Raw genomic sequence first — 144,179 nt, 5'->3', positions numbered from 1 at the left:
TTAGTAGGAAAAAAGAGAAAGAGACAAAAGAGTTTTTCTGCAAATAATCATTATCCTACAACACTACATTTTATTAGCGTATCATGTGCTCAAAGTCCTCACTCGTGTTCTGGCTATCCACATGTCCGGTTTACCAGGTAGTATAATGAAAAGGTCCTGGGCTCTGAAATCTGACAGATCTGCCTTTAAATCCAGCTCTACGACTTACCAGCAGAACGACCTTGGAAGCTGAGTCTCCGTTCTATCATTTGTACAGGTATAATAATACTTCATTTGAATGGTTGTTATGAGGATGAAATCAGGAAATGCTGCTTGTCCTACTTAGCAAGTAGGTGTTCAGTAGCTGTGATTTCACTTCACATCCACCCTCCACCTTCAAAACAACAGAACAATAAAACCTGGGTACATCATGAGCACATTGTGATTTTGGGTAGCGTGAAGCTTGCAAAATTAGTTTTAAATGTAAATATATATTTAGAAGGGGAAAATAAATCATAACAAATTGCAAGTTTTTAAAAAGCTGATTTAAAAATCCAGATGAAACATCATACTCTTTGGTAGCCTCCTCATATGACAACAATTTTACAACGACATTTTTCTGTGTTGAGAAAAGAAAAATAGTTCAGATTTTCTTCTAGCACAGTTGATGGAACTCTGGTTTTTATTATGTCTAGTCTTGGAAAAATTTTTTCAGGGTCGTAACTTGTTATTGATAGTGGCATGTTCAATTTTAGAATCGTTGTTAATTTAGGAAAATTTTTATCTTCCTTGAATTCCCAGACAATGCTGGTTACATAATGGATACTCAGTAAATACATGCAGATTAAATAATTTTTTATAATATTGAGAAAAATTCTCATCTGTTTCTTATAAGGGACTAGATTATGTTCAAACTCGTTTGCCTAAATTGACTTTATAAGCTTAATAGTCATTAAATTTCTAGGAAATTTTGAAACATGGGGAAACAAGGGGAAAACCACTTAGATTTATGAAGATAATGACACAGCACTTCAATTGTTTGCTCCTTCATTAAGATGAGAGAATCTGTCAAACACTACCATCTGCCATCCAAAGAATCAGAAGATTAAAAAACACGCACAAATTAAGTCAATTGATGACTCACAAAAGGGATACAAGTTTGAAAGGTAGCACATTATGTAGTGAGTAATAAAGTCTAAAACAATGGCGAGGCAGCGGGGATCGGGGAGGAGCGGGGGAGGTCTGCCCATGATTACTCAGTTGCCATGTCACTGCCGAGCTATGAGACAAGAAGATGTAGGGGGAAGAAGACTAAATTAACTATTCTCTTCCCTCATCGTTAGCAACCTACTGTTGCTGAGACCCCTGAAAGTGTTTAATTTCAGGAAGAATTCTTGTTGTACTTCAATAATAATAATAATATGATTGTCTTTCATTTCTTGGTTAGATCTGCGATCAATGGTGGGGGACAAATGAAAGGATTGAGAAGCTCTGGTGTACTCACAGAAAGATAGTTACACCCTAACAGAAGCATGCTGATCCATGGTTGTTCCCATTTTCTCAGAGGATAGCCCAACTCTGAACAAGAAAAACGCTCCGGAAAAGAACGGGAGACTAACATCACATAACCCAAACTGAGTAGTAGTAACAACGAAAGTTAATAGCTACCATTTAGTGAGTTCTTACTATGTGCCAGGTGCCTCTAAGTGCTATGCAGTTAGGATTTTATCAATCCACACAGAAACCTTATAGATTAGAAGCAATTATCTTGATTTCACAGGTAAGGAAACTAAGGTAAAGAGAGGTTAAGTAATTTTCCCAAGGCCAAACAGTTTGAAAGTATCAGAACCAAGATCTGAATCCAGGCAATCTGATTTTAGATTTCATGTCTTAACAAAGAAACTCTTCATTCGTGTTATATGCTGTTCAACTGCAGTGCATTTTAATGCATCTTAAGTCATTCTGTTATAATAAAAACAAAATAATATGAATTAGTTGTATTCCTAAAATATCAAAAAAACTTAAAATGCAGTAAAAGTGGGTGGTAACTATTACAATTAATCAGTTTTAACAAGAGACTGAAGAATAAGTGAGGTATAACCAAGTCAATGTAAAACAATGGCATACTTAAGCATACATCACTTTTGTCTCCCAAGTGATCTCAGATTGTATATAGTTTTATAACTAAGTTAAAAACCTCAATATAGTTATGGATTTATCCATTTCTAAATTTAACTTGTTGAAAGTAAAAAGAAGAGAGCACATTGAAAGCATTTATTTTCTACTGTTGCAAAAAAAGTCAAATATACAAATTTTATTTAGTACCTCAACTCGGAAAGTTTTGAAAAGATTTATGAGATTTATATCTGTAAAGTGCTTAAGAACACCTGGCACAAGCTATTTTTAAAAGGTTTTCTTTTAAATAAAACTAATACGTAATAAGCTAAATTTCTAATAACTTCCTGTCTTTGTTTGGCCTCCCACAGCAGCAGAGCCTGACATAAGGATTCAAGGGCCATAGTTTGTTTGAGAGGAGAAGGACATGAGCAGAGGAGAGTGAGGAAGTGAGACAGGGGAGGAAGGCAGCCAATAGGGTGCATCGGGAAGCCAGCTATCACCACGTGTGAGTGGAGATTAATCCCACTGGGGATACCCTGAAAGCCATTGTAGACCATGCACCCCAGAAGGGTGAGGGAGCTGGGACATTTACACACGAACTCACATCAGTCATTGCTTCAGTCATTGAATGAGGGCTGCTCTGGTGAGGGAAACAGTTCTGCCATTTGTCAGGCCTGCCCTATGGGAGGCAGAGTGGGCTCCAACAGCAAGAGAAAGTCCTTGTGTAGGCGCTAACCACTGGAAGTTCAGCCAGTGTGTGGGCGCTAGCCTCTGATCCATCTCTCCTCTATTCCACCTTTCACTCTAAAGAACATTAGTTTGTCTATAAATTTTTATATCCAAACAGCATTATTCTTGGAAATAATAAAATAAAAGATCATCTTATCCTACAAATAGAACCCTTCATCATGTTGGTTGTGTGAAGGCTCCCCAGAAGTAAATGTCAAGTGAGAGAATTCAGGCTCTCTGTTTCAAGCTGCTCTGATGATCAAACACACAATGTCTTGCAAGAAATAGTAGACTATGAGTTAGTGGGAAAGGAAATGTGTACAAGAAGCTAAATCCACTGAGTGTATGTCACTGATCTGGGATATCGAGATGGCTTCTGGGAAGTCTCTCCTGCTTCCAGCCTAGAAGCAAAATGATTGCTATTGTTGGACCTCGTAGTCTTCCTTCTTACTTGTCATGAAAGTTCTGGGGGCCTCAAAATCCTTAATTTATGAGGCAAGGAGATTTCCAGGCCTGAGAGAGATCAAGTAGCTTATCCTTGGTCATCAACTGAGTTAATGGTCCAACAAGGGCCGGAACCAATTCCACATAGTCAAGGAGATTGCAGGATTTGGAGTAAGAAGTGTGCTCCAGCTCACCGACTCTCCTTTAAGGTGTACATGTTTCCATTCTCACCCACCTTCTAGTTTTCTCAGTCTTTCATTCCTTTCACATAAAAGTTCCCAAATTGGCCAAATGGCCAAATGACCAGATGGATGTCTTTCTTCTCTGGTGTTCTTGCTTCGCTGCAGCTACAGGTTATGACTTGCATCCCCAGTCTCAGGAATGAAAATTATGAGGTAATTAGATAAACCCTCATGGGATTAGAAGATGCAAAGAACATTTTGACCATTCCCACCTGCCCTCATACCCTGTTTTTATTCATCTGTCTTTCACCCATACGTACACATAGATAGAAAAGTGGATTTATTTGTGTGGATTTATACTTTGACATAGCTTTTTCCATATTAAACTTTTCCTTAGAACATACCTTGATGCTTACCTGAAACGTACTCACTCATTATTCAAACACTAATAATCAAAATTAGTTAATTTTGAAATATTAATCATAAAGATTCCCCAAGTTGAGAAAAAACATTCAAGAAAGAAATGTCATGCTTTTAACAAGAAAAGACGATGAAAAGTGGGAACTCACGTGCTCAAGTAAGCAGTGTGATTTTCCTTCTCTTTTGGATGCCTTCCAGGATTGCTTAGAAGAGGAAAAAAAGGATCAACTATGTGATTTATATTTGCACTTTGAAATTTGTCCCCAGTCTGAAATCAGATCTCTGTGTCTACTCAGCCATAAGATGGAATCACATTACTCCTCCAGCTGATGACTCACAGGAAACAATGGATGATTTTTAAGCAGAAAAATAATCATAGCTCTCTTCTTCCGAGCATCCTGAAAGATAGGGAGACAAAAGAAGGATGGAAAATGTCTCCCCACAGTCACTACTCAATAATCCTCAAGGTCTAAAGAGTGCAGAAATATTGACATTTTCTTCTTGTCTATGCAATGGGAAGTGCCAAAAGATACTGTTACCCTGTAAGTAGATTTGCTGGGAGGTTTTCTTCCCAATTAAAACTCTAGGGTTTGTGTGCACCTGTGAATGTATGTGTGTGTGTTTACGTGTAAAGAGAACGGCATGAGCATAGACTGGGAAAACAAAACTTGTAAATATTTATCACTAGGCTTCTCATGCATTTCTCTTTTTATATCTTGGAAGAGAAACATCATAAAGGTGTGAAGTATATAACCATATAGATTACAATTACAATGAAAAAGCAAAGTACAGAAAAGTTACGCAAAGGTGTGTATTACAACTTTGCATAATCCAAGCATTACATCAAATCATCGTTGGACGAATAGCAAGCATTTCTGTAAAAAAAATTAACTTAGAGTACAACATATGCACACCACTGTGTTTTAATTGCATCAAGAATACTGATAATCAGCAAACATTGATTGGATTTAGGATTACCGAGAACATCCTGCCAATTTAGGGTTTATTTATTTACTTTGCTTGGTTATGTAGTTGAAGCTACTTCCACGATTTATTTAATGATCTTGTTAACATGTCTTTTCATCTATGGTCTAGTAACCACTGGCTCTTAGGTATGTACTTAAGACAGAGACTGTATTCTATTTATACTTGGGCTCGCTATCCCCATAAATGCTTACACGTTCCAGTCAGACAAAAGGATGAGCACCGAGTCTTGATTTCCTGGTGAACACTCATGTTCTTCCTTTATATCCTAAACTGGATCTTGAGACTCAAGAAATACATGGGGAGGGGCTGGCCCCGTGGCCGAGTGGTTGGGTTCGCGCGCTCCGCTGCAGGCGGCCCAGTGTTTCGTTGGTTCGGATCCTGGGCGCGGACACGGCACTGCTCATCAAACCACACTGAGGCAGCGTCCCACATGCCACAACTAGAAGGACCCACAACAAAGAATATACAACTATGTACTGGGGGGTTTTGGGGAGAAAAAGGAAAAAATAAAATCTTTAAAAAAATAAAAAAAGAAATCACACTCCCTACTTTAAAAAAAAAAAACTGGGTAAAAGATCTAAACAGACATTTTCTCAAAGAAGATGTACAGATAGCCAACAGGTATATGAAAAGTTGTTCAACATCAGTAATTATTAGGGAAATGCAAATCAAAACTACAATGAGATATTGATGCCGGCCCTGATATTAGTTTCCCTACATTAAACCCAGCATATATGAGGTTAAAATCAAAATACGCCTTTCCTGCTTACTCCCTGGCTCCCTGGCTCCAGAATCCACTATCCGCCATAGATGCAAACAGCCAAGGTCGCCCACCTGGGTTCCTTATCATCTCCTCCTCCTCCCTGAAAACAGTGTCCCAAGGCCAAACGCAGGCTGGTGGAAAAACTCCGACTAGCAAGATCACTGACTCCCACCACCATCTACAATCAGCCACATTCCTCACAAACCTTTAAAACCCTTCGGCTCCTCTCTTTTGAGTAGACAAGATGAAACAAGACAAATTTGAGGGCTCACTCTTGTCTCTCAGCTGATGTCATCCACAATAAAAACCCTTTCCTTGCCATAAGCCTGGAGTTTCAGTTTTTATTTGGCCCCTCTTTTGTGGCGGGTAGGGAACCTATGTTTGTAGGTGGTAACAATATCACCTCACGCCCATGAGAACGTCTATAATTAACAAGACAAGAAATAACAAGTGTTGGAGAGATTGTGAAGAAAAGGGAACTCTCATACACTGCTGGTGGGAGTGCAAACTGGTGCAGCCACTATGGAAAACAGTATGGAGATTCCTCAAAAAATTAAGAATAGAACAATCATACGATCCAGCTATTCCACTGCTGGCTATTTATCCACAGAACATGAAAATACGAATGCATAAAGATATATGCACCCCTATGTTCATTATAGCATTATTCACAATAGCCAAGACTTGGAAGCAACCTAGGTGCCCATCAAGGGGTGAATGGATAAAGGAGATGTGGTATATGTACACAATGGAATACTACTCAGCCATCAAAAAATGAAATCTTGCCATTTTCGACAACATGGATGGACGTTGAGGGTCTTATGCTAAGTCAAATAAGTCAGAGGAAGAAAGTCAAATGCCATACAACCTCACGCATAAATAGAAGATAAAAACAATAACAAGCAAACACATAGAGACAGAGATTGGATTTGTGGTTACTAGAGGGGAAGGGGGAGGGAGGGAGTGACAGGGGTAATTAGGCACATGTGTGTGGTGATGGATTGTAATTAGTCTTTGGGTGGTGAACATTATGTAATCTACACAGAAATCAAAATATATAATGATGTACACCTGAAATTTATAAAACGTTATAAATCAATGTTACTGCAATAAGAAAAAGAAAGAAAAACAAATGAAAAGAACTGTTATCCAAAATATGCAAAGAACTCTTAAAACTTAACAGTGAGAATACAAACAACCCGACTGAAAAAATGGGCCAAAGACCTTAACGGACACCTCACCAAAAAGGATATACAGATGGCAAGTAAACATATTAAAAGATATTCTATATCATATGTCAGCAGGGAAATGCAAATTAAAACAATAAAGAGATACCACTACACATCTATTAGAATGGCCCAAAATCCAGAACATGGATATCAACAAATGCTGGTTAGGATGTGGAGCAACATGAACTCTTACTCATTGCTAGCGGGAATGCAAAATGGTACAGCCACTTTGGAAGACAGTTTGGTGGTTTCTTACAAAACAAAACATACTCTTACCATGTGATCCAGCAATCGTGCTCCTTGGTGTTTACCCAAAAGAGTTGAAAACTTATGTCCACACAAAAACCTGCACACCAATATTTACAGCAGCTTTATTCATATTGGCCCAAACTTGGAAGCTTCCAAGACATCTTTCAGTAAGCAAATGGATAAAATCATTGGGCATTGGAAAATATATTCAATTCTAAAATAGGATCTAACTCTAAAGGTTTGGAGATCCTTTAGGAAAATATTTTTTCAATTCAGCTGTGACTTCTCTGGGACTTTCATCTCAGCTAAAAACTCCTTGAAACTTTTTCCTCTTCTCAAGTCCTTGGCACTGATGTCCGGATTCTGCTCCTCCTCTTCTACTGTTTCTCAGTCTCTACTTCCGTTTCCTCAGTTCTTTCTTATTTGTATTCCTCCCTTTTGGGGCTTTGTCCCCTGAGCCCTTAAGACTCCTCCCTCAATATCTGCTTGCTCCACCCAGTCTCTCCCTTCACTTTTCACACCAATAATGATGGTTTTGACTCCCAAACCAGGAACTTGAGTCCCAGCCTTCATATTGGGCGACTTCATCTTAACCTACTAACTCCGCAGGACCCTTCTGCCTGAATGTTCAACACAAACCCAACATCAGAGGATTTGGCCCAATGGCCTCTAACACCTTCTGACACTATTAGGCTACAGGTCTATCTTTTTATATCCCAATTGATATTATCATGGACTTTTTTCCATATCCCATCTTCTGTTGGTGGTAACACTATTACTATTCTACTCTTGAGACTAGAAATATTGGTGTTTAGAACATTACCCTTTCATTCATTCCCTGGAAGCAATTTGTCAACAAACCAATCCTTTGAAGAACTGATTCTTCCCGAAAACGTCTCTCATATTCACTTGGCTTGCTCTTCCTGCAGGGTAGGCTGGAGGCCTGGGGTTCTAAGAGCTTAGGCAGACTGGGTAGGAATGGGAAGGGGGTTGGCTAAGACTGTGTGATCAGAGCACAGGGCATTGAGGTTCATGTTCTATGAACCAATGAGAGGCCAAAGCAGCAAGACCATGGGAGAGGACTGAGAACAACAATGAGAAATATGGGGAAGGTTTTGTAGTGTAGAGCCTGCAAGATGGAGTAAAGAGGTTGAGAGGCAAGGTTCAGAAAGAGTTCTAGAAGCAACCAGATGTAGTGCAAAGGAACTTTTATGAGCTTCTGTTGATGAACGTAGGGGCAGGAAGTGAGCTGCTAAGATAACAGAAACTGCTAGACTGGCTTTTTCTTTTCCCTGATACATCACCCTAGTCTAAGCCCTCATACCCATATTACTACTTAGTTGCTTTATTACTGCTTTCTCTTAATTGTGTTACCTTTGCCAAGTTAGGAAAATTCTCAGTGCCTCACATCCTCATCTGTAAAATTCTTCATATCTATCTCAGAGTCATTTGAAGATTAAATGTGTTATTATGTAGAGCACTTAGAACAGAGTCTGGCACATAACAAATGCTATATAATAATTTTGTCGTCAGTGCCCTCGAGTCAATTCCAACTCCTAGTGACTCCATGTACAGCAGAGTGTAACCCTGCCCAGTGTCCTTGTGCCATCCTCTCACTTTCGGTGCTATGTCAGACAATGCTCCGCTGCCATTCACAGGGTTTTCAAGGCCAACTTTTTCAGAAGTGGGTGGTCAGGTCCTTCTTTCTCATCTGTCTAGTCTGGAAGCTCCGCTGAAAGCTGTCCATCATGGGTGGCCCTGCTGGTATTTGAAATACTGGTGGCATAGCTTTCAGCATCACAGTAACATGCAGCCCCCATAATACGACAACCAACTTCCTTTGGCCTTCACTGGTTACCAGATTACCTGATAATCAGGTCAAAACTCCTCTGTCTGACTATTGTGACCTTCGATAATCAATCCCTACCCACTCCACTTGACTTCTCTTTGTTCCCCTATGCTTTACTTTTCCTTCTCTCAGCATGATCTACTCCCTGTCTCCTGCAGAAGTCAAGAACTTTCTCACCACCTTACCTTTTTTATGTTGCTCTCCTTCCCTAGAAGAATCCCCTTTCTAACCCTCTACCTTCCTCAATTCTAACCACTTTTTAGGGCCTAGCTCAGGTCCAGCCTCTTCTACTACATTGCAGGTAGTGTCTGTTGTGCTTTCTCAATGTGTATGGGTACTAACATCAGGCAGACTGCCTGGCACGTGGTAAGTATTTGATAAATGTTTCTGTCTTAGTTATTCTTTCTCTGGTATCCAACACCATAGACTTTAGGACTGTCTATTGCCTGATTCATAATTAGTTTATGAATATATGTTGTATCAGTTTAGAGAGCGTTCAGTTACACGTCATGGAAGACCACATTAATGGAAAGTTAAACCGTAAGGATATTTATTGTGTCCTCCCAAGCTCTCATCAACAACTCAAAAATGTCTTTCTGCCCTTTGTTTTCACCATTCTTAGCCTGTTGGATTTTCATCGATGTGCTTTTTACTTCACCATTCCAAGATGACTGCTGTAGCTCCAGGCATTGCATCCTCACGTAAGTGTTCCAAGGAGGAAGGAAGTATCAATGGCAAGTGTGTCATCTCTACCTAGAGAGGCTAGGAGAAGGAGTGTCTGGGAAAAAACAAAGGGATGCCATGGTTGGCTTAGATGGTTCATCACTCAGGGCAAGGCACATTGCTATCCAAACAAAACTGGACTTCTGCTGGGAAAAAGAGAGAAGTGACTCCTGAACAGGCATCTGGGTTAGTATCTGCCCTTCTCTTGAATTTTTACTCTCTACTGTAGTCTCCTTGAAGGGCAAAATAGCTTCTTTATCCCCCAGAGTGCACAGAGTCCTTGAGCACATAGCAGCCATGCAGTAAGTAATTGTTTGTTGAATCCTTACCTGATGGTCAGGGCATTCCCTATGCTCTCACTATATGTCTTTGTTTTAGATCCATTTCAGCGTCACGAACAGCTACCTATTCTGAAAATAAAAAAGGTTTGACAAGCACACTGTGCACTAACAGACACATAAATTTAACACACTTCATATGGATTCCTACAGAAGCTAAGAAGCCAAAACACAAATTTTAAGAAGTTTTTTTGTTACTATCTGCCTGATATAAACATCAAGTGCTTAGCTGAGCTGGGAGTCCTTTAATTATTTTTTCAGGAAGCCTTGCTGAGAGCGTAGATCCTAAAGCTGCAACCGGAGCAGCCTCCTGACAGCCCGTGCTCTAAAACAGGAGTCGACTCCAAATGATAGTTTCTTTCCCCACACATTATAGTATTTATCTGAACACAAAGTAATTAACATCTCCATCAAGTAAAATCTCTGATTACATCATATGGTCTCAGCGACTTTCAGGCCACTCACCCATCTGCTTGCACTGATTTTGCCATTTGCCAGCATGTGGGTTTGTGTGTATAGTGAGGGGCTGGTGTGGGGGAGTGGGGCACTGTTGGGTGTTTGGAATAACACGTTACCACATGTGCTCGGTCGGGTTTGTAACGTGTACCCAGTCACTCCATTCCTCTGCTCAAGTAAGACAGGGACAGCTGCTCCTGGTGACACCCCTCTTGGATTTAAACCTGATGCATTCCCTGCTCAGTGCCTCTGGAGAGCATCACAGCGTGGAAGACATTAATGTTTTACAATTAGCTGGATGAAAAGCTATAGCGTAGCAAGTCCTCAGTTATGAAAGTAAAATTCTACAGATCATGAAAGTAACAGAAATTCTAAGTAAAAGCCACACTGAGTTTTTGAGTAATTAGAGAGAAAGATATATAGAAGAAGATTGATAAATAGACCCAGTCTACCTATGTGTTCCCAAATTATGCATACGCAGATTAATTTGCAGACATTGTCCAAACTTGGAGTCACCAGATGATTTGATTATATGGTACTCTGTACCCTGATGTTTTGGATCCAATGTCTTACTTTTCTTTCAGCTGCATTGAAGGCACATACATGTGATAAACAAATCTTCATAGGTGGAAGGAGAATTGGTCCAATTCACACAACAGTTACTGCCAAAGCTAGGAAATATTCAACAGAGGGTTTTGGATTGTCCAAAGTCGCTGTTCACAAGGCTATCCTAGGAAGTCACTGAGTAAATATAGATGGCATAACAGACATGTTACTGTAACTCCTGAATGGTAATTTCATAGGTATGTTGAAACAAAATAAAAGAAATACAACAGGATGTAGACACTCTACACAGGCTAAACATTGCAACAAATATTACCTAATAACCAATAAGAGTTATGAGTTTTATCCATTATTTCAATATGCCTTTTTGTCTAGTTTTGTTTTCCACAAAGGGAAAACGCCAAGCCAACCTGGAAGGAGCACTTGATATGCTTGATCGTTGCCTTGATCACAATTCCAGCTCCCAGGCTCAGTGGGAGGTGTGGGGCGACTGGGAGGAGCAAAGAGGGAAATGATCAAAATGGCCCTACGCCGCAGAACGTTTGTGATTGCTCTTTGCTTGTGGCGGCTCTGACTCATTTTCTTAGACCCATTCAGCCCACGCTGGTGTTCCACCCAGAGTGACAGAGGGCATTGGAACAGTCAGCCTAGCGGTTAGAGCAGAGGTTCTGGATGGATTGAAACTTGACTCCATTAGGCTGTGTGACTTGAGCAAGTTGCCTAAGCTTTCTAAGTTTCAGTTTCCATTTTCTTTGAATTGGGGATAATAATAGTAACTATCTAATAGGATTATGGACAGATTGAATGAAATAATCATATAAATTGTTTAGTCTATGATAAGCCCTATAGATGTTAACTATTATTATTATTATTTTAGTTATACTGGTGATAAAAGAAAGGAGTATAGGAAAGGAGGGTTTTTTTTTTTTTTTGACGAAGATTGGCCCTGAGCTAACCTCTGTGCCCATCTTCCTCTATTTTATATGTGGGACACCTGCCACAGCATGGCTTGATAAGCCAGGCTATGTCCACACCCTCGATCCGAACTGGCGAACCCTAGGCTGCTGAAGCAGAGCGCATGAACTTAACTGCTGTGCCACTGGGCTGGCCCCAGGAAAGAGGTAGTTTTAAACCTAATCCAGACATCATCCATTCACTTATTTCTTCCTTCAAAAGAAGCATGGTGCTTGTCATATTGAGTCTCCATTCTGTTGGGGTTGGCATAACAGCTTTGGGCACAAGAAAGATCTTGGTAAAATCTCAAATGGGTGACATTTGCTTCTCAAGTCTCCTCACCTCCCTTTCAGCTGCCCTCTTCCGGAGTGTTGATTTCTCCCACTGCCCTGGTGGTTCAGATCCACGCACCAAAGTTCACCTTAACAGGCAAAACTGTCACCCATCACCCCCGACCTAGTCTCCTGTGCAAGGTCCCATTTCCTCAGATGCTTTTTTTGGTGACTGGCTTGATTCATGCTAAGGTGTTAAATTTTCTGGTCTGTCGGTACATTGTATTAACTCTTCCAGCTAATAAACTTGCATTACAACAGGGGCCGGTAGAGACACAGAGCCTTACACAAAGGAGTCCTTCTCATGCCGGAATTTCAGAGCTCAAAGTGGCCCATGGGCTAGAGACCTTGGGACAGACAAGACGTTCAGAACAGGAAGCTCTGCCTATATACAGGGATGGCTTGGCAAGAGGTCTTGAGGTCCTGTCGTGATCTGAGGGAGCACGCAGCTTAGTTAGAGAGATGAGAAGTATATCATTAAATAATAGTAGAATAAAACTCAGTGCATGATAATATTGTTCTGAGTATACATAAAAATGCCAAAATTAATTAGTTATGCTTACTATGTGATAATATATTTTATAGTGGTAAAATATACAGAACATAAAATTTACTATTAGTGACATTTAGTATATTTACAATGTTGTGCAACCCTCACCACTATCTAGTTCTAGAACATTTTTCTTACCCCTAAAAGGAAACCTCATACTCATTACACCCTCCATTCTCCCCTCCCACCAGTCCCTGGCAACTACAACTCTGCTTTGTGTCTCTATGGATTTGCCTACTCTGGATGTTTCATATAAATGGATTCATATGATATGCAGCCTTTGGGATCTAGCTTCTTTTACTTCGCATAATATTTTCAAGGTTTCATCCATGTTGTTGCATGTATCAGTACTTATTGGTTCCTTTTTACCACTGAATAATATTCCAATTTATGGACATACCACATTTTGTTTATCCATTCATCAGCTGATGGACATTTGGGCTGTTTCTGTTTTGGCTATTGGGAATAATGCTGCTCTGAACATTAATGTACAAGTTTTTGTTTGGGTGCCTGTTTTCAACTCTTTTGGGTGTATACTCAGGAGTGGGATTACTGGGTCATATGGTAATTCTATGTGTAACTTATTGAGGCATCGTCAAACTACCTTCTAGTTTCCATTTTACGTTACCACCAACAATGCACGGGGGTTCTAATTTCTCCACATCCTCACCAACATTTATTTTACATTTTTTTGATTCTAGTTTTCCAAGGTGGTGTGAAGTAATATCTCACGGTTTTGATTTGCATTTCCATAATGACATTGAGCATCTTTTCATGTGCTTCTTGGCCATTTGTACATCTTTGTGACAGCATTTTAAATAGCTTAGCTCAGTTAATGCTTACCATACGCCTGACAGATATTTGATAGATAAGTAAACTGAGGCTTTGTAGGAACAGTAGGTAAATTATCCAAAGTCATGGAAGAATTGGGTTCAAACTGATTTTCACACTCTGGATCTAGGGGAAATGGGCCTGAAAAGTGATGGACTTGAGTTTCTGAAGAGTATCTGGACCTCACAGGTTATGGAAAACTTCGAAGGACAGCACAGTTACATGGAGTCAGGTGGCGGCCACACGCTTGTGAGGCAGGGCAGGTGCAGAGGACGCACTGCACACAGCTGGTTCGCTGAGCCAGTCGTGACCGTGTCACCTGAGGCATTCAGCCTTCGCAAAAGAGGCTTCTGGGAGCCTCTTTAGGCCATTGGAAACTTTTATTTCCATTTTGTTCCTCATTATTAAAAAAAACCAAGTAACCTGTCATATTTGCACTAAAGTCTAATTTATTTCATAAAATGCCTTTTTATTTGATTAACTAGAACATTGTGGTCAGAGAGTAGAAAATGAAGTTAGACTTACATAACCCAATAGGAACAGGATCCACACTGCCTTTCAAAGAGCTTCTGATGGCTCAGGAGATTCCAAGAGCTTTGGGATAGGATAGGTGAACAAAGAGCACATGCCCTGGAGCCAGGACTCTCCTAACCCATGGACCGATCGACTCCACAGCCCGTGAGAAGAGTGTCTGTGCACTGACACATGTCCCACATACCACTTATATGGATGTGCTGCAGGCTTGCCATGGGAATGCCGTGTGGCATCAGTAACTGGTAAGACATTACACATATCTTGGTTAACTGCCCCGTCTCCTTTTAGATGATTACATAGATTATATAAATTGGGAACTAAGATGAATAATGTGCAAATAGTAATGAGAGTTCCTACACAGTGCCTTTGATATATTTCTATCTAGTTTCTAGGAAGAGCCCTCCACAATAAAAAGATGCCTAAAGTCACATGGAGATTGAGCCAAATGAGGGGGGATTTTAAGTTCCAGGCTATTTTACCCCAAATACTGAATAATCTTTCACTTTCTATGAGATAATATTAAAGTGATGCATGACATGACATTGTAAATCAGAAGCAGAGTCGAATACATACTGTGACTAGTTAGAGAAACCAAAGGTTTAACGTCAGTGACTTCAAAGTAGCTTGTCAAATCATATCAACCGGACAAAGCTGGCTGCCCATGCTACGTGGGACCACCGTACATTCCCAGGTACTTGTGCAAGTAACACTCGCCTGTCACATACCACCCGGACCATGTTGGGTGTTTTCGTTAGCACTCAGAGGCAGATCTCCAGCCAACGCCAGAACTTTCTGTTTACTTTAAAGGAAAGTGCAAAGCATAAATGTTTACCGAATCTGACTATGTAACATCACCCATATAAGGCATACAGAGTTGTGTTTTTAAGAAACACTTTAAGGCAAGTAATTTTTTAAAATATCTTCCCTGAGAATCTCCTTTCCTCATATTGAAAAAAAAACAACAAACAACACTCAGCAAAAGTAACATTTACGTAAAGATGAGGCATTAGTGGAAACAACTGGGGAGCATTTGCTGGTGCCAGGCCTGGTATCTGGAGCATTTGTTTCCTGGAGAGTGTGGTGAGATAAAGTCAGCTCTTTTATCCTCTGGATCCAAAATACAGATGCCTTCAACCCCGTCTCAGTGCGGGGCTTAATCAGAGTTGGAGCTGAACCGTGAACGCACAGCTCCTTTCTAACAAGATCTTTATACATATGTGCTTGGCAGGTACAACCCAGCTGAATCTATTTGAATTCCCCGGATGTGGTAAAAATACTTATGGATCTTTCAAAGCAGTTATGTGTTCATTTGAAGTATGCAATTCCAAATTCAAAAAACCCAGGATATTCTACATAAAAAGCTTATGAAAATTTACAAGTAGATACCACTGGCTTTTTGGATCTCCTCTGCCCTAAAACACGTTTCACTAAGAGAAGCACACCGAACAAACGTGGCCAATGGTTGATCTGCTTGGTGCCAGTCGAAAAGAACTAGAGTATGGTTTTTCCCTTTTACTTTTGATATTATTTTAGTTTAACTTTATTATTTTTCCTGCTTATAAGTCAAAAGTAAGAACATTGCTGAAAAAATGGAAAATGTAGAAAATTATAAAGAAATAAAAATCCCCTGTAATTGCAATGCCAGCTATGACAAATTTTAATGTTTCAGTCAGTTTTTTCTAGTCTCTTATCTGTGTTTGTATGAATGTATATGCATATCAAGATATTTGTTTACTTAGAAAGTTGAATTCATACCCTAAACACTTTTTATCTCCAATTTCACTGAATTATAAAATGAGATTTTAACATGGCATTAAATATTCTTTGAGCACAAGATTTTTAATGACTGCATAATATTATTCTTTAACAATTTTAGTCTTATTGAATGTGAAGGTTGTTTTTACTTTTTTGTTCTTATCAATGATTAGTGATGAGTATTTTGACACATAAAATTGTTTTATCACATCTCTGATTATTTCCTTAGGATAGGTTCTAGAATTGGAGTTGGTGAGTAAAGTATAAAAGTAAAAATTTTTCAAGTTTCAAATATATTTTGCCTCTATTGTTCTGAATGAATGTGCCAATGTAAATTGCATAAACTCCCACCACCAGTGGAAAAGAATGTTCCATCTTTCCCACTGTATTCTTGTCCAGACTACTTACTAAACATTAAAAAAAAAAATAGTTTCCAGTTTGATGTGACAAAAATAGCACTTCGTTGTTGCTTTAATTTGATTTTCTTTAAAATTCATTAAAATACGCTTTTAAAAATTTTGGTAAGTGACAATTTGCATGTTTTCTCTTAAAAGTTTTTCATTTCCTGTGCCCATTTTTTCTTTTTTCTGTTAATTTGACTTTTTCTTCATATTTTGGTTTTTAAGTTAAAAAAGATCCTTGTTATAAAAATTTAAACAAAATAGAATTATGAACAATAAAAATATGAAAATTGCCTTCCACCTTCTATCTACCTCTCCCCAACAGGAATCATTTGTTTGCGTATTTCTTATAGACATTCGCTTTAAAAAACTACACAGGTGTATAGACACACCTATAAGGTTGTTTTAAAAACATAAATTAGATTATTTTCTTTTTAAATTAAAAGTATATCATAGATTTATTTACTTGTCAGTACTAGTAGATAGTCCTCACTTGTTTAAAAAACTCTATAGTATTCTAAGGGGCTGGCATGGTGGCGTAGTGGTTAAGTTCGCACGCTCCGATTTGATGGCCTGGAGTTCGCTGGTTCAGATCCCGTGTGTGGGCCTATACATTGCTCATCAAGCCATGCTGTGGTGGCATCCCACATACAACATAGAGGAAGACTGGCACAGACATTAGCTCAGTGACAATCTTCCTCAAGCAAAAAGAGGAAGATTGGCAACAGGTGTTAGCTCAGGGCCAATCTTCCTCACCAAAAAAACCAAAACAAAACTCTATAGTATTCTGAAATTTGGGTGTTGTGTTGCATAGTTTATTTCACCACTTCTTTATATATATATACGTATCTTTATGCTCATTGTGAATAAGAGGCTCTGACCTTTTCTATGCATCTTCCTTCTAACCGAATATAAAATATGGATTTAATTTTCCATTATGTCTTCTGTCTTACAGCTGAGAACAGTGTTCTCACCAACTAGTTAGAAGAGCCAAGGGCAAAATAAGTTGCTCTGATAGCCCGCATTCTCCAAGCTCAGGCATGACAGTACAGGATTCCTGGAAAAGCTGCGGAAGATGTTTGACAGCCTTCTCCCATCCCATTCCGAAATCAGAGAACATGAGCATAGCTCTTTGTGGCTCCAGCAGGGAGGAAAGGGGTGAGTCACCAGCCCACAGCCTGTCGTCTGCTGAACTGGTGGCTTAATGCTTGCTGCTATTGAGCAGGTTGCCACTGGCCACACCAGAGGCCAGGCTGGCCCTGTTCCTAGTATAGGAAGCTCCAAAGACAGACCCAGGAGCCAATGCAGCTAGTAGGCTCTTGGTTTCTACCTCCAGGAAATAGCTCAAGAGACCAAATAACTCAAGAGGCCAGAGGAGCGAGAAGCTGCCAGGCTCAGCCCCATTTCCTCGCCTGCCTCTGAGTGTGCTGACTGGACCGCCAGTAGAACTGGCGCAGCCACCTGCCTCACCTGCCTCAGGTGAGCATGATGGATGGATGCTTTTATTCAGGCCCATCATTCACAAAATCTTACTCTTGAAGATTCTGGGAGGGGATCATGGAAACACATTCATTCATCAATCACACATTTATTATTAAGTACTTGCATAATATTGATTTCTAGCATCTTGGTCAGTAGCAGGGACACAATGATGAAGAACACATCATCTTTTCCCTCAAGGAGCTTGCTGTCTGTCATAAAGACATAGACGTGAACAAATCATTATAACATACGATTGATGCTAGGCCGGAAGTGTGTCCAAGGTGGGGGAGGTGCGAAGGAGGAGGTGAGTTATACCTACTTGGGGGATGAGGAGACTAGGAAAGGCTTCACGGAACAGGTGCTGTCAGAGCCGAATCTGTTGGTGTTTCCAAACACCAACTTCCTGTGCATCCCTGAAGCTATGTCTGACACCAGAGCCAGGTCCTAGCAGTCACTAGCTAGTGTCCAACAGTGGTGGGCCAGCCCAGGTCCAAGCCTATGCAGAAGGCTTTTTAAACCAGAGACAATGAGTCCAAGCTTAGGAACACAGAGTGATCTCTCAGGGTTGAAGACCCAGCCATCAGAAAGGACATGGATTTGAACCCACAGTGGAGTTTCATTTGGCCTCTGACTTTGTTTCATTTTCCCATAACCAGACCCTGAGACAAAGCTAAATCTTCAGGAAAGGCAGAGTGAAAAGCACATTTATTGTATATAATTTTGTGACACCGTTACCTCCGGCTCCTCCCAGGTCGGGGGTAGAAGCAGAGTCCACACCCAACTGTGGATTTGAAAGAACTTGGTTCCACTGTCAAGGCTAACAGTAAAGAGAGAATCAGAAATATGGTTTAGGACAAGAACCTGTCAAGGGGAGGAATTTCTCAAAGGTAACAATTTTCTGTTTCATTTTATGAGGATACTATGGCTATTAAGAATTTAAATAAGCTGTATCCTCACTAGTAAAATTCATTCTAGGTTTAAAATTAAATTTCAATCTATTAACAAATTAAATTCAAATAATTAAGTCCAATATAACAGAGTGGACATGCCATGGAGAGTGGAGTCTGCAGTTATTTCTCACAGCAAAAGGACTTCTACACACTACTTATTTGTCTGGGAACAGAAACCTCTCACTGTAAAGTCAGGATTGGGGGCAGAGAGACATTCCTGAGAGGCCTGGAGTCCCCAGACCTTTCAGCGAGACCATCACAGCCTGGAACAGCGTCAGCCAAAAATAGAGGCAGGAGTGTTCAGACCTGCTATGTCCTGGTTAGCCCTTTTCAACCCCTACCCACTCCCTGTGACCACTGGGGTGTTCAGAAGCCACCCTACTCTGGAGGTCACCTGGAAAATGGTGACCCTGCTTGGAGGCAGCTCTAGGCCGATTGATGTCCTGCTTAGGAGGCAGTTTGGCCTCGTAGTCGAGACGATAGGTACTGGACTTGATCAAATTCCAGCTCCATCATTTACCAGTGTGGGACTTCAGTGGGACCTCAGCCTCCCAGAGCCACTTTCCTTATCTGTAAGATGGAGATAAAATTATCATGAAAACATACTGCTAAGCTCTGTCCTCAGGATTAGGAGATTGTGGATGGATTTGTGATTGTGCAATGTTTCTTGCTGTTCCTGTAAATTCTGAAAAGGTCAGATATCTACAGATGCATGTCACGAAGTTTGCTTCTCTTGTTCAATCGAAGAAAGAGATTACACTAGGGAAGCCCTAAATTTTCTTCTGAGTTGTATTTTCATAAATGTTTAGGGTTCTGATTTTTTTAAGTTGGAGATTTGGAAATTTTTGCCCAAGATCAGTTCCTTAGCAGCTGTGTCTAGAGAATGTGACCTAATGTTTCATGTTATGAGCTTATATCTATTCATAATGTCTATACAAAAACTTATCTTAAACTAGATTTGACTTGTTAAAATCTGAGGTCTTTAATTGCTTAAAATATTCACTCAAAGAATTGAGTTAACTTAATTACATGAAACTTTGCTATGATTATTGTATTGTCCTGAAGCCTTTGTACATTTTCAAGTTTGCAAGTGATGTTGTAAATGTAATAGTAACAATATATAAATATTATTTATTACCTAGAAGTAGAGTTATAAAGTTTAACCCAGATCAATTAAATGAATTTATCCAATGTATTATTATTACTTCTGATCCTACGACAATTTAAAATTGGATGGGGGTAGGATAGGTGAGAAGACTGCCTAACATTGCATAGAGCTTGAAGTCCACATCATGTGGAAAATTCCTTAACAGATTGGTATGGGTTGTGTTTTTCATACCTAAAGCATTTGACATGGATGGGTATATAAAATTAAATTCCCCTTAATAAACATTATTAGCATCTATTGTAGTTTCAGCACTGGTCTAAAAACTAGAAATGCTTAAATGATCTTCTCTAGAGAGGAGTTCCTGCTCTGGTAAGGGAGAGGGGCCGAAATAAATGATTAGCTATGTTCAAAGTGGTGGCGATGCAGTGAGAAAAGGAAGGACAGGGCAGGGCTGTCCGCACACAGGGAATCTGGGCTGAAGCTGGAGCCTGAGCAGGAGGTTAACAGGTTTTCAGGTTCAGAAGAGCAGGAGCGAGGGGATGGCAGAAGGAGGGTTTCAAAATGTTTGAAAACCAGTGCTTCCTCCACTGTGATTGGAGGAGAGTGAAGGGAGAGGGGCTGGAGATGACGATGGAGAAGCAGCCTAGGACCAGGGTAGAAAGAGTCTTGGGAACTGTTAGTTTCCTCTTGCTGCTGGAATCAATGACCACAAGCTTCATGGCTCAGAACAACGTAAGTTTATTCTCTTACAATTCCATAGGCCAGAAGTCCAAAATAAGTCTTATGGGGCTAAAATCAAGGTGTCTCAGGGCTGGTTCCTTTGGGGGCTCCGTGGAAGAATCCATTCATCACCTGTTCCAGCCTCTGGAGGCTGCCTGCATTCCGTGGCTCATGGCCCTTTCTTCACATCCTCCAAGGTCTTGCCTCCATCATCACATCTCCTACTATTCATATCCTCTGCCTTTCTCTTATAAGAAACTCTTTTGATTACCTTGGGCCCACCGCAATAATCCAGGATAACTGCCCATCTCAGGATCCTTAATCACATCTGCAAAGTCTATTTTACCATAACATGCTTGCAGGCTCTGGGGATTAGGATGTGGACATCTTCGTGGTTGGCGGGGGGAGGGCTGCATTATTTTGCCTACCTTAGGTATCAGGCTGTTGAGTGTAAGCATATCTGTAGGACTATTGAGAACTATTACAGGTTTCCACACAGCAGAATGACTTGGACAGATTTTCATTTTAGGAGACAAGAATGTGTGTAGGGTAGAGGCGAAGACTCTGGACAGGTCCAGGTGGGAGATGGTAAGGACCTGAACTGGGAAGGGGACAAGGTGGATGGAGAAAAGGAACATAAAACAGTTGTAGCAGAATTTAAATAGTCACTCTGAATGGGAAAATTTGACTGTTTTGTTCTTTTTCAATCCTTTCTTTGCTGAATTAGAGGGAAGGCAATTATTTCTTACCCCCTGGGAGGCTTCAAAGACTGAGCCTTCCATGCCCTTGAAGAACGGATTTGATTATTTTGGCTGCTTTTGATTTAGGCTCCAGATTTAGTGAGCCACTGAAGTCTGTTGAGAGAGAACATGGGGCCTGGAGAGGGATGAAGAGGTTGTGGCCATGGTGGAACTGAAGAGAGCAGCAAGAGATGGGCAAAGACTGGGTGGGTCCTCGGAAGCCTGGGAATTAATCTGGGACAAGTGGCCCATGAGGAAAAAAGCCCAGTGCCAAGAGAGTGGGTCTGAGGAGGGACGTGAGTCCTCTTCCGTGCTGGTGCAGCTTTCACTGAACGAGAACCCCCCTCCAGATGTGGCAGAGACACTCCTTAGGCTCAGCAAGGCATTTCCTTTTCCTCCTGAGCCCACAGGGGACCTATATTCTCCAGGCCCAGCATGTAGGTGCAACCACAGGACTGGTTCTGGTCAATGGCATGTGGACAAAAGTAGCAAGTGCCACTTCCAGGCCTGAAACATAAGAAATCATCCACACTCGATCCTGCTTTCTGTTTCACTGCACCCTGGGGATTATAAGTATGAAGATGGTGAACGGACAGGATGGAAAGAACTTGGAGGCTCCCACCCTGGAAAGCTGCGAGATGAGAAGCATCTGCATTAAACTTCGCATAAGTGAGAAACTTTTATTCAGTTTAAGTCACTGAAATCTGGGGTATATTTGTTAATGCAGCATAGGCTTACCTGTCATGGCTAAAACACCAATTGATTTTGCTTTCAGTCCCCAAGGGAACATCACTTTGGGGGCACAAGCCCCAGACCCGATGCATGCACAGTAGGAGGGACATGTTGGAAAGAAAGACTTTTCTGGGGTTCCTTCTATTGTCCCCTGGTTATACCCCACTACACTTCAGGATGCCATAGGCCCAACAGGTGTCAGATCATGGACACTTAGTGAGAAGTGGGGTTTGGGAAAGGCTGGCCCACCCTTAGGGGGACTGAACTGCGCATGCAAGTTCTGTCCATGCAAGGGACCTCTGCAACAGGACAGCAGGTACTGACACCTTGGATATACTGCATTACTGTTTTCCTAATATTTAAAATTAGAATGAACAGGAGCCACATAAATGCTGTGTACTGCTTTTATGGCCTGAGGCCGACTTTGTTTTGGGTCCTCAGCATTTGCTGTGACTTAGCCTAGGTCCTCACAAAGCAGAGCCTGAAACAAAGACTTGTGTGCAGGTAGTTTATTTAGCGTGTGATTTGAGGGAGCAAGAGTAAGGGACCAGACAGTGTAAAATGGGGAAGAAGAAAAACCATTACAGGGATATTTTATCAAGTTATTCACTACTTGCCTGGGGTCGAATGGGGCTTGATCCCCCCTGGGAGTGCTGAGGGTGTGTACATGGTTTCGCAACCACAAGAATTTGGTGGGCAGAAATAATTTATCCATCATCCATTGGCTGAGGGTGGCCCCAGAAGACACTAACTGCCCTGACTTCAGGGCTGTGCCTGGGAGCACGCTGAGCAGTCCCCCACGGCACTGGATCAGCTGTTCTGGAAGCAGCAAAACATGCTCAGAGCATGCTGAAGGCAAGGTGCTGTCAGCATGAAGCCTTTTGAAGCCCACACGGCACTGTCTGCCGAAGCCAAGGCTGCAAAAGTGCTAAGGCTGAGAGGACGTGAGGCAGGGACCAACAGGTGTCTGACACACAGCCCCCTTCCTGAGAGCGTCCTTCTCTCCCATTTCTCAGAAGATAAAAGCCAGAGGTACAGATCTGTCCTCTGCCTGACCTTAGCTCATCTCACCGGTGGGTGGACGACTCTGAGAGGCAGGCTGTACACAACTCAGAAGGTCCCGGCAGGATTAAGTCCAGTTTCCCACAGTTGTGAGCAATTCGATGACATCTTTAGTATCTTCTTGTAGCGGCAAGCACATCCCCAGACTGTGAATCCTCAGAGAGCACAGTAAGGATGGGGGCTCCTGAAAGACTAGTCTTACCCAGTGGTGGCCTCAGCAGCGACATTCTGACCAGGTTGACAGTTTATAATCTCTGCTTCCTGCGTCAGTCCCTCTGAGTTTCTTTGTTCTTGTCATCCCTTCATTTGAATTTCAGCATCCTTTTGGGTCTATGAACCCCTGTTATCCTTCCAATAAATTCCTTTTTCCTTACGTTAGCTACAGTGAGACTGACAGAACAATCAGTGAACGAGACGGAGGACCAGGTGGGGAGTGGGCTGGGTGGAGAAGTAACACCATCACCCTCCCCAACAGTCAGGTTTGAACTCATCACGTGACTCTCCATCAATCTGTGTAATGAACTACTGGATTCAACATCCAGTGTGTATTATGTATATCATAGGTACATACAAATATTACATATATTATTGCATCTTTTTAAGTAGAATTAAATTGTCTATAGAAACCAGCTCTGGTATAATTTTGCTAGAATTAACATTCATTAAGAAAAAAAAATCCCTCTAATTTTGCCTCAGCAGCTTATCAGTACTAGTGTTATCAGAATAAGAGTCTACATTTCTGATTTTATACTGACTTAGAGATTATTCTTGGTTCTGCTTCAATCCAACTTCCCTTTACTGATATAACTAAAGAGATATCTGGAAGTGTGGATTGAATACATGCATTTATCTCAGTTCTCTCCTAAAATCCTACTCAAATGATGGTAAAGGGACAAAACAAGGCATCATGCTCCAGGGCAAAGAGAAGAGGAGTGAAAGGAGGTCTAGTCCTGGAAGCCTGGGTCTGGAGAAAGCTGACACCTCACCCAGCAGTGGGAGAAGGCCACACCCAGGAAGAGCTGACTGTGCTGCAGAACCCTGGGAAGCCTCAAGAATCCAGGTGCCACGTACCTTGGAAGATGAGAATGTGGGGAGATGCTGAAAACAGAAAATCAGTTGAAAGGCTGTATTTGCAGCAGTTAGACTCCCCCTCCCCGGCACAGGCACCAGCCAACACCCCCCACCCCGAACCTGACAGCTGAAGACAGAAAGGTCAACCCTGACAAGTTCTGGATCTGAGGACAACACACAGATGAGGTGTGGGTGAGGCACTGTAGTGAAATGATGGGGATTAGATGTCCCTATTACAAGGGAGCTTTTACACTCTAAAAACCTTAGATAGACTGTAAATAATCAATTGCCATATAAGTTCCAAAATTTTTAATATCTAGTTGTCTATTTTAACATAACCTTTCTTAGCTATCACTGACAAATGTAACTTCAGGCCCTCCTAGGACCATGGCCTGCCTTGCTCTGGATAATCCTCTGCTCTGGGAACAGAATGAATCCATGACCTCAAACCCCAGTCCAGGAGAGGAACCCTGTTCTCCATAGACCAACCATCCAGATACTGTGCATTCCAGTGAGCACTTCCAGCGTCCAGCCCTGACCATCGATTCTTTCTAACACAGTGGTTATAGAGCACAGTCTCTGGGGTCAAGTTGCCTGGGTTCAACCTTTACCTCTGCCAGGTACCTGCTAAGTGATCATAGACCAGTTACATCTCTTCTCAGTGCCTCAGTTTCTTATTCTATCTAAAATAAAATTTTAAAATCCTTCCAAATCTTTGACAGTTATAATATGCCTAGGACTTACTTCAGTTTTCTACAAAAAGTGACCCATCAAAATTACATTGTGCTCAAAGACAGAATTTCAAGAACTTTGTATTATTGACTGTATATTGTGTCCATCAAAGTTCGCATGTTGAAACCCGAACCCTCAGTGTGATGGTGTTGGGAGGTGGGCTCTTTGGGAGGTAATTAGGTCACGAGGGTGGAGCCCTCAGGAAAGGAATTAGTGCCCTTGTCAAAGACCCCAGAGAGCTCTCTGGCCCTTTCTTCCATGTGTGGATACAAGAAGATAGCAGTCTGTAACCTGGAAGAAGGTCCTCACCATACTGGCACCTTGGTTTTGGACTTCTAGCCTCCAGAACTGTGAGAAATGAATTTCTGTTGTTTATAAGCCAGTCTATGGTAATTTGTTATAGAAGTCTGAACTGACTAAGACACTTCATTTACAAAACCAAAGATTGCCTTATTCTTTTCCATGCCCACAGACTTAAATATCAAACAGATTTTTGAATGATAGAGTACCTGGACTTTTTTTTTAATCAAAGTAATATGATCTAGAATTCCAACTAATGCATGTAGAAGAATTGATGAAGCTATAAAGTCATCATTTTGAAACCATCATCATAGTAATTGATTGAGTCAAGAATCATCGATAGAGGCTAAAACTAGTGGTGAAAAACTACTTGGTGAGAAACAGGGTGTTTATATAGATTCAAAGTATCTCACCATAACTACTTAGTAATTACAAAGGGAAAATAACTTCACAGTGGAGAAACCTGGCAGACACTATCTTAAAGCAAGTGATTAATGATACTATTACCAATATTGGGACAAAGCCACATTATGTACCACCTATTAAAATGCCTTGAAAAAGATAAAATATTACTGCTGAATTATTACTCCCAAATTTGCATAACCTGAATTAATCATAAGGTAAACATCAGATACACTCAAACTGTGGAAACATTTTACAAAACAACTGGTCAGTGCTCTTAAGAAATGCTCAGGCCATGAAAGACAGAGAACGGCTGAGGGGCTGTCATAAATTAAAGGGGATCAAAGAGACACACAACTAAATTCAGTGCATGATCCTGGATTGGATCCCGGGCCAGCAAGAGAAAAAGGGTATAAAAGGCATTATTGGGACAACTGGTGACATTTGAATGGTGACTGGGGATTAGATCATAGTCATTGTATCAATGTAGAACTTCCTGATTTTGTTAATTGTGCTATGGTTATGAAAGAAAGTGCTCTTGATTTTCAGAGATAGATTCAGAAGTATTTAGAGGTAAAGGGATATGAGGTCTTCAACTTACTCTCAAATAATTGAGAAAAAATATATATAGAGAGAGACAGATAGAACAATAAACCAAGTGGGGCAAAATGTTTAGCAATTGGTGAACATGGGTAAAGGGCATATAGGAAACCTTACATCCTTTTCACAAGTTTGAAATGATACAATATTAAAAGTTATAAAAAATAAATATACCATGGCCCAAAGCGTGCCTCCTGGATATAATCTTCTCCAGGTGGTATCTGACGATTAAGGGTGATCCCATTAGACCAATTTATCCTATCATCTCACCTTTCCAAACTTAGACAAAACTTGCTTTCAAACCACCCTCAGTGCTGCGATTAAAGGCAGGAGAGCTCCAGACTTCCAGAGCCCACCGAACCTGTAAGCATGGAGGGAATCAACTACTTTATCAATTATTCCTCTGATAAAATTTCTTGCAGGTAGTTTTCAGTGGTGCCTGCTGTAGAACAGTGTGGCTGACTCTGCTAGTTGTCACTTCAATATTCAGTCTTCCTTGGTACCAAACTCCCTGATTTTTGGTAGGGATACAGTTGCTCACAATAAAGGCTATATTTCCCAGCTTTCTTTGCAGCTAGGTGTGGTTATGTGGCTAAATTCTGACAAAAGAGATTAAACAGGAAACTTATATGGCAACTCCTAAGACACTTCTTTAAAAGACATCAGTCACAGGCCCTTTTACCCTTCTTCTTTATCTCTTCTACCATTATATTACCTGGAGTGTAGATGTGATGCCTGGATCCCCAGCAGCTATCTTGAGCAACAAACACAAGGTCTATACCCTGTGGATGGTGGAAGAGACAGACAGAAGGAAACTGAGTGGGTCCCTGATTAAAAAGAACTGTCATACAAACCCTGGAGTGTCTACCTGGTAGACCATTTTATATGAGAGAAAAATAAGCTTTCTTTTTAAGTCACTACTAACTTGAGTTTTTAATATGTATCACAAAACAAAGGGTATTTTAAAAAAATATGGGACTAAGGTCTGACTTAGATTCAGTTTCTATGAAGTTTTCAGGAGATGGTTCACTCCATGAGGTGGGCCTCATCAATGTGTCTCTCTAGAGCCTAGCAGAGCCTTCATGTAGTTTCAGTTGATGAATATTTTCAGAATGAATGAAGATTCTTTTTAAAAAGCAACTCCAAAATGTTGCTTACAACAACATTAGAAATTCATCCTAATCTGGAATTGTTTGTCTTACAATTTGCTTCAAAGATCACATTAAATACATTTCTTTCCCTATATACCTTTTTTTTTTTTGAGGAGGAGGTTTAGCCCTGAGCTAACATCTGCCGCCAATCCTCCTCTTTTTTGCTGAGGAAGACTGGCCATGAGCTAACATCCATGCCCATCTTCCTCCACTTTATATGTGGGATGCCTACCACAGCATGGATTGCCAAGCGGTGCCAAGTCCACACCCGGGATCCAAACCGGCATACCCCGGGCCACCGAAGCAGAACGTGTGCACTTAATCGCTGCGCCACTGGGCCAGCCCCCCTATATACCTTTGATCAAAAGAAACATAATCCTTTTCTGGTCTTGCAGCTTGTTAAAATTATAGAAAGAATTTTATGATTTTACTGTTTGCTTCCATGGTATTCTTCATTAATGGATCATAAAGTAAAGCAAATCAGGCAGTACAGGCTGAGTTATACCACAGGAACAACTCCAAAATCTCACTAGTTTAAAACTACAAAGGTTTACTTCTGATCAAGAGGGGTCCCTGTCCCATATCTTCCTTATTCAGGCTGACGGAATCTCCTCCATCCAGACGATGGGGGAAACGAACATGACAAATTTGTCCATTGATTCTTAAGGCTTCCATTCAGAAATGAGACACATCACTTCTACTCATATATCCTTGGCTAAAGAAGTCACATGCCCACACCTGACTTCAAGGGGCAGGCAGGAAGTGCTCCCTGCTACATACCCAGGATGAGCACCCCAGTATTACTGGAGAACATTAATAACTACCAGATATAGCATTTCACAATTAATTCTGAGCTCATCTCTTCTTATTTCAGTCTTCTCTTGAATATGCTTTCAGTAATTTTCAAAGATAAGAGAGATTCGGTTGGTTAATAGAATGAGCCAACTACATATGTTATGATTATGGAGAGTGAAATTTTCCTGAGAAGATAAAGGATTGGATCTAACGCTTCTAATCTGCTAGTGTTTGCTTGTGCCTACCTAATGATGAAAACCAAAACAACATGGCGTCTCAAAGTCTTGTCAGTGTAGTCTAACTATGCTACCTCAAATCAGTGGTCCACTAAGTGTGCAGGACTCCTGGGGAAGCTCTGGAATTCAGTTAAGGGGTCCACAAAATGCTTCCTTTTCCAAACACATCAGTTTGAGACTGGATTTTCTCCACGGACTTTAACCAAAACAACATATTGCAACAGACTGAATACAGAGCAGATGTGAGCATCCAATCCTCTTCTATAAAGCCAGACATTAAAGAGATTTGAGAAGGAAATGAGTCCTGGGAAATACAGTTTCTTTAAATTCAAATACATATTTTATGTTAATATGCAATGGGTAGTTGTTATTTAATGGAATTAATAAGTATATATAATTTAAAATTTTGTTTTAATTTTTAATATGGTGAATATTGATAGATATCATCTACATAAGCCAAAGATCTTTGGGAGCCCTCAATAATTTTTGACTTAGCTTTTTGTTTTGAAATAATTATCCCTTAATACTTTTTAAGAGTTTAAAGGGGTCTTGAGACTAAAAGGTTTGAGAACCACTGTTTTAGACAATACTCTGCTTGGTAAATTTCAATTTGAGTTTTCAAAGCATTTTCTCTACAATGAAGATTTTTAAAGATTAATGAGATAATGATAATAATTTGTATTTACCTATGCAAGGAACATGGCATTGAGAAAACTCATCCCATTCTTGGGAAAAGTACTTTGACCTACTGATATTGAAATACCCAGTCAACGTCATACTTGGATTTCAAAAGAGTATGTTTAGTTAATCTATTGAATGCTACCTGGGAATAGAACTAGACACTGAGTGAATATATATACAGTTGCAAATAACTAAAACTTACCTAAAAGAGGCTAAAATTAAAATAAGAAAATTCATGTTCTCATATAAGAAGTCCAGATATTAGATGTTTTTACAGATGGCTATTTGATAGGCTCATCAGCATCACAATGTTCTAGGATCTTTCCATCCTTCCAACCTGCTAGTTTCAGGATCTTGGCTCATTTAAGCTTTCATCAGCCCCAGATGCTGATATCAAAAGTAAAGACAAGACCAAGAGGTAGAACATGGAGGAGTGGTGTGTCTCCTCCCATGTTTTTCTTTTAAGCAGCAAGAAGGACTTTTACCAGAAGCACCCTGACATCCTTTTCAAATATCATTGGTCAGAATTGGATCCCATGACTGCTCAAACCAACCACTGGCAAGCGGAACGAGCTTATCAGGATTGGCTTAGACCAATCATAATTCTCTCTTTGTGGGTTAGGAAGGAACTAGCTTTTCCAAAAGCACTTGACTTCTTCATATCTGCACAAAATTCGGGTTCACTTAGTAAGAATGAGAGGAGGTGGGGAATAGATAGGTGATAAGTAACCAGTAGGTTTCTGCACAATTATGACAACTGAAATGTCTCATTGTAGTAACTACGACTATTATGAGATAATGGATAAAATTCAGAGAAGTTTTATAAAGATCACACTTGCCTGTTTTCTTTCTTTCAATTAATTAGTAGTCATCGAGAGCCTAATGAATGCCTGGCAGCATTAAAGATGTACAAAGTCTCGTTTTCTTAAATCTTCACTGATAGTTCGTTCTTAACCTGTAGTCTTCTATAAACCCCCATATATACGTCATTCAATAATAATGAAAAGTCAGTCCCACTCAACCTCATCTACTGCATTTTTGTTTTATTACTTAAATTATCATGAACATGTTGTTGACATATCACAGTATCACACCTTTTAAAATTAATACTTTTAGTTAAAATTTGGCTCCCCATTAAATGGGGAGTCATTTACAAATTTAAAGAATATAAATTTCATTCTATAGTCCAAGAAATTCTCTAATCTAAGTAATTAATAAAAGTCAGAAGCAAATACAGAAAAATACTATTCAGTGTGTCTCTCTTTCTCTGGAACAACCCACACACCAGCTGTCTGGTTTCCCGATAATCGTAGGAGACAACCAGGGCAGGTAGATATTTTCTGCTGTGATTTTGTATGGTCTGGCTACAGCACGAATGATTTACAGATCACTTAGGAAACAGTCCTCTGTCATTTTTCCTTTAAGTCTCAGCTTAAATGTCATCTCTTCAGAGGCCTTCTCTGACCACCCTGTTTACGAGTCCTCCTCCAATTATGAAATCACTCTTCTAATTCTGTCCACAGTACTCTTGCAAATCTGTAATGGCCTCCTTCATGTATTTGTTTATCTTCTGTTTCCCATCTAGAATATAAGCACTATGAGAACTGGCAAACATGTTGGTCTTATCCTATACTGTATCCTCAAAGCTTAATACAGTGCCTGGCACAGAGTGCCTAATCAATAAATATTTAATTGAATCTAGTTTTCTTTTCTGAATTATCTCTCTATTTTATGTTGTATTATGAAAGCAAAATTTAAAACTAAATCTTGGTATTTATCATATTTTGGCTGTTGATATTTAATAATTATAAGATATTAAAATTGTATAGTTAATGGACATTTAATAGAAGGTGTTAGAAGCATAAAATATAGTTTTATAATGGGAGAGATCAATCTCTTTTTATGTCAGATACATTTTTTATACATTGTATTTTTATTTATATAATTTATTAGGTATGACAAGTTACCCTATTTGGGGCTAACTCAGAGGTTTAGAAATGTCTAGAAGGGAAGCTATCAAGAACTCACAATAGTTTATTTGTCCAAATCTAAACTTTTGCAAATATTTTTTATCTTCAATATACTTTGAAGTGGAACTACGTCTCATGAACTCTCATTGTGGTTTTAATAATATACATCCAATTGTAACTATAACATAAAGCATAGACTATTTTAGGACATTAAATATTATACTTTAAATTTGTTATTAACCCAAGTAAGAAAGTCACGTGAGGGGTACAATGAAATCTGGCTGTTTTCAATGGAGATATTCCCATGTATGAGTGTGATTAGCACAGACTTGCTAAATCTCTCTCTGAGCCATCTGTGAGCACCTTCTTGGTTTAAAACAACACATGCCAGCTCTGCTCAGTTCTAAGTCTGTTTTTACCACAGCTGTTATCTTTATCTTCAACCTGGGAAGATTCGCAAATGCCTGAAGCTTGGAATTGCCATCTTTCACTAATAATCTGACCCTCAAACTGAAAAAAGACTTCAATTAAATCAACTATCTCAAATGAGATTTTATTGGCATAAAGTGTTGACCACAGAAGTTCCAATCTAATTGTAAGGATGAAAAGAGTAGTTCAGCTTACTGGTCGATTTAGAACACATTCATGTGTTTAGCTTTCTAATAACACAAAATAAAATTCTTAGTCACTTGAATCCTCCTGCTTGCTCTTTGGTTCGATCTCAAGCATGAGTGATGCAAATGCTCATTTTATAATGGCCTCAGTGTGAGGTCCTGGGTTCTGGCAAATCAACAATAGCAGAGACTTTACTGACAATGACCTGACAGATAGTTTGTTACTGTACTCGATGGTTTGGAGGCCTAGGTCGTTACTGCAGACTCAAAGCAACCTTTTCTAAAGAACTTGCTCTCATTACCAGGAATCAGAACATCCACATGGAGCCTTAGGGAGACTACACTGCAGTAAAACTACCTAGAACTGCCCAGAGCCCAGTGTGAATTCAATGTATTCCTTAAAACAAATTCTAAAGTTACAGTAGACATTATAAAAATCCCTTTTTCTACCAAAGATGCATGTTTTAAAAAACCTGCAAATCAAAAACTTCTAAAATCAGCTTGATTCTGACTGTAGTGTTTAGTTTTTCAAGCCTAGACTGAGTATGGTTAGGAACCAATCCTTTAATGTCATAGTTAAAGTTTTTATATTGAGCTATACTTTGCTCACCATAAAACTCACCTATTTTAACTGCACAAGTTAATGACGTTTAGTAAATTACAGAGTTGTGCAACCATCACCACAACCCAATTTTAGAACATTTCCATCACTCCAAAAAGATCCTTCATACATATTATGTTTAGGGATTTCTACTGGATTTTTCACAACTTTTCTGCATGAAAGCATAATTATATAATTGGAATAAAATACTAAAAATGCTAATAAATTTGACCCTGTTGGCAGACTCAAATGAATAATTTTTCTAGAATGGAGCACATTTTGTATGTACAATCCTTTAAAAAAGAGTCTAGCTAATTAGGCATATAGTACAGTTTTCCTTAAATAATATTCACAAAATCATAGATAAAAGGGGATGTGTACGAGCTAAGACTGGCCCTGCTTTTGTACAAGCAAAACTGGCATTATTCAGAAGGCACATGGTGGGAATAGCAGCTGTGAGTCATTATATTCCCCTCATCCCTTCACACTTCTGTTTCTCACCTCCAGTCTCTAAGTGGAGAATAAGTCATACCCTAGTTGAGATCATCCTGTCCATCGAAAAGAGTGGGGTAGCATCAGGTCACAATCAGAACAGGAATCTAGTTCAAGCTCTAATTTTTATTTTCATTGGTTATTACTTTCCAAACAATAGAAAAGCACACATTCATTGTTTTTATGTGGTCTTGATCTTTTCCATCCTTCCTCCTCAGGGACTATTGCCTAGCATCCTTTCTCCAGGGTACACTTCCTTTCTATTATCTTATAGTAATGCAGAAATCCAAAGATTTTTTTTTAAAAAAACATGCTAGGTACACACATATCATGCATAAGGCAAATTTATAATATTTTCTTTTAGTAAAATATAAAAGTTAGTAGATTAGATTTCTGTTAGAATGTAAGCTCCATGAAGGTAGGGAGTTTGGTCTGCTTTGTTCACTGGCATCTCCCAAGCTCCTAGAACAGTCCCTGGCACATAGTAGTTATTCAAGAAATACCTGTTGAATGAATAAAATTTTTAATATTCTTAATCTTAACAGATTTATGCAGATTATGCAAATCTATGCAGATTTGTCTACCTCATTGATGTGTTGTGAGAAGTGTGTTGATATGTTACATACAGCACATATTATAGGGGCCGGCCCTGTGGCCGAGTGGTTAAGTTCACACACTCCGCTCCAGCAGCCCAGGGTTTTGCCAGTTTGGATTCTTGGCACGGACATGGCACCGCTCATCAGGTCATGTTCAGGTGGCATCCCAGATAGCACAACTAGAATATGCAACTATGTACTGAGGGAGCTTTGGGGAGAAGAAGAAGAAGAAGAAGGAAAAAAAGCACATATTATAGAAATAGACGGATTCCTAGAAACATGAAACTTACCAAGACTGAATCCTGAAGAAACAGAAAATCTGAACAGACTGATTTATAGTAAGGAGATTGAATCAGTAATCAAAAGCCTCCCAAAAAACAAAAATCCAGGACCAGATGGCTTCACTGGTGAATTCTACCAGACATTTAAAGAAAAATTAATACCAATTCTTCTCAAATTCTTCCAAAAAAATAGAAGAGGAGAAAATGCTTCCAAACTCATTTAATGAGGCCAGCATTATCCTGATACCAAAAACAAACAAGGACACTACAAGAAAAAGAAAATTATAGGCCAATATTCCTGATGAACATAGATGCAAAAATCCTCAACAAAACACTAGCAAACTGAATTCAACAATACATTAAAAGGATCATATACCACAATCAAGTGGGATTTATTTCAGACATGCAAGTTTGGTTCAAGATCCACAAATTAATCAATGTGATACACCACATTAACAGAATGAAGAATAAAAATCATATGATCATCTCAACAGATGCAGAAAAAGCATTTGACAAAATTAAACATTAATTTATAATAAAAACTCTCAACAAAGTGAGTATAAAGGAAATATACCTCAACATAATAAAGGCCACGTATGACAAGCCCACAGCTAACATCATACTCAACAGTGAAAAGCTTAAAATTTTTCCTCTAAGATCAGGAACAAGACAAGAGTGCCCACTCTCACCACTTTTATTCAACACAGTATTGGAAGTCCTAGCCAGAGCAATTACGCAAGAAGAAGAAATAAAATGCATCCAAGTCAGAAACGAAGAAGTAAAATTGTATCTATTTGTAGACGACATAATATGATATATAGAAGACTCTAAAAGACTCCACAAAAAATCTGTTGGAAATAATAAATGAATTCAGTAAAGTTGCAGGATACATAATTAATATACAAAATCATTTGCATTTGTATACACTAATAACGAACTACCAGAAAGAGAAATTAAGAAAACAATCCCATTTACAATTGCATCAAAAAGAATAAAATACCTAGGAATAAATGTAATCAAGGAAGTGAAAGACACTGAAAACCATAAGACATAACTAAAAGGTATTCTGTGCTCATGCATTGGAAGAATTACTTGCTAAAATGTCCATACTATCCAAAGTAATCTAAAAATTCAGTGCAATCTTTATCAAAATTCCAACGGCATTTCTCAGAGAAATACAACAAACAATCCTAAAATTTGTATGGAACCACAAAAGACTCCAAGGAGCCAAAGCAACCTTGAGAAAGAAGAACAAAGCTGGAGGCATCACATTCCCTGATTCAAAACTATATTACAAAGCTATGGTAATTAAAATAGTACGGTATAATCATTAAAACAGATACATAGACCAATAGAACAGAAGAGAGAGCCCAGAAACAAACCCACGCATATACAGTCAATTAATTTAAAACAAAGGAGCCAAGAGTATACAAAGGGGAAAGGACAGCCCCTTCAATAAATGGTGCTGGGAAAACTGGAAAACCACGTGCAAAAAAACGAAACTGGACCAGTATCTTACACCATACACAAAAATCAACTCAAAATTGGTTAAAGACTTGAATATAAAACCTGAAACCATAAAACTCCTAGAAGAATACAATGGCAGTCAACTCCTGACATCGGTCTTCAAAATGATTTTTGGGCTTGACACCAAAATCACAGGCAACAAAAGCAAAAATAAACAAGTGGGACTACATCCAACTAAAAAGCTTCTGCACAGCAAAGGAAACCATCAACATAACAAAAAGGCAACCTACTGAATGGGAGAAATTATTTTCAAATCATATTTCTCATAAGGAGTTAATATTCAAAATATAGAACGAAATCATATAACTCAATAGTGAAAACCAAACAATCCAATTAAAAAATGGGCAGAGGTTCTGAATGGACATTTTTCCAAAGAAGACATACAGATGGCCAACAGGCACAGGAAAAGGTGCTCAACACCACCAATCATCAGGGAAACGCAAATGAAAACCACAATGAGATATCATCTCACACCTGTTAGAATGGCTATTATCAAAAAGACAGGAAATAAATATTGACGAGGACGTAGAGAAAAGGGACCCTCATGCATTGTTAATGTGAATGTAAATTGGCACAGGCACTACTGAAAACAGTATGGAGGTTCCTCAAAAATTAGAACTACCATATGATTCAGCAATTTCACTTCTGGGTATTTGTCCAAAAGAAATGAAAACAGGATATCGAAGAGATGTCTGCATTCCCATGTCCATTGCAGCATTATTTATAATAGCCAAGACATTGAAGCAACATAAGTGTCCATCAATGGATGAATGAATAAAGAAGATGTGGTATATATATATACAATGGAATATTACTCAGCCATAAAAAGAAGGAAATCCTGCCATTTGTGACAACATGGATGGACCTTGAGGGCATTAGGCTAAATGAAGTAAGTCAGAGAAAGACAAATACTGTATGATCTCACTTACATGCGGAATCTAAAACAAACCCCACCAAACTCATAGAAACAGAGAACAGAATGGTGGCTGCTAGAGAGAGGCAGGGGTAGGGGGTGGACAAAAATGGGTGAAGATGGTCAAAGGATGCAAACTTCCACTTACAAAACTAAGTCCTATGGATGAAATGACCACAGTTAATAATACTGTATTGTATATTTGAAAGTTGCTAAGAGAGGTCATAAAAGTTCTCATCACAAGAAAAAAATTTGTAACTATATGTGGTGATAGATATTAACTAGACTTATTGTGGTAATCATTTTACAATATATACATGTATCGAATCATTATATTGTACACCTGAAACTAATATAATGTTATATGTCAATTATGTCTCAATTTTAAAAAACACATATTTTAAATGCACTAGTGGGACTCATAGAAGTCCAAAAAAAATTTAAAATGTAACAAGAATCAGTTATATTGGCATTGGCCACACTGGAAATCAGCTTCAACACCATAAATAGGTGGTATAAGAGGAATAAACGTATAAACAGAAGATTTAGAATCTTCTAACTCTAATAATCCATATTTCTATTTCTCAGTTTACTTAAATTTGGTCACGTATAAATCCCTCCATATTTTTATTAATTGGTTCTCCTTTTTTTCTTTCTAGTAATGCATTCTTTTTTCACAATATTACGACAATTGACATTCTCTCAGATTTGTCTTATCATCACATTACACCTCTCCTTCCCCACACCAGATCTACTCACCTTGATTAAATTTGTCTCTTGGGTGTTCCCAGACCTAGATTACAGTCCTTACTGATACATACTTGCTAGCTACAAGAAAATCCTCCTCAGTACTATTGATCTCATTTCTTCTTTCCTCCTAGGGGACCATGAGCCATCATCCAGTCCCTTCTCTCTAGAGGCTTCTATTCTCCTGCCTCCTCCCTTCACCTTACAAACATTCTCTTGTCTCTTGCACCCTAAAAACAAAACTCCTCTACTGACCCAGCACTCCCTCTCTCTCTCTTTTCTCCTCTCAAAAGAGAAGCCTCATCTCACTGTTTTTATGTCTTCACCTCTACACCTCAACTTACTGTAAAAAAGTTTCCATCTCCATACATTCAAGATGTTGTTTTAAAGTCACTTATAACCCCTTAATTCCCAAATTCAATTAACACATGTCCTTACCTTGTTTGACTCCTTGGTGGCACTTAAAGCCTTGAACCTTTCTTTCCTTGTTGACATTCTTTTGTCCCATGATTCCACCACACCTGCTCCACAAATGCACCTTCTACTACCTTTCCCGTTCCTTTACAGTGACATCTTTTTTTTGCATACCCTCTCACTTTCCTATCAAATGTTGCTCTCCAGGGCTCTGTCCTTGGTCCTGTACTGAAGCCACAAATTTCTCTGGGAAAACCAATCAATTCCTATTGTTTTAGTTACCACTTCTTTTCTATGACTCCTATGCTTAAATATTCAGCCCTAAACTCTCTACTGCAGTCCAGATCTTACATCTCTGGCTGTCCCCTGGATATCTTCTCTACCTACTCGTTACTAAGCCCTATAAAATCTATTAGATCTCTTCTGCATTCCTTTCTTTGGAGTGACTGTATTTTACACGCAAAAAGGAAATTTAACTGAATATTCAGTAGCCAGAAGGGCAGACCGTGGTACTCTTATATGCTGTTTATTTCTGTTTCTTCTCTTTCTAGACACATGGTGGAATTGTATTTCACCACTCCTTTGAATTTAGGTGCGCTATATGACTTGTTTTGCCCAATGAAATGTATTGAAGGTGATGTGTGTTACTTCTAGGCAGAAACCTTTGAAAACTGGCATACACATAATTTTCTTCCCTTCTTCCTGCTATGACAAATGGCAACATTGCAGAGGAAAGAGGCTCCATCAGCTTGTATCCTTATGTGAAGATGATGTGGAACAGATCTCCCACCAACCAAAAATGGACTTACAGCTTGAGTGAAAAATAAATGTCTATGATTTTAAGCCAGTGAGATTTTGAAGTTATCTGTTATTGCCATATAGCACAGCCCAACCTTACCAATTCAAGATCCAAAATCAAAGTCATTATTTTTTTCCCTGCACACTATTAACAGAATCAAACAACATAAAAGCATCTCATCTGCTCTCCCTCCTATATTCCCTATTTTCTTTGTTTTTGTTTGAGCCATCACCATCCACCCACTTAACCAGTCTAGAAACCTGGGAGCACATCTAGACTCCACTCTCATGTCTCATTTATGATTCAGGCACTTCTGTAGATTCTATTTCCTAAGTATCCCTAAAATATATTCTTTCATTTCCATCCTTAGTGTACAGCTTCTCACTGTCTGTTGCCGGAACTATTGCAGTGACTTTGTAAATGATCTCCTTGTTTCCACTGTCAGCCTTCCCTAAATCTGTCTTCCAGATGGCTGTGACAGTGATTTTTATAAGACGCAGACTTGGACCATTCTACTCTCCTGCTTAGAATCTTTCACCAGTGCTTACAGAAAAAGCCAAAATGCTTCGTCATGGCGTATTAGGCTCTTAACAGTCCAAGCACTGTCTATCTCCTCAGCCACATCTCCGATCCAGCAACACCTAACACCTAGAAGGATTCCTTCTTCTCCTTCCACTCCCGCACCACAGCCACACAGACTATGCTTTTTCTTGACTGATCCTTCTAGAGATTCCAATTTAGGTTTCATTTACTCTAAGAAGGCTTTCCTGGTTGTCCCAAACAGAGTTATCAATTCCGTCCCTTGTGCCACTTCTCTGCTTAAAATGTTCTTTTGTTACTGAATACGGCACTTTTTAAAAACCCTTGCTTTGTGACAGCGATAGATAGCAATGACTGTAATCCTCCTGAGGGCATGGGAATATCTTATTCACCACTACATCTGGCAAGCACAGCACAGGGCCTGTTACAGACACTTCAAAAACACTTCAGTTTATGGAACTGAAATGATAACCTATTTCATCAGGTAGCTTAACATCTGTTAAGGCTTATATTTTTTAAATAGTTTAAAATGTGTTGAGAGCTTACTACATGTTAGGCACTGTAGCAAGCATTCTCTAAGTTTTATTTCATTTAGTCTAACAATAATCCTAGGCATTGAGACATGCATTAGGTACCTATTGTTACCGATTTCATTACCTGAAGCCAACCATATCTCACCTTCCTGTCAGGTAGACCATTATAGGCCCTCAGGTATCAATTAGATGGATTATTTTCCTCTGCAGGACTTGGATGAATAGCAGAGACACTATAGTTTACAGGCAAGGTTTGCAACTTTTCAGAGGAAGTTCAGCTCTATTATTTAAAACATTTTGAAAAAAATTATGACTGTATACATCATCTTTCCTTTGAAACACAACACTTTTTGTCAAGTTTAATGGACCTCTGTAGTAAGTGAGGGGTAACTTAAATAAGAGAAACGGGCACAGAGGTTGACTAACTTGTCACATATAACTTTTCAAGATGTCATTATCATTCTACAAATACTCTGCCCTCACAAGAAAATTTTCTAATTATCAGTGAGTGACAAAATGCCACGTAGTGACAGAACTGTATGATGAAACTCAAGACTCACCTTCTGGGAGCACTGAGTAGGTGTTGCGGAAATTTACAAAGATATGAGAAGATAATATAGAACTATATTCCCAAATCACATGACTTCAGTCTCTGGCCTCTTGGCCGGGGCGTTGTCTTTTACAATTCACCTCTTATGAATTTTTTTTATTTTCAAATAATAATCGGCAGATGTATGAACCTAGACTGTCAATACATCAAAAAACAAAACAAAACCAAACCCGATATTCCTTTCATAAGGAGTCCATTCATTCACCCATCTTGTGACAGAAAGAGGAATTAAGGCCATTCCTTTTAATTTACTCTGCATCCCAGCTTTTAGAATATGGGATGCAGAATCAGTTGTATTTGCCAAAGGCCAAAATACCGTGAGACTTGGGCGAGTCAAGCAATTACTGCCACTTGGCCTTTTTGCAGAAATACACAAAACGTGTAGAATCGCTTGATTTTATCCCCTCCTAGCTCTTCACTTGGAAATTGGCTGCTCGGGCGAATGTTGTTTTTCCCCGCAGCCATGTGTCGAAGAGCGATTAACACTCGCTCGACAAAACTGGTCCCCGAGCCATTTGGGAGTTACACGCGTTCACACCCGGGATTCAGCCCGGTGCGCCTTCACGCGCAGCCTTTTTGTTTACGCGGCTCGCAGGGCCGAGAGGGGCGGAGAGGGAGCGACCCTCTAAATCTGCAGCAGGCCGCGGGGGCTATATAAGCTCGGGTCTCCGGCCGGTGGGTGGAACGGGCCAGGCCTGCGGTGAGCGGGCAGCGCCTTCGCCGGGCCCGCCGCGCCATGGAGACCGCCGAGCGCTCGGGGCGCGGAGCCGGCGAGGGCGCGCGGCGCCGCCGCCTGCTGCCCGCGGACCCGGCGGCCTCCGGGTACCGCGCCCCGGCCCCGCCCCGCGCGCCCCCCGCAGCCCTCCCGCCCGCACCTCCCCGGCTCCTCCCCGCCGCTCTCCGCCCCCACAGCCCCCGGGCCCCGCTCGGCTGCCGGCGTGCTCGCGGGTCCGCGCTCACGTCTCCTCTGCGCGCCTTGTGTTCCCCACCCCGCAGATCCGCAGGCTTCTGGAGACCGTGGGTTGACGCCCGAGCCGAGGAGGAGGAGGAGGAGGCGCCGTACCACGCCGCCGAGGCGGTGAGTGAGCCGCGCGGGGCTGGCTGAGCGCCGAGGGCGCAGATGCCCGACGGGGCTGGGGACGCCGGGCCCGAGGGAGACGCGCGCCCGGCCTGCCCCTCGCTTAAGATCGCGCCTGCCGGTGGCCCTGTCGGTGCTCATGCGGCGAGTGTGTCCTCCAGAGCAGCTGGGACGTACGGATCGGACCGAGAGCGAGGCTGCTGAGAGCCCAGGGGTCGCATTCCCTGCGGGCTCGAGGGACGCTGGGTCGCGCGCGTTTCCAGTTTCTAGAAGGTGAGTGATAACTGCGATTCATCTCCTTACGCCCCCAGATGCCAGGTAGCCCCGGAATGCCAGAAGCCTCAGGAAAGCTTTTCCGATACAGGCACCCAGTCAGGTGAGTGACAGGCCTCACCGAAGGTCTCCTGCTCCTCCAGCCCAGGGAAGAGCCGGGGGTATCACACAGCCCAGCTCAGCGGCTAGTCCTGCGGTTTTTCTCTCTTGGAAAAATCTATCTTCAAGGTGACTTTATCCTTCCTGTCCCGGAGGTCCTTTAGTCATCGAATTGAAAACTATAGGAGCTCACGCTGTCACCTAAAGGAACTGTTAATTGGTGCATACTCCGTAAACACTTAAAGAATATGTTATAAAGAGGGAAGGTGGAGGGCTTAGTAAAAGTGAAACCGTTACGTCTTGTACCTGCGAAACAGGTTTTTAAATTTTTATTTAATGCCAAATGGTCCGAAGGAAATTGACTTCACGCCAGGCAGAGCGTGTATATTCTTATCCTCTTGCAAACCAGAAGGAGGATGGTGTTCACAGTTGTAGTTTTACAACAAATCAAACAAATCCACCTTGACATGTAAGAGAAAATGGAAATGTGATGAAAATCCCAAAGATTGCTAAGGATCGTAAAAAGGGATCGAAAGTTATTTGACCTAACAATGAGGAGCTAGTTTACTCTTCCTAGCCACAGGAAATCTGCTTTTCTGTAGGATTCTTTGTAGCTAATATTCAGGTGAAAGGTTAATTTTGCAGTGTGCCTCCTTCTGAGAGCTGTTAAAGAGCTATATGATATTTGTAAAATGCATATGTGTTTATAAATAGCACACAGTAGTCAATACATGTTGATTCATTTCCTGCAGTGTGCTAGCACTGAGGAAGGACACAGGAAAAAAATAATCACAGCCCATGACAGGTGTTGAAATAGAATTTTGCTTGGTCAGTTTTACAAGTACCTACAGGGCATGAAGTACCTAACTCTGCCAGAGGGAATGGGGAAGAGTCAGGGAGGTGTGTATCATAGGTTGTGGTTACCTGGCTGAGTCTTGAAGTTAGCCAGATGGACGGTAGGTGGGAGAGGTGGGAGCAGAAGAAATAGCATAGGGAAAAGAAATAGCCCGTCGTGGAGCAGCGTGGCTCCTTCTGGGAGCATTAAGGAACTGGAATTTGGGTGTGCGAAGTTGTGGTCATTCCAGCAGGGAAGCCAGAGGCCAGGTCTTGTACACCCTGGTACAGAGTTTTGTCCTGATCCTGTATGTGAAGCTGGGAACCCATGGACTTTATTCTGTAGGTGGTATTGGTGGTTACTTAAAGGATTTTAACCAGAAGAGTGGTGTGATCAGATTTATGTTTGAGAAAAATCACTAAGGAAATAGTATATAGGCTTAGTTGGAACACTGAAAGTGAAATTGGAAGTTGTTACCATTGTTCAGGCAAGAATGATAAAGAGCCATTCTAAGATACTGGAAGTGGGGGTGAGACCGGTGAATTTGAGGAATACTTAGATGGCAAAATGGATTAGGCTTATGATGTATTGGATATGGTAGATGAAGAAGAGGTAAAAAAAAAAACCCAGAATGGCTCCGAAGTTTGTGGCTGATGACCAGGTGAATGTTGTACTAACAGAATGGAAATTAGTGCTAAAACAGCAAGATAATGAGTGCAATTTTCCATTTATGGTGTTTAATGTGCCTGTCAGGCATCCAAGTAGAGATGTCCATTAGAGAGCTGCATATATAGATCAGAGGCCCAGCGTCAAGATATTAAGTAGAAATACAGACTTGGCAGCTTTTGGTAAATGAACAGTGGGGGAATTCATGGAAGTGGGTCGGGTCTTCCTGGGGTATCAGAGGGGAGAGATGATCACTGTTGATAAAACCATGGGGGAAGGCCAACATCTCACTTGTATAAGAGATAGGGAGCTCCATAAAGGAGACCGAGAAGAATCACTCAGAACAGGGGGCGTTTCAGGAAAGTGTGGAGTCCATGGAAGGAAATGGTCAGGGAGAAATTCTGGGCTGGGTGTGATAGAACTGAACAACGTTCTTTGGGTTTGGCAGTTCCAGTTACACATTAAAAAATAATTAATTTCCTATATAAACAATTCCTTTCTTTTCTGAGTTACTGTAGCGCTATATTTCTACTTCTCTTGTTTTATTTTTATTCATTTCTATTTTGAGTAGTACTGTGTGTTTCTGGTTCTTTTTATTCAATTGTCAACTTCTTGAGGGTAGGGAACATGATTTCTTTACCTTTGAATTATTAATTATGTTTGGCACAAGAGATCACTAAAATATTGAATGAATTACTGATGGTTACTTATTTAGGCACCAAAATTATAATTTTTTTACCATTTTGCTAAAAACATAAAATACATTGCTTGTTTTTTTGCCTTTTAAAATGGAATATACTGAACATAATGTAGCTTGTCTTTGTTAGAATCACTCTATTACATGGGTACATGGGGCTATTTACACTAAAATGACCACACTGTAGTTGGTGATTCAGCCTTATCCCTCCTCTTTTCTTTTCTTTGGATGAAAAATAATAGGAGACCAGATGGCCAGATTAATATTTGTCAGAAATTTGAAAGTCTGAGGTAATCATGTTTATATGCAAATTGTTTGTATAAAACGGTATCATTTTCGGTATGTCCATATGGTGTTCCCAAATTTAGTTGGACAGGGAAAGAGGAGGCTGATGGGATCAAAGTTGGGATCAGAGGTAACCTTTCTCTACCTCAAGTTGTGAGTGCATAGACAACTTTTAAAAATACTGCTTTTTGTACTTTTCTAAACTTACCTTGGTTACATCATAATTAAGAGCTAAATCTGTGAATTCTAATCAAGGTGATTGCTGCCTTTGTGTAAGGTGCATAAAATATTGTCATCTTTATAAAGTTGGTATTGTTAAAATTTTTAATGTTGTGGTGGGACTCATTTTTTCCCCAAAAGGATTAGGAAATTGGAAGACAAACTTTCTTCTGCATTTTCTAAGAATAAATATATCCATAATGCCTGAAGTAAGCCAAATGTGATCTTATGTCCACACAAGACATAAGTTTAGTGTGAATTTGATCTACTTTACAGCTTGGGTAAAGATTTAAAATAGTCTACCAGTTATTGATACTTTGGCAAGTAGACTCCATGAAAACTGTGGTAGTATCATTTTTAAACTCTCTCTCTTAAGGCTGTATCTAAATGCGTAAATCAATTGTTAAATATATGGAGCTCTTGAAATTTGAACATTTCATGAGTATAAGGATTCTGAATGTGAAAAAAATAAAGCATATTATGTTGTCTGCCTCTTTCAGACTATTTTGGCCAAAGTCAAAGTGTTATGATTACTTATATCAAGAAGCAGAAGCTCTTCTGAAAAATTTTCCAATTCAAGCCACAATTTCATTTTATGAAGATTCTGATAGTGAAGATGAAATTGAGGAGCTGATCTGTGAAAATTAATCTGACTAGTTACTTTTGATGATATTAAAAACTTATAGGATTTAAATTTGTGTACAAATGTATCATAATCCTTTTAAACTAATTTATTTGTATATAAATTATTAATAAAATGAAATCTTTTGTAATTATTATGATAGTTTGGCCTTTATTTGTCCCTACACTATAGTTCAATGTTGGAATTTAAAAATAGGTGCCATTTACAAATGCCTTGATTGTATTGAATTTTGATCTCCTCATCAAATTACAAATTTATCATTAGTTATAATTTTGCAAATATTTAGTCATAACTTTGCAAAGAATGACAGTACTTAATTTTGAAGACTGAATCTTGTAACATTTATTTCCTATTGATCCTCATTAGATGTTGTAGTTACACATGAGTATTGTCTTATTAGATAATGAAGCAAATTGCCTTATGTTACCAATCACACATTATTATTATGTATTTGCTAGCAGATCATGAAAAACACTTTAGATCATTGTCTATAATTGAGAGTGGGAATCAATGTTAGGGCCATTAAATTTTAGGGATTTTTAGTGAATGATGAGTCTGTAATTCTCACTTTAATCCTCCTTCGCTGTCCTTAAATCCAGTAGTAAAACAGTGTGGGGGTTCAATACTTACAACACTACATTGAGGGGTCCCCAGAATTAAAATAAAATGTTTAAATGGACACGACTTACATGGAGTCTAAAAAAAGGGGAGCCAAAAGGCCAGAATTTGGTAGTGTTTTTCCATTTCTGTCTAAGGGGAGCCCAGAAATTTAGCAGATATGAAACGTTCTCCAGCAACATCGCCTTCCTTTGCTCTGGTTCGCTGCTCCTGATATGCTCATGTAAAAATTTTCTCAGGGGGAGCGAAATAAGAAATTTTCAGTGATTAGCATATTTAAGGTAGACATAGAAAAATTTTTTTAATGAGAGGGAAAACAGGAGCACTTTGCAAGGTAGAGGTAACATAGTAAACTATGGTAATGAAATTCTTTTAGCAGATACAGTCTTTTCACACTACACATTTCAATTGCAAATAAAAATGTTCCTATAATATTCCAGAATGATGATGGGCAGAGGTGAAGGCAAGAGATGGTTATCTAGGTAAGAAATGCCTTTTACTTGAATGGCTACATATATTCACACATATTTGCCTTCTACATATATTTGCCTTCTAATTGGAAAAATATTACAAATGTTGATTTACAGGCACTTTAAGGACAAGGCAATTGAAATAGAGCAAGTTCAAACCGTGTTTCAGAGTCAGGAAAAGTTAGTAATGGAAAGGATGGGGAGAGTTATTTAAAAGTACATTTCTTCCCCTGAAAACTTTCTCCCTTCACTGGATTCTACTCTCAGGATGTGTGTGTTCCCCGAGGGATGTGTGAAAACCCCACCAGGTCACCAATCTGGACCTTGAGCATTAGGGACTGATGTTCATCTGCACAGTGTTTGTGCTTCTCTCAATATGTTGGAATAGTATGAAGAGCCATTTAATGAGTGCTTACTATTAACTAGGCACTGTACTATGTAATTTACGTATGACAACTCATTTAATTCTTACTAAAACCTAAACCCATTATGCAGATGGGGAAAATGAGGCTTTGAGACACTAAAGAAACTTGCATAAGGCTGCTCATTTATTAATTTCAGGGATGGCATCCAAACTAAACTTATCTGACTCTTAAACGTTCAACATTACGATTGGGGGCGGGATACGTCAGTACACAATTCCCTGTATCTTTCAGGGAAGTCAGGGAGTTAGATGAGGAGAAAGAATTTGTGAGTGGGCGAATGGAACTGAAGGAGAATTTACCAACATCTTTGACTCATTCGTCAGTCATTAGCGACGGTTTTTAAAGATAAAGTTTTCTCTTCACCCCACAGGAGTGTCTGTTTGCATTTGGCACCTTGGCTCTTAAAGGTTCATTTTCCTGTACAGCTTGGTGTCTTAGTGGAGAGAGTTTCAGAGAAATCAAAATGCTTTGATAGTTTATTTTATTCCATACTTTAAGTAGTGTTATGTTAGCGCTTAACAATGGACAGACGCTTGTGTTCCAGGTTAAAAGGACTCTACAAGAATTTGTTCTCAGATTCGGTCAGCACCAAAGCTAAGGAACAGCTTCACTGTGTTTATTCTTCCCACGGAATAGCTGTCACCTCCTGGCGGTGCTGAAGTTCATGGTGCGGGACTAACGGAGCATGCGTACTTCCCCCTGGTTCCACCCGAGCCCGCGCTTCGCCAGGCCCGTTGGCTCCGCCCCCCGCGGCCTGGACGTGCTGCGTCATGGCGTGCCTCACCCCGGGCGACCCCGGAAGTGGGTCGGGGGCTTGGCCTCTGCCCGGCCTCGGAGCCGGAGCGGGAGGTGTTACTCGAAAGGGGTCGAGCCGAGCGATCCCGTCCAGCGGTGGAGCCCGGGCAGGGCCCGGGCCAGGGGTCCAGGATGCTAAACGTCCCTTCCCAGTCTTTCCCCGCCCCCAGCTCACAGCAGCGCGTCGTCGCTGGGGGGCGTAGCAAGGTAAGAGGGTGATACCGTCGGTGTCGCCCAGCGCTTGCCTCCTGCCGGCGTCTGGTGTTCTCGCTACCGCCCCCTCTTCCACCCTCTGCCCCCTCTCTAACCCTCGTTCCCTCCTGCCCTTGCTGTGCTCTCTGCCGTCTCCAGTCCTCGAACTCTCCTAATCTCCCTCTCACCTGCTAGCCCCTTTTCTCTCCCATCCCTTCATCCCTGTCAGTTTCCTTCTGCCAAGTCTTTTCCCGCTCATTAGGTTCAGCTGTCTGTGGTAGGGCCAGGCACTGTGCTTGCTGTGTTGTAGGTACTCAGTATTAGCTTCCTTCCCTCAACCTGTCCCCCTCTCCGCTCTTTTATTCTTCACTTGCTGAAGGAGTTGTGAGTGATGTGGGTTCCCTAGCAGAAGGGAAAGGTTGGGTATTGGCGACAGTGAACCGCGACCATCCCACCAAGGGTGGGGACTCTGGGAGATAGGGGAGGCTGGAGAAGCGAGAATAAATGTCTGCAAACCTCCGGTTAGGTTTACGGACACTTCTCCAAGTCATACCGCCTTTCTTTCTTCCTCTGGTGCGTCATTGTTTCATCACTGCCTCTTCTACTGATAGCACTTGCTGACTTTGAAGCTAATATAATACTGTAAGTTTTTGTTAGCATAGTTACTGTTAGCAACAGGTGGAATACAAATGTATTTTACATTTGCAAAATTTAATAAAATTGTCGCCTGTGTTCATTGCAACATGAATATGCTTGCTCCTCTTGTTAGTTCCTCATTCTATAACCACGTCTTTATGTTTTGTTTTTGAGACTTCTGCCTACTTGGGCCATTCCTTTTTCGTTTCTGGCCTCTTGGGTCTTAGCATAATTTGGGACCTTCACTGACTCTTTTTTTTCTCCACTTAGACCTGGAATTTGACTCTAGATCAGAAATATGGGTTCAGGCATCTGTAGTTTTCTTTAGCTTTTTAGAAATCTGTGACCACAAGTATAATAATCATTTACCTGAGATTTATTCAGTGCTTACTGATGGCCATGTATGTTCTGATTGCTTTGTATGTGTTAACTTGTTTGGTCTTTACAGTGATCCTATGAAGTGGGTGCGTTTGTTATCTCCATTTCACAGCAAAGGAAACTGGTTAAGAAATGTTACCCTGGAGCCTGTAGGCTTGATGTGATGTGAGTCTGGCTGTGACATTTCATTTCTTGCTCCATATATCATCCAGCCATCTAATCGTGTGTTTCCTCCTCCTTGATATTTGACCTGTTTCTCTTCTTAAGCTAAATACTTGGCTGAATAGTATAGCCTTTCCAGAGAAAGAATTTATGAATTAGAATGTAAGTTGCTGCCCTTCTCCATTAAAACTCCCACTCATGTTCTCAGCATCTATTTAGACTCAAAGACAAAAGGTTCATAGGTGGTGATGGCAAAGGTGAATCTTTGGGTCCAAAAAGAGAACAAAGTAAGATTATTGTGCAATTCAAAGGGAAGCTAAGATGGTTTAATTTTTTTTTTCCTTTGTGAAACAAGCTAATTTTGAACAGGTTGAAGCTGAGCCAGGATTGTATGAAATGGGTAGAGATTGAGAAAATAGAATGTAATTGAGGAGGTGGTTTATCATGATTGTTAAAATCACAGACTTTTGAGTGAAAAAGACCCAGATTCCTTTCCCAACCACACCGCTTAACCTCTTTGAGTCTGAGTTTCCTGCAGTGTCCATGGGAATAACAGTATGCATTTTATGGGGTTGTTCATAGGATTAAATGAGATAGTGTTTTTCTTAGCACAGTCTTGGTATATGGTAAGCATTCACTAAATGTTACTTGTGCTTAGGCTTTTGTTCAGATCTCATGGATTGTTGTGGGGTTGTTATATAAAGCCCTTAGCACAGGGCCTGGCAGAGTATGCACTCAATATGTGGTAGCTGTTATTATTTCTACTAACACTAGTAAATGAATATTTATTGAGAACCTACCATATGCTGGAGACGTGGTCTCTGTTTTTGAGGAGTTGAGTCTAATAGGCCGCACAGACTTTCTGTGGAAAGTGATAAATGCCGAAGTGCCATACCAGTGGGTTACGACCGTGAAGGAGTTGGGCTCAGAGAAGGCTTCTAATCACCTAGGACTTCTCACACCATCACACGGGGGCTTAGGATTCCAACACAGGAATTTGGGGGTGACATAAACATTCAGTGTGTGGAATGTGCCTGCTTTTACACTAAACATTCCCCTGGTACTGTGTTACAAACTGCTTACACAAGTTTAGACAGAAGCCCTTTCCCATAGGGTATCTTGAAAAGTTTCCACTAAGTTGTCTTAACTGGTTAGAATACTAACAATACCTCTCATCTAAAAGCCTTGAAAAATGTATTTTGAAAAAAAAAAGACATAAAAAAACCAAACCTCCTGTTATTAAATCCTCTAGGCAAGGGTAGGCAAACATTTCTGCAAAGGGCCGGATAATAAATATGTGAGACTTTGAGGACTGTGTAAGGATCCCGTCTCGTCACCACCACCGCCACCGCTGCCACCACCACCACGTGTGAAAGCGGTTCTTAACTCGAGGCCTCTACAGAAACAGGCACAGGCCACTTTGCCAACCTCTTCCTTAGAGAATTACAGTTTTCTTATTTTCTATTATTTGATGACCGTTGTGTCTCAGTGGATCCTTAGAAAACCAATTGCTGCCTAGTAACTTCTAATGTTCTGTGTAATATTGACCATCCAGAAAATCAACTTTACCCAATTGTTTATGTTTTCTTCTGTCAAATCTCTTTTGATTTTTAAGGTAGAGAAATTTTGGTCTAAATTGATAAGCAACTAGAACATATTAGTGACAGAGCTGGGACCAAAACTTGTTTCTGACACTAGGTTCACTACTATTCTTGTTATACTGTGATACCATGATGATGAAGATTTGTGTGACAGAATTTCTAAGCTCTACCTCATAGCTTAGCTATTTCATATAATATTTTATTTATCATTCTAATACAGCAAAAATGATTTTGACAACCTCCGAAAGGTGTAGGAAGATCTGTAGAATTGTTAGATTTGAGTTTTCTTGTCTTTCTGAATGGGAGTAAGAGTACTGAAGTAGCCCGAAGACGAGCAGCAGGAGAGGACGGGAGAGCAGCTAACTCGAAGAAGCCACAGTGGATTTTTCCTTTTTCAGGTACCTCTCAAACAGGGCAGGAGTCTTATGGATTGGATTCGACTGACCAAAAGTGGAAAGGACCTAACGGGATTAAAAGGCAGGTTAATTGAAGTAACTGAAGAAGAACTGAAAAAACACGACAAAAAAGATGACTGTTGGATCTGCATAAGAGGTAGGTGATATTATATACTGCACAAAGTTCAGCTGGGCTTTGAAGTGCTGTCTGACTCCGTGGTCCTATTATTTGGTGATATGATTCACAACTAGATGATGAAAGATGCCTTATTCTGGCCAAGAGGTTAGATAATTCCAAATTTGGATAGTATTTCTTTCTGACGTAACTGTTTACATGGCATCCCTAAACTGTATTCCCTTTGAAAGAAAACAAATATTTGCTGGGAAATTTAATACCAAAGTAGTAAAATTATTCTGTAACACCTAGTTTGTATAGATTAATGTTTCACCTTCGTGCCTTGTAACAGAATTCTGTCAGAAAAAAATGTCTCTGAGAATCTATAGTAAATCAGAAAGCCCACATTAAACCCAAATCTTCAGTTCTCACTTGCAGCAATTTTTATTCGTTAATATATGATTTCTTAGCAATATTAGTTAGGGCGGATTAGAGAGAGGGATCAGAGATGGAGGATAGGAGGGTAGCTGAGAAAAGCAGACCTCATGGTATCCAACAGCCTGGCATCTAGGAAGGGAGCAAAACAATAAGGGGGTGTGGAATTGTGCAGTGGGCCTCCATGGCAATGTCCTTGAGTCGTCCAGACCTGGGGAAATGTGTCCACCATCCTCTGGTGGGAGTGTGTCATTTATTGCTATTATCACAATTGTAATTTTTTCATTGTGTAATTTTGGTCTGTTGTTAGTTATCCTGGTTACACTGAAACCTGTATGAAGGCAACAGCCATGTCAGTCACACTGTTCTGTCCTTGGTGCCTGGCACTCAGAGGTCATCAATATGTGTTTGTTGAATGAATGCAACACTTATCCATTTTAAGAAGTTTGGTTACGTAAAGAGGTGTGTAGTTGTCACAGTGGTTGGTGGTATGATAAATGGAAAGACACCAATAGACGCCAGTTAGTTTGCTAGGGATGCCCAAACAAAACCCACAAACAGGGTGGCTTAAATGACAGACATTTATTGTCTCACAGTTCTGGAGGCTAAAGTCTGAGATCGACGTGCTGGCGGGGTTGGTGCCCTCTGAGGGCTGTGAAGAAGAGTCTGCTCCATGCCGTTTGCCTTGCTTCTGGGGGTTTGTTGCCAGTATTTGAGCTGCTTGGCTTGTGGAAGCATCACCCGATCTCTGTCTTTATCTTCACATAGCGTTCTTCCTGTGTGCTTGTCTGTCCAAATTTCCTGTTTTTATGAGAACACCAGTCATATTGGGTTAGGGGTTTACCCTACTCCAGTATGACCTCATCTAGTCACATTTGCAATGACCCTATATCCAAATAAGGGCACGTTCTGAAGTACTGGTGGTTAGGACTTCAGCATATGACTTTTGGGGGTGCACAGTTCAATCCATAACAGACATAATTAGAGTGTGAAATTTTTGTCAGTGGCAGAGGGGATGGGATCTTCCAGCAGGTGATTATATAGCTCGTTCCAAGACGCAAGAGTAGCTGCTCAACTCCCCAAAGTTTCTCAGGGAAATACAGCCATGGATAGTACCAACAACCGGGAATGAGGATTCTGCCAGGTGCAAAAAACTCCTTGGTTACTTTATAGGGTTTTTGATTCCCTCCTCACCCTCCCTCCATGTTGCCTGACTGTTTACCAGGTACACGTAAGTGGTATACAGGGGACCTCCCCACTTTGCCTGTGTGTTTTCTGCTAGGCTGGGTGAAGTGGAGGTCAGTTTCCCAGGAGCATCCCTGAGCTGGCCCAGGCTACAGGCATGTCTGAGCTCTGTTTCTACAGTAGGAGGCTACGTCTCCAGAAAATTCGCTTATGTGAACCCTTCATATCGAAGTGATATTGGGTAAAGGAGGCATTATTGTAACACAGTCATACTTTGTTATTCCTTTGATATCTTGATGGAGGTAAGGGACTGGTTTGCTATGGTTGAAAAGTACACTGCTCCCAGTTACATATCTCCTCTAATGATTGGAATGCATGGCACCTGTCTGGTAAGGCTGTTGATTTAAGGGTGCATTTTTTTAAAGTTTCTGTTGGAGAATGAGTTTTATTAATAATAAAGATTTTTTTTCCCCTTTCCAAAAGTAAGGTGTATATATTTTTTTTTTTTTCTGTTTGACTAGGTCAGTTTTTTATTTTATCAAGAAACCCCTTATTCAATTTAGGCCCTGCCCTTGGCATTTCTACTCTAGAGGCATGGACAAATGGCTGAGTGACTTGTGGCGAGAGGGCTCTAAAGAAAGTAATAGCAGATTGAAGGGAGGGAGACACATGGCTTGGGAAAATCGGAGATGCTTTTGTGGTAGAGATGAGCTTTGAAGCCGTGGACAGGATTTCAACAGGAAATGAAGAGGAAGTGCGTCAAGTGGAGGGAAAGGCCTAAGCAAGGGTACAGACACAAGAAGAGCTGGAGGTGAGTTCTGGAGCTTAGGTTTATGTTGGAGAATTATAAGAAAGAAGTTTGGAAAGGTGTGTTAGGTCAGCTTGTGGAGGACCTTGAAAGCCAGGCTGGGACAAGTGTGCTTAATTTAGATGAAAGTGTGAGCTCGCAGAGGTGTTTGAGTGTGGGGGCAGTGTGATCAGTGTGCCTTGGGAAGATCAGTCTTGGGGTGGGCGTAGGGAATGGAAATGGGACTGGGAAAGCATGTACTTCGTTACAGAAGTTCAGGTGGTAATAGGTGAACCAGGATGTTGACAAAGATAGTGGAAAGCAGGATGAATGTGAGACAAACAGATTACTGGTGTTTTCTAACATGATCCTAAATGAAAGTAAAAGAAAGCATGTGACTAAATATAATTGACTTTGTCTTCTTAGCTGTTCTCCTTTAAAATACTAATGATACCTTCAAGGGGAAATGTGTGCCAGATTTAGCATGGAAGGTCAGAGATAATGTTTGGACCCAAGTTTTAATCAAAGCTGTACCAGGGAAACATGATATCATGATATCAGGTTATTTTCATTTTTTAGGTATTAAATTCTTCATTTTTTAACAATTGCCGCATTTTTAGATCAGGTCAAAATTCAGCTGATCAGGCTGAGGGAGACAGTCTCCTCAAAAAATCTTAGAAGGGCCAGCCCCGTGGCCTACTGGTTAAGTTTACCATGCTCTGGTTTGGTGACCTGGGTTCAGTTCCTGAACCGCAGACCTACACCACTTGTTGGTGACAATGCTGTGGCAGCGACCCACATAGAAAACAGAGGAAGACTAGCGTGGGTGTTAGCTCAGGGTGAATCTTCCTCAGCCACAAAAAAGAAATCTTAGAAAATATACACTTTGGTGTGGGTTTTTATAGCTAATATTTTGTGGACTGTTTTCTTTTTTGAATATATAGCAGTATATTTCTGCTTCATGTTCAGGTGTGCTGGCTCAGGTCATGTTCCTAAAAATGATGGTGTAAAAAGAGCATTTGGCTGGCAGCAGACTGTGAAATGTATAAACTGTAAAACGTAGGCATTGGTATGGCAGGATCTTCAAGGCAGGAAACACGGACTTCCTAAATTGCTCACTTAATTCTCACCCTTTTCTATAAAATGTGTAATTCATTTAATGCAATGATGGTTAATTGGAACAGTTAGGGGATGTGTAGGGGAGATACTGCTTTTTCAGAAACTTTGTTGGATTTACCATTAATTCATGCTTTTGTGGTTTTCTCCCTTATTTCTGTTTTTCCCTCTTTCAGGAAGTAAAGGTGGTTTACAAACCTGTGAAGCTTTGAGCAAACATCTAAACCGCTCGTCTGTGAGAGCGCTGTAGAGCCTGGATCAGACTGTTTCTGCTGGGATATATTCCTGTAGTGTGTAGTCAGCGTGCGTAGTGATGTGTTCAGTCATCAAGTCATTGTTTGGCAGCAGGACCGAGCCTTTGATCTGAATGAGGGCGAGGGCAAGTGTGGCCTGATACTTTCTAATAGTCGTTTGAATAAGTTGTATTTAGAAAAAGTTGATTGCAGTCAATAGACTGGTGGCTCTCTTGTTAAAAATTTAGTGGATTAAGTTCTCCAGATGGGATTTAATGGATTTCATTTGTAACTTAGAAATGAACATTCTTTGATTTCTCCTAATGCTGATTGTCATAGACCATAAATTAAAGAGGCCTGCTTGAGACCCCAGAAAAAGTGATTTTAATGGGTCTGTATTTTTCGTGTTTCGTAATTATTCACAAAACTGTGGCAAATGGGTTCTAAGAAGTAGTACGTAGCCCTATGATATTTTTATTCACCTTCCTAGATTTCTAGGTTCATTTATAATAAAGCTTTTTAAAATTTACTCAATGGTAGTGTAAATTTTTGTGAATACAGTTGATCCTCATTATTCGTGGATTCCTGCTTTGCAGATTTGCCTGCTCACTAAAGTTTATTTGTAACCCCAAAATCAGTACTCTCAGTACTTTCGCAGTCATTCGCGTGCACACACAGTGCAGTGAAAAATGCGTGTCACCCGCTCCTAGCTGAGGTCAGACAAGGTGATGCTCTGCCTTTGTGTTTCAGTTCTCATACTGTAAAGAAAGGTCTTTTTTGCAGTCTGTTTTGTGCCATGTTTTTCACATTTTGTGCTTGCTTTTGTGATTTTGCTGTTTACAAGGGCCCCCAAGGATAGTGCTGAAGTGCTCTCTCAAGAAGGCTGTGATGTGCCTTATGGAGAAAATACCCAGGTTAGATAAGCTTTGCTCAGGCTTGAGGTGTAGTGCTGCTGGCTGTGAGTTCAGTGTTCATGAATCAACAATATGTATTGAATAAGGTGTCCTTAAACAGAAACACACAATAAACAAGGTTATGTATTGATTGGTGGACAAAATGTTGTGACCAAAGTCTCGCAGGAACCTAATCCTATATTTTCCCCTAAAAGCAATGGTTCAGTATTCACTGATTCAGTGTTTGCGGTGAGTTTATAGAAGGTAACTGCTGTGAAAGAACGAGAATTGACACTATTTCTTTAGACTATCTTTTACTGATACTGCAGTAATAATAAAGTAAATTAAGTGTTATACTTTTTAGCTTAGATTCAAGCCCACCATGAATAGAGTGGATTTTCCCAACAGTAAGTTCTTTTCTCTAGTTTTCCTTAGCTCCCTGCTTAATTTTGAGAAACTGCAGTGTTATTTGTCTCTAGCAGAGAACCTTTTTCTCTCTGAAAATTGTCTTCTAAGAGCAGTTTTTCAAATTTGGAACTAATGTTTTAATTTATAATGGAATGTTTTATCACAGTATGACAGAGTGTATCTAAACAGTATTGTGTGGTTACAGTTAGCTCAACGATTCTGTAGATTGTCTGCTTTGTGTACTGTCCTCATTATTTTCTTCTTGACCGCAGATGTTTGAACAACTCTCTTCTGCTGTCATTTGCTTGTTTAGGAAATAGAAACAATATTTTTCACAGGCACATATCCCTTTACTCATCCATTTCTAATCTGATCCATAGAATTTCAGGTTGCCTGTTCTGCACCATCAATGCAGATAATCTAGTCTTTGTTGGTTTTGTTAATTCTCTCCTGGCATCCAAGACTATTTGCTTTCTTTTACTTTTACTCTGTCTTTATCTCCTTAACTGTCATTCATTCTCTTCCTTCTTCATTTTTTTTTAAACTCTTCCCTTGCTCTCTACCTCCCTTCCATTCATTAAAAATTCAATAGAGGAAAAAAACTAATGACCTCTGGGCTTCATGTAGCCCTCAGGGGTTTTGTTTGGTTGACACAGTAGTTCACAAACTTCAGCCAACATTTTGAAATTTTCTTTGTAGGAAAGTTTTTGATTACAAATTCTTTTTAAGAAAAATATAGAGTTATTCAAATTTTCTCTTGTTCTTGTCTTAGTCTATAAGTTGTTCTTCAGTGAATTTCTTAGCTTCATCTCGGTTATTGACCACATTGTCATAAAGTCATTTACGACATTCTCTTCTTATCTGTTTAATGTCTTTAGGGTCTATAGTGATAGAACCTCTCTTATTTCTGATATTGCTAATGTTTGGTTTCTCTCTTTTGTCTCCTTGATCAGACTTACTAGAAGTTTATCAATTTTATTAACTTTTGGTTTTGATTTTCTCTGTTGCTTGTCCATTTTCTGTTTCATTGATTTCTAGTCTTATCATTATTAGGGAGGTGGCTCTTTTAAGATATTTTTTCCTCCAGCATTGGCATCAACATATTTATGGGGATAATTTGCAATAACTCTCATTATATTCTTGGTGAATGCCTGAATTACTTGGTAGTGGCAAATTCATTGTTGTGCTTTTTACCCCCATTTATGTTTTAGCTGCTGCTATTATCTTTTTGCCAGAGGTTTTTGCGCACTTGAACTTATTACCCAGTCATTCAATTCTCAGTTTTTTAATTAAAATCGTATATATAGCTCAATATTCTTTATAAGGAGTGTTTTCTCTTTTTAAATATCTTAGCAGGTTGACAGTGTGTCACATCTGTGCTATGTGCTAAGTGTTTAATTTTCACAGTAATCCTATGAGGTGGGAATTCTACTTGACAGGATGAGAGCACTAAAGCTTAGAGAATCCTCCTTTTCCAGATGAGGAAACTGAGGCCAAGAAAGTATATCAGTGGGGACTCATGGATGTAAGCAACAGAAACTCCAGTCTAACCTGGTTTAAGTAGAAAACAGAAGTTAACTAAAAATTTTACAGGTAGAGCTGACTTGAGGTAAGGATTGGTGCAGGGGACTTAGATAGTGTCCCCAGAACCTGCTTGCACACTTAGTTTCCCTTCTGGATTGCTCCATTTTAGGACTCTTCATAGCGGTAAGATGACTACAGCAGTTCTCTCTCTCTAGTTACTTTCAGGTTCTATTCCGTTTATCTAATAACTGAAACAATAATTCTATTTGGGGGGAAATGATGTACTTAATCTCTTAAACCTAGGTCACAAGCTTCACCCTGTAACCTAGTTGGGGCCTTGACTGAGAGCTGGGGAGGTCTTGGCTCCTTGAAGAAAAAGTGATGCTGTTGCTGGAAGGGGAGTGGATGCTGGGTAGGGAAAACATTAATCCCTACTACAGCGAGAAGAGTAACTTGGCTGCCGAAGACATAGCTAATGAGAATGGAACCACTGTTTTAACCGAGGCAGCCTGATTCTAAGCTTTTATGCAGAAACTGTTAAACTCCACTGCCTCCTGTTTGACCATATCCAACTCTAGACTTAATCCTGGTTAGCATTTGTGTGTTACTCACTTTGAGTGCCGTATGTAAATTCATTCATTAAGAAATTACCATGGGGTGCCTATTACTTGTGGTTCTTCTCTTGTGCTAGTTAACATTGCTAATTAAAAATCACACAGAATATCCTCTGAGACAGTTTTAATTTTTAGTAATTTAATGAAACATAGTTTTTGCTTTTTTTGTGATTTTGTGTGTAGGTGTCATTCACAAAAAAGAGAGAAGATAGATTTTAAGTTTTTCTTTCTCTTGGTTCATTTATTTAATATTTCTTGAGGGTCTATTATGTGTCATGTACTGTACTAGGTTCTTAGGGGTAACATGGAAATTTAAAACAGAGATGGCCCCTGCTCTTATGGAATTTCCAATATGGTGGGGAATACAAGGTGTTAATCAAGTCTGACGAGTATTGTGAAGGAGAGGTATGCTGCGTTGAGTGAAGACTGCAGACGATTGAGCTGAGCTCTGAAAGATAAATAAGAGTTAACTAGGCAAAGAGGAATGGGAACAATATTCCAGGCTTCAGAAAAAAGCATGTGCAAAGGCTAGGTGGTGCGATTGTACGAGAGAGAGAAAGATCATACACACAAATACACACGCACACAAACATGTACAGGTGTTCACTGTGAATATAAGGAGCATAAAGTTAGTGATATCTGTATTCTTTCTTCTCCTTCTCCTGCAGCAGAAAGACATATTCCTTTCCCAGACATCGTTCTTTCTAAGACACTCTTTTCTAAGCCTTGTCCCTTTGTGTACTCTTATCCTCTCCAGCCTCCTCGATGATCTTGGACGCTTACTCATCCTACATTATGTAACATCTCAGTTGTTTCCTTTCTTTGTTTCAACACCTTAGTCCTTTCAGTCTCCTCGTCTTTGAAGACTTGACTGGCCCTCTCCGACTTTGCTTCTTCCCCTGGAGTTTCTTCCTCAGCACTTGGTGTAGGACTTCTGTTAGAACATCTGTAACATGTTTTGGCCACTTTTTATATTTTTGTCTTTCTATTTAAATTGAGTTTCAGGATATTAATATACTGCTTCTCTCCCTACCCCTAGCATCTAGCACAGGGCATGACTCATGGTTAGTGTTCAGGAAATGTTCTTTGAATCATGTGTGGTAGGAATATTTCAATAATTTCACAAAACAGTAACCGATTGAGGGACTTTCATTTTTGCTGTTTCCAGATTATTGGCCCCTGGAGTTAGGAGCTATACCAGGTCCTTAATCAGAGACTTTGTTATTTCTGGACAGTTTTCTAATCTATATTCATGGTCAATTATTCTCTTTTGAGCCCTCCTTTAGAATATCAGCTGGAGCCTGATAGAGATCGTATGTTTTCTGTTCTTTGTGCAGGTTCCTATTTCCTTTTGTGGGCTATGTGAGCTGCGGGGATTAGGTAAATGTGGAAGATTTCTTCAGGGCCATTTTTGTCATTAAATATTCTTAATTAAACTTTTTATTTTGAAAAAAGCTTCAGACTTACAAAAATGTTGTGAGTGACGCAGTGAACTCAATAAACCGCTCATCTGCCTGGATTCACCCATTGTTGACACCGTCATTCTATCTTAATGAATCCAGTTGATCTCCCTATTAACTTATTCTTTATACCTCCTTGTCTTCATTTTAGTAGCTGTTCTAAGTTTACTGTGTACGGTTTTAACTTATCACAGTCTATCTCCAGTAATATACCATTTCACAGCGGGTGTAAGAACCTTCTAATAGATTTCCATTTCCCTCTCCGGTGCCTCCTGCTAGTCCTGTTACTCGCTTTACTTCTGTGGGTGCTGTCAACCCCGCAGTACGTTACTGTTTTGCTTTGGACAGTCACTTATCTTTTAAAGAGATTAAGATAATGAAACAAATTTATCCTTTTTGTTTACCCACGTTTTTTACCATGTTAGGTATTTGTTTTTCCTTTGTGTTGATCCAGATTTCCCCTGAAGAACTTACTTTAGCATTTCTTTAAGTGCAGGTCTGCTGGCAGTGAACTCCCTAAGCTTTTGTTCATCTGAAAACATTTTTCATCCCATTCTCCAAATAGCCCTCACAGCTCTTATCTGCCGACGACTGGGGGATTCCAGCCCAAGAGAAAAGACTTGCAGGTAGTAGGCTGGGGACTCCTGCCAGTGCAGCTGACTAATTCATTCAAAAGTTCTGCCCACGTACGTGGAGCTTTCATTCAGCTTTCTGATCCATCACTCTCAAAATAAATGGACAAGCATTTGAGGAAAGCCTCTAAAATTAAAATTAGTGTCTAAGCAACTTATTAAATTGTCAAGCTTTGGTGCACAGTTTTAAAAAGAAAAAAAAAGACTAAAAATGAGACGAGCACTATTTCACAGAAACTTGAAAAGAGCCAGGTAGCAACTTTCCTGAATGCAACTTAGAGCTCCTAACTGCACCAAACAGCCTCGGTGGCAACCAGTTTACACGTGAGCTGAATGAATCTGGTCTGAATGCCTCTGTTTGCACAGCGAAATTTAAAAAGAATGTGAGAAGGGCCTCTAAGCACTTCAAAAGGTTAACTGGGCAAAATTATCAAAGATCATCTTACATGAAATTATTAGTATTAGGAAAAACAGCCGTGACATTTAACTTATAGGAAATTGACCAGTAAAAGCATTAAAAATTAACCAACAGTCTGAGCAATCAGTTACACCGAATATTTTTAAAAAATTCAGTAACTTTTCCTGGGGAGAACACTGACCAAACGTCATTAGTAAGAGCCACGTTCACTTTTCTTAAACTGGATTAACAACTTAGATCAACATTAAACAAGGTACCCTCTCTCTAAAAGATCCGTTTTCCTGCCTTTCTCCACCTCTCCTATTCCATGAGATCATTTTCCTCTGTCTGCCTGTGCCTTCGGTCTACCAGTGACAGCTACCAGCGCTTAACTGCCTCTCTATTAGTTACCTGAGGAAAAAAAAGCTAAATATGTCCTTATCCTTTGGGTTATTTCCTATTTTCCAAAACAAGTCAGCTGCAAAGATTAAGAAATCATGATGAACTTAAGAAGTAGAAAACACTGCTCTTGCCCTTAATAAAAAGAGAAAGCCAGGGGCCAGCCCCATGGTTGAATAGTTAAGTTCACACACTCCACTTCAGTGGCCCAGGGTTCACATAGAGACACATCATAGAGACACACATAGACTGCTAAAAGCCAAAGATAAAATCTTGAAAACAGCCAGAAAAAACACATCTGGAAACAATAAAAATGACTGCTGAGGAGAAAAAGTAACACCATCAACCCTGAATTCTATATCCATAAAGATACAGAATTCTTTAAGGATGAAGATGAAATAAAGACTCGTTCAGATAAACAAAAACTGAGAATTTAGTACCAGCAGACCAATACTACAAGGAGTTCTAAAGGAAGTTCATCAGGTTGAAGGGTAATGATACTTGATGGAAGCTCAGATCTTCAGGAAATGGTAAATATGGGAGTAAAGAGATAAGATTACTTTTTTTCCCTCTTACCTTTTAAAAAATACATAACCGTTTAAAGCAAAAAGTATAATATTGTATTGTAGGGTTACATAAAATACAGAGGATAGCGAGTGATAAGTGGTTCCTGTGTTACATGTGAAGGGGTACAATATTAACTCATGTAAACTGGTTAAAGTTAAGGGTATATATTGTAATCCCTAAAACAATCACTTAGCCACATAGTGCAAAGAGGTAGTATAGTTAAAAAGCCAATAGATAAAGTTTCTGAAAAAAACATTTGGTTAACCCAAAAGAATCAGGGAAAGAGGAAGAGAGACACACAGAAAACTTAGGGGGAAGGGAAGAAAACTTGGGGCTGGGGAGGGAGACTAATAAAATGGTAGCTTTAAATCAGGCACGTCAGTAATTAATTTAAGTGCAAATGAACTATTCATTCTAATTGAAAGATAGAGATTGTGTGTGTGTGTGTATCAAGACCCAACTACATGATATCTATAAGAGATATACTTTAAATGTGAAGACACAGGTTGACAGTAAATATGTAGAAAAAGGATACTGTCTAAATAGTAAGTGTAATGAGGTTGGACTGTATTAATATTAGATCAAAATATTACCAGAAAAAGACAAAGAATCTTACTAGAGATATACAAAGGCATTTTATAATGTTAAAAGGGTCGCTTCGTTAGGAAGACTTTATGCCTGATAAGAAAGTTTCAAAATACGTGAAGCAAACATTAATAGAACTGAAAGATAGACTTAAAATCCACAATCGTTGCGTATTTGAACACCCTCTTTCAGCTGTTGCTAGAACTGGATGAACATCAGTAGACATAAAATAATGAAAATAATGTGCAATTTCTTTACTGAACACAAGGTGGCAAAGTAGTCAGAGTACGTGCAAAAATGGATCTATGGATTTGAATACAGTGAAATATGCCCTTATGACATGCCCTGTTCATATGTGAACACACCTTTTTTCCTTCAGTAATTTTAGAGCCAGCAAAATAAACAGTGGTGATTAGTGAAGTAAATAGGAATTCTGCAGTGTAGTGGCGTAGTACTTGGCACGTGCATGATAGGCATTCAATACATTTTTGCTGAATGAATATAATATGGAGCTTTGGGGTTAAATCTGGGAATTATTTTTAAATCCAATTATAAAAATGCCACTTTTATTTATAGCAGTAGTTCCCAAACTTTTTGGTTTTAAGATCTCTTTACTCTGTGAGGACCCCAAAGAGCTTTTGTTTATCATGGTTATCTCTATTGAGGTTTACCTTTCAGAAATTAAAATTAAGAAATTTACAGAATATTTTAAAATTAATTTAAAAGTAAAAATAAACTGTTATAAATAGTACGTATTTTTATGAAAAGTAACTTTTCAAAACAAAAAAGTGATAAAAGTGGCATTGTATTACATTTTGGCAAATATCTTTAATGTGTGGCTTAATAGATGACAATTGTATTTTCATGTCGCCTTCTGCATTTAATCTTATACACTCACGAAAGAATGAGATTTTTAAAAAGGCATATAACGTCTTAGTATTGCAATGAAAATGTTTCAGGCCTGGACCACCAAAAGAGTCTTTAGCTCCCTCAGGAGCCCCCAGACCATGCTTTGAGGCTCTCTGATTAACAAAATAGAACAAAGGAAAAATGAAAAATTATTATTAGTAGATGTGTGGCATGAAACATGGGGATGCAGTTCACTGCTTATTAGTGGGCTGTTAGGGTTTGTATGTATGGTTACCTAACCTGAAACATTGTGGAATCCTCATGTGGGAGACAGATTAATAGGTATAAAATGTCGCTTGGGTCTTACATTGTGCTGTCTCATGTAGAGCTAGGGGTTGAGAATAAGCTGGAGCATGCTGCAGTGCAGTTCTGAGTTCAGTTATGTGAGCCATGTGGTGTGATTCAGGTTCTCTAGGTGGGAAAAGGCTTTTGCTCTCCATAGGGAGTTGGAGTAGTGACTGAAAAAGAGCTCTGTGAAGTTGGAAGCTTCACACATTGCTGCTGAGAATGGAAAACAGTCTGGCAGTTCCTCAAAAGGTTAAACCTAGATTGCTGTATGACCCGGCAAATTCACTCCTGGGTATACACTCAAAAGAAATTGAAATATATGTCCACATGAAAACATGCATATGAATGTTCTTAGCAGCATTATTCATAGTAGCCAAAAAATGGAAACAACCTAAATGTCCGTGGACTGACACATGGATAAACAAAATATGGTATATCCATAAATGGAATATTATTCAGCTGTAAAAAGGAATGAGGTACTGATATATGCTACAACATGGATGAACCTTGAAAATATTATTCTAAGTGAAAGAAGGCAAACTTATACCACATATTGTATGATTCTATTTACATGGAATGCCCAATACATGCAAATCTAAAGAGACAGAAAGTACTTTATTGGTTACCTAGGGCTGGGGAGAGTGGGAGGAATGCTACCTAAAGAATGTTTCTGCATATTGTGAATTTGTAATATCTGTTGTGTGGTCAGTGGCTCCAAATAGGGACTCATAATTCTTAACGATATCAATATCAAAAACTCAGAAGGAGTTTCTCCCTTTTAAAGAACTAATGAGTTTCCTTTTTTTGTTGTTGTTGTTGTTTCTTTCCTTTGGTTACTTGTTAAGATCAGATAATGATACCACTGTTGCTAGTGTATCTTTTGGCCTTGGCTGCCAGGAAGTTCAGGGCTACATTTAATGCTCAATCATAGTAATTTTGTCAGCTAGGTTAGGCAACTGGTGTATTTTCTTTTCTTTTACACGTTTTGTTGTGGGTTTTTAAAATTTTTACACAGAAACATGCACAAAGTTAAAGTTAAGTATTTTACTGTAAAATGTGTATAGTCTTTATCAGTATCAATTGGGCTTTAAATTACAACACATGTAAAAAGTAGAAGTGAAAAACTAGAGGCAGTTTTTGCCAAGATGGAAAAGAGTTCTTTCTGTGCAAAATGGCAACATTAGTTTTCAGGTATAAAAATGATACTTGAACGATCCTTGAACTAAGCTTTTAAACAAGAACTCCTAGACGCTGGCTCTGTTCAAGCAGATGCTGAATGATGGTCTGTCTGTAGATCCTGCAGAGGTGAATCCTGTACTGGATGAGAGATCAGACTAAACATTGCCTTTAGAGTTCTCCCAGACTTAGTACTATCATTCTGTGGTTGAATTGGCAGTATAAGTTTCTGAGAATACAAAGCGCTAAGTAGTAATTTTAAAGTGGGTAATTGTTTTCTAAGAACTTGAGAGCTCAGAGTTCCAGACATAACACAAAAGAGATAATTTAGTGTGAAGATATTAGAACAGGGACTACCAGTACATTGCCTAAAGAACTTAGTGTATCTGTTGCTCTAAATGTGTACTTTCAATTGCACTGCAGCTCTGCTACAATGAATTAACTATAAATGTACTGCTAAATATTGCTAGGGCGTTTAGAAAATGATGTATTTAAACATTACAGTATATGTTCCTGATAGACCTGTTGCATTTTAGTTTTAATAAGTTTCATTTTTTTTTTACCATTTTTTCTAGTTTCATTGAGATATAATTGGCACTTACATTGCATAAGTTTCGAGTCATAACGTTATGGTTTGGTGTGTGTATGTATTGTGAAATTAAATTGCTCTTCTGAACAGTATTAGTCAATCCTTTCCTTATATCTGCTCCTGGTTAGAGTTTAAATAACAAAATACAAAACAAAGCAAAAAAGTATCAGCATAAAGGAGGGGATAGCTGGCTAGCTAGACCTCCTCCCTGAATCCCCCTCTGAAGGTCACCCATGTAAAAAATCTAAAAGCACCAGTTTTGCACCAGTCAGGATTGGTGTTGTGAATCTATTCCTGCCCATTTTTGTTCTTAATGTTATTATTAGCATTTAGGTTTTGCAGAGTTTCTTAATAGCCTAGCATCAAATAGAGATTATGTGTGTGGATCCATAAATACTACTTATTTATATTTAATGGACAATGAGTTGTGCACATCTGCCACACCTGAGCAATTAGAGCTATAGGAAGAAGTTAATTGTGTCTTTGTGAAATTCAGAAAGTTGCAAAATTCGTTTCTAGAAACCGGGTGATAATTCCTAGGAGGCTAGAGGCTTGCACGTGAGAGATTGCTGTCTAAAGGCCACATATAGTACACATCAAATACAGTAAAGCATGAAGAAAAAGCGTAAGGTCAGCTTCTTTGCATTTGTTTTATTCTGCCACATTCAGGGGTCCGAGTTTTAGTTGTGGGAAAATGCTTTTGAAAAGGAAAAGAGGAAGGAGAGAAGAGTGTAGAAGAAAAAAAGGAAGAAAGAGCCTCTGGATCAGAGGAAATTCACCAGTTGCATTTTGGGGCTGAATTTAAGACTGATAATTGGCCAATTAGTGTGGTTGGATGTAACATTTCATGTGCTGAGACACCAGCAGTGTTAATTTCTTAATGTGAAGGTTTTTATAGGCATTCTTAGTTGTGTTCATTTGAAGAGGATGTGAAGTTCTTCAAGTCTGGAGTGATCCTGGTCGTCGAAAAGGAAGGTGAGATTCTGAGAAGATAAGGGCCAGTCCAAAGCGTGGGGAGGCAGCAGAGAACACATGTGGGACGTTTCAGGTGTTCTGTGCTGGTCACAGATAGCTGTGAAAACCACCTAGTTATCTTTCTGCTGGTTGCCGAAACACATGAAACTCTGTCACAGAAGGTTAGACAGTCGTATGTTGTAGATTTCATGTTCTTGAGAAGCTCTAGAACTCTTGTCAGGGTTTGGTTGCAGAGAGTTTGGAAGGCATTCTTTGTCTTAAAAAGCCTATTGGGAGTAATTCTGATCCTGAGCATACCTCTGCCGTTTGTGGTCTCTGGATTTTGGAGCGTTAAACAACAGGAAGCATACTTTCAAATTTGGTGGGGGAAGGTGTGTGGGGAAGGAGAAGGGGGGAACTCACCAGTTTTTTCTCAGACTTATTTGGAGGACTGCTGAAAGAGAGATTTTGTGAATTGACTTCTTTTTGTTTCCTAAGTTGCCTTTAAGCGATTTTATAAAGAAATCTGGACTGGTTGGCTATTTTCTGGAATTAAAATGGTGGGAAAACTGCAGTACCTTTCTTGGGTCTGAAATACAACCTCTTCCTTCCTTCCGAGATTACTGTATGGGGTGAACCTTTCAAGTTATCTGAGGTTATTTAAATTCATGAAGGCATCACATAGAGAAGGAATAGTCTTGGATATAAGAAAGACAGTTGTTCCCATTGCACTCTTGAGGCGCCTACGGGTAGCTTGGTCTACCATATAGTTCTCAAGTAAAGGATTAAAAAGCAACTCACTTCCTTGGGAAGGCTATTCATTGAACTATTCTCCTTTATTCGTTGTTCCCTATTCCTTTTTCTTAAAGATAAAAATGTTGTTAAATATATGAACAAATGAAATAAATGTTTTAGGAAGGTAAAAGGATTCTTAAGATCTAAACAATAATCTTTGTCCCTTGGGCAACTGCAGAAAAGAATTGTGCTTGCTTCCACAGAGCGTGCCTCAGTGGCCCAGTCACCTTGGTCAGCCTTTGCTGAGATGATCAGACACGTGGATGAGAGCTCTGTTCTTTTTCATCAGATTCTCCTACCCGGAAGGTAGAGGATGATGGAATGGAAGTATTAGGGAGGGAGCGAGGGGAGGAGGATGAGAGAGAGAACTTTTAAAAATTATATGCAGTGTTTCATTATTTCTTTGCATTGGGAGGCAGTTCTCTACAGGTCTTTTACATATCTGCACATCTTGTGAGAAGAGGCACTTTGCTCTGGATGTCTTTTCAGGGATGTTTGTGTAGAGAACAACCTTGGATGGTAGAGGTAGTGTCTCCCTCTAGAGCAAAGGACAGGTTTCCTTAGTGTTCAGTATAATAAAGGTAATGTCTCCCTCCAGAACAAAGGGCAGGCGTACTTACTGCCCATTATAAAAAATTCGAGTTTCCTAAGCTCAGGGTTCCTGTCCTGTCATGCAGCACATTGAGTGTATAGGCATTATCTTCACGTAGCTCTGTGGGAATTGAGGTTCAGGAAACTGATGCAAGTGCTAAGATTCTAGCTACTGCTATTGATGTGTGTACTAAATTGTCCTTTGTCTCTGACCTAGGAGTGTCCTATTTTCTGCAAGGACCCATGAAACTGGCAGGCTGACTTGTTAGCTTGCAAGTATGGTGAAATCTCAGACCCTTTATATTCTTAATACTTTGGAGTAATAATGATTTGTTAAGTAGGGTGTATTGGAAAGATTTATTGGAACTTATATTTCTAGTTTGTACAGCTTTTAAGAAGCTCATTTAGGATATTTTTTCTTCTTGCTTTGATATAGGGTTTGTTTATAATGTCAGCCCATATATGGAGTATCATCCTGGTGGAGAAGATGAACTCATGAGAGCAGCCGGATCAGATGGTACTGACCTTTTTGATCAGGTAAGATGCTGAAAGTAATCCCGGCATTATAATGGAAGAGTGCTCTTAGATTTAGCACTGTGACAGTTGTAGAAAAAAAGAAAATAGTTGCATAAATTTCAGATGTGTTGGCTTGAATTTTGAAGTGTGGGAAGGTGCTCGTGAGTAACAACTGTTCCTTTAATTTGCCTTTGAATGATTTACTAAAATTTAAATATGGTTTCAAATCTGTGTCTAGGAGTCTGCTCTTAAGTGCTTGCTGCTGCCTCCTCTGCTGGCAGTTGTTTACTCAGTTTTGATCAATTTTGATAATGATGATGATTGACTTATGAGAGGCAGTGACGATTAGAGGAAAGAACAAGTCACTTAACTTCTTTGCTCTTAGTCTTTTCTCGTTTGGAGACTGTTACATGGTCGGCATGTCTTGCTATGCTGAATCTGCTAGAGTAGTAGCCGAGATTCTGTGTGTATATGTCAATAGATATTTAAATTAGTCACTTTCCCCCTTATATTTACTAAAACAAACATTAGCTCTTATACTATTTAAAAGTCATGTCGAATATATTAATTACTGTCAATTGGCTGAACTGTTATTTTGAACAACAATCTTGGGAAGAACAGAAGTTTGCTTTTGTCTCACATATGCTTTATTTTGTATTTTAATGATAATTAACTGTGTTACGGTACTGGGGTTTTACCATTCGAGATACCTGAATCAGATTGGGTTATTTTTGGAGTTGTCTTCTAAACAAATATGATTTGATTTCTGTTTTTCCTAGCTTCTCATCCATTTTAGGATTTATTTTTTGACCAAGTTACTAAAAATGTAGTTTGTTTGCTATTTAAATGTACTTAGATGCATCTGCTTAAATAGTAGAATGCCATTTGCTGTTAATGTTCTTCATGGGTTGGAGAAAAGTCAGGTTGGCCCACTGGTCATAATAGCATGTCTTGCTGACTTAAGGCAAATTCCCATTGTCATTTGGCATTTGTTATTGTCTAGCAATACAAGCCAAATAGAAAAGTTTGGGAACATTTGTCTGAAAACTTGTCTGCCATACTTCCTCTTCCATCTGTCCTGTAACCTCTCCATGCTGAATGTATTCTTCCACAAGAAGAATTGCCAGTAAATTCTCGTCCTATTTGTATTCCTCAGTGTAGTGAGGTTACATAGACCTTATTTAAGTAACCTTGTGTTTGGGGAAGTCAGAAGAACTGCTGTGTTAAGCTCTTTAGCAGTTTAAACAATACTTCAGTTACCAGATTGCTGCATTCCCCTTGGCTTTCATAAGACCAGTAATGTTTATTTATGACTTTTACTCACCACAGAAGTAAACAACTTTATATTCTAGAAACTGTAGTGAAGCTTCTTATATCTTTAAATATTTAAGAATTTATTTGTGCCTAGTACAGTCATGAGCTGCTTAATGATGGGGGTATGTTCTGAGAAATGCATTGTTAGGCGATTTCATCGTTGTGTGAACATCATAGAGTGAACTCACACAAACCTAGATGGTCCAGCCTACTACACACCGAGGCTGTATGGCACTAACCTGATGGGACGACCGTTGTATATGTGACGTGTCATTGACTGAAACGTCATTATGTGCGCATGCCTGTATTTGAGTCGTGTAGAGAATATTAAGTAGTTTCTTTATTGTCACATTTCTGTCTCTAGTTTTGATCCCACTCCTGACCTCTTGTTTCGTATCTCCAAATGCTTGATGGGCAATTTGATAACCTGTTGGCACTTCAACACAGCGTGCCCTCAAATAATATCAACTTGTCTTCTTCCCTTTTTTTCCCCCGTTTCCTATTTCTGGTAGTGGGACTTGAAGCCACTTGAGTAATCTTTGCCTTCTCTCGTTGTGGCCCAGCATCCAGTCACTGTTGAATCCTGTGATACTGTCTTTAAACATTGCACCCTTCGCTCTTCCCACTGCCTTAGATCAAGTCGTCATCACCCTCTCCAGCCCTATTTTTAGACCGTCCTGAGATCTTTCCCTTCAGTACCAATTTAGCTAAGGTCAGAGCTAGATTAGTACTTAAAGAGTCGTCTTAGCACCTTGCTCTGCAGCTTTCAGAGGCTCTCCAGTGATGGTGCAATAAATGTAAAGTCATTAGCCTGGCATTGGAGGCCCTAAAAAGACTGTATCAAGGTGAATATTCTCAACATGCATCTTACTTTGAGGAAACTGAAGTTCTTTGAGCAAATCGCCAGGTCTCTGATGGATAAACCCATATACCTTTACCTCCTTGAATATCTTTCTGCTTTGGCTCTCTGTTAACACTCTGCCCAACCCTGTATCCCCAGAGATGCTGCTGTACACATTATTGAGTGCTCCATAAATACTTGCTAAAAGAAATTTCAATTTATAATAATAAATGAGTGCCCATTTAGAATTATATATATATTTTTTACATATTTGCTATTTTACTGTATATTTATTTACTTAGGAACATACGTCAAGATTCTAATATCAGAATTATTTGACCTGATTATTTTAGTGATTATATAGTATTTTATTGGATAACATATGATTTTCCTCTATGGGTCTTTTACAAGTGGACATTAAGGTTGTTTCCAGTATTTTGCTAGTATAAAGAGTACTGTGATGAGCGTCCTGGTACCTGCATCTTTGTGTACACCCAAGTATTTTCTCAGGTAAATTCCTGAAGTACTGAGTGAAAGAGCTGCGTGTTTTAAGGCTTTTAATGTAGGTTGAGAAGGTGCCCTCCAGAAAGTTTGTTTAAATTTAATTTTCACCAGTAAGTCTTACAACAAATACTCTTGGTTGTTTTCCTTGAAGTGACAGTCTCATTTCGGTCATTTTCACGAAAATGTCTATCAGCTACCCAAGTCTGAATAACCAGTTTGTTTATCAGTCATTGTTTTTCTTTTACAGATATAAACGCACCTTTCAAGAAAAAAGCTCAGTTCAGTTTGCAAGTCAGACAATTGTCTAAGTGTTTTTCCTCAGGGAGACCGTCTTACTGTGCAGCAGCAGTGTTTTTGAGAATTTCTTGTTTTGTCACACAGAATATAAAAAAGACCTATAGTCAAGGGTTGAGATTTAAGAAAATTAACGAATTTTTCTACTTCGTGAAGGATGTTCTTAAATGAAACCAACTCCCCCACCCCCTTAGGGCTGTGGTGGTGAAGAATATAAAGATTGAAAGCACGGCCTGGATTAGTTCTAGGAATCAAGCGCTCTTACCCACCATTGCTTTTTTGATATCTGTGAGAATGTCAACACAATTTCAAGGCAAATGACATCTCAGTATTATTATGAAATGAAATGAGACCTCTTGGATATCTGAAAGGGTGTCAGGACCCTCCAGAGGTCTGTAGACAACACTTTGAGAACTTTGTCCTAAGCAGTCGCTGTGTACGCTGCTTTCTGTCACTCCCTTGTTGGCTAATTGAATCTGCTTCTTAGCTTTCCAGAGCAGTGTAGCAATGTTTAGTTTTGCTCAGGATAAAATTAGAGCATCTCATGGAGTTAGAGTCACGTTGCTTTTCTGTCATTTGTCCCCCATTTCAGGTTCATCGGTGGGTCAATTATGAGTCCATGCTAAAGGAGTGCCTGGTTGGCAGAATGGCGGTTAAACCTGCTGCTCCTAAAGGTAGGTGGGGCCAGCGCTAAGCTGGCATCGATGTGTGACACGCTTGTACTTTTTTTAACTTGTATTTCAACAGATAGATTTAAATAAATGATTATATCGTTCCCCTTTTCACTGGCTCCCTGGTCTAGCCACTGTAAAGGTTTGCTTTAGTTCTGCTTTAGGATGAAACAATGACTTCATCTGAAAATCTTGACGTGTTTTGAGGGAACATTCATAGTGTGAAGAATAAGCATTATGGGAGTGGAATAACTTTATTTACTCCTTATTTAGTTTTCATTCATCTTTTATTCCGTTGTTACACAGGTTAGCTAGAACACTTGGTTAGAGTTGACTTTTATACTAGTTTTCTAGAATTTAATTTTCTGAATATGTAACATATTCACGTGACTCAAAAATCAGAAAATATAAAAAGTTAGTGACATTTTCCCTCTCATCTTTGTCTCCCATTTGCCTCGAACCTTCCTGCTCCTTGCCTCTTTGCCATAGAAACCCATATTCTAGTTTTAAACTACTTTAAAAATACAACCGTTTCTTTTGCTTACCTTCTGACCTGGGGCTCTGCACTCTGCATGGTGCTGATCTTCTCTTTACCACCTCGGCTGCCTGCAGAAGAGCACCCTTTGAAAATTTTAGACATGCAATAGGAGGAGCGGGACTACTTTGCTTAATCCTTTCCAGTAGAAGGAATGGTAGTTGTTTCTTTTGAGTAACTCTTGACTTTCACCACCCAGGTTGGGAATAAATTGGCTTGTTCAGCCCGAGTCTTCTACTATTTATTTAGTTCAGTGAGTTTTGTAGTTCAAGGCCTTATTGCCAGAGGCCTCTATCGGCAGTGTGGAAGTAGTACAGGCATACCTAGCTTTGAACCCTAGCTCCATGGCTTATTGGCTGTGCACTCTTTGGGCCAGTTTCTATCTCTGAGCCTCAGTTTTTTAATCTGTACAATGCTTCATAGGGCTAAGAATTAACATAAGTAAAGTTCCTTGCACAGGGAGTATAGTAAATGCTCAGAAAGGATTATTTCTTTTTCTTTCTTTTACTATAAAACAAATAATCAATATGTATATATGCCAAAAGCAAAGTACTTTGAACTTTAGTGTCTGCACATTCTTCCAAATCAGTTTTCTTTTGTCAGCCAGTCCCTTTCTCCTCTTAATTGGCTCCTAAATTCACTGATTGATTGCCAGCAGAAATAATATGATCTTAACTAAAATTTCTAAATGGCTAATTTAACCTCATCATGAACGTTATGTTTCTTATTTGTACAATCTGGTACAAAGGTCACATGTTCTTCTGTGATACCGTTCAGGGTAATCAGAATGTATGCCAGGCTCCTTAGGCTTGTGTTCCATAGGAGACATCAAATTAGTAGAAGGACTTTTCTGGTTTCCTTCCTCCCTTCCTGGAAATGAAAGACAGATAATCCTCAAAATGCTTCAACAAATACAACAAACATTATTTAAAATGAGCAGATTAGTTCACAAGGAAATCCCCAGATATCCAAATGAAAAGGGAGTTGAGCAGATAGAAGCAGCAGCCTGGAGTGATAAGCCAGCTCTGAAGTCTTTGTTTCCCCCAAGCACTTATCTAGATACTGGGAACTTAAGAGCCACATAAGAATTGTAGTAGTCACACAGGGGCCGGAAAACCAGATCTTGGGTCTGTAAAGACAGGAGTTGGAACTGAGATCCCTGCCTATGGCTTGGACTCTTGAAGGTGATCAGTGAAATGGGAAAGCTTGAAAAAAATCTGTTGAACAACAAAGGGAGATGTCAGGGTATCTTGTATGCCTTTACCTCGTTTATGGGTGATGTTGAGGAGGAAAGAGAAATTTCCTCTGAGAATTTGTAACCATAGTCCTGCCCACAGAAGAGTTGGGAATTCAAATGTATACCACCTATGTGGTCTCAGAAACCTCAAACCAAGAAATAAAATGGTCTCCCATTACCGGTTTCCTGGGCTGCTTGGTAGATGTGTATAGATTTTTAATGGTGGAACACACTTTCCAACTAAAACCCTCAAAATTCCCATAGGTACAAATAAGACAATTATTAGTGTACAATAAAAAATTAGACAACACATGCGGAAACAAGTCAGCAGAAACAGTAGCAGAATTTCACCCCAGGACTTCATTATTCATATACAGAATAAAAATAATTATGTTTGAAATGTTTAGGAAAATAAGATTGAATGGGTAACATGAGTAAAAAACAAGAGATTGCTGGGGCTGGCCCCGTGGCCGAGTGGTTAAGTTCGCGCGCTCCGCTGCAGGCGGCCCAGTGTTTCGTTGGTTCGAATCCTGGGCGCGGACATGGCACTGCTCATCAGACCACGCTGAGGCAGCGTCCCACATGCCACAACTAGAAGGACCCACAACGAAGAATATACAACTATGTACCGGGGGGCTTTGGGGAGAAAAAGGAAAAAATAAAATCTTTAAAAAAAACAAAAAAAAACAAGAGATTGCTAAAAATAACCATGTAAAATTGAAAAAAAAAAAATAGAACTTCTAGAAATAAAAAATAGAGCTGATGAAATTTAAAAGTACATGGCATGAATAGTCAAAGAGTTTAGACAGTAAAAAAGTTCAGTGAACTGCAAAATTGAGCAGTAGAAGTTATACAGAATGTGGCACAGAGGAACAAAAGGATAGAAAAATATGCACAAGACATGAAGGATAGAGTAAAAAGATCTAACACTTATAATCTGATTTCCAGAAGGAAGTAGTAGTAGGAATGAGGAAGAGGCTGCATCTGAAGGAGTAATGGCTGAGAATTTTCCAGAATTAATGTCACAAATCCTCAAATTCATCAAGTTCAGTAAATCCCAAATGAGATAAATAAAAAGAAAGCCACATATAGACTCTTTGTAGTAAAACTTCAGAGCACCAAAGACAATGAAAAGATATGAAAAACAGCCAGAGAGAGACAGATTTACTAAGAAACCAGTGATTAGTAAAATGACAGCTAATTTACTAGTGTAATTTACTAGTTGTTACAGCTAATTTACTAGAACAATGGAATCTAGAAAGCAATACAATAGTGTCTTGAACATGCTGAGAGAAAATAAATGACAACCTAAAATTCAGTAACAGGGATGAAATATAGTTAAGACTGTTCAAAAAAACAAAAAACAAAACCATGATACCAAATTCAGAAGGGTTGAGGAAACAGAGTTTCTGACTCAGTTCTAATTTTAAAGAACTAAACTGTTATGAGAATTCCTTCTCCTCTTCACACCCTGGTTCTGGGGAGCGTAAACACATTTCTTACCCAGAATGAGAGATGGGCTCTGAGATACTGTGTACTATTCATGAATTAATAGTTTCCTTTTTTTTTCCTCTGTTCCCGCCACTGCTGTCCTATTTCCTCTCACCTTTCCTCGTAGCCACGGGTATGCCTGGCCCCTGGTTCTCCTCATCAGAAGAGCATCATTTAAGCTGCTGAACAGATGGCACTTTGTCTGAAATCACACAGAAAGTTTCCTTTTTTAACACTGTCTAGCCCTGATACTGATTACTGAGGCAGCGTGATCTGTACAAAGAATGCAAGTTTCATAGAGACTGACATGGGTTCAAATCTCATCTCTGCCACTCAGAAACTGTTGGGTTTTTTGGCATTGGTTAACAGATTTGAGTGTTTTTTGAGGCACATTTCGAGACAATGTCATTGTGAGCATTAAATGAAGTAATGTTTGCTCACCACCTGGTGCATGAGAAGCAGCAGGTGGTGGGGACAGTGAAGTGGTTGTTGCTGTTGTGGCTGCCTTCGCCCCTCCACTGCTGCGATACTCAGGCTACTTTTCCTATTCCTTTTTGTATCCCTACAGTTATCAGGTGTAAACCAACATGTGCTCATGTATTTTACCACGAAAGATGGTTCTGTTTCTGTGAAAAATAAAGTAGTAGTATTATTGACACGGCATGTGAGAGTGATGTTGTGAATCTGTTTCATTCTAAGGCCTTTTTGGATTGTAAGTGTTTTGCTGGGGTGAGGCCAGTAGGAGCTAGTGACGTGAGACAACTTGCAAGGCATTAAGAAGCAAAGACAAGAATTTTACAGATCAGGAAAGCGTGGATTGCAAGTAAATGGATCGGGTTTTCATAACGGGGACTTAGCATCTAGCAAGATATAGTCTTTAACTCTTGACCAGAGCAAATAGACCATGTAAAAGGGACAGAGTAATGCATCACAGCTAAGGAGTGTTGGTGATAATTAAGATGAAGTGTTGTTTTAACACTACCACTTAGGTCTTTCATCTGTAGGCTGGGACGATCATTGAACTCTGCCTGCCTGAGTCTTATTGACAGAGACTATTAGATGGGGTAACCATGTAATAGTCCAAACTGGGGCAGTCTTGAGAATGAAAGGGGGCTCTATTAGTAAATATGCTGGCATATCAGAGGGTAAACTGTCACTCCCTGACAAGCTAGGGAATGTGTTCCCTCTACAAGTAGAACTTCTAGATGAAATGGGAACAAAGGATGAAAACAGAGATGAAGTGGGAACAGTAGGTGGAAAGAGACTGTTGCTGACATGAGGCTTTGAGGGGTGGGGGGACAGTGGCTATACTGAAGAGGAATTTTATACATGGGCATCTTTCAATACGAGATCCCTGACACCATCCTTTGTGGGGTGACCTGCCAGACCCCAATGCAGGGGGTACCCAGAATTGGCATTTTGTGGGCATCTTCACAACTGTGGGGTTCTAAGAGGATAGTTTTCAACTTATCTGGTGGTTTCTAGTGTGGCAGTGGTGAAATGCGTGAGTGTCTAGGAAGAATAGAAAAGCTAACAGCCTCAGAATATAAAACATAATATTAGTGGATCCTTATCAAGCAAAGAGTCAGTATTTTTTTTCTAATCCTTTGTTTAAAAAGTATTATAGTTTGTATTGTGCTTTAGAAAGAGATCGATAATGAATAAAAGGAGAAACTTTACTTAAAAAGGTAAGCTTCAGTTACTGATTATTTATTTATGTAGAACACTTCGTTCTCTGGCAAAGATGAAAAAATGTTCTTACTTTTTGCCCTTACTCGTCCTTTGCCGTCATCGTTGTAGCCACTAGCCACATGTGACTATTGAGCACTGGAAATGTGTCTAGTCCAAATTGAGACATGCTACAAGTGTAAAATACTGTGTTTCAAGACTCAGTTTAAAAAAAAAAGAATGTAAAATAACTCATAATTTTTACAGTGATTATATGTTGAAATGATGATATTCTCTATATATTGTGTTAAGTAAAAACATATTATTAAAATTCTCTTCCTACTGGTACTTCTTGTACTAAAAAAAAGCACTCAGGGAAGAAAATTACTAACTTAGTAGGATCCAGAAAGTTGTGACAGATTCAAATCAATTCACATCAGGCAGGAAGTAAATCATATGAGATAATATATATATTTCTCTAGAAATAAATTACTTGGGGCAATTTTTCAAAATCTGTGAGCCTCTTAGATAAAAACAAATTGTTTTGCATGACAAATGAGATTCATCAAACTGCCAGCTGTGTGGTACACTGAGATAGATTTAATTTACTTGTGTTACCATGAGTTTGCTATTTGTTCTAAGATAAAAAATAATCACGACTGCAGTAGCAAAGACAGATGAAACTGACAGGATGAAAGTAAATGACCACGTGGGGACATCAGTGACCCCTTGCAAACTGTCATGACTGGATTTCTGTCTGGCATTTGATAAACAAAGGTCACTTTGAGGTATAACTTAAATGGTTTTTGGGTCCTTTGTCTTTTCAGGAAGTATTAACTCTAGCACTGGCATAGTGAGAAGCAGGATGCTAAGTTTCAGAGGAGATAAAGTCTCATCTTGGCTTTGCTGCTGAAGGGCTGTAAATTTCATTCAGGTCTTTACCTTCTGACTTTCAGTCTTAAATAGGGGACAGATGATAATTTGCTATATCTTAAGATCCTTTTCAGCTATGAAACTATTTTGGTAAACTGGGGAAAATAAACAAAAAGGATGGTCATCGGGCCTCTTGGATCAAGATTATTTTATGATAGGTGAGTGAAGTGGAGGTAATAATGGAATCTCTGGTTGATTGAAAATCAGAAAATAAAAATTTGAAAGCTTTGATTTAAGTACTTTGGTTTCTTTTTCTATAAAACAAGGTGATGTCACCTTAACAAAAGTGATGTCTATCACTTTACTACTTGGATATTTTGCGTTAGCTTGTCATTTTATTTATTAGGTTTTTTTAGCTGTGACAACTTGCTGAGGGTTTTATTTTGACCAAATGGTGTACTGCTTGTGGTGATCAAGAGATAATGTGGATTTGTGAGTTGGCTGCCATCCTGAAAGAAATGCCTGTTAAATTTTTTCTGGATTGAAACACTAATAATTGCTTTGTATATACAAGTGAAAGTTGTAACATATTTTCAGCACTTCGGCCATTTAAATTTGGAGTAACAATAATCCTTTTAAGTACTGACCTAGAGAAAAGAGAAAGTTAATAAGGTGTCTTTCTTTGGGGTTTTAACATGTATGTCTCATTTATAAAGTATAATCTAATAAATTCTGGATAATTGTGACTAGTTTGGAATTTGATAATTTAGAATATGATAACTTGGACAAAACTTGGTCTTTCCTATTCTTTCTAAAGAAATTAACCAAGATACTAGAAAAAAATGTTCAAAGAAGTAGGAAAAAGCCCAGTGAAGTGGGAGACAAACACCTGGAGAAATAGCCTGACAGTCTTCAAAGATGAAAGTTACTTATTTGAAGCATAAGCTATCTACTTATTAGCCTTGTTTCTCTCCTCAGGCCTTAGAAGAAAGCCCTTCAAGAACAGGGCTGTAATCTTTCAATCAGTAATATTAACTGATATTCTCTTTGATGTTATGGTATTCCTATCTAACTTTTTTTTTTAAATCACTGTACAGACTATCATGAAGAAAAGAAAGTCTTAAATGGTAAGTCCTATAAATTTATAGTAAAAAATGAATCATATTCACATGATTATGTGTAATATTTCTTCATAGAATTAGGGTATTAGATTTTTTTAGTACAAGAGATGTCTTTACTTGTCTAAACTTAGAGGATTTGAGAGCGCTTTACAGATCCCTTATTCCAGCCATTACTCTTGCAGTGGTCCCTTCTGTAGCATCCCTGAACGTGTGTTCATCTGCCCTCAGCTTGAACAGCTGTACTGAGTAGGAGTTCCACCCTCAGAAGCGAGACTGAACCAGTCACCTCCTGTTTGCATACAGGTGCTCTTCTCTGGGCTCAGCGCCTCTGGCTTCTTCAGCCATTCAGTGTGACTTGAAATTGTGACTAACACTTCCCCTACCTCCCAAGAAAGTTTGATGTGGTGGTTAGTACTGACTTTTATGAAATACATGGGGCTACTCTGACTGAACTGTGTTATTAAGGTATGTTTAGAAATAGGTTTTTTTCCTCCCTGTTTCCAAAAGAAAGTTAGAGAAATTCAGCTAACAAGCTAGATTGCCAGATGAATTTTTTTTTTTACACTTTTTTTTTTTTTGATGAGGAAGATTGGTCCTGAACTAACATCTGTTGCCAATCTTTCCCTTTTTTTCCTTCACCCAAAGTCCCAGTACATAGTTGTATAATCTCCTAGCTGTAGGTCATTCTAGTTCTTCTATGTGGGATGCTGCCACAGCATGGCTTGATGAGCAGTGTGTAGATCCATGTCCAGGATCTGAACCAGCAAACCCCAGGCCACCGAAGCGGAGCATGCAAACTTAACCACTCGGCCACGGGGCTGGCTCCATATTTTCTTTTTTAACTAGAGAAAATAGTCTGTATGTATACTAATTTATGCAGTGTGTGGGGTTAATGCCTGGAGTTGTTTGTCTGATAGTATAACATTGCTTTACGTGAAGGACTGATCTTAGGCTTCATCTGATGATTGACTCTGATCTGATGATGCTAGACAAACAACCTTTGCTTAAAGGCTAATTACTGATGGACTGGGCATTTACTTCCCTGCCACATGTGGCTTCCAGAACCTTTACTTTCCTGTTGCCTTCCTTTGGATTGCACTGCATTTAACTATATCTCAGTTAAAGGTGGCCTTAAGAATGGAATATAACATTCCACAAGTGGCCTGGCCAGTACAGTTACCTTATGACCTTGGATCCTATAAGATTATAACATTTGTGTTTATATTTATTAGCTGCTTTTCATATTTGGCTCACTTCAGTCTGTGTCGTAAGGCTATATATTTGCACATGTGATCTGCTTGCCTTCTATGTCATTATTCAAACAGCTGTTTAAAATACTGAATGAGATAGACTGCAGCTATGCATTGCTAAACATCAGGGATATGTTCTGAGAAATGCATCATTAGGCGTTTTCATCCTTGTGTGAACTTCATAGAATGTACTGAAGGGGAACAGAATTTGCCACCCCAAAATGTGTCTCGTTTAACATGAGGATCATTTTAGGCTGATTATTTCTAAGAAGCAAAAGACTCAGAAAGTTTTTCTTGTTACCTGTCCCTTAACTGCCTAAAAGAATTCAGATAAAATAACCTGTCTGAGGAAGTGAGCGGTCACCTAGACTAACATGACCTAGGTGGTGGATAGGAACCTAGAAAAGCCTGTGTGTTGGGCTCCTTTCTGTGTTCTTCTGTTTCTCTGTGGCCAAACACTTGCTTTCCAAACATTTCCTCCTTTTCACCTACCTGTGAATTACCTGCCTTCCCTTGGAAGTCCCTGACTCTTGCCACCCCCAACATCTTCTTTTATCTTTAGCCCACGAAAGTCTTTAAGAGAGCTTTGACCAATTACTTGATTTTCCTGGGTTTCTCCCATGTATAGATTTATTAAACTTTTGTTCATTTTTCTCCTGTTAATCTGTCTCATGTCAATTTAATTCTTAGACCAGTCAGAAGGACCTAACAGGGCAGAGGAAGATTTCTCCCTTTCTTACAGTACTGATATAAACCTAGATGGTATAGCCTCCTACACTCCTAGGCTGTATGGTACTGATCTTATGGGACCTCCATTGTATATGTGGTCTGTCATTGACCGAAATGTCTTTCTGTGACACATGACTGACTGTACTGTAGTGTTCCACTAGAGACTCAATCCCTTCTAATTGACCTCAGTCCATCAATCAGCACTTTTGGGGAGGAGAATGTTCATTCAGTCCACCTAACTTTAATTAATTATTTTATTCCTTCAACTTTTCCAGAAGGATATTATATGTAAGGGGTTTTGTTTTGTTTTGTTTGGCAAGTGTTGAAATCAAGACACGTTCCACAGCCTATGACATCATTCTGTTCTAGTAAGTTATGCTTGCGTGATACTATGTAGTTCTTTAGAATGTTTGCAAATTGTCTCATTTGGTCTCTCGTGAGATTGCAGGGCGATTTCATTACCAGTTTGAATTTGAGGAAGAGGAAACTTTTTTTTTTATAAGATCACAGTGCTGACCCTGAGCTCAAATCCAGATTTCCTCGTCCTAATCAGGTCATATAAGATCAAAATTAACTAATGATTTATGAATTTTGTTGATAGCATTTTCTTATAGAAAGTCAGATTATGATGCATTTATTTTTTATTTATATATCTAAGGGACCTCCAAAAGGTAAATGACATTAATCTCTTAATAAAATATTATTGAGTGCTTCTCTATTTAGTAAGGTTACCTTTTATTTTTTATGAAATTAGAGAAAAATTACATTTTAATTATTGTAGTCTTGTTGTCATACCCATAGTTGTGTAGTAGAGCGTTCTTCCTAGTGTTCACTGCTAGTTAGTTCATAACTGTGGCTTTGGTCTGTCACCTCTCTGAGACTCCCTTTGTTTATGTGAAAATGACTGTGTTCTGCAGAGTTACATGGAAAAGAGAATCTGAGTAAGGCCTGAGCTCAGGGCTCACGATCAGCCTTATCCAGAAAGATGCGGCTATTTGACATCTTGTGTTTGCACTTAAGCTTGGGTTTAAACAGAAGATTCTGTGGCTAGAAAGAATCCTGAAACCCTCTGAACTAGCTTCTCTCAAAGGTGCCTCCCAGCTCTAACTTTATGTAATTACTGTGACTATATATAATTTGAGAATTCCAAGACTTAGCAGAAACTAAACATTAATTTTTTCTTGCACAGTTTGAGAAATCCAAGTATAATTAATGGAGTAACTTTCAAAAGTCTTTTAGCAGCTATACTCTTTTTTTCCAAACGAAAGCTTACAGATGCAAACAATACACTCCTGTTGTGGGAGGAAAATACTTAATGTTGACAGAATCTCCAGAGTTCTTCCATGTCTCAGAGATTTCTAAAACAATTTGAAAACCACAGCTTTAGAGGGCTTTTAAAATGCTATGTTGATGCATCCCCACAAGAATGACTAAGATGGGAAAAGAACACCATGTGTGAATGAGGTGGTGGCGCAACTGGAACTCGCAGACCCTTCTGGTAAAAAGTGTAAATTGGCACAACCACTTTAGAAATCTGTTTAGCAGTATGTACTAAAGCTAAACATAGACACACCCTACATACCTACCAGAAATTTGGATATGTCTGCTTTAAGAATGTATATATACATATACAAGAATTTTTTTTTTTTGAAGAAGGTTAGTCCTGAGCTAACATCTGCCGCCAATCCTCCTCTTTCTTCTGAGGAAGACTGGTCCTCTACTTTATATGTGGGATGCCTGCCACAGCATGGCTTGACAGGCAGTACGTAGGTCTGCACCCAGGATCTGAACCAGTGAACCCTGGGCTGCCGAAGCAGAATGTGCAGACTTAACTGCTGTGCCACCAGGCTGGCCCTACAGGAATATTTTTTTTTGAGGAGGAGGATTAGCCCTGAACTAACATCTGCTACCAATCCTCCTCTTGTTGCTGAGGAAAACTGGACCTGAGCTAACATCCGTGCCCATCTTCCTCTCCTTTATATGTGAGACGCCTGACACAGCATGGCTTGACAAGCGGTGCAGAGGTCTGCACCTGGGATCCGAACCAGCAAAATCCAGGCCACCGAAGTGGAACATGCGAACTTAACCACTGTGCCAGTGGGCTGGCCCCGCTACGAGAATATTTTTTAGTTTATTTTTTCATTATTTATTTATTGATTGATTTGAGAAAGATTAGCCCTGAGCCAATCCTCCTCTTTTTGCTGAGGAAGACTGGCCCTGAGCTAACATCCATGCCCTTCTTCCTCTACTTTATATATGGGACGTCTGCCACAGCATGGCTTGACAAGCGGTGTGTAGGTCTGCATCCAGGATCCAAACCGGGGAACCCCAGGCCGCCAACGCAGAATGTGTGAACTTAACTGACATGCCGCTGGGCCGGCCCCCCTACAAGAATATTTTTAACAGCACTATTTATAATAGCCAAAAACTGGAAACAACCCAAATGTCCATGAACAGGTGAATGAATAAATTTCAGTACAATTATACACTGTAATAATATTCAGTAGTAAAAAGGAACAAACTACGGATGCATTCAACAGCATGGATACAATCTCAGAAACCTCTAGGTTTGATTTATTGCTTACTATCAATCATGCTTATTTGACATAAGAACTATAATGTTCATCATGCACACAAAAAAGCCAGACTGAAAGAGAGCATATCTTATGATTCCATTTTTATAAAGGTCAAATACAGGCAAAAACTAATGATGTTAAAAGTTAGAGTACTGGTTACCCTTGGGGGAAGGGCGGTGATTGGGAGGGGGCACAAGGGGGTGCTGGCTACAAGGGTGTGTTTTACTCTATGAAAACTCATTGAGTAGTCATCTGTGGTTTGTGTCCTCTTATAATATTTTAATAAGTTTACTGAAAAGAAACATGCTCCATGGATGGACTGTAGCTGTTTTGTTTTTCTTTGTGAAGGCATGCTTCCCAAGAGCCAAGCGACAGATACACTTGCCAGAGAAGGTCCTAGTTCTCCAAGGTACGCGTTCTTGTTTTACTTTTTTAAAGCTAAATCAGATCTACGTCAAAACATACACATTTAAAACAATAAAACAGTTCTGGGTTTGATTTATTGCTTGCTGTGTTAATCATACTTTTTGACACGCAAGAACTGTAGTGTCTCATTTATCAGGCATTGTCGGAGAAGGAGCTGTTCTGTAAACATGAATTTTTAATGTAACTGAAGTTTGATCCATTTTAAACACCACAACTTTTAAAAACTAATCAAAAATTTTTTTGGATTATAAAATATGCATTCATGGTAGAAAACTTGGAAGATGTAGAGAAATACAAAAGAAAGTGATAAAATCAGTTGTAATCCATCAATCCTAGATATATACTCTTAATATTTTGTCTGTTCCACCCAGTTTGATTCATATAATACCAATACCTATTCCCATATTACTCTATTTTGATAATATTGGTGTTACAATATATTCTATGAGCAATTTCTTATGTCATAAATATTCTGCACTGGCACTTTTTGTCTACATTCCATCGTATGACCATACCATAATTTATTCAACAGCTTTTATGTAACATAAGGCTTAGTTTTACCCTAAGCTACTGTTGATCCATCAAACAACCTTGATGAATTAATTTCTTGAGTAATGGTATATTTGTGACAGGGAGGACCAAAAGGTCATACGCATGTGATTTCATAATGCTCCTTAAGAAAATATGTTGTATTGTATTACTGCTCTGATAAAAGAGAATTTTGGTAAGATGTGTAACCTTTATAAAAAGTATCTTGTCAAGGATATTGTTTGTATCCAAGTTGAAACACATGGAAATGTTTTAAATTTGGAAATAATTGCCAGTTATATAATGGTAAGACCACTGATTATTTAGAAAAATGTTTACCTAGAGAAGTATATTTCTCACTGTATATTTTAAGCCATATATTTAAAATCAGGTGTTTATTTTGTCATATTTGTATTTTAAACCACATATAAAGTCATACACTTACTGATTTAACGTATATTAATATATGTGGTTGTCGATATAATTATTCATTCTCTTTTTATTATTTTACAGCTATGACTGGTTCCAAACAGACTCCTTGGTCACCATTGTCATATATACTAAACAGAAGGTAAACATGTTTAAAATCAGAATAAAATGAGTAAATAATAAATGTTAGCCATGTGCAGATACTTTTCTAAGCACTCTTCTTGTGTTAACTGGTTTACTCACAGCAGCTCTGTAAGGTAGATCCTTTCGTTATCTGTATTTTACAGATGAGGTGACAAAGATTAAGTAGTTTACCCAAAGTCACACAGGAAGTGGCAGATCTAGTATTTTGAACCCAGGCAAGCTGGCTCCAGAGTGTGTGTCTTGACAACCATGCTATAGCGTCTTAGAAAAAAACTGGACCAGGAAGTACTTTATGTGCTTTTCTGTGATTTTTTTAAAAAGCATGGATAACAAAAGAGAGAATCCCAGTTAACGTCACCATAAGAACTAATTTCCTGCACGTACGTTGGAATTCGAGAGACAGGAGAGACTGTACTGCTGTGGCTTAGTATGTTTAAACCACTGTTGGGGTTAAGATGCCCTCTTGAAACTAAAATTAAGGAGTTAATTCATTTACCAAGTATGTATTGAACACCTACTTTATTTGCAGCACTATCTTAGATTTCAGGGATCTCACGATGGGCCAGATACATAGATACTTGGCCTTCATGGGGCTTACAGTCCAGCTGGGAAATCAGATAAATAAGCAGACAACTTAGAACATCTCCAACTGGCAAGGTCCCCACACTTGAGGAAGCATATAGATTCAAAGACAAGTTCTGCAGCTAGGAATTTCTGAGAATGCATGCCACTCCTGTAGTAGCAGAACCACATCTGAGCTGCAGAGTCTCTTTGACTGTTACAGCGTGGTTTGTTCATTCTGCAGGAGTGAGCAGCCTCTGCCTGATACAGCCCCGAGGGCCAGAGGCACGGTTTGTCCCGCCTTCCACTCTCTCTTGCTATTGGCTCCTCATCATGCAGTCCAAAACCAAGAGGGCAGGGCCTAGGGAGGTTGGGTCTACTCCCGTTGGTAATATCAGTGAAGCACAGAGGTTGGATGACTAAGGGAAGGGGGAAGGTTTCTATGTAGAATAATGTGTTCGGTATATGGTGTAAACGACAGGTACCAAAATAGCTTGTACCAAGGCTACGTAGAAATGAGAAACAGATGTTTTAGGATAAAATTTTAGATAAAAATTTGTTAGTGAATTTATTTTTTTATAAGCTGAGGTTGAGAGGTTGTGTAATTTGCCCAGCATCACACAGTTGTGGAAAGATTAAAATGAACACAAATATCTTGCCTTCTGGTCCAGTTCTAATGTTTTTTCCCAGATTATTTATTCAGCAAATGTTTATGAGCACTGCTAGGGCCAAGCAATATTCTAAAGACAGTCCCTTACTTAGAGCTTAGAGATAAAGTGAGTAAGGTAGATATTAAGCAGAAACAAATATATAATTAAAATGACAGTATGTGCTTTGAAAGAGAACTGGGTCGTATGAGAGAGAGAAAACAGTAATGTTTATGTAGCTCTTAGATTCTGTAAAGAACTGCCACGTGAACTTCCACTGATCACCTTAAAAGTAGAGTTTTAGAAGTTTGGGGAAAAATTTACTTTTTAATCTTTCTTTTTGCTTTCTGTTTAAGGATATCACTTTAGACTCAGTAATAGTCGATCATCAGGATGATTCCTTTAGAGCAGAAACAATTATCAAGGATTATTCATATCTTATAAATATTGGTAAGTATTCTTTATTAACGGAAACAACTCCAGTTTCCTTTAAGTATGGCAATAACTTGGTCTACAGTCGAGGTAAAATTTTATCTGCTATTGTCATTTTTTTTTTTTTTGAGGAAGATTAGCCCTGACCTAACTACCACCAATCCTCTTTTTGCTGAGGAACACTGGCCATGAGCTAACATTCATGCCCATCTTCCTCTGCTTTATGCATAGGACGCCTACCACAGCATGGCATTTGCCAAGCAGTGCCATGTCCGCACCCGGGATCTGAACCGGCGAACCCCGGGCGGCAGAGAAGCTGAACGTGCAAACTTAACCACTGTGCAACCGGGCCGGCCCATGCTTTTGTCATTTTTGATGAGTTTTTTCCTGTTATTTCTTTATACTAATGAAAGTGCCAGCAATGGCAGTACCGCCTCACCTTTCCCAAGCTCAAACAGTTAGATGCAGTCAGAGTCAATAATATGAAATATTTGTTGGCCTAGCTTTGTAAGCCCCTTTTCCTGGATACCTGCAGACAAATCTCCGGAGGCCTGTCTGTCCCATGCTCCCACTGAGCACCCGTCACAAGGTGCTAGTGGCCTGTTTCTAGTCAGCTCTGTCATGAGAAGGCAGAGGCAGCAACAAAGCAGCGTGGACTGCAAGGGTCTGTTGTGTCCCCAGCTGCCTGTCTCTTCACGGACAAAGACCAACCTTACACTTCATTTCTGTCTGTTTCGAGAGATTACAGATCTCTTGGAAGAAAGAAATCATGACTAAAATCTGGAATCAAAGATACCAGGTTCTTAATTGATTTCTCACCCATAGTGACTCTAGGATTTCACCCTTTTCTCCTTTTACAAAGATGAAGTTTTTCTAGTTAGAAGGTAGAAATGAAACAAACAGCAACACCATGAAAACCACATTTTAAGCATGCATTCTTATGTAAAGAACATTTCATTTACTTCTGCAAAACAGAGACTGAAATTCTCCAGACCTCAGTGAACTCAGGGCTCAGCTCTCTGTTTTACTATGTTAATGAAGGGCCTTTAGTCCTGAATCTGATCAGAGCTGATAAATGTTTCTTCTTTCTTGTTTTTCCCCATTCATTAGATTAACCAACCTCAAAACTTAAACCTGTCTTCTAGAAATATGTCCTATTTTTTGTTAGCATAAGAGCTAAGGTATATTGCCTCTTGTGGGAGAGTTTTAACCAAACACTCAAATGTCTAGAAAAGTATATATTATTCGCTAGCACTGTCATGATTTTTCTTAAGAAAGGTCTCTATGCCAGCATCTATTATGTTTCAAATACCTTGTGTCTAATTTTGCTCACACTGCAGCTAACTATATCTAGCACATGTATAAAAAAGAAACCAAAATTCCAGTCAAAAATATGAAACACTTGGTTGCTAATGTTGGATTGTAAGGACTAAAATAATGCAAACTTGCAAGTTCCAGATAACCATTAACACAGTGAATTTATAGCAGATGTTGGTAAAAATATTTCTTGCATCTCCCCCTTTTGGAATGTAAGTTCCATAAGGATAGGGTTTTTCCTTTTTCACTAACTGTTGTATCCATAACCCCTAGAAAGTGCATGGCACACGTGGATACTCAGTAATTTTTTTCTCAATAACTGAATTAATATTCAACTTTAGAAAACAATAAGAAGGGAAAAGCTGAGCCCCACGCCAGCCTGCCTCCCCTCCTGTACCTGTGTGTATACACACTGGGGCGTGCGGGCTTCAGGTGCTGCCGTTCTCCCTGCTCTGCTCCCTTCTTGGTTTGTAGGATAGTCAGATTAGACCCATACTTAGGACTAGTGTGGTGACCCCCTCGTGGGCAATTGTGTATTCTTTAATTAATAGAGAAATGGAAAAATTGAAGAAATGAGTATATATTTAAATAATTTGACTCTACATTTTGGTTGTGTACAGTTTCTTTTTTTTGGTCTCTCAGAATGTGTTTTACTTGTCTTGAGAGATTTGAAATGGTGCGTAAAAGAATCACTTAAATGATCTTATATGGTGTTCACAGACTGTATGAATTGAAGTTGGATTTTAACTAAATATGCTTTTTGTTCCCAGAGCTAAGCCACGCGGTTCAAGAAGATTTTTCTGGTAAGCTACCAAAAAATAATTATGTGTGTACATACACACACACACACACACACATACATACAGATGGGGAGAGAGAGAGAGAAAGTCAGCATTTGTCTTATTTTTCATATCTATATTTTCATTTTGCGAAACAAAGATGTGATGTTTTCTTTATAAACAAATACATTGTTTTTTTTTTAAAGATTGGCACCTGAGTTAACGTCTGTTGCCAGCCTTCTTTCTTTTCTTGTTTTCCTTCTTCTTCTCCCCGGAGACCCCCAGTACATAGCTGTATATTCTAGTTGTAGGTTCTTCTGGCTCCGCTATGTTGGACGCCGCCTCAGCATGGCCTGATGAGCGGTGCCGTGTCCGCGCCCAGGATCCAAACCGGCAAAACCCTGGGTTGCCGAAGCAGAGCACACGAACTTAACCACTCGTCCATGGGGCCGGCCCCTAAGTTTTAAACATATTCTTCTCTCTCTGGTTTCTGGATTTTTTCCCCATTTTTTCTTTCCCCTCATTCCTTTCATCTCTTTGTTCTTTCCTTTTCCTTAGGAAAAACTTCCTGTCTCCTTTCTATTCCTCCTCCTTCATCTCTGCTCTACTCCTGACATGCAGCTTGTGGAAATATAGTGGACCAGACAGATTTTTCTTAGTTGTATATATTCAAATGTTTAATGTTGACAGAACATATTAAATTATGAATATTGCTGCATATAAATACACAATGTGGATTTTACACAGCTATTTAACAACAGAAGACTCATCATAGAATGGTGGTTTCTTATTTTTCTTGTTTTTTATTTTTAGCTTTATGGAGATATAATTGACAAAATTATAATGTATTTAAAGTGTACAGGGTGATGATTTGATATATGTATACATTGTGAAGGGATTCCCACAATCGAGTTAACACATTCATCACCTCACAGTTAGCTTGGTTTTTTTGGTGAGAACATCTAAGCTCCACTGTCACAGCAGATTTCAGTTATACAATAAAGTATTATCAACTGTACTCACCATATTATACATTAGATCCTCAGACCCTATTCATCTTATAACTGAAAGTTTGTTCTCTTTTACCAACCTCTTGCAGTTTCTCCCACCGCGCCCCCAGCCCTTGGCAACCACCATTCTACTCTGTTTCCATAAGCTCAACATTTTTTTTTTTTTTAAGATTCTACATATAAGTGATACCACGTCTGTCTTGCTTATTTCTCTTCGTGTAATGCCCTCCAGGTTTATCCATGTTGTTGCAAATGGCAAGATTTCCTTTTTTTTAAGACTGAATAATATTCCATTACATATGTATGTGTATATTTTTAGTATATGTGGTTTCTTGTTTTAAAGTACTGTCGGAATACCTTACACTGGTTCTGTGCCTGCCTTTTTCTATATCCCATAGTAAGCTCTGTAAATTGTGTAAATTAAGCTGTTTACAACTAAGGACCATGTTTTTATGTTTTTTAAACTTCAAATTAGTGCTCATTTAATTGAATTCATTTGGCTAATCTATCTTAAAAAGTTGTTAAATTGTTACTGAATTATGTGTTTACAGTGAGGAAGAACAGATAGGAAGAACAGTTTCTAAAGATGAAATGTACTTCAGTCTTTAAAAGCACATTCAATCCATAAAATTTAATCAGTATATAAAGTCTGTATTTTATTATTATACCTATAATGTTCTACACTCTTTTAATTGTTGAAAAATAAAAAGATAATCTAAAAGGGTTTTAATTATTAAAGGTTCATGTGCACTTTATAGGAACTCATTTTCCAGAGGCTTTTTCTGTGTTTATTAGGCTCAGTATTGATCTACTGAATTCACTCCTAAGACCCACTCAGATCCCAACTAAGAAATGTTAGAAAAGTATAAATTAAATTTGCTTTTGTGGGTCCCTTCTGTGGCTAATTTTTGTATGTCACCCTCCTTTTTCTTTTTTTAAAGCTGTGTGGTAATTAGTTGCCATGGCTATATTTGAGCTTGTTTGAAAACTAGGAATACATATTAGTTTGCTCCTTGATAAATTCGTTTGAAAGAAGTTAATCTGAATTTAAAATAAAGCTAGATTTAACAGCATATATAAGGTATAAACAATTTTGATGAATACATACGCAAAATGTTATTTAACTTATTAATGATTAGTGTCATTCATATCAGATCGGGACATTTGGATTCTTTGAGAAAAGTAGGTTTTAAAATAAAATCTTAATTTAGTATCAATGAATACACATGGAATTTCTCTTCTTTTCAGTGCGTATTGTTGAGAATGTAGGGAAAATAGAGATTGTTCTAAAGAAAAAAGAGAATACTTCTTGGAAATGTCTTGGTCATCCCCTGGAGAATCATAATTCACTTGTTCCAAAGAAGGATGCAGGTATGCTGTGCTGTTATTGAGTTCTGTGTTCATGAAATTGTTGTGTTAGTGGCACAACTGTGCCAGAGTTTGGAAGGCCACTTTGGAGTGAGTCAAAGGGTCCTTGTTATCTCCCTCTAAAAAGTTGAAAAGTGACATTGTATCTGTTGTCCACTTTTTTTAATTGAGAGATAATTGACATATAACATTATATTATTTTCAGGTGTGTAACTTGATGATTTGGTATTTGTATGTGTTGTGAAATGATCACCACAATAAGTCTAGTTAATATCTGTCACCATACAGTTACCAAAAAAATTTTTTCTTGTGATGAGGACTTTTAAGATCTACTCTCTTAGCAACTTTCACATATGCATTACAGTATTATTAACTGTGGTCACCATAGAGTACATTACATCCCTGTGACTTACTTATTTTACAGCTGGAAGTATATAGCTTTTGACCCCCTTAACCCATTTCACCCACCTCCTACTTCTGGCAACCACCAATCTGTTCTCTGTATCTATGAGCTCAGTATATTTGTTTCTTTGTTTTTTAGATTCCACATATAAGTGAGATCATACAGTATTTGTCTTTCTCTAACTTATTTCACTTAGCATAATGCCCCCAAGGTCCACCTGTGTTGTTGCAAATGGCAAGATTCCATTCTTTTTAATGGCTGAATAGTATTCCACACATCTTCTTTATCCATTCATCCATCAGTGGACACTTAGGTTGTTTCTGTATCTTGGCTTTTGTCAATAATGCTGCAGCGAACATGGAGGTGCATATGTATTTTCAAATTAGTGTTTCATTTTCTTCGAATAAATACCCAGAAGTGGAATTGCTGGGTCTTATGGTAGTTCTATTTTTAATTTTTTGAGGAACTTCCATACTGTTTTCCATAGTGGGTGCACCAATTTACATTCCCACCAACAGTGCACATGGATTCCCTTTCCTCCAATACATGTCATTTTTTGTCTTTTTGATAATAGTCATTCTAACAGGTGTGAGGTGTATCTCATTGTGGTTTTGATTTGCATTTCCCTGATGCTTAGTGATGTTGAGCATCTTTTCAAATACCTGTTGGCCATCTGTATGTCTTCGGAAAAATGTCTACAGTCATGTGCCACATAATGACATGTTGGTCAATGATGGATGACATATTTGACGGTGGTCCCATAAGATTGGTACAATATAGCCTAAGTGTGTAATAGGCTATACCATACAGGTTTGTGTAAGTCTACTCTGTGATGTTCACACAGTGACAAAATTGCCTAATGACACATTTCTCAGAATATATCCCCATTGTTAAGAGACGAATGACTGTATTCAGATCTCTGCCCATTTTTGATCAGACTGGTTTTTTGCTATTAAGTTGTATGCTTTTAGAATCAGGTTCAAAAAATCGTTACCAAGACCAATGTCAAGGAGCTTATTACTGCCTGTGTTTTCTTCTAGGTGTTTTATGGTTTCAGGTCTTAGATTTAAGGCTTTAATCCATTTTGAGTTAATATTTGTGTATGGTGTTAGATAGAAGTCTAGTTTGATTCTTTTGTGTATGGCTGTTCAATTTTCCCAGCACCATTTATTGAATGGATTGTCTTTTCCTGATTGTATATTCTTGCCTTCTTTGTAATAAATTAATTCACCATATATACCTGGGTTTATTTCTGAGCCCTCTATTCTGTTCTATTGGTCTATGTGTCTGTTTTTGTGCTGATAGCATGCTATTTTGATTACTATAGCTTTGTAATATAGTTTGAAATCAGGGAGCATGATGCCTCCAGCTTTGTTCTTCTTTTTCAAGATTCCTTTGGCTATTTGGGGTCTTTCATGGTTCCATAGAAATTTTAGGGTTTTTGTTCTATTTCTGTGAAAAATATCACTGGAATTTTGATAGGGATTGCATTGAATCTGTAGATTGCTTTGGATAGTATAGACATTTTAACAATATTAATTCTTCCAATCCATGAGCATGGAACATCTTTCTATTTTTTTGTGTCTTTTTCAATTTCTTTCATCAGTGTCTTCTAGTTTTCAGCATACAGGTCTTTCATCTCATTGGTTAAATTTACTCCTAGGTATTTTATTCTTTTTGATGCAATTGTAAATGCAATTTTTTCTTAATTTCTCTTTCTGATAGTTTGTTATTGGTGTATAGAAATCCAACAGAATTTTTGTATGTTGATTTTGTATCATGCAGCTTTATTGAATTCATTTATTAGTTCTAACAGTTTTTTGGTAGCATCTTTATAGAGTTTTCTTATGTAATATCGTATTGTCTGCAAATAGTGACAGTTTTACTTCTTCCTTTCCAATTTGGATGCCTTTTATTTCTTTTTCTTGCTCTAATTGCTCTGCCTAGGATTTCCAATACTTTGCTGACTAAAAGTGGTGAGGGTGGACCTTCTTGTCTTGTTCCTCATCTTAGAGGAAAAGCTTTCAGCTTTTCACTGTTGAGTATGATGTTAATTATGGGCTTGTCACAGATGGCCTTTATTATATTGAGATATGTTCCCTCTGTGCTGAGTTTGTTGAGAGTTTTTATCATAAATGATGTTGAGTTTTGTCAAATGCTTTTTTTGCATCTATCGAGATGATCGTATGATTTTTATCCTTTATTTTGTTAATGTGGTGTGTCACATTGATTGATTTGCAGACTTTGAATCATTCTTGTATCCCCGGAATAAATCGCACTTGATCATTGTGTATGATCCTTTTAATGCACTGTTGAATTCAGTTTGCTAATATTTTGTTGAGGATTTTTGCATCTATGTTTGTAAGGGATATTAGCCTGTAATTTTCTTTTCTTGTGGTGTCCTTGTCTGGTTTTGGTATCGTGGTAATGTTGTCCTTGTAAAATGAGTTTGGAAGCATTCCCTCCTCTTCTGTTTTTTGGACTTTTGTTTTTTAGGAGGTTTTTGATTACTGATTCAATCTCCTTACTAGTAACTGGTCTATTCAGATTTTCTATTTCTTCATGATTCAGTATTAGAAGGTTGTATGTTTCTAGAAATTTATCCATTTCTTCTACATTATCCAGTTTATTGGTATATAGGTTTTCATAGTATTCTTTTATGATGCTTTGTATTTCTGTGGTATCAGTTATAACATCTCCTCTTTCATTGCTGATTTTATTTGAGCCCTCTTTTTTTCTGGTAAGTCTAGTAAAGATTTGTCAGTTTTATTTATCTTTTCAAAGAACCAGCTCTTAGTTTCATTGATCTTTTCAATGATCTCTTTTATTGTCTTTTTAGTCTTTATTTAATTTATTTCCCCTATCTTTATTATTTCCTTCCTTCTACAAACTTTGGGCTTCATTTGTTCTTCTTTTTCTAGTTCCTTGCGGTGTAAACTTAGGTTGTTTATTTAAAATTTTTTTTTTGAGGTAGGCATTTAGCACTGTGAACTTCCCTCTCAGAACGGCTTTTGCTGCATCCCATAAATTTTAATATATTGTATTTCCATTTTCATTTGTCTCAAGGTATTTTTTGATTTCTTCATTGATCCATTGGTTGTCAGTAGCATGTTGTTTAATCTCTATGTATTTGTGAATTTTCCACTTTTCTTCTTGTAATTGATTTCTTTTCACACCTTGTGGTCAGAAAAGATGCTTGATATGATTCAGTCTTTTAAAATGTATTAAGACTTGTTTTGTGGCCTAACATGTGATCTGTACTCAAGAATGTTTCATGTGCACTTGAGAAACATGTGTATTCTGCTGCTTTGGGGTAGAATGTTCTATATAGGTATGTCTGTTAAGTCCTTCTGGTCTAATATGTTGTCTAAGGCCAATGTTTCTTTATTGATTCTCTGTCTGGATGATCTATTCATTGATGTAAGTGATATATTAAAAGTCCCCCACTATTATTGTATTACTATCAATTTCTCCCTTTAGGTCTGTTAATATTTGCTTTATATATTTAGGTGCTCCCCTGTTGAGTGCATAAATATTCAGAAATGTTAAATGCTCTTGTTGGGTTCACCTCTTTGTCATTATGTAATGCCCTTCTTTGTCTCTGATTACAGTCTTTGTTTTAAAGTCTATTTTGTGTGATATAAATATAGCTACCCCAGCTTTCTTTTGGTTTCCATTTGCATGGAAAAATCTTTTTCTATCCCTTCACTTTCAGTCTGTGTGTGTCCTTACATCTGAAATGAGTCTCTTTTGGGTAGCATGTAGATGGTTCTTGGTTTTTTATCCATTCACTTGTCCTATGTCTTTGGATTAGTCCATTTACATTTAAAGTGATTATTGATAGTATGTACTTATTTTGTTATGTTTTCCTGGCTGTTTTGTAGTTCCTCTAGTTCCTTTCTTTTTCTTTTGCTGTCTTCCTTTGTAGTTTGATGATTTTCTTTAGTGATATGCTTAGATCCTTTTCTCATTATCTTTTGTGTATCTACTATGGATTTTTGCTTTGTGGTTACCATGAGGCTTATATATAACAGCCTATATTTGTAACTTAAATTGCAGCAATTTAAGGTGATGGCAACTTCAGTTTGGTCTCATTCTAACACTCTACATTTTTACCCCTCCGTTTTATGTTTTTTTATTTCACATTTTACACCTTTTTATCTTGTGTATGCCTTAACTAATTATTGAGGTTATAGTTATTTTTACCACTTTTGCCTTTAACCTTCCTACTAGCTTTATAAGTGATTAATCCACTACCTTTACTATATGTTTACCTTTACCAATGAAATTTATGCTTCCATATGTTTTCTTGTTACTAATTAGCATACTTTCTTTTCAGCTTAAAAAAGTCCCTTTAACATTTCTTGTAAGGCAGGTTTAGTGGTGATGAACTCCTTTAGCTTTTGCTTGTCTGTAAAACTGTTTTATTAATAGAGATTAAATTTCTGACTCTACTATCTAATGTTTAAGCAGAACAAAGTCATTAGGTAATGATAGCTGAATGAGGAAGCCCACTTGTGCTTAGACTATTGTCCAACCATTCTCTCCTATAGGTTCCTTTTTAAGAAAGGTTCAAAAAACAAGTTTAAGTTTATGCCTTGTATGCCCATCTCATACTTGTATATTAAAGAAGACGTTTATTGTTTTTCTGCTTACCTGAACCAGTTTCTCAGTTTACTCCCAAAGGATGTAATTCACTTCCTTTCTTCATTTTATTTCTTCTTTCATTTCCTTTCTTCCTTTATTTTTTTAAGCCTTTTATCTAAGTATAGCATATTTGCAGAAAAGAGTGCATATTATAAGTGTTCTATTGATAAATTTTCCCCTAGTGAACACCTTCTATATTTTCTCTCTGGATTTTGGTAGGATTTGCTCCTTGTTCCAAGTGTTTTTAAATTTCACAATTTGGTATGCCTTAGTATGGGTCTATTTTCATCCTTTGTGCTGGTTGTCCTTCCTGTGTGCTGTCTTTTCATTATGGAAACTTAGCACCTTCAAGTGTGGGAAATATTGATTTTCCTTCCCTTTATGGTCTGGTTTTGCTTTCTAGAAGTATTCTTATTTTAAACCTCCTTAACAGGTCCTCTAGTTAGCTTATCTTTTCTCTCATTTTCAGTTTTATCCTTTTGTTCTATTTTTGGGGGAGATTTCTTCAGCTGTGTCTTCCTACTCTTCTGTTGAGTTACTGATTTCTGCTATCATATTTTTAACCTCTAAGAACTATTTTGACTTCTGTTTCTTTGTTTTAGCATCTCATTCTCACTAGCTTCTCTTCTCTTTTTAAGTATTACTGATAACGTTTTAGAGTTTTCTTCTCCCTGTGTAACCTCTGTGTCCCCAAAGTTTGTTTTTTTGTTTTGGTCTGCCTTTCATATTAGATGCTTCCTTTGTATGTATGCTGATCCTTGACTGTCTGCTCATATTTCAGGGTGGAACTCAAAAAGCTGATTGGAAACTCTATGCATGTGGGTGTTACTTGTTGACAGTAATATTCACTATATGGCTGGATCATTTCCTTGGGAAAAGTTTAATGCCAGTATTTTGTTAGATCTCCAGAGTAAACAATCTCCTACCTTGCACTCAACATTTTAGAAATCATGTGGGGAAAGAAGGATGGGTGTCTGTAAAATTAATATCCTTTGCTTTTTTCCTAGTATACTATACTAGTTTGCTAGGGCTGCCATAAAAAGTGCCACAGACTAGGTGGTCTCACAGCAGAAATTTATTTTCTCACAGCTCTGGAAGCTAGAATTCTGAGATCATGGTGTTGGCAAGGTTGATTTCTTCTGAGGCCTCTCACCTTGGCTTGTAGATGGCCATCCTCACCTGGTCTTCCCTTTGTGTGTGTCTGTGTCTCTATTGCGTCTTCTTACGAGGACATCAGTCATAGTGGATTAGGGACCACATCGATGACCTCATTTCAACTTAATTACCTTTTAAATACCCTATCTCACATTCTGAGGTACTGGGGGTTACGACTTCAATGTAAAAATAGAGGGGGATACACTTCAGCCTATAGCATATACCTAATCTAGAGACCCTTTGTTTTCCCTCTAAAGAGTAAACTTAGAATATTTGGCCAGAATAGGAGAAGGTCAGTCATGGGGCCTTCTAAGTACTAAGTACTAAGTGCTAAGTAGAGGAGGACTTCCGAAGGGCTGAAGGGCTGGGGAAACTAGGCTTCTCAAATGAACTTTCATCCAGAAAGGAGTTTTAGCTGCACCTTCACTCTGATTGCAGAGCCTTAAAGGGGTGTTTTGTTGTGAGTGAGTTGCGTCTTGGCTTTCCGTACCTGTAGCGTGGGATTCCGCTTTACTGAGTCTGCTGAGGCAGTCACCAGTCATTACTTGGCCTTGTCAGTTCCCAAAGTTTTCTTGCTTTTTCTTATTTCCCTTCTTCCTGTCCTTGCAGGCTTATGCCTTAAAAAATAAGCAAATACACACCAAAAACATCTTTGCTGTTATTTTAGGGGGTTAGAAGGAACTAACTGCATTTATTCACTTGAGTGTCTTTAAATATTTAAAATTACTATAAATATTTGAAATTATGAAGATATATTTGAGGATAATATTTTAATTTTCAGAAAAGTATCAGTTAGCCTTATTTTGAGTACATACTTTGTGTAGAAGGCTGTTTTCGGTACTGTGAGATAAAACAACAAAAACGCATCCGAAATTATTTTTCCCAGGTGGAAGAAAGAACATACACTGACATGAGATTAAAGCATACTTTTATTAAAAAAACAGGCCAACAAGGGCAAGTTATGTAGTACAAACTGAATATATCCTGAGGCAACCCAAAGTGAACAGATGTGGATGAGTTTGATCTTGAATGACTCCCTGAAGGAGATGAATTTCAAGCAGTGTTTTGAAAGTGACTTTAAAAAAAGAACCGACAGCAAAAAACTGCAGGGCTTTCCACGGAGAGCTTCAGATTCTTACTGAGTACTTATGGTGCCAGGCATTTTGCAGGTTGCAGAGAAAGAAAAACATAAGCCATGTGTGGGAACGGTCAGATAGATTAATGGTACCGGAGCATGAGGTCTGAATTTCCTGGTATTAGACAGAGAGAGAGCATAAAGGAATAGCAGCGTGATCTGGCGGATCAGAAGAGAATAGGTAAAAGACAATGAAAATGAAAAGAAATGTTACTAAAATAAAATCTCTTCCCCTGAAATTATCTATCTAGTGATTGAGAAAGCTTAGGCAGACCAGATAAAACCTAATAAATGATCCCCAGAAGCAAGGCTGACCTTCATTTGGAAATGGTTAGAATGAGCATCGTCTAGGTATTCTTCCCTGTAATTTCCGGAGGCTTTCCATGAACTCTTTTATCCCTGCCATAAATTTCCACTTGAGTCATGAACCACTGTAGTTAGCTTTAGCTTTCTTGTCTGAAATTGAAGCCACGCATGTATTTCAGAGGTTAGAGGATATTTTTATTTATTTGACTGAATTAGCAAAGATAATTTCTTCTTTGTCCTTTCCCCTCCTTAAATCATGACAAAAACCGTAGATTTTATTCACTAGTAAAGCTGAATACTTACATTGTCAAAGTATTATTATTAACTTGCTGTCAGTAACTTCAAATGTTTACTATCCATCATGTGGTTCCTAGGTTTTCAATATATATTACTAAAATTATTGACTTTTGTGATATTAGCATCCTGGCTTCCTCTTATTGAAATTTCTTAGCTAAAACAATTTTAGTTTGAAAAAAATATGTAAGTTGAAAACTTTTAATATGATACCGGTAGTCTCATGTCAAATACAAAAAATTAAAATACAACAGAGAACATAATCAGAGAAGAGAAACTACTTCATTTTTACCTTTAATACAAATGTAATAGGTGATATTTTAAATTGTATTAGTGGAATTAGACTACCATTTATAAATTGGATGCTTCCAATCATTTTTTTTCTCCCCAAAGATGATGATTATGAGTGAGGTGTTGTGTGTGTGTCTGTGTGTGATGGTTGAGGAACTCGTTTGTCTATTAAGGATCAGAAACTAATAGATAATTGGGTTACTATTTCTGTACCCAACCTAAAATTTTATTTTAATTGTGATTGCCTGTAATATGGGATCTTTGATCACCAAAGGTAATTTTAAAGATTTGGCAGTAAACAACTCAGTAAATGAATCTTGGGATACAAAATTGTAAACAAGATTTTTAAAACCTGTCACAATTTTGATGTTGGCAGCCATTTATAAACCTTTAGGTTAGATATATATATTGAATCTGTAACTCTCTTAATTTAAGTCGAGCTATATGAAATTGCTGATATTTAACTATTTTTAACTTAGAAAACTGGCAGTTTTGCATGGTTTGACTTATACTTTCATCAGAACTTCCCAACTGCTGAAATCACACGCACACACCCACACACACACCCACACACACACACACTGTGAAGTACTGTCTGTACTTGTAAATGTGCCTGCCACTCCACCGTAAGCAGTCATTTAACTGAGACTTCTGTAGGGCCCATGATTCTGCAGGTGAGCTGCTTGCTCTCACAGTGAGCAGATCTTCCGGCAGGTGTAGAAAGAGCCACCCTCGGCTCTCCCCAACACTTGCCTGTTCATCCCTGTTTCCTTGCTGCCTAAAACAAGCATTCAGAACGGCTAGAAATGAAGAAATACTGTGGATAGCAAATAAAACTTCACTGTGCTTTGTTCTCTTAAGTTATCTCCTCTGCCTAGCAGAGTTCTTGCTCACACCGTATCTATACAGTCCTTTGGCATCTTGCTGTCGTATTTTAACTTCTATCAGAATGGGCCAAAAATGAAATCTGAAAAACCACAGAATAGATGGGGCAGACTTTAAGTGGGTAAGAAATTATTTACTATATTAAAAGACAAAACAGAAGGAGTTTAAAAACTTGGAATTCAGGTGATTCAGGCACTTCAGTGTGTAATGTGGGCTGAATCATTCGTTATGGAACATGAGCAGAAAGATGATAGGTTTAAAAATGCTCAAATTTAGTGACAATCTTGCTAAATGGTGTGTTTCTAAGGCCCCATTTAATCTAGTCTTGGAGAAAGAGATGCCTTTCTCCTAGTTTAACACTAATGTTTAGCTCTACAAAACCCTCACCTTGAAAGATTCAGTTTACAGCAGTCTAGTTGAGGTAGCAAAACATCTTAATACACTTTAAGAATATTTTGACAATAATAGCTAGAACAAAAAGGAATCTCTGCTTTACTGTCAATTTCATAATACTGATTTAAAAATCATGTATGGGGGCTGGCCTGGTGGTGTAGTGGTTAAGTTCACATGCTCCACTTTGGCAGCCCGGGCTTTTCAGGTTAGGATCCCTGGAGTGGACCTAGCACTGCTCATCAGGCCATGCTGTGGCAGCGTCCCACATAAAATAGAGGAAGACTGGCACAGATGGTAGCTCAGCGACAATCTTCCTCAATCAAAAAGAGGAACATTGGCAACAGATGTTAGCTCAGGGCCAATCTTCCTCACCAAAAAAACCCCCACAAAACTCATATGTGGAAATTTGCCGTCTTTGAGCATTCTGCTTCATCATGTTTTACCCCAATATATGAATAGATTTGTGCCCATAGATCTTTATCAATCCTAGTGTTTGAAGATGTGTTGTGAATGTATTCTTATTCATATATATAAGAGTGGTTTGGGTGAGGATGATAAAACTATACTACTAGAGACTAAATGGAAGTCTTATCAAAATTAGTGAAAAGAATGAATAATTTTTTTAAAAACAAAATAAATGCAGTTATGTAATACTTGTAAGAGCATATAATAACTCAAACTTAGTTGTTTCTTCGGTGTAGCAACATATTCTAAGGACTTTATGAATTTGAGTATCAGTAGTCAAATGTTAAATTTGTACAGTGCTTATTTGTACTCGAGTGTTCTGAACATCATCCCTGCAATCAAGTCCATTGCCCATCAAGGTCCCTGTCTTGGCAGAAACAGATAGCTAACAAGGCTGAATCAGCCTGGCCCCTACTATAGGAACTGTGACAGATTCTAAATAGAATGTCTATTGAATTGATGGCTGTACGTTGTGGTTTTTTCTGTGAGGACATATCTAGATATGTATATTAATATATTTTTAAGTATTGTAGATGTTAGTATGTTTAGGGCTGTTTCCTTTCCATCGACTGCATCTTTAAGTGTGTAGTCCCAGTAATTGGTTGCTCTATGTTGGTTCAGGGAGATGGTGGAGGAATAAATGAGTAAAGGTAGATTGCAAATTGGGAGGTAAGTAAATGGCATTTAGGTACCTGAAAGTAGTAAAGAGTGCTAAGAAGAAGTATGATTGAGCAGAACAGTAGGGAAGGAGGATATTCAAGAAGCGATGTACCTGGGATGAATCTTGACTTGCTAAGCTGGTTCCTTAATTTGGACATTAAATCGTTAGTAGGGAGTTATAAAGGCTGGAGGAAATCTCTAATTATTTGTGCTTGAACAGACATGGTTAAAAAAAAGAGGAAGACACTAAAGACTCACTTGCTAGTCTGGAAGAGTGGCTCTCATACATTTTGAACAAGGCCTGTGAATTTGGGCAAGAAACTCTGATAACTTCTTGCCCCATCCCACATCTTCTCCAGCCACTCTGTGACCTTGGGCAAGCTGTTTAACTTCTGTAGCCTGTTTCCAGTAGGGAAAATCAGAGTGGATAGGTGCGTACCAGCGTACTGAGTTCACCCAGGGGTTGAAGGCCAGATGGAGGGCAGTGTGGACTCCTAGTCCAGTGTTTTCTGTTCTATCTCCCACTGAAGACTTTGTCTATATTTTAAGCTTGTGAAATCCTGTTACTTAGAAGGAAAAATATAGTTTCTTTTCAACAAGAAGAAAAAGGTATGCCCAAATTATCACATTCTCCTCAGTGTTTCAGTATCACCCCAAGTAACATTATATGTATGTTATTAAAAGAAGTTAGGTATTTTGGGCAGAAATTTTTCTGTCTTATGTTTTTGTTTCACCATCTTATGTTTATTTTCAGTTTCTCATTTTCTTGTATAATTATCTGTACTTACAAAGCTGAAAACCTGACACTTAAATAATGGCATTATCCAGACTGAAGTAGCCAGCCCATCTACTTTATCCTTTTTATTCCTTCTTTTTCAGTTCCATCTGTTTATGCTGTCTCTGTCCTCAGTGCAATTGAAAGATGAAACCTTTCTTAAATTTGTCTTAAAACTTTTAGGACCTCTAGTTAGAATGTATTTCTTTTTTTTTCAAATTCTTAACTTTTTTTCCAATTATTTTATAAGTGAAAATTATTAAACTGTCATAATGGTTTATAAGATTGATTAATTTCAGGTATACATTATTTATCAGTTTCTATATAGACTGCATTGTGCTCACAACCAGTAATCCAGTTTTAATCAGTCACCATACGTATGTGCCTCTTTACCCCTTTCACCCGTCCCCCAGCTCCCTTCCCCTCTGGTAACCAATAATCTATTCTCTTTATCCATGTGTTTGTTTATCTTCCAAACATGAGTAAAATCATGCAGTATTTGCCTTTCTCAGTCTGGCTTATTTCACTTAACATCATGCCTTCAAGGTCCATCCATGTTGTTGCAAATAGGACGATTTTGTCTTTTTTATGGCTGAGTAGTATTCCATTGTATATACATACCACATCTTCTTTATCCATTCATCCATAGAAGAGCACATGTATTGCTTCCAGGACCTGGCTATTGTGAATTATGCTGCAGTGAACACAGAGGTGCATAAATCTCTTTGAATTGTTGATTTCAAGTTCTTTAGATAAATACCCAGTAGTGGGATAGCTGGGTCATATAGTATTTCTCTTTTTGATTTTTTGGGAAATCTCCATGCTGTTTTTCGTAATGGCTACACCAATTTGCATTCCTACCAACAATGTATGAGGGTTCCATTTTCTCCACATCCTCTCCAACATCTGTTGTTTTTTATCTTGGTAATTATAGCCATCTGACAGGTGTAAGGGGATATCTCATTGTAGTTTTGATTTGCATATCCATAATAATTAGTGATACTGAACATCTTTTCATGTGTTTATTGGCCATCTGTATATCTTCTTTGGAAAAAATGTCTGTTCATATCCTCTGCCCATTCTTTGATTGGGTGGTTTGTTTTTAGGTTGTTGACTTGTATGAGTTCTTTATATATTTTGGAAATTAACCCTTTGTTAGATATATGATTTGCAAATATTTTCTCCCAGTTGGTGGGTCATCTTTTTGGTTTGTTTATGGTTTCCTTTGCCTTGCAGAAGCTTTTTAGTCTGATGTAGTCCCATTTGTTTATTTTTTCTTTTATTCCCCTTGCCTGAGTAGACATGGTTTTTGAAAAGATGCTGCTAAGACCAATGTCAGAGAGTGTGCTGCCTATATTTTCTTCTAGGAATTTTATGGTTTCAGGTCTTACATTCAAGTCTTTAATCCATTTTGAGTTGATTTTTCTGTATGGTGCAAGATAATGGTCCATTTTCATTCTTGCGTGTGTGGCTGTCCAGTTTTCCCAACATCATTTATTAAAGAGACTTTCCTTTCTTCATTGTATTCTTCTTGGCTCCTTTGTCGAAGATTAACTGTCCATAGATGTGTGATTTTATTTCTGGGCTTTCAGTTCTGTTCTGTTGATCTGTGTGTCTGTCTTTGTGCCAGTACCATGCTGTTTTGATTACTGTAGCTTTATAGTATATTTTGAAGTCAGGGATTGTGATGCCTGAAGGCTGTTCTTTTTTCTCAGGATTGCTTTGGCTATTCAAGGTCTTTTGTTGCCCCATATAACTTTTAGGATTCTTTGTTCTATTCCCATGAAGGATGTCATTGGGATTCGTATTGGGATTGCATGGAATCTGTAGATTGCTTTAGGTAATATGTTCATTTTTAACTATGTTTATTCTTCACATTCCTGAACATGGAATATCTTTGTCTTTTGTGATTTCTTTCAGCAATGTTTTATGGTTTTCACCTCCTTGATTAAATTTATTCCTAGATATTTTATTCTTTTTGTTGAGATTCTGAATGGGATTGTATTCTTGACTTCTCTTTCTGCTAGTTCGTTATTAGTGTATAGAAAAGTAACTGATTTTTCTAAGTTGATTTTCTACCCTGCAACTTTGCTGTGGTTGTTCATTATTTCTAATAGTTTTCTGGTGGATTGTTTAGGCTTTTATATATATAGAATCATGTCATCAGCAAACAGTGAGAGTTTCATTTCTTCCTTTCCAATTTGGATTCCTTTTACTTCTTTCTCTTGCTTAATTGCTCTGGCCAAAACCTCCAGTACTATGTTGAATAGGAGTGGTGAGAGTGGGCACCCTTGTCTTGTTCCTGTTCTCCCAGGGGTGGCTTTTAGTTCTTCACCATTAAGTATGATGTTGGCTGTGGGTTTGTCATATATGGCCTGTATTATATTGAGGCACTTTACTTTTATACCCATTTTATTGAGAGTTTTTATTGTAAATGGATGTTGGATCTTGTCAAATGCTTTCTCTGCATCTATTGAGATAATAATGTCATTTTTATTTCTCATTTTGTTAATGTGGCATATCACCTTGATTGATTTGCAGATGTTGAACCATCCCTGTGTCCTGGGTATAAATCACACTTGATCATAGGTTATGATCCTTTTAATGTATTACTGTGTTCGGTTTGCCAATATTTTGTTGAGTATTTTTGCATCTTTGTTCATCAGTGATATTGGCCTGTTATTTTCCTTCTTTGTGCTGTCCTTGCCTCCTTTTGGTATCAGGGTAATATTGGCCTCATAGATTGTGTTGCAAAGCATTCTATCTTCTTCAATTTTTTGGAATAGTTTAGGAAGGATAGGTATTAACTCTTCTTTGTGTGATTGGTAGACTTCTCTGGAGAAGCCATCTGGTCCTGGACTTTTGTTTTCTGAAAAGTTTTTAATTACTGTTCAATCTTTTTACTTGTGTTTGATCTATTCAGATTCTTTATTTCTTCTTGATTCAGTTTTAGGAGGTTGTATGAGTATAAGAATTTATCCATTTCTTCTAGGTTATTCAGGTTGTGGGCATATAGTTTTTCATAGTATTCTTTTGTAACCCCCCTTTTTTTTTTTGAGGAAGATTAGCCCTGAGCTAACTGCTGCCTGTCCTCCTCTTTTTTTTTTTGCTGAGGAAGTCTGGCCCTGAGCTAACATCCGTGCCCATCTTTCTCTACTTTATATGTGGGACGCCTACCACGGCATGGCGTGCCAAGCGGTGCCATGTCCACACCTGGGATCCGAACCAGTGAACCCCGGGCCACTGAGAAGCGGAACATGCACACTTAACCGCTGCACCACCGGGCCGGCCCCTCTTTTATAACCCTTTATATTTCCATGGTGTGCATTGTAATTTCTCCTCTGTGATTTCTAATTTTATTTATTTCAGCCTTCTCTCTCTTTTTCTTAGTTTGGTTAAAGGTTTCTCAATTTTGTTTATCTTCTCAAAGAAGCAGCTCTTAGTTTCATTCACCCTTTCTACTATTTTTTTTTTAGTCTCTATTTCATATATTTCTGCTCTTATTTTTGTTATTTCTCTCCTTCTGACTTTGGGCTTTGTTTGTTCTTATTTTTCTAGTCCTTTTAGGCGTTGTTTAAGGTTACTTATTTGAAATTTTTCTTGTTTGTTGAGATGGGCCTGTATTGCTCTGAATTTCCCTCTTATAACTACTTTTGCTGCATCCCATAAGAGCTGATATGTTGTGTTTTCATTTTCATTTGTCTCCAGGTATTTTTAAATTTCTCTTTTGATTTCTTCATTGATCCAATGGTTGTTCACTAGCATGTTGTTTAGACTCCACATATTTGTGCCTTTCCCAGCTTTTTTCTTGTAGCTAATTTCTAGTTTCATAGCATTGTGGTTGGAAAAGATGCTTGATTTCAATCTTCTTAAATTTATTGAAGCTTGCCTTGTTTCCCAAGATATAGTCTATCTTTGAGAATGTTCCATGTGCACTTGAGAAGAATGTGTATTCTGCTTTTTTTGGATGGAGTGCTCTCTATCTATTAAGTCCATCTGATCAAGTGTTTCATTTAAATCCACTATTTCCTTGTTCACTTTCTGTCTGATCGATCTATCTGTTGATGTAAGTGGGGTGTTGAGGTCCTGTAATATTATTGTGTTGCTGTTAATTTCTCCCTGTAGGTCTGTTAATAGTTGCTTTATGTACTTTGGTGGTCCTGTGTTAGGTGCATATATAATTCTAAGTGTTATGTCCTTTAGGTGGAAAGTCCCTTTTATCATTATATAATACCCCTCTGTGTCTCGCATTGTCTTTTTTATCTTGAAGTTCTGCTTTGTCTGATATAAATACTGAAACAACTGCTTTCTTTTGTTTGTCATTTTGTTGAAATATTGTCATCCATCCCTTTACTCTGAGCCTGTGTTTGTCTGTAGAGCTGAGATGTGCTTCCTGCAGGCAGCGTATTGTTGCTTGTTTTTTAATCCATCCAGCTACTCTTTGTCTTTTGATTGGAGAATTCAACCCATTTACGTTTAGAGTATTTATTGATATATGAGGGCTTAATACTACCACCTTTTCTCTTGTTTTCTGGGTGCTCTGTATTTCCATTTATTCTCTTCCTTAATGTATTTCTGACTGCCATTTCAGTTTGTTGGTTTTGTGATGGTTTTCTCAGTTTTCTATTTATTTATGAATTGTGTCTCTGCTCTGATTTTTTTGTTTTTGGTTACCATGAGGTTTGTATAAAAGCTCTCATAGCTGAGATAGTCTATTTTTTGATAGCCTCTTAGCTCCATTAGCTGAAGCAGGTTCCACCCCTGTCCTCTTCCCCTTCTGAATTATTGTTGTCACAAATTATTCTGTTTTGTGGTGTTAGTTTGTGACTGAGTTGAAGTGTTTATAGTTACTTTTAATGCTTTCCTTCCATTTATCATTTTTTTTGGATGAGGAAGATTGGCCCTGAGCTAACGTCTGTTGGCAGCCTTCCTCTTTTTCCCTGAGGAAGATTGTCACTGAGCTAACATCTATTCCAATCTTCCTCTGTTTTGTATGTGGGACACTATCACAGCATGGCTTTGATGAATCGTGTGTAGATCTGTGCCCAGGATCCAAACCTGCAAAACCTAGGCTGCCAAAGCAGGGTGTGCAAAGTTAACCACTATGCCACCAGGCTCGCCCCTCCTTCCATTTATCTTTTAAGTTATAATTACTTATTTGCTACCCTGTTCTGAAACAGAACTGCAGTTTTCTGATTTTGTCTGTTTATCTCCTTGCTGAAAGCTTTGTAGACCTTTCCCTTTTTGTTTCTGGTATGAGGGCATCCTTGATCATTTCTTGTAGGGGAGGTCTACTGGCAGTTAACTCCTTCAACTTTTGTTTATCTGGGAAAGCTTTTAGTTCACCATCATATGTGAAGGATAGTTTTGCTAGATAGAGTATTCTTGGCTGAAAGCATTTGTCTTTCAGTATTTTGCATATATCATTCCAATCTCTCCTATCCTGTAAGCTTTCTGCCGAGAAATCCGCTGAAAGCCTGATATAGGTTCCTTTGTAGGTTATTTTCTTCTGCCTTGCTGCTTGTAATATTTTTTCTTTGTCATTGACTTTTGACAGTTTTAATATTATATGCCTTGGAGAAGGTCTTTCTGCATTGACGTAATTAGGAGCTCTATTGGCTTAATGTAGTTGTAAGTCCAGATCCTTTCCCAGGTTTGGGATATTCTCAGCTATCATTTCTTTGATCAAGCTCTCTGCTCCTTTCTCCCTCATTTCTCCTTCTGGAATACCAATAATCCATCTGTTATTTTCCTAATTGAGTTGGATATTTCTTGAAGAATTCCTTCATTTTTTTTAAAACCATAATTTTCTCTCCTCCTTCTCTGCCTGAAGCATTTCTATCCTCTGAATCACTAATCCTTTCCCCCATAATGTCACCTCTGTTTTATAAGGATTCTAGATTATTTTTTCTTTCATTAATTGTGTTCTTCATATCCAGAATTCCTGCTTGGTGTTTTTTTAATACTTTCACTTTCTTTGGTGAAGTATTCCTTCTTCAGAATAATTTCATTCCTGAGCTCATTGAACTGTCTGAGTTTTCTTTTAGCTCATTGAGTTTGTTTATGACAGCTGTTTTGAATTATCCCTCATTTAGATTGTAAATTTCTGTGACTTCAGGATTGGTTTCTGAAGACTTGTCATTTTCCTTCTGCTCTGAATTGTTACTGTAGTTTCTCATGTTATTTGATGAACTAATCAATTTCCTGGCACATGTGTAGTAGTGTCAGGTTGCAGATTCCACCTGCTACTGCTGGAGGGAAGCAGGAGCTGTGTCTCTGAATGCACCCTATATGCTGGAAATTGTGCAGGTATGGTGGGTGCTTCTGCCAGCTGGGAGAGCATTTCTGCATATTTGCATATCTGCCACTTCCTCTTCTTACAGTCATGCCGTCTGCTATGCTTGGTGTGCAGGGCTTCATGTATTCCAAGCCATGGCCATTTGTTGGACCACAGTGGCACAGTGGGCGCTCCCGCTGGCCAGGAAAGCATTCACACTTGGGCTCAGGGCTGCCACCACCTCTTTACAGTTGTACTGAGGCATGTTCCCACTTGTGGGCTTTCAGGGGCCCTATGGGCACCCCTGCTGGCTGGGAAAGTATTCACATGTGCACAGTTCTGCCGCTGCCTCTTCTGATGGTTGTGCCAGCTGCTGTGCTTGGTGGACAGAGCTTCTTCATGGGATCCGAGCTGGGGCCACTTGTTGAGACTGCAGCAGCATGGTGGGCACTCCCACTGGCTGGGAAAGTGTTTGCAGATGTGCACAGGACTGCCAGGGAAGGGTAAGGGAGTGGTCACCTATCTCCACCACTTCCTGGGGGCCCCGTTTATCCACCTTCAGATGTAAAACTGTGTGGGTCTCTCAGGCATCCTATTGTACTGTGTGGTGTCCTCCATTGGTCAATGAATGTCCAGTTAACTGAGCTCGAAGTGAGAGAGATAAAGGGAACAGCTCACTCCGCCGTGTTGGTGATGTCACTCTCCAGAATGTTTTTTGGAATTATGGCAACTTTTATACGTAAGATGTTGAAATTATGTCTCTGGTGTTAAATAGCAAAAATATTGTGTTAACTCTCTAAAAGGAAAGTCGATAAGTCACTGTAACACGGGTTTCCTTGTTTTAAGTATAATTGAAAAGATACATATTACTCTAGCAAATCCTTTCTGGCAAATGCTAGAGTTGAAATTGTCAAATCTGAAGATGAACCTTTTGATCCAGCAGTAAAGTTATCAGAAGGGCATACACTGCCTTTGATGGCAAGAAAGCACTATGGGTAACATAGGCGCCTGCCCTAGACTCACACTTGGAGAACTCCACAACAATTCTCCTCCAGCCACACCCCTGCCACAGGATGAGGAGCGTACAGGGCCAGCAAATGTCCACCTGGAATTCACCCTCTTGCCTTCAATATTGCACTGCAGGAATCTGAAACTCCAGGATTCTCTGCCCAGATGGTCCCAAATTCACTTGTATACAGAGAGTGGCCAAGGCTGTCGATGGGGAGAGCAAGTGGATGATCTTGAACATGTGGGCTGGTGTGCCCACATCCACATAAGGCTCTACTCAGTTTCAGGCAGAGCTGGGATGAGAAGAGTAGGGGGCAGGCCATAGTCAGTCACTGGGGGTGCAGCTCTCATTTCTCTGCCATTTTCCTATGTGAAACTTGAAGGAATTCAAAAATCCTAAATTTGTACCTAACCTTCTAGGACATTATGAAGGTATATTTCAAGGTACAGCATAGAACATCTTTTATTTAACAGACATTCATCTATTTTATAACTTTTAAATGTTTAGACATATAGTATGTGAGTCTCTGGTTGTATTCTTACTCTGAGTCCCAGAGAGGAAGGAATAAGGAGATCATTTGAATCTTCATTTCTCCTTGTGGGTGAGCGTATATCCTTTGATCTTTGTCAGTCTAGTACTGGATTAGGTCTTCCAGGATAACTTTAGGGTGGTACCCTTAGCTGTAATCTGGTCCAAGCTATGTCCTGGCTCTAGAATGAGGTGATTTGAATGATGCCCCTTGGTTTTGGTGTGCCATGATGCACTCTAAACTTATGTGCGTACTGAGCTACCATGGAAGCAGGTGGAAAGATTTAGTGACCAGGGTCTTTGGGGGCCAAAAGAGACTTGGAAAGAAGAGAAATTGGATCAAACTGTGGCCAAAATGATTTCTTAGGATTATATGTGAATTTCAGTTTTCCACTAACCATTGATTATTGGATGTTGGGCCTTCAGGTCCTAAGATCTGGAATAAATCTTTCTGTACCTACTTAAATATTTCTAGGCAAAAAAAAAAAAAAAAGAGAATAATTAGGATAAGAAATGCTTTATTAGTGTTGATTCCTTTACACCTCTGTAAATGCTGTTTTATAAAAGAAAAGAAATAATGAAACTAGTATCATCAGTCTACTCAGGTATGCTGTTAGTACCGCAGCTGGTATGCTGGTATATAGTACCACAAACGTGGCATTTTTAGTTTTTCACTTAATTTATTGTTTTCCAGATAATCAAACTTGCACCCTTAAACATAAAAGTTGATTGTTCGTTTTAATCATTTTTTGACAGTTGTATTCTATAATACATATACACAAACGTAAGCATATGAATGTAGACTTTTCCTGTGTTTATCAAATAAATATTTTAAAAATTATTTAATAGTGCTAATATTGTTAAACTTCAAATACTTGAGTTTCAGTACTTCTCTATTCTGTAAGAAAAGACTTTAGAATGTAGATTTTTTGGTTATCAAATATTTTTCACATCTATAATTTAATTATATAGCTGTTAATATAAGGCTCCAAAGAGGGAATTATCAAAACAGTGAATTTAAGAAGAAAGAAATTGGTTTAATTTCTTAGAATGTAATGGTTTCAAAATGCTAGAATAACAGACATGAGGAAATAACATTTTATGAAGTTCATTTTTCAAGTTATAGAGGTATTTACAGGTTTTAGAACATAGATAATATCAGTAAATAAAATGAAAAAAATTAAGATTTTCAAAATACTGATGAATTTTGAAAATATATGGATATTTTAGTGAAATTCGAGCTCACTAGAGCAAAAGCTGAGTCTGCTTTCACTTAGTGGGTCCAGTATTACTTCTTATTTAACTTATTCATCAATAAGAGAAAATGAATCACTCCCTAGGTTTGTTCTACAGACAGTGCCAGTTAATTTCCAAGGAGGATGTCACTCATGATACGAGGCTTTTCTGCTTCATGCTGCCACCAAGCACTCATCTGCAGGTGCCAATTGGGCAACACGTTTACCTCAAGCTAACTATTACAGGTAAGGTAAATAGAGGCTTCAGGGAAACATTTTGATTGTTTATAAGCAGTTTACAGTGAGTACTAATCTCTTTAGGAAGCAACCATTGAGGTTATTAATAAATGTTTCTGGGCAGCTAGATTTAGTGATAGCCAGATTCTAGGTTTGTGGATGCAGCGTTCCTGCATGTTGGAGCTATAGCCGTGCCATATTATTGTATGGAACAGAGAAATTGCCACAAGTTGGAGAGATGGTTCCATAAGCATTTTAGTTTATTACTAACAAAGCCCTATAGGAAAGATGTGAAGGAGTGTACGAACGGTCCTTCGTAAGGACAACTACTAGAAACACATACTAGCATTTCTTAGGACCCAATTATGATTGTCTAATTTATGAAGTTGAATTTATAAAATTCAAAATGGGTGGATGATTGTAAATGATTTCTTTATATGTGCCACCAATATAAGAAGCTCTATAAAGATATTCCTTACTCTGTGAATTCTTTTTTCCTCATTTTCATCCTAAAAGGACCTCTTTTACCTGTTTTAAATACCCTTATTTATGTCCAGCATTTTCTTGGCCTTTTGAAGCTACAAAAGGTAACATTCTCACGTCAGTCATAGTATTCCCAGCAATCAGTGTAACAGACTACCAGCCAGGATTTGATGGATATAGTATATTGTGTTGGCACTATTAAAGTTTTTCTCTTCATCATCACTCATGCCAGGATATAGTATATTGTGTTGGCACTATTAAAGTTTTTCTCTTCATCATCACTCATGCCAGGTTATCATTCAATAGCTGATATCTCCCCCAGTGCAGTTATTGTCAATATACTATAATTTAGAGATAGATTAATTTTGTGTATGTCAAGGAGCCATGTATAAAATTTTGGTCTTTCAAATGTGTGGTGGCTCTTCTTTCTTTAGAATATGGCTACCTGAACTATAATATGAATTTTTATTAATTATTAATTAATGTTTTGTTGTTTTATATTTAATAGTATTATGTTATATAGTATATAATTAATATATGAATATATTTAAATACTTATTTATTATTAATATATTTGTTAATATTTACTTAATTAATTAATATTATATTCTTAGAAGTAATTGGATCAACATTCTTTTCCTTCAATTACCAAAGTAATATATAATATATGAAAACAATTCAAAATATATAAAGTAAAAAGTGAAATTCTTCCCTTTCTCACACCCAAATGATCCCATTGGATATCAGTAACCATTGTTAAAAATCTGGTGTATAATTAAAATTATTATGTAAGTACCTTCTTACATCTCTATGCAAACTTTTGATGTCATTTTTGTTGTAGTCCATTACGAAGTTTATATGTTGATGAAATAGATGGTTGTCTGAGTTTATTGACATAAATCCCTATCACCTTATGCCATACTTAATAAAAAAAGATTGTATTATGGGCAAAGTATTGATTGGTTAAAATTGTTTCAGCACACATAGGATTTGGGTATATATACTTGTACTATATGCATATAGAACATATAGTTAGAATTATATACATGTTAGATGTACAGTTTTAAATATATCCTGATAGCATCATAAAATTTGTATGTTTCATCTGCATTCAGAGCTTTTTAGATTTTTAGAATTGAATTTCTTTATCATGACTTTTTCTAGATACTGAAATTGTGAAGCCATATACACCTGTATCTGATTCCTTACTCTCAGAGTTCAAGGAACCAGCTCTTCCCAACAATAAATACATCTACTTTTTGATCAAAATCTATCCTGCTGGACTCTTCACACCAGAACTTGATCATCTTCAGATTGGTTAGTATTTTTTTTAACGTCGTTATGTTCTAGATGGGATCACCTGTTAGTCTGTGCTCTGCTTATCTCCTTGTGGGAGTCTATCAAATATCTTAAACTAAACATGTAAGCACCCAAAGTCATATTCTCTTTGTCCCACCAAACCTATCCTTACTCCCATATTCCTCATCTTTATTATTTGCCCCACCACTGTTCATTCTTGACCCAGTCCGGAGGCATGTCATCCCTGAGTCTTCCCATTTTCTCCCTCCTAATCCAGTCGGCACTAAGTTCTATTGAGTCCACCTCCTAGGGAAGGTTTAATTTTTCTTTTCTATCCCTTTACCACTGTCTTAGATCAAGCCTTCATCATTTCTCTCTTGGCCTCTAACTGGTATCTTCCTCCTTCTATTTATCTGCATTTTCTAGTTCTCTTTCCAAACTGCCCTGAGGGTGGATTTAATTGTGTTGCTCTACAGCTTTGAAAGCTCTGATGGGTCTCCGTTACCCAACTGATTAAGTCCTCTGCATGCCTACAAAGACTTTCACAATCGTTCCAGCATCATCTCTTGCTGTACAAAATACTTGTGCTACTCAAAGGTCCACAAGTTTTCATCCTCATTCATAGGTACATGCAGTTGCCTCCCATAGGATGCCCATCAACTCTTTCTCTACCTGTCAAGTACCTTTTTTTAAAGACCCAAACAAAACATCACTTTCATTATGAAGCTCCCTCCTCCTCTGAACCCCCAAAAACTAACACTTTGCTCATAGCTCTAGGATAAGAATAAGTAATATTCCTTCTTTATAAGTCTTGAATTTGTTCTTGGATTTCCTGCACCTAGCATGGCAGCTGGCACATAATAGGCTCTCAGTAAGTGTACTTTGAAAGAATTAATAAAAGGACTATAATGAGATCCATTAAGATTTAGAGACCCTTTTCCTGTTTCTACTCCTTTTTGTGTGTCTTCAACTTTCCACTGCCTTTTGCCTAACAGTAAAAGTGCTCTTCTCCTTTCTAAGTCAGTATTAGCAGTGACATCAAGGTAACAGTGAAGAAGATCGCTAAAATTTGGAAATAAAGAAAATTTTTTGCTTTCTGAAAGGTTGGCTTAGCAATCTATACAGAATGGATATGGTTAGTCATCTTTGGTTACATAAACCAAAATATTGAATATAAATATGAACCTTAAGAATTTTGAAATACCCGCAAATCTAGTGAAGGTGACTGTCATCTTTGATGGACTGACACATGATTGTAGTATAGTGAGTGGAAATGTAACCAATACTGTTATAACCTGGTTATAGAGATTGTGTGGACGGAGCAGGGTGGAGAGTCAGCCTAGAGCATGGAAAAGGAAAACCTAAAGAACAAGATAGTGTTTTTTCAACTTCATCCAGGGGAGCTAGCAATGGCACAAATACTTATGTAACTTAGGGGGTTGTACCTGGCATGGTAGTGATAACTCATGAAGCCTCGTCATGGCCCAAATGATCTACTCTAGAACAGTATCGGCTTCTTTGTTTCAATTCCCTATTCACCACGTAACTTTTATATGATTTTTTTGGCCTTCCAAATGTTCTGTAACTGAGAATGAGATGCCCTGCATGGGGTGTGTAATGTTCAGGTCACTGGATGCAGATGGCCCAGCTGTAAATCAGTTGCTGTTCTGGCATGCGTTATTTTCTTCTTGTGTGAATTTGATTAGCATCAGGTACCTTGCCTGAGTCTAGTCACTTTTATGACATTGGAAGGACTGGGCTGTGGACAAAAGTTACCAAATTAATATCATTCTTTGAAGCTTCTTTAGTAAACAACCAGCTGACTTTTTCCTGAGGATATTCTGATCTTATGGTCCCTTTCAAACCCTAACAAGAAGCTTCTGTTACTTTCTAATACTTAATTCATCAATTACTGCAAGATTCTTACTATCCTGCTATGGACAAGAAAGGAAAAATTCAGAGCATCCAAGCATTTAAAAATAAACCAGAGTATTTGAAGTTGTTTTTAAAATATGGACAGCTTTATTTTTATTTTTTGAATTACACTGAAAATTTTTGAAATGTCCTAAAGGCCATTCTCTCATATATGAGTGGTACATAGTGGTTCTGTCAACTGCATTGCAGAAAATGACTTTCTCAACTGTTTTGATTCTAGATTGGGAAGTAGCATGCTCCAAGTACAGTTTCTAATCTTGCTTTGTTTTTATAGGAATTAAATTCAGAATAGCTCTTGTTTTAATTGATAGATGTTCTCAAAGATTTGATGGAGGCGAAGGTAGCACATTTACTAACCTGAGATTTTAGAATACATTTCTATTTCACTTTTGTTCTGCTAGTCATATTACTACGGTTAAGAATCAATATGTAAGTAGTGACTATATGTTCTCCACCCTGAACCTTACGAGACACATATAAATGGACTTTACTTTTGAGGTGCTTATAATTTAGTTTAGCAATCAATACAATTATTGATAATTTATGTTTAAATACTTGGCAGTAGTTTATAAATTAGAGACTCCAGATGGTTTGGGAAAATAATGTTGGGAAATGAGTCTAATAAAACTGCATTATTAATTTGATTGTAATGATATGATCCAGACATACTTGGGGGCCTAAGGAGTGTTCCTAAAACTCCTTCATACCTTAAAGACTGAGATGTAGTCTGAAAGTTATGCTTTCATCCTGTTACTCACCAGTGTTCTAAATTTAGCTAGGTTAACCTTCTCAGTTTTCTTGGTTTTTTTTTCTGATTTAGTTTGTATTTCATTGTTTAGGAGATTTTGTTTTCGTAAGCAATCCTGAGGGCAATTTTAAAATATCCCAGTTCCAAGAATTAGAAGATCTCTTTTTATTGGCTGCTGGAACAGGCTTCACACCGATGGTTAAACTACTGAATTACGCTTTGACTAATATACCCAGTCTCAGGTATGTAATTTTATCTTTAATTACTACTCTTTGTGAGGTGGTTAGATTAGTATAAGGTATTCTAAATTAATTAAATACTGAGTAGATCTTAATAGACGTGTTTTCATCCCCTCATTCATCATTTCTTATTCTGCCTCCTCCAGTCCTAGCTGTTTTATTAACTTGATTCTTTTGTTTTTGATGCTTTTGGTTACCTAATTGGCACTAAAAAACATTCATGCTGGTGCACTTTTTGGCTTTTCCTTTCCTGCATATTTTAAAGGTAATTGAAGTTGTTCTTTTTAAGTTGTTGTTTTTTCTTTTAAGGAAAGTGAAGCTGATGTTCTTCAATAAAACAGAGGATGATATAATTTGGAGAAACCAATTGGAGGAATTAACTTTTAAAGATAAAAGGTATTGAATTGTATTAGCCCTATGTTTATATTCTTACATGTGTAGTTAATCTAGACCTTATCTCCTTTGATAGGAGTTTTTAATTGACCAGGAAGCTCCTTCAAAGAAAAATATGAACTAATCAATAATTCTCTAATTGTAAATAATATTAATAACCCTCCCCCAAAGAAATGCAGTTTGACAAGATCAATGTGACATCATATGTGTACCCATAAAATATATCCTGGGCTCTATGTTTATGTTATTTATACTAAGTTGAGTTTCATGGAAAATGATCCAGTGTAGCTTGGTAATTCAAGATTTCTTGTTATAATGGAGACAGATCGAATAAATTTGGTGAGATGGATTAAGCAAAATTCAACATTTCCTTTACTACAGGATTTCTTAGAGCCTTTAATATGCTAATGTCCATTGCGACTTTTCAGGAGGGGGTTCCTTATGCATTGTTTGCCAAATTCTCTTCGTTTTTGTTTGCTTACATTAACACTTATTGACAGCAGCATCAGCAGTGATTCCAGAACACACACTGGGAAAAGCTGGTGTAAAAGTTCAAGTCAGGCTGAACTCAGTGGTGAAATGAGGCGGCAAGGAGAGCAAAATGGAAATTTGTCTCATTGAAAAAAGAGCCCCAGCACAGTCAACTGAAATAAGAAGATATTTTAAACAAGCGAATGCCCTATCTCTCCTAGAGACATCTGAAAGCAGTAGGAAAATCTAAATGAATTTTTTAGAGTAGTGAATTAGACAAGCTGTCATACTTTCTAAAGCATTTATATAATCATCAGAAACAATTTCTAAGAAATTCAGAACTTCATAAGTCGCACAAAATATCTGAAGTAAATATTTATGTTTATGATAGTATGGTATGGATAAAGTTCTACGCCTTTTAAAAGTTAAAGACCTCAGAAACTCAGCTGTCCCAAGGACTCGGAGTTCTTCTGAATATTTTCTGAATACCCTTAATACGGTAGTGGTGTGGTCTCTTCTAGTTTTTTTCTCCCTTTTGTCTCCCATCCTCCTCCTCTTTCTCTTTTAATACATGACTTTCACAAATTAAGGATGAGCTGAACTTATTTATCCTTGAAATATTTAGTCTTCTTACATACTTAAAACATAAACCTAAGAATACTTACTATATTTAGCTAGTTGTATGGCAGTTTAGAGCATGATTTAAAGAAATACAAATTCCTAGGTTTTCAAGAGTCTTTTTCACTGTTTTCAAAGTGGAGAATTGGAAACAGCATTTATCAAAAAGCCTAAAGACCTAAATTCTAGTTTTCATTCTAGTCTCCACTAGCTTGAAACTTTATTCAAAAATTACTTAGCTCTGTGGGCCTGTCTCTTTATCTTCAACATAAAATAATGACGTCTTTCCTCCTCACCCGTGAGGCTGTTGGGAAGATTGGAGACAGTGTAAATGCTTTGGGAACTGAGAAGCCCTACCTCAGATATTTGAATTGTGGTTCTAGAGGACTTCTGTGTACATTCATTTCATTTATGTATTGACTGTGTGAGCCCGTTTTCCTAAACAAACTTTGAAAAGGATTTAAACAGCATAGCTAGGCTTTTCTAGCTAGATTTTTAAAAAAAGTATTTCTGGCAGTTTTTTGTTGTTTTGTGTTTTTTTTTTTGAGGAAGATTAGCCCTGAGCTAACTGCTGCCAATCCTCCTCTTTTTGCTGAGGAAGACCAGCCCTGAGCTAACATCCATGCCCATCTTCCTCCACTTTATGTGTGGGACGCCTACCACAGCACGGCTTGCCAAGCGGTGCCATGTCTGCTCCTGGGGTCCGAACTGGCGAACCCCAGGCCGCTGAAGTGAAACGTGCACAGTTAACCACTGTGCCACCAAGCTAGGCCCTCTGGTCGTTTTTTGCCCAAGGTATTCTTTAAGATAGTTCCCTTGTACAAGAAAAACCCATTTACTATTATTTTAATGAACAGACATTGTACTTTTAGGCTATTAATAGGAGTTAAACTTGATTTAAAAACTAATTGGTAAAAAGGAATGTGTTGACAGCCTCTGAACATAAAGTGTCTGTTAACAAAGTCAATTGTGTGTTTTGTTTTGTTCTGTTTTGGTCTACGTAATTTGGGTTGGTGGAATTACGTAGGCTGGAGTATTGAGGAGGAGGAAGGGCCCGTTTTTTTCCCCTTCTGGATGACAGGCTCTAACAGCACTCACCAGGTGAGTGGTACACTCCTGCTGTCTGAGAGAAGTGAGAGCGTTCCGACCTCTGGCCTGCAGGTAGCTGCCCTCTTCCGCTTCTTCTCTTTTTCTTCTTGTTCTCACCTTCTTGCTCCTGTGCTCCCTCTCTCTTGACTCTGACCTGTCTCCTTCCTCTTTCCGCAGACGGGCCTCCTTCCTCTTTCCGCAGACGGGTCTCCTTCCTCTTTCTGCAGACAGGCTCTCCTTTTTGAGGCTCTGTTGGCCCTGACTTCAAGCATTGTATCATTTATGCTCCCTCGAGACTTCTGGTCAGGCCCTCACTTGGAAACAAAAACGCCATGCTTATGTAGACGACTTCGGAATATTTATGAGAAGTTTACCCTATTCTGAGGCTTTTTGCAGATTTAGGAGAAACCCAGCCTCAGAGGCTGGTTGATGGGTTTTGTGGTACTGTTGGTTGTTGAGTCCCATAGGTAAAAGGAAGGGAAAAGTTCAGATTTAATATAAGGTAATTTTAGTCAGTCGCATCTGTATTTTAGTTAGCACTTAAGGGCACTTTCTTATGTATTAAATCACCCTTTCCTACATCTTGACTCTCCTATATCACTTTCAGTTTTAGTAATAAACTTTCTGATGACAAAATGTGACAGCTGAGCACATCTCCCTGGTCAAATTATTATTGTGAGTATATAAAAAAAATTCTCTTAAATTTTGTAGTTAAAACAAATGAAATACCCTACTCTCTGTAGAGTTAGGTCTCAGCTTTCCACTCAATCCTTCGTGGAACATGGAGGGATAGAAAGGCCGGGTACTAATGCTGGTATGTGATCTAATATTTTCATTTTCAGCAAGCATGCTATGCTTGTCCTCAGAATTTATCTAGATAATATCATTGGCAAATGAAATTCTTAGACATGTCATTGTATAACGGAACCTTGTTAACCTTGTGACCTTGGGCAAGTTACTTGATCTGACTGAGTCTCAGTTTTTCTACCTGTAGAACAGGGACATCAATACGCATGTCATAGAATTGTTTGGGTACAAGGGTCAATGAGATAGTATATGTAGATGCCTAGCCCCAAATTAGCATATTTGTAACACTCATTCATTCGTGAAATACACGTGAGTTTCTACCGTGTGCCTGTATACAGGGGTACAACAGTGAACAGGGTGTTGTGTTGGCTTATTTTCTCAGGCAATCCAGGGAATGTATCTCTTACCCACATTGCTAAACTTAATAGAATTGCAAAAAATAGGTATACCATGAGTACTTTTTTTGAGATATTTCTATTTCAATTTAGTTTTCATGTCACTAAGTATGAAATTTGAACAGAAAAAAGTTAGCTTACTTTAATTTTATCCAAATATGTTATAACTTGACTGTTAACGCCAATAGTTAGGACTCAATTCACAACATTCCAAATCTAGCAAAATCTCTCACATTTATTTTTCTTAAGAAAAATGAGAGAAAACACAAGGCAAATATGTACAGTAGCAGATATAGCTAATTACTATGTAAACTGGAATCCAAATTAAATTTCACTTCTCTCTCTCTTAATTACTGAGCAGTGTTATGAAGCTTAGTTGACTCAGTCTTCACATGGGTCCATCTCCTTCCGTCAGTAGAATGCCCTGGCTCTGTGAATTCTCTGCCTTTGCAGAACTAGTTTTGAGGAGGCTGACTTCAGGACAACATTTTGTAATATGTAAATATAACAAGTATTTTCCTTCCCTTTCAAAGCAGTTATTTTTGGAGAAAATAACCTTATTTTAGTAAAGCTAGTAGCACATCTCTTTGTATAAATAGTGGAACTTGTTGATTTTCTGATTTTTCCCCCGTTTATAAAATTAATACATATTTACATAGAAAAACTATAAGGGAAGAAACCCTCCAATAATCCCACCATGCTATCTTTCCATTCTCTCTCTCTCTCTCACACACACACATATTTATATGCATGTTTTTGTTTTGTATTTTTTAGATAATGTAGGTAGTCATATTGACTATACTTTTTATAACTGCATTTTCTGCGTAGTGTATTGTATGTATTCTACATATAGAATACTTTAAACCAGTGGTTCTCAACCTGGAGTGATTTTGTCCCTACACCCCGTCCCCCCACCCCACTGCAGGGGATATTTACATCTGGAGACATTTTTTATCATCATAACTGAGGGCGCCTAGTTGACAGAGGCCAGGAATGCTGCTAACATCCTGAAGTACACAGGACAGCCCCACAAAAAAGAATTATCCAGCCCAAAATGTTAGTAGTGCCAGCTGGGAAAACCTGCACAATACTGTGATTTTTAATAGCTGTGTTGTATTCAGTCGTGTAAGCATGCCATAATTTACTTAACCAATCCCCTGCTGTTTGACATAGTGATTACAAGTGGTTCTGTACCTCTCTAACTGTACAGGATAAAAATTCATCAGAAGAATCGCTAAGTCACAGTGTACCAAGGCTGTTGGTGCATTTTGACAAACAGCCTCTAGAAAGGCAAAATATCAGCACAGAACATTGTTCCAGCACACTTAAAATTGTTAGTGTCGTTATTTTTCTCCTAGAAAGGATGAGGTTAATGGTTGGGGCACAAGGGGAAGAGAAAAATAAAAGGATTCCAAGCAGCAAGGGAGTGGGCGCAAAGAATGGGGAAGGAATTAGACACCAGTTATGGGCACCAGCAGACGTGTGCAGCACTTCAGGCATCTGTGAGCTCACAGTTTGCAGAATGTGCTTAACGCTGAGAAGAGATAAAGAATGAGTACGACTACCCCCTGGGGAGAAGTTCTGAAGTAGAGCAGGGGCCTGAAGTCTGTGCCTTGAGAGGAACGAATCACGCGCTGTTGAAGTCTAGGGAGAGGAAAGAGGATTCTATTTGTGTAAGGGTGGGGATATCAGAACTTCATGGAAGAAGGGGCTTTTGAGCTGGGCTTTGGGAAACAGCATTTCTCTGAACAGGAAAAGAAATTTGGGTAGTAGGATTTTATGAGTAAAAAGATCTGAGGGCCAGTTTGTTGACTGTTTTAGCAAAAGAGCAGAGTCCAGTTTTGTTTTTGTTGAAATAAATATAGTGCATGAAGGAGAACAATGTGAAATAACTTTGTGAAAATAAAACCATTAAATTTTATATCCATATTAGAAGGAATCTTAGTGGTCATCACTTCTCATCCTCTTTTTTACAGTTGGAGAAATAGGGTAGGCTAAAATCAGGTGATGAAACACCTTGAGTGTAATGCATATATTAAATAAATATGTCCTAGATGGAGATGGAAAGTCCCAGCAATATTCGGCAGCTCATTTCCCTTTGTTACTGATGGGCTCTGTAGATAATGACCATGTTTTTGTACTCTGGTGTCAGTATTGGGACTAGCACTGTATTAGTCCCATTTAAGGTAGCAAAAGCCAGTATTCTAGAAGCATAAGTACATTGAAGAATATGCCCAAACCCATTCTTTTTCCCCAGCCTGTGATGCACTCAGATATATGGGCCCCTAATCTGGACCCTTATACCACTCGCTGTTCCTCCCAGATGTTCCTCAAACGGCGTGTTTCTTGAAATATGTTCCTTGAAATGTTCATGTGTTTCTCCCCAAAGGGTTCTATGATTAAAGAAGTTTGAGAAACAGTGTGCACCATATTACCTTCTTGAAATTTTACTCTGAACTTAGCATATTCAAGCCTTTGAGAAATTCTAAAGAAATCTGCTTAACTTTTTTAACCCAGTAGTCCTAAATTTACTTGATAGGTTAGCTTTTTCATGGAATGCCACTAACATCTGGAAGAACACGAGCGTTGCGTCAGATTTCATTTTGAGAAATGTTCCCATAATATGTATATTTTATCAAATTTTAACCCCTAGCTGTTTATCTTGTGCACTGTTTTTCCCACGAGCAAACAACAAGTTTTCCTGCTGTTTTCTAGTATTTTCTTTAGCTAGAGAAACCAGGAAAAACTGGGGCCCCAAATGCTCTGAAATACTGTTCTGTGAGCAGTGAGGAACACGGAAGCTTTTTAAGCAAAGAGTTGCCAGACTGGATTGGGACTTTTAAGGAGAAGGAATATAGCAATGATGTCAGATAGCTTAGGGCTAAGGTTTTAGAGCAGTATTTTAGACAAGAGGTATAGGGACCTGACCTGGAGGTGTGGCAGTGAAAATGGGAAGGGAGGGGCAGGGGGCAGGAACTACGGAGGAGGTGGGTGTTAGAGGCTCATGGGCTGGAGGAGGAGGGAATAAGTTGGGTGAGTGCAGGCTCTGATTTAGACTGAATGAATACATCTGTATTTCCAGATTTTTAAATCTCAGATCGTTATCAGTCTGCTTTACATAATTTTTTTGGACAAACTTATTTACTTCCACACAGGCATTCATCAGAAGCAGGCCTATTCTCTCTGTCTCTTTCTCCTTCTTGTTTTTTATGTTGCTTTGCACTTTATGGTTTATCTAAATTTATTTTCAGGTAACCTTTTCAAGAGTTCTAGTTCTTTCTGGCACTTTTGAAATCATAGAGCAGAAAGGAATTTCAGGACGTTTACCAGCATGCACCATAATGCCTCAAAGCTGTAACTGTTTCAGACAGTAAGTTGGGCTTCATTCAGAAAAATCTAGAAGAGAAGTTTCCACAGCAACCATCTATATCTTGATATGGTATAAGAAATCCTTCATTAAAGTATTCTTGAGTCTTCGCTGGATTGCCCCTCCTCCAGTTTAAGCTCTTTTCTAGTCCTGTGAAGAAGGAGATAAGCAGGATAGCAGCCTTTACAATATCCTTAAAAATTGCATCCATGCCTCCTGCCTGCTTTTTCCATTGAGTGCCCAGAAGGCATACCCCAGGGACCACCTTGTGAATAAATACAATCATGAGAAGTTTATACCTTGTATGTAAGGATCTCAAGTTATGTTTCACCCTTTGCTAGATTCCTGCAGAAAGCATGCCACTGATTAGGCTTTTTTTAAAGCATCTCATTAGGAAAACTATGAATTTTTACAGATGACAGGGATGCCAGTATTGCCTCTTATATCTTAGTGCTTTTATTCCAGTGGTAGACTTGTGGACATAGAGGCAGAGGAGACGTTTATTTTCAATTTAACAAGACCGTTTCTATCTTTTATCCAACTGTCTACATAAAATTGGAAATTTCTTCAAGTAGTGGTTCTGCAGCTGCTTTTAGATCCCCTTTGGTAATCTGATGAAAGGTTATGGACCTTCTTTCCAGAAAAATGTGCTTATGGATTCACGTACATTTTATGTGTGATTTCATAGGTGCCAGCATATAGCTTTGTTCTTCTAAGTGAAATTTTTATTTTTAGCTAGTATGGCTTCTTTGTAAATAAATTCCTTTATTCACTTAACAGGTATTTTTAGCACACTTATCTCGAGCCAGGCCTGATACGGTATTGAACAAGAGAGACAAGGACCCCACCCTTACAGTAAACAAATATCACATTCCAGAATTATCTAAAACTATCTTAAGTGCTAGGAAGGAAAAATAAATTAGTGAAAGAAAGTATTTGGGGAGGCAGTTTTGTATAGGGTGGGTTAGTATTGCTGCCAAAACTAAATGGGAACCTTGAAGGTAAAAAATAAAACATTCTACAGGGTTTTTTAATATAAAATCAGAATATTAGAATTGTAAGAGGTTATGTAGTTTTCCCACCTTGTTCCACAAATGGACAATAAGACCTAGAGAGCGGGGTCTGGGTGAGAGCTGGGCTGGTTCTCTGGCCCCCGACTGGTACTCTGAGTTGGCCCACGTGCCTGCGCTGGCTCCTCAGCTCTTGGGAATGTTAACCCAGCTGCGCACAGTGACGTGAGGGCAGCTGTGCTAGCCACGTCTTGTTCCTGTTCTGGTGTTTGGCTCCCCAGGCCACCTCACAAGAGAAACACTTTAACTTTTTCTTAAGATTGAGAGTAATGTATAATTAATTCCTGCTACTCTTGAGAAAATCTCAGTTACTCATGGGAAAATGTAGAAATGCATTTGATCTGATGCTACTGAAAATGGTAAAAATTAATTGTGTTTGCTAAAATGGAGCAAAGGGAGCAGGTACAATATAGAACTTTGAAATGACTGTGATTCTTCACTGGCAGTTCACTTAACAGATTACAAAGCTGCGGGAAGAAATGGTGTGTGGTGACATGAGACTTGGTTGGATGCTCTTCTTTCTCATATTAATTCTGGATCCTTTCTTTTTCTTTCATGTGTTTCACTCCATCATATTTGAGAGCTTCCTGTGTGTTGGCCACTAGGCATGAGTGATAGCCAAAGCAAACATGGTCCCAAACGTGGTCTCATGGAGTTTATGGTCTGATGTGGGAAGGCAGAGATTAATAAAATAATCATCTTGGTGCCACACATTACAGCCTAAAGTAAGGGCTGTGGTGGGGCCGCAAGGCTTCCCTGTAAAATCATATTAGACTTAAGAACTAAATAGTGAGACACGGGAGAAGCATTACCAAAAGGAGGAGAATGGGCAGCACTGCAACCTTGAAGACTGAGAGAAGAAGACACGTGGTTAGGAGCCAGGACTTGGTGACAATTTGGATACAGAGGTTGAGGCAGATAAATCACAGCTTTCTGGCTTGTGCAACCAAGTGGGCTGTGGTGCCATTCACAGAAATAACGTCGGGGTGGGTTAGGGAGATGGTAAGCTGAGGTTGAGGCTCTTGAGACCGTAACAGTGAGAAACCAAATAGGCCACTGGTTATAAAGGCCTAGAATTCACTGGAGATGAGTCAGAGATTAAAATGCGCGTGTCACTGGTAATTGGTCTTCACTCTGATTTATACAAGCAGATTATTAATAGAAGTGTGGAGTTCCCTGTGATACCTTGGAGCTCTTTCTAATGAGTTCAGTAAAAAATGTCAAATTACTCTTCTTCTCTGTAGCAGAAGCTAATCTTCAGTAAATATGGATTTACTGGTATCTTTTTGTTAAATCTCTGCTTATAACTGATTCCAGTGCTTTCCCAGCAAGTGTACCAATCTTTATATATTAAATTGTTTTTGATGGGGAAAAAAGATGTTTTAGTGAATTTGAAACTGTTGATAATATGTTTAACTTAATAGACTTTTAAAAAATGTTTCTTTTCTCCAGATTTGATGTTGAATTTGTTCTCTCAGCGCCTATTTCTGAATGGAATGGCAAACAGGGACACGTTTCACCAGCGCTTCTTTCTGAATTTTTGAAAAGAAGTTCAGACAAATCCAAAGTGCTCATCTGCATTTGTGGACCAACGCCATTTACAGAACAAGGAATAAAGTGAGTAGCAATGTGGTAGGGAAAAGAATACCCAACACCGCGGAGGGAAGATCTCTATAAAAAGCAGTTGATTCAGCTCCCAGTTCTTCCAGTTCATATGAACCAGCACGTAATAGGCTGTTGCAGCCTAAGAATCTTCATGCAGGTGAAGGGTTGGAGGCCAAGGTCATGCTTAGAGTTAGAGAAGAACACAGAAGTACAGGACAGGGGCTGGCCCCATGGCCAAGTGGTTAAGTTCGCGCGCTCTGCTTCGGCGGCCCAGGGTTCAGATCCTGGGTGCAGACATGACACCACTCATTAGGCCATGTTATGGTGGCGTCCCACATGCCACAACTAGAAGGACCTACAACTAAAATATACAACTATGTACTGGGGGGATTTGGGGAGAAAAAGCAGGAAAAAAAAAAAGATTGGCAACAGTTGTTAGCTCAGGTGCCAATCTTTAAAAAAAAAAAAACAGTACAGGACAGCCAGCTCTTGATGATCTCTGCTAATGGACACAGGCACAAGCTTGGTGCCAAATCTTATTTGGGACATTAGATTCAACCTCTTCTTCCACCAAAGCTTCATAATATATAGTAATTAATACCAATGGTCATCTCATTGTCACTTTTGATTCTTCATTCTCTGCAACCGAGTGAGAGTGAGGAAATGATACAGTGATTGAGAGCCAGACAGCAAGACAAAAAGGAGAGACAGGAACATAAGTAAGCCAAGACTAAGAGTTGAACTCTGGATAATGAAAAGTCAATAGTAGTGGCCATCTTACTCGAAATTCACCTTGATCTGATTTAGTACTAAAATGACCCTTTATAATATTTGGTTAAATATAGCCACTCTTGGGTTTCTAGAATGCTTTAAAATATAACTGCCTTAAATGCCCTGTTTTTCCTTGTTTGGTGTATGACTGAACGTAACATATTCTAGACAATTTTCTCTTGCTGTTTTATTTTAAATTTTAATTGTGAGAAAGATTGACCTCAGTAAATAAACAAAGACGTTAAAAAGTGTTTCTCTCCATGTTGTATTTAAAATGTATTTTAATTGCATTTGTGTTTTTCTGGGTTTTAAAACTTTCAGAAAAATGTTTTTCTGTTTAACCTCTCTCAACTTATAAAAAAATTTTAAATTACTATTTAAATTTTTACTCTTTAAAGCTCAAACAAAACTATTAAAATTATAGTGAAGACTAACAATATGGTTTAACGTAAAATAATTTTTCATGACAAAAAGCTGAGAGCGACACTGTCTTCTACTTTATTGATCCTGCTATTTTAGAAGTGTCTTAAGGCTTACTTTATAGATTGCAGTATAAAAATGGTTTTAAATGATTGGAACCATAAAGTCTTCAGCATTGAAAGAGACTGTCTTTAAGGCTAGCTAATCCACTATCTACTGACTGATGAGGGAACCCTTGTACGGCCTCCTGATGGAAGTGGGTCATTTCCTCCTATCAGTAATGGCCATCTTGAGGGCTCTTCGTTCTGGTTCCATCTGAGGCCCAGCCCACTTCCTTGCATACTGGCGCCTCAGTATATGTCTAATTGAGTAGAAGGTAACCAAGATCCTAGTATTTTTGCATTTGTAAAAATTGAGTGTAATCTCTACAGCTTTATTTTCTCAGCTTCACCTCAGAGCTGATCTCTCTGTGCTTTGCTAGCTGGCTTGCCCAGAATGACCCAGGAGTAGTCATCATGTATGGATCCCTGTGTTGCTCGCCCTTAAACGTGCTGCATAGAGTTGCCCTGTGAGATGAAACTTGATTCAAATCAGTACTTGTAATTCATAGTGTCTGTGCTTGTGGGTTTCAATTCAGGACTCACTTCCCTGATCTCCTTGTCTTCACCATCTTAACGGATGTGGTATATCTGCTACTTGGCAGATATGGGAGTCTCTAATAGTTTTTGCTGTCCTGAAAGATGACTCTTTCTTTGGAGTGGCCCCTCCTAGCACCCTCCAAAGTTAATCTCATGACTGCTACATAAGCATGACCGTTCCAAACATGCTCATCATATTTAGTGAAAATTTTTCAAATTTGTATGATGTGATAACAGAGAAAGACTAAGAAGCCTATTTTTTTTTTAATATAGATAAAGAGCTTATAATTACTTGGCCAGTAAAGGTCCTTTCATCCATTAAATACCCACTTTGTTTATTACATATGAATAAAACGGTCCTTGCTTTCAAGGCCCACACTGTCTAATGGTGGAAACAAATGCACATACTGGTAACTCTAATATAACTCAGAATATCATAAATAGATTTACTAGAGATAAAAACAAGGTGTTTAGAAGAAAATCTAGGCAATATGCTCTTTGACATCAGTATTAAAAGGATCTTTTCGGGAACCATGTCTTCTCAGACAAGGGAAACAATAGAAAGAATAAACAAAGGGGACGTCATCAGACTGAAGAGCTTCTTCAAGGCAAAGGAAAACAGGATTGAAACAAACAACCCACTAACTGGGAAAAAATATTTGCAAGTCATACATCTGACAAAGGGTTAATATCTATACTACATAAAGAACTCACACAACTCAACAACAAAAAATCAAACAACCTGATCAAAAAATGGACAGGAAACATGAACAGATATTTCTCCAAAGAAGATATATGGATGGGCAATAGGCACATGAAAAGATGCTCATCATCGCTGATCATCAGGGAAATGCAAATCAAAACTACACTAAGATATCACGTTACAGTCATTAGAATGACAAAAATAACCAAAACAAATAGTAACAAATGTTGGTGAGATTGTGGAGAAAAAGGAACCCTCATACGCTGTTGGTGGGAATGCAAACTGGTGCAGCCACTATGGAAAACAGTACGGAGATTCCTCAAAAAATTAAAAATAGAACTACCATACGATCCACCTATCCCACTACTGGGTATCTATCCAGAGAGCTTGAAATCAGCAATTCCAAAAGTCCCATGCACCCCAATGTTCATTGCAGCATTATTTACAATAGCCAAGACGTGGAAGCAACCTAAGTGCCCATCAACAGATGATTGGATAAAGAAGATGTGGTATATATATATATATATATACACAATGGAATACTACTCAGCCATAAAAAAGGATAAAATCATCCCATTCACAACAACGTGGATGGACCTTGAGGGAATTATGTTAAGTGAAATAAGCCAGATAGAGAAGGACAATCTCTGTATGACTCCACTCATGTGAGGAATTAAAAAATACAGACAAAGAGAACAGATTAGTGGCTACCGGGGGAAAGGTGGGGTGGGGGGGTGGGAACAAAGGGTGAAGGGGTGCACCTACAACACGACTGACAAACAGTAATGTACAACTGAAATTTCACAAGATTGTAACCTATCATTAACTCAATAAAAAAATTTTTAAAAAAACAAGGTGTTATGGAAATTCAGGGAGAGACAAGTTCCTTTCACTGGGGGGTGTGTACTGGGGAGAGGGGAGCTACATGGTCAGAAGGACTGTGTGCTTTGAATGATGACTAAGACATGCCAGTCAGAGGAGGTAGTACAGGCAGGGAGAGAAGGAGCAGGCACAGTAAGGGTGCAGGATTCAGAAGACTAGACTCGTGTGGCTAGAGTGAAGCCACTTGCCAGGGAGAGGCAGGCTGGAGAGGTGGGATGGGTTCAGAGAGTGAGGGGCTTGACTGCTGCACCAAGTGGCCTTCCTAACTCCTGTGCCACACCGTCCCTTTGTCTGAATATGTGTGTGCGCTCTAGAAGCTGCCAATTTGGGTTTGAGTCCCAGCTCTACCACTGACAGTCATTATACAATCATTAGCTGGGTGTCTGGGGTCAGTTACTTAACCTCTCTCAGCTTTAGTGCAGTCCCCTGTAAAAGGGAATAAATACTAATGCCTATGCAGGTGAGGTGCTCAGCACAGTGACTACATACAGTAAGTACTGAATAAGTGTTTATTATTTTCAGCAGCATTTTAAACAGAGCTACTTCTAACATTTTAGCCTCCATTTATACTGTTTTCCAAGTTGAATTATACTTAAGCAATATTCGTGCTTTTCCTGTTCAGTGGGGGAGAATGAAGACAGAATGCCAGGGGATCAACTGCTTACCTTGAAAACTGGTGAGGAAAGGGGAAAAAATCAAGCGTTTACTCTGACTTTTCTGTCCAAGACATGCTAGTAGGTAACCACATAATAAATGAGCAGAGTTTTTCTTCATAGAATTCCTCCACTGATAAACGAAGAAAGAATAATAGAAGTGAATATCACCAGCTTCAGTCCCTAATCGGCTAGAGCATGTGGACGGAGACCGTGAACGGCTATTGGCATCCAGAAAGGGCGGCACCCAGGTGTTGTGTGCCCCCTGATGGAGGAACACTACCTGTGAAGTAGTCTCGTCACAGAGTTGAACCTGTATCTGATGAGCCTCTAGATCCAATTATTAAATTGTGGGAAATAAGAGGATATTGGAGCAGATTATTAAAGTATACCACAGGGATGCAGCAAAATGATTATGGAGACTCGACACATAAAATTCTGATTTTGTCCACAAATAAAATGCAGGACAAAGAGAGAAAGAGGGATGGGATCTTGTAGATCTAAAGATCCCTAAAGGACGTATCAGCCAATCGCAATGAATAGACTTTGATTAAATCCTGATTCAAACAGACGTTTAAAAATTATGGCATTTATGAGACAACTGAAAATTTGAACACTGACTAGGTATTTGATGATATTAAGGAATTATTGTTAATTTTTTAGAATTGATAATTGTGGTTTTTTTTTTAGAAAGTACATTCTAAATGGGGAAATGAAAAAGGACTGTGGTTATGATGGTAAACTTTGATCTTGCTTCTTTCGTTTTAAACATTTTCCCTAAGAAACATGTTTTGTACGTGTTTTTCAGATTTCTGCATGAGCTGAACTTTTCCAAAGATGAGATCCATAGCTTTACAGCGTAACGAAGAGCTGTCATTGTCCTTTACTCAACTATTTTATCTAAATTTGTGAATACTTAGAGTTTTTTAAGAGAAGATTTTTGTATATACCAAAAGGTTAACTAGAAGCCAGGCTTCAGTTTCTTAAATGAAATCAAACGTTCCTTCAGTATAGGTAACTGTTGACTTTATTTTATACCATAACTTATTTTACTACTGATATTTGACCTAGAAAGTCAATCATGGCAGCAAGTACATACAGGATTCTGTGTTATGAGTCACAAAGTTCCTTACCATTTAAAGTGTATCACTGTTCTACAGTAAGCTCCTGTGTTTTATGACGTGATAAAGGATCATTTTGATCACATTTCTATGCTATAAAATGTCTTATTAGCAATACAGATTAAATTTTACATTGTACTGTTAACTCAGGAAATGGTCATTTATGTACTTGTTATTACTATTAAAACATGGAATGTTATAACTTATTAAGTGATCCAGACATTTTGTGTGTATGTATCTGGCATTGATACAGAGAAGAATAAAAGTATACTTAAGAACTTTTTAATCCTTGTGTTGAAATGTGTTTGAATGCAACAATATTGGGTCGGTGTCCAGGGGAATTTAAAAAGGCAACAATGAAAGATTCTAGAAACACTTCACACAAGCAACTTTGGATTAAACGTGTTAGTTTCAGAGAACCTTGACGGCTATTTGGATTCTTAGCCCAAACCAGAGGCATCAGGAAAGATAATGAAGTGTAGCATCTGGTCTCATGGCCTAAAATAATCACTTGGTGCTTTGGAATGGGTTAGATTTTACTTCTTTTTGAGCCCATACTAGATGAGCTGGGACGATGAGGAACGCTCTGTCCTAAAGGGTACCTTCCACGCTGGCTGCTTTCCCCACAGTGGGCAGTTCAGCAGGGAGCCCTCCTGAGCTCTAGACTCTGGGCAGCTTTCTGCTCTCTCTCCCTGCTGCTGGGTGCAACCGTCACATACTTTCACAGATTGGGGTTCAGCCAAAGGTAGCAAGAAGTCATTGTGAGGAAACTGTTGATTGCATAGGTGGCGACTGCATAAGCTAACAGCTTTTTCGGTTTTATTCAAGATAGCAGCAGTGTTTTCACAGAAATGGGGGGGGGGGGGGGGGGGGGGGGAGTCTCCAATTTCCCTGTAAATGATTTCGTAAATAGCTAATCTTCACTGAGTGAATGATATACTCAAGAGGAACACAGTATTAACCTTCCTCAAACAACAAACACGAGCTTATGAAGCTCCCTATGTGCAAGTGGCGGGTTGAACACTGCCGTCTCCCCCTGTGCTCCTCCTCAGTAGCCAACTCCACCCACATCCTCCTTCATCCTGGCAGGAACTAGCTGTCCTGGGCTGGCAGCGCTCCCTGGTGGCTAACAGGAACTTTCTCTAGCTTCTGCCTCCACGTGGACCACCTCCCTTTTCTCCTCTAAGATCAATCATGAACTTTCTGGGCACACCTTTTTTTGTAGTTTATTAGTAATATATCAATTAGTTCTGCCTTAGCCAGCAGCTTTCTCGTCTTTTGTATCCTTCTCTCTCCACCAATCCTTTTCGAATTACCTCGAGCAAACAAAATCTCTTCTCTGTTTCTCTCTATATGTATCTTTCCCTCATTTCTCTTCTTACTGTGTTTTATTAAAGCAAAAGAAAACCCATAAACATCTTCTGAACCAATACGTTAATAATTCCAAATTCGAGTCTCTAATTGAGAATCAGCTGAGCTTCAGTTTTCAATATCCAGTTACCGCCTGGATCCCACCTGGATGTTCCACAAGCCCCTCAAACTCACCGTGTCCCAAACTCTGCTTTCACCATGATCATCTCTCCCCAGGTCTATTCCTCCTCTTGAATTTTCTGATTCACCGGTACTACCTTCCACCTAGCCAGCCCTTCTAGGACCATTCGGTATCGATGTCTCCCTCTCTAATCTGACTTCTCCATACTAGCTAGCCCTGCATCTGCGGTCCCTCAACTGGATTAGTACATTAGCCTGATAATTGTTCTTCCTGTTGCCTCCTTGATCTCACTGAAATCCATTCTGCATTCCACTGTGTTCCAGAAGGGCTTGGAGAGGAAATCCCCTAAACAGAGCTTCAGTCTCCCATTGAATACAGCTGCATACTGAGAAGCAGAGATGGGAGTATAGATTGTAACTTATTCTTGAGCAAAGAACTCAACTACAGCACGCATTTGCAATGAGGAAAGAGAATTATACTCAAAGTCACTTTTGCTTAAGAATTCTGCTTGCTTGCTTCTTTTTTAAAAATGTGTTTATGTGTTAGTTTTCTATTGCTGCCAGAACAAATTACCACAAACGTAGTGACTTAAAATAACACCTGTTCCTTATTTCACAGTTCCATGGCTCAGAAGTCTGGACACAACAGGGCTCAGCTGGGTCCTCTGCTGAACTCTTGCAAAAGCGGAACTCAGGTTGTCTGCTGGGCTGGGCTCTTCTCTGGAGACTCTGGGGAAGACTCTGCTTCCCAGCTCATTCAGGTTGTTAGCAGAATTCAGTTCCTTGTGGATGGAGGACTGAGGTCCCCATTTCCTTGCTAGCTGTCAGTTGGGGGCCAGTCTTTGCTTGTAAAAAACCACCCATGTTCCTTCTCATGCTATGTAGGTAGCCCCTGCAGCCTTGGTAGATCCAGTCCCTCTCATGCTTCAAATTTCTCTGAATTTACTTCTGCTACATCCTTCTTGCTCTAGCTAGAGAAAGTTCCCTGCTTTTAAGGGCTCACATGATTAGTTCGGGCCCACCCAGATAATCAAAGATAATCTCCTCATCTTAATCTGTACCTTTATAGCTGCAAAGTCTCTTTTGCTATTTAATATAACATAGTCAAAGTTTGCAGGCATTAGGGGGTTGAGATCTTTGGGGGGGCCGTTCTGCCTACCACAGTCTATAAGGAGAACAGAGAGAAACTTGTCCAAGGTAGGATAATTGTCTTTTGTCTAGGTAGTGTTACATGCCCACAATTTTTACCTTAACATGCTAGAACAGGAGTGCAGTGAGAGGAGCTTTCACTCTCCAGCTTACTCAACTTCATTATGCTGGCAGGGCTTGGCTGCAGCTTCCTCTCTGGTCCACCTTCTCTACCACATACACTTGTCCTAAAATAGGTTGGGGCTGCATCTGTTGAGAGCTACAGACCCCCTCCCCCTTGGGCAGATGAACCAGACTCTGTCTGGTCTACAATATTTAGAATTGTAGCTAATAAATTAAAAAGGAAAAGTGAAACCTCAACCAGTCCCAGTCTCTTGTTATCCGTCCGCTTTGGTTTTGTTGTGAATTATCTTCACCCAGGGTTGCCTCAACACAGAATGCCAGAGAGATCTATCTAAAATGCAAAAAGGTGTTTTCCTTCCTGGTTAAAGTTCCCTTCTGCCGCCCAGTCCCCATCCTGGAGTGGAAGCTCTACCTTGGGTGCAACACAGTAAGATGACGAGGCAATGTTTCCATCCCAGGAGAAGCAGCCGAGAGGACCTTAGGCTGCTGCCCCCATCCGTCCACGAAGCACGCAGCTCTTAGAACTGGGGACCACTCAGAAAGAAGCTTGTTATTGTCCCCATGCCCAGGACATTCATGTCCAAGTCTTTTTGTGGACGCATTTTTTTTCATTTCTCTTGGATGAATAACTAAAAGTGCTGGGTCATATGGTAACTATATTTAAATTTTTTTAATCCTATTTTATTCTGTACATATTTCTAGGCCTAATGTAGAGACATGTACTAATTAGATAATCATGCTTTTGAATGTAGTGTTTCAAACTTTCAAGAAAATGCCAGTTTTTTCCCTCCAACTTGGACCATTTTATATTCCTATCAGTGTTGTATGAGAACCTCAGTTATGCCACATACTCACCAACTTTGAATTATTCGACTTTTCAATTTGAATGTGTAGTGGTATCTTCTTGTGGTTTTAATCTGCACTTGTCCCACGTCTATTGGTGTTGAACACATTATCACGTGCTTCTTGGTCATTGGCGTATTGTCTTCTGTAGGGTGTCTCTTTAAATCTTTTGCCCATGTTTAAATTATACTGTTTTTCTTCTTGTTATTGAGTTGTATATTCTTTATATATTCTATATATAAGTCCTTTATCAGATAAGTTTTGTGTGTATTTTTCTTTTATTGTAGAAGAGCTAATCATATGTTTGCTTTCACAGGTATTAGTGCTTAGGACGAGAATAAGCTTAGAGATGTAAATCAATTTAGATTTTACCAAAATAAATAGCACAGGAGGCACCTGTGAAGCTGATATGTGGTTGACTGAAATCCCAGGCAGAGTCGTCTAGTGTCAGAGTGCGGAGAACATTCTGGAGGGGACAGGCCTGAGAGGCTAATGACAAGCTGGGCCGTGATGAGACACCTTCAATTCTGGTTCAACGGAAAACGTTAAATAATGAAAGTCAGGCAAGTAAAAACCACACACGGTCTGCAGAAGCTCAGCTGTGTGAGGAGGAAGAAACCATTTACATGTTGTAATACATTTTGTCCATTGCTTTGTAGCAACTGGGCCCTTGGAGATAAATCTGAAAATGAGCTGGCGGCTTTCTCAAATTCAAAGAGCTTCTGTTCTGACTTCGGATTTTCTAATTAGCCGTCTCAGCGGCCGGTGACGAGCGCGGGGAGGGGTGTCGTGGCGGCAGCGTCTGCTGAGTGTCTGCGCGACATTACAGTTCTATTTCCTCTCAGAACATGCTGAGGACAGCGGTTATTTCTGCTGTGCACTTGCTCTTTAAACATGTCAAAGGGAAAAGGCTGCCAAAATTTTTAGTAAAATACGTTCAGCTGTTTGTCGTGCTAAGAATTTCCCACTTTTTGAGCAAGTTAATATTTATACGAGAATCATCACCAGGCAATTCTCAGAATAGCCGCATTCTTGTGCCGTTTAGAAAGAAATCATTGCACAGCATCTAGAGTCTCATCATCACCTCTCTCTATGAAGTGTGGGGTTTTTCAACACGTATATTCATCATATTTTAACATGTTGAATTTGCTATTCTAAACCTTCAGCGAGGCGGGAATTCTGCAGAATAAACCAGGAGAAGCGGCGCTCTCCCTCCCCAGGCAGGAAGGGGCACGGGAGGCCTCAGACGGGCGGCCCTCATTCCCGGGGCTCGGGAAGAACACAACACCGCGTGAGAAGGGACATCAGGACGGCATCTGCTGGGCCGGCGACCGGGCCGGGCTCGCCCCAGGGCGCGGGGTCCGGGGAGGAGCCCGAGCTTGCGGCCCGCGGCGCGTGTCCCCGAGGCGCAGGACGCGTGCTCGGCGAGCTGCTTCCACCCCCAGCGGCCCTCCTTCTCGTTCTCTTGGTCCTGAAATCTTAAATAATAATTGCTCATATTTATACAGGGCTTTTCAATTGCCAAAGCACCTTCCAGCAGCCCTGCAGGGGTTGCCGGTAAGCGTTTAACCACCGGCTCTCACACAAAAAGAGCCCTGATTTGTGGAATTGGCCAGTTTCTGTGGCGCAGACGCGCCCACTGCGGCCGGGCTCAGTGTGAGGTGACCGGACGTGGGCTTGGGAAGAGGGGCGCCCTGGGCCCCGCACTGGGTCACGGTCTCAGAGAGGGTGTGGACAGCACGGTGCTGAGCTTTCTCCCTCTCTCCTTTAACTCAGACAAACCGAGGGAGGCGGGCACTGCTGTCTCTGTCGGTGATGAGGCTTCGAGAAACGGAGTCAGGCGTCGGAAGGCGGCCGAGCTGGACGAATCCAGCGGGTCTGACGGCTCGGCCGGGTCTCAGAGGACCGCGGGCGCCGGGCAGGGCCGGGCCGCTCCTGACTGGGGGCCTCCCCTGTCCTGGGGGAGCCCTCTGGATCTCGTTGTCCAGTCTGTGAAATGAGAAAGCTCCACAGTCTAGAAACTGTCAGAAGGACCCTTATTCTATCTATCCTTGTTAAAAAATGACTCAGAAGTGAGACAGAAAAATAATGACTGCCCCGGGAGGGGCCGCAGAGAGAGCGTGGAGAAGGCTCTGGAGCCGGCTGCATCCCGGGGGAGCCGAGCCTGGCGGCCTGGGACATTGACTTCCTCTCCGAACCTGTTTTTCTCACATGGACAATGGGGATGGTGGTGCCTGGGGCAGAGTAGGTGCTTCATAAATGTCAGCCACTATCACAAAAATGCCCTGGCTTTGTTTGATGAAACGAAGAAGCTGAGCTTTTGGAAGGAAAGCTCACAAGTTCCTTGTAAGTTCAGAAACATCTGGAGTAATAAACAAATGGGCACGTTATGAACCATTGCTCTCTCTTACACCAGCTGTGTGTTACAGGTTCTTGCAAACACATTTCAGAGTTTTGACAAACATTAGGATTAATATTTTTAGTTAATTAATAAAGTAATTTGATGCCAGCACTTCTTTATCTTTTTAATAAAAATCAAATATTTCAGACATACAAAAGGTAGAGAGAAAATGTAACAAACAGGCAAGTACTGCCAACCTCGCTTGAGGAACAAAGCATTTCAATATCGCTGAAGACTCCTGGGGACCCTTCCACCATGCTGTCTCTACACCTCCCAGGGTTACCACGACCCTGAATTGGGTGTGTATCATTCCCATGCACGTCTTTATACCTCCACTAATTATGCACATCGTCCTAAACCACATCCCCATGGAAAACACAAAATGGTCTTCTATGTTTTTAAACTTTATGTGGATGATATTGTGCCTCGTCCTCTGCCCCTTGCTTTGTTTTAACAGCATGTCTGAGGGGTAAATCCGCGTTGATACATGAAGCACTGGTTCATTCACTGTAACCGTGATATAGTGTTCCATTATTGTATGAGTATATAACATATTTTACAAAATCGATTCTCCTATTGCTGGACGTTGAAATTGTTTCCAATTTTTTTTTAAAAAAAGCTAACTTTTTTTTTAAAGATTTTATTTTTCCTTTTTCTCCCAAAGCCGCACCCCCTCCACCCCGTACATAGTTGTGTGTTTTTGGTTGTGGGTCCTTCTAGTTGTGGCATGTGGGACGCCGCCTCCGCATGGCTTGATGAGTGGTGCCATGTCCTTGCCCAAAATTCGAACTGGTGAAACCCTGGGCCGCCACAGCGGAGCGCGGAAACTTAATCGCTGAGCCACGGGGCCAGCCCCTGTTTCCAATTTTTTAATGATCCCAAAATGGTTACTATTCTTGTACATGTTTCCTAGTGCATGTATGTGAGAATTTTCTTTGGAATTTATAACTAGGAGTAGAATTTCTAGGTCACAGTTGTGTGCAACTTCAATTTTACTAGAGGGAAAACAAACCCCATTTTTAAAATTGACTGTGCCAATTTACCTGCTCACTAGCAGCATATTGGAGTTCTCATCAATCCATATTTTAAAAACGCTTTTATGGCTTGACTTTAGAAATAGTCCAGAGCTAACGGATACGAAATGGTCTCATTGTAGCTGTCCTCTGCAGGCCCCTGATGTGTTGGGCCTTTACCTGTTTGCCCATCTCTGCGAGGATGGTTCCCAAGGACCCTGCTAGCTGGCTTCCACGTCCCTTCAGCTAATGGGAAGCATCTGTGGGAGACTTAAGGGAGATGCTGGAGCCTTTCTCCCAGTTCACACCGCGTCTGGTGGGCTCCCCTCCATGGAGTGCGTTCTCTCCTCCATGGTCCCAGCTCCCCCTGTCCAGCCCCCGCCATGGCTCCGCTCTGCCAGATACCCTCTTCTCCGGTCAGTGCCCGCTGAGCAGCTCGGGCCCTAGATTTTGAAAACACCCTTTCTTCTCTTTTCTTTCCAGCCTAGGGGTTCCTGCAGTTACATCTCTTGGTTGCCTTACTTTTGGGGTTTCCAAAGCCTCTGTATTAAATTTCCTGTTTTGACTGACTGAGTGCAAACGTTGCTTTCCAGACTGAACCCTATCCAGGACACCTCACATGAGTGAGACTGAGCTGCTTTTCTTTTTTTTTTCTCCCTCCCTCCCTTCCTTAGATTTGCCACTTAGATTGTCTCCGCTGTAAATTAACTGCACATGTCTTTGTCTATTTTTCTATTGGGTTATCTTTTCCTTATTGATATGTAGGAGTTCTTTTAAAATTCTGAATTTATATGAGTTGCAAATATTTCCTCTTGGGCTGTGGCTTGTTTTTTCGCTTTTTAAATGATACATTTTAAAGTTCAGAAATGTTTGTCTTAAACGAAATTAGATGGCTCGAGCCTTCCCTTTGTGGCTTGTGGATTTCATATCATTTAAGAATCGTTTCTTACCCAGGAGTCAAGAGGATATACTATTGTTTTGTTGCTGCTTTTAGTTTTCTAACTTTTGCTTTTCACATTTCACATCTAACTTCGTTTTTGACATTTCAGATATTTAATTCAACTTAAATTAATATTCATAGGTGGTGTGATATAAAGGTCCAATTACTGTTTTTTCATATTATGGATAACCAGTTATCCTAGAATCAACGGTGAGCTGGAGCTGCCTCATACTAGCGCAGGAAAGTCCACGGCTAAATTCTCAGGAATTTTATTAGCTGGTTGTTAACCATGTTGCTAGCTTGTATTGGCTATGGAGGGAACATTTTTGGGCCAGCCCGGTGGTGCACTGGTTAAGTTCGTGTGCTCCACTTTGGTGGCCTGGGATACTCAGGTTCAGAACCCTGCGTGCAGAGCTACACACAGCTCATCAAGCCATGCTGTGGCAGCATCCCACATGCAAAACAGAGGAAGATTGCCGTGGATGTTTAGCTCACTGACAATCTTCCTCAAGCAAAAAAAGAATCAAATGGGAATACTTATACCACAGAAATGGGCAAACACGACAGATCAACCTGCCCTTCAGCCCTGGGGGAACCAGCTGGTTAACGTACTAGCACTCCACTGCACAGAACTCTCTATCAGGAACAGTTGCATCTCTTGGTTGCCTTATCTTTTAGGTTTCTAAAAGGTACAGTGCATTTTCAAATTGTAGGTCACAACTCCTGTACTGGTTGTGGAATCAATTTCGTGGATTGCAGCAAGAATTATTTTTGGGAAAATGGGGCTGAATAGAAAATATGAGAATGCATGGCACATAGTAACCATTTTCCTTGCATCTTCTGTTTTAATTGTATGTATATATTTGCCTATGTACACATGACTGTTCGTTTTGGGTTGCAATACAAAATGCATTTCTTTCTGTGGGTTGTTGGTAAAACAGAATGTGAAAAACATCTGACTGCTGTGTCCTTTCCTGTCTGGTTTGCAAAGCCACTTCTGACAAATGTCAGGTTTTCATATATGAATGCATTGATAACGGAGTTCTCCGTTCTGTTCACAGGTCTCTTTGTCTGGCCCCGCCCCATCCCACAGGGCCTCTTCCAGCTGTAGGAAAGTCAGCATCACTGCCAGGATGAGGATCCTCACCATGAAGCTCTTCAAAATTGTCTTATCTGTTCCTGGCTCTTTGTTCTTATACATGAATTTTAAGACAAAGTTGTCAAATTCCATGAACAATACTTAACTTTGGGGATTGTGGCTGAATTACATTGGCTTCATAGCATATTTGGGGGGAATTAACATCTTTACAATATTTAGCCTTCTTATCCTTGAACATGGTATATACTCCACGTATTTAAAACTTCTTTAATTTCTTTCAATATAGTTTCATAATTTCTTTCATAAAGATATGCACATTTTCATTAGATTTATTTCTAGTACCTTATATTTTGTTGCTATTGTATATGAGATGCTCTTAAAATTTTATGTATATGTATATTTTGGTATGCAAGAATGTAACTGATTTTTATATATTTATCTTATGTCCAGTATACGTTCTGACCTTAATTACTAATTCTAATAATTGGTTTATCTTTCTCTTGAGTTTTCTATTTAGATAATGAATACTATCTGTGAATTATGATGGTTTTGTTTCTTCTTTTAAAATTCTTATAATTTCCTTTTTCTTTCTTCCTGTACTGGAAGTTGACCCCCACCTGCACCCCCTAAAAAAGAGTAATAGTGGAAAGTCCTTTTCCTCTTCTTAATTTTAAAGGAATACTGCTAATGTTTCTCCACTAAATAGGATATTTGCTGTAGTTTTCCAAATTTTATCAGTCTAGGAAAGTTCTTTTTTATTTCTAATTTGCAAAGTGTTTTGTTTTTAATTTTTGATGGTGTTGATTTTATCAAACGTTCTTCTTATTCTATTTTCTATATTTAGTATGATTTCACTGTTGTGTTAAAACTTTTATTAGGTTGAGGAAATTTCCTCTTATTCTAAGTTTTCAAGGAAATGTGTTGTTTTATAAATCATCAAATTTTTTAAAAATGTTTTTTTCCATCTACTGAGATGTTCTTCTTTTTTGTCTCTTTTAACTGATGAGTTAATGTGGTAGTAGATAAAATACAGACATGGATACAATCAATAGATTTTTTTCTAAACCTAATTCATAGTGTTGGGGTAAACCCAGTTGATTCATAATGATTGTATTTCTAATCCTTGAATTTTGTTTGCTAATATTTAATTTAGGAGCTTTTGGCCAATGATCCTAAGTGAGATTGGCATATTTTCATTTTTTAATCATTCTGACCTGGTTTTAATGTCAAAGTAAGACCAGTCATATAACATGTGTATTAGAGTGAGCAATTCTTCATCTTTTTCTATTATAAGGTAAAATTCTTACATGGTAGGAATCTATTCCTTCAAGAGTTGGGAGCTCTCATTTGTAAAACTGTTCCATCTTCCTCCCCAGATGCCATGGGCAGATTTTCACATTCCTGGTTGATTGTCTTTAATATTTTTAAGTCTGTTTGGGGTTTCCTTAGTCCATTTGGGCTGTTGTAACAAATACCACAGACCGTGTAGCTAATAAACGACAGAAATTTATTGCTCACAGTTCTGGAGGCTGGAAGCCCAAGCTCAGGGAACCAGCATGGTGGTGTTCTGGTGAAGGCCTCTTCCTGGTCCTTCTCACTGTGTCCTCACGGGGTGGAAGGGTCAAGGGAGCTCTGCGGGGTCTCTCGCATAAGAGCGCTGACCCCATTCATGAGGGCTCCGCGTTCACGACCTGATCTCCTCCCAAAAGCCCCGTCTACTAGTCCCATCACTTTTGGGGGTTAGGATTTCCATATATGAATTTTGGGGAGCAACACAAACATTTAGATCATAGCAGAGAGTCTGTGATTTTTTTTCCTTTGAGTCAGTTTTGCTAACATCTTTATCTAGAAAATGGCTTGTTTCATCTAACTTTCCTAATTTACTGGGAAAAAATCATTCAAAGTATTTTCTTGTTTTTGTTGTTGCTTCTATCTCTGTAGGTAAGGCCATGTTTTTCATTCCTACTATTTACTGGTTCTCTCTCATGGATCTTATCAAAGCTTTAGCTATTTTATTCATGTTTTCAAAGAGTGAATTTCTGGTTTTATCCATCCTCCCTAATGTATTTTTGTTTTCAGCTTCATTAGTTTTGCTCTTACTTTTATTATCCACTCTGTGGCTGCTTTTCTTCCTCGGACTAGGAAGCAGAGCTCAAGAGGAAGAAGAAGAAAATGAACTATTCTGGAAATGAAATGGAGCCAAGAAAAATTGAGGCTGACATTTCATCTAAGAAGTGCTAGACTCAAGTTGTTCTTTAAAGGAAACATTTTGAAACCCTTCTGAGCTATTTGGAAAGCCCTGGAAGGTATGTTCTAGAGGAACATTTTCAAAGAATGTTAATGCTGTTTTTATTGCATAAAAAATTCCTGTGCAATCTTTGAGGCAAAATGAAAAGGATCTATTTTCTTTATATCCTGTGACTCCCTGCAGAGCTCATAGATGCTGTATTACAGCATGGCGGGCAAGGCAGGAGACGAGAAAGCAATGGATAGCTATGTAGTTTATTTCTAAGTCAAGGTCTACAGGCCGAGATCGTTTAATATCTGGCAGTTTGCCCAGCTGATGAGCCTCTGCCCACATGGAGCCAAGACCCACACCAAGGGAAGGACCTTCCCTACCTGCAGCATCTGCGGGCACCCAAGTGCTGTGGAGTATTAGGAAGAGTTTGAGCACACACGCCTTTATTACCACCTGCCAATTTGGTCCCTTTGGTAACAGAATTTCTGATGTCCTCTGAGCCCACTTTGGGCTGATGCTTCCATCCGTCAAAATTATGGAATTTTTGTTTTTTAATCAAGAAGCTCAGTTTAATGTGTACAAATAAGTAGACCAACAATTATGGTGCATTACAAAAAATGCTACATTAGAAATATGCAAAGAATGCTTTGAGAGGTAGAGAGAGAATCCCTCACTGAACCTTCAGGAATTAAAACAGGATTCCTGGAGGAAGGTTATCAAGCTGATAGACTCTCTTTCAGAATGGGCATGGATGGATAACAGGAGTTAGGGCCAGAGGGGTGAAGGAATTGGTGGGGCTGTCTCAGGCAGTGGGTCCAGGCCCATGGTGGAGTGAGTGTTGCCATCTGCTAAAACACTCTCGTAATGAGAAAGGAGGCAGGAAAGGAGAGGAGGGGTGAGGGGTGAAGTGTACCTTTCTTAATTGGAACGGCTAGTGGTGCCTTCCAGCACAGAAGATGCGTACCAACTCTCAGATCTCACCCAAAGGGAGAACAGTGTCACTTCATTCAACTAGAGCCACTCCAAGAGCGAGCCGTCTGCTCCCAGCTCACCTGACTGGTTTGCCACCTGCATGTGCTCTCAAATGACTGATGTGGAGAGACACTCTCTTTCCTATCTAGACCACGCCATTTGGTGACCTGTTCTCCTATTTGTCATTTCTGGAAGAAGGCATCGACTGAGCTAGACCATGGTTGAGGATTGGGGCCTAGGCCGATCTGGTCAGTAAAAGCCAGGCCTTAGGATGAAGGCCATGCATGCTGACCCCACCAAGTGCTTAGGGGCAGCAAAGCGGAGACCTAAACATTCTCAGAGAATGTTCTATTTCAAAAATAACTTCAAAGCTGTTGCCAGAAGAAATATAAGAACCTTGTGTTAGAATTTCTTACACTTACATCAGTTTATATAAAGATCTTAATCTAGCCCTAGATGAAAGATTGGTAAATTGAGACCAAATCCATGATCCAAAGTGTTTTGGGGGCAGAGGGACTGGGCACACCCGATCACAGGAATAGCTGCATTCAGGACCAAATGTCGCAGAGCCCTTTACAAGCGGCATCTCATTTATTCCTCACTAAACCCTATGAGCTGCGTTGTATTAATAATTCTCACGTTGCAGATGGGGAATAGATGGTTGGGGAAGTTATCTAACTAACCAAGCTGCTCACCTGGTTAGTGTGATGTTCAGAACTCATTCCCCGATCTTTGGACTCCTGGGCCCTGGCTCCTTTCCCTACCCCAAACCGTGGCCTTCGGTCACTCTCATAAACCTTGCTTCACCTCGGCTAGGAGAGGGTGGAAGTGGGACAGGAAGTCTAGTCCTTTAAAGTCTGGCCTCAGGCAGGGGAAGCGCAACGCACGTCTGCAGCGAGAGCAGGGCCAGCAGTTAGAGGAGCTCCGGCCGAGTCCGTACATTGATCTTGCACCCCCATATTCCTCCCCAGGCCAGAGTCGCCTCCGCTGGATTGTACAGGTGGGGACGAAGGGGCTTCAGACGGCAGAGTGCAGGAGCTGGGGTGGGGGAGAGATACAGCAGGACTGTGCCTTCTTCATCTTGAAGTAAAGTTTATTCTCATGCTGCTCAGTGACCTGGAGAAAGCTGTTCTGCTTCCCTATTTCTCTAGCTCTGAAATTTATTAGATATGTGAGCGCCTGTTCTGTGAGGATGCAGAGATGGTCCTTGTCCTCAGGGTGCTTACATCGAGAAGGGAGATAATGAATATAAAAGATCTCTGTAAAGAAAAAAGTTTTAAGAAACCTATTTTGGGGGCTGGCTCCATGGCCGAGTGGTTAAGTTCATGTGCTCTGCCTCAG

At 39.0% G+C, this 144,179-nt stretch overlaps 2 protein-coding genes across 2 annotated transcripts; both read left to right on the top strand.

Moving 5' to 3' along the window:
- The first annotated feature begins 40,522 nt into the window (after positions 1–40,522).
- On the top strand, positions 40,523–44,586 carry RIPPLY2 (ripply transcriptional repressor 2). Its single transcript, XM_046676255.1, has 3 exons — positions 40,523–40,864; positions 41,176–41,240; positions 44,439–44,586. Exons 1-3 carry the CDS (start codon positions 40,523–40,525, stop codon positions 44,584–44,586), a joined length of 555 nt encoding a protein of 184 aa, XP_046532211.1.
- Positions 44,587–46,883: 2,297 nt separating this feature from the next.
- On the top strand, positions 46,884–130,854 carry LOC124247763 (cytochrome b5 reductase 4). The gene is made up of 16 exons (XM_046677415.1): positions 46,884–47,096; positions 50,257–50,410; positions 67,342–67,442; positions 70,967–71,048; positions 77,947–77,976; positions 82,874–82,934; positions 83,993–84,050; positions 85,617–85,710; positions 87,780–87,812; positions 90,047–90,169; positions 110,730–110,870; positions 112,509–112,661; positions 115,418–115,568; positions 115,875–115,961; positions 125,228–125,392; positions 130,256–130,854. The coding sequence occupies exons 1-16, from the start codon at positions 47,022–47,024 to the stop codon at positions 130,308–130,310; spliced, it is 1,563 nt and encodes a 520-aa protein (XP_046533371.1). The 5' UTR covers positions 46,884–47,021; the 3' UTR covers positions 130,311–130,854.
- The last annotated feature ends 13,325 nt before the right edge of the window (positions 130,855–144,179 follow it).

This window comes from Equus quagga, chromosome 11 (assembly GCF_021613505.1).
Source record: "Equus quagga isolate Etosha38 chromosome 11, UCLA_HA_Equagga_1.0, whole genome shotgun sequence".
Lineage (NCBI taxonomy): Eukaryota > Metazoa > Chordata > Mammalia > Perissodactyla > Equidae > Equus > Equus quagga.
Note: the sequence above shows the minus strand (reverse complement) of the source record. Positions and strands in the feature narration are given on the sequence as shown.

Excerpts from the sequence above, each read along its gene's own strand:
- RIPPLY2 (XM_046676255.1), top strand. The coding sequence starts at position 40,523 with ATGGAGACCGCCGAGCGCTCGGGGCGCGGAGCCGGCGAGGGCGCGCGG. Across the intron at positions 40,865-41,175 it reads CGTACCACGCCGCCGAGGCG|ATGCCAGGTAGCCCCGGAAT; the intron begins GTGAGTGAGCCG and ends TTACGCCCCCAG. Across the intron at positions 41,241-44,438 it reads CGATACAGGCACCCAGTCAG|ACTATTTTGGCCAAAGTCAA; the intron begins GTGAGTGACAGG and ends TGCCTCTTTCAG.
- LOC124247763 (XM_046677415.1), top strand. The coding sequence starts at position 47,022 with ATGCTAAACGTCCCTTCCCAGTCTTTCCCCGCCCCCAGCTCACAGCAG. Across the intron at positions 77,977-82,873 it reads AGAAAAGAAAGTCTTAAATG|GCATGCTTCCCAAGAGCCAA; the intron begins GTAAGTCCTATA and ends TTCTTTGTGAAG. Across the intron at positions 112,662-115,417 it reads ACTTGATCATCTTCAGATTG|GAGATTTTGTTTTCGTAAGC; the intron begins GTTAGTATTTTT and ends TTCATTGTTTAG.